The sequence below is a fragment of the Enhydra lutris genome, unplaced genomic scaffold, assembly GCF_002288905.1.
Source record: "Enhydra lutris kenyoni isolate GAN:26980312 unplaced genomic scaffold, ASM228890v2 scaffoldscaffold2, whole genome shotgun sequence".
Taxonomy (NCBI): Eukaryota; Metazoa; Chordata; class Mammalia; order Carnivora; family Mustelidae; genus Enhydra; species Enhydra lutris.
Genome location: NW_019154086.1, coordinates 60,950,963 through 61,095,141, shown reverse-complemented (window position 1 = coordinate 61,095,141; position 144,179 = coordinate 60,950,963).

The window sequence follows — 144,179 nt, the reverse complement described above, 5'->3', positions numbered from 1 at the left end:
CTGCCTCTTCAGATTTTTGGCACAGGGCCTTGTGCTGCTCCACTTGGCTCTCCCCGAGGCATCTGATTTGTGGCTACGAGGATCGGTTCTGTCTCTGTTGCTGGCTTCATCGTGAGTGAAAGATGTCTACTTTTCAGAGACGACTATACCGGCTTTGATGAGTGTGGGGCCAAAAGGGGAGCACGGATGCCATTTTTCCTTATTTTTTGACACTAAACAGTTCAAATTTCCACTTAGGGAGAAACATAAGCAAAGCAAATTTTCTTATTAAATAAAAATGCCACATTATATTTAGGGAACGCTCACCAAGATCTAACCAGAATCTGTACTTGACCGAAATATCAGAGGAAAGGTAATGCTAAACCAGTAATAGTGATTGACTTCTTCTGTTTAGTTGTATCCCTCAGAATCTAGAATGTATATTTATTTTGATTCAGCAGTACAACTTCTATGAATTTATCCTGCAGACAGACTGAGAAACGTGCACCAAGAAATATATATAAAGATCATAGTGCAGGGTCATGATGGCCCCATGGCGGCAATAGCCTGTGGCTAAGGAACAGTTCTCCTGTCCACGTCAGTCTTGGCTTGGAGTTCTTTATTCTCCGCTGCTAACTTATTCCCCGCGGGTACTTAGGTGTGTGACACACATAGATGCTTTTCAAAGGGCAACTGTCTCTACAACTACATGGAGATGAAGGAAAACACAGCCTATCAAAAAAGGCAAGCAACGGTGCCAAAATTATTTCCTTTTGTGCTGCTGACCTGCTTGACATTAATGAAGCAAGTGGCAAATGAATACATGGGGAAATATGAAGGAACAATACGTCCATGAAGGATAAACATAGAAATCTTTTCTCTTCTCTTTGCCCCAAATTCTGTCCCCACATTTTTTAACAATAACTATTATTAGTAGTTCTATATATTCCCTTCCAGTATATATTTCCGAGTGTGTGTGTAGGTGCATATGCACACAAGCATGGTCTTCATAAATGGTATCAAAATATACACCTTGTTCCATGACTTATATTTTTATATAACATTAGAGCCCTTTCCATAGACACATAAATCTGCATCACAATTTTGATAGCAGCACAATATTTAGAATGCAAATTACATTAACCTTTTTAACCATGCCATCACTGGCACATATTTAGACTGTTGGAAGAATAAAAACTGGAAATGGACCCAATGATTAAAATTGTGCCAATAGGTGTATTGAACATATTTTTCAATTCACATATATTTCCCTCTCTCTCACTAAAATTCAGAATTGCCCTGTGCTTGCTTTTACCGAAAATCCTTTCTCTTAAACAAACAAATAAATAACAATTTCCAGTTGCAGAAAACAATCTCATAGATAAACAGATAAAAGGATCTATTTGTTTCTGCTCTGAGTTTAAGGAATTCCAGATCCTTCTCTTTTCCATCCCTCCCCACACTCCCACTTCCTCCCATCATGAATTCGATTTTCTCTTTATGTTAGGCTCATTCTCTTAAAAACATTGCTGAGAAAGTTTTCAGGCTTGCATTTTCTCCTATGGTGATCCAAGAAGAAGGAGAGAAATCCTCTCTTACTTGTTTTCATATGTAAAATCCTGGAGGAATTTGATTGGCTAATGCTATAACCAAAAGGCTGAATGCTGTGGTTGGTCATACCACTGTGCTGGGTTGAATAGTGTCTCCCAAGAATTTATGTCTTTCTGGAACTTCAGAATGTGGCTTTATTTAGAAATAGGGTCATCATCGACATAATTAGTTAAGATGTGGTCATACCAGAGTAGGGTGTGCCCTTAATCCAATATGCCTGGTGTGTTTCTGAGAAGAGAGAGACACTGAGAGACAGACACACACAAAGGGAAGACAATGTGGAAACACAGGGAGGTCACCCTGTGCCAATGAAGACAGACATTAGAGTGATGCATCTACAAACCAATATTTGCGAGCAAACATTAGACACTAGGAGAAAGGCACAGAATTGATTCTCCCTGTGAGACCACAAGAAAGACCCAACACTGCTGAGCCCTTAATTTTGGACTTCTGTCCTCCTGAATAATGACAGAAAAAAACTTTCTTGTCTTAAGCTACCCAGTCTGTGGTACTTTGTTACGGCAGTCCTAGGAAACTAGCATACCCACCAAAACTATGGGGGTGGGAGAGGACAGTTTTCCAACGAACACAGATGCTATTACAAAATTCCTAAGAAGAAATACTGAACAAACCAAACAAACCAAAGCTAAGCAAACAGATGAACACCACCAACAAAAATGAAATTAAAATTATCTGGTGGAACAACCTTGAAATATACCCAGAACATTTTTCAAACCTCATATGGCTGTGTTTATTTATTTGATATTTTTACCCCATCTACTTCCACAAAAAAAAAATTGAGGAAATTTACATAAGAAGTAACAACATAACGAAATCACAAATGTATAAAGAAAAGCAAAAGTCAAATAATGATGGAAGCAGAAGAAATAGAATGATTTCAGTAGAACACGGCACTTACAGCTATGTTTCCTGGTATTTGTCAAACAGAATATGAGTCCATGTACCTTTATAATGCAATGAAAAGAGTATACCTGACTGCTTAGAGAAAAATGAACTTTATTGCTATCCATGAGAAGAAATGTGTATTTCAGTAAATCAGAATTAAACTAGCCCTCAGGAAAATCAAAACTCAGTCTCAAATTAAATTCGAGAAGCAAAAGAAATTGAATCTGAAGGAAAGTAACATCTTCCAAAGATTCAAACATCAAAATACAAAAATATTATGTATTTTTCATACATAACATTTGATATTCAAAACAAAAAATTATCAGCTATACCAGGACTTGGGATCAAATGACCAAGATAAAACAAGCTAACAATAGAAAGACCCAACTAGAGAGCTAGATATAGCAGTTATCAATCAAAGACACTAAAACAAATATGGTTAATAGCCTTAAGGATGCAAATGACAAGGTGGTGAGTTTCATGTAAACACAAAGTTTCAGGTAAACTTCAAGAGATATAAAAAATAGGCAAGTCAAGATAGTGATTGTACCTTTGCAGAAAGAGGGTGGAGTGTAAGCGATACTACAAGGACTGTTTTAGAAGTGATGGTATTGTTTGATTTCCTGAACTTGATGATTTCTTGGATGTGCTTCCTCTCTGAAAATTAATAGGGGGGTATATTTTCTGTATATATGTAATATTTCAACCAAAAATCTTTTTAAATGTACATACTGCTGAGTTTCTGAAATAAATGCATATTCTAGTGTTGATTGAAAGGGGAGCCTATAGCTGTCTGTGATTTCTAGATGTGAATGCAATTTGGGAAGAAAGGGTCAATGTCTTACTGAAGGATAAATTCTGAATAGATAGAAAAGGCAGAGATTATAGCATAGAGTAGTAAGTCAATAACTATTTATTAAAAGAATGAATGAATTGCCTAAGCATTCCTTCTACTGAAAAAGGTGGTATAAATAAAGGACTGAATAAATATGTTTATCATTCATGTTTCAGATCTCTTTAGGAGTCCAGTTCTTTTACATATAGGGACAGAGCAAACTAGATAGTATTGACATAGGGAGAAAAGAAGTAATCTTTTCATATGGGGCCTTGTCTTTGATCTACTGTGTATCATCTAGAGATTTTCAAATTTTTCTTGCTTCCCTGAAAATGCATTATACATACTCCCTGGGTACCCAGAGATCAACCAAAGAGAATATTCTAGTTGGGATCATGCAGATGATGTACTGTGTGCATGTTGGGCCTAGTTCTCAACATTCCATGTCAATGCCTAAGCCAGTTAACACAAACCATGTGATTTAACAGATTTTTAAGAATGAACAGGTTCTATTTCTCTTGTTTTTTAAGGGAAACTGGAACAGTCTCTTATTCTGATTGAGGAACATTTTAAGTATTGACAGAAGGAAAACCTAATGGCCTATTTAAGAACCACAGAGTTGAATGAAATTTCCTTTTTCACCATTTTAAGTGAAGGACTCCCTTTAAGGTTCAATATATGTTTCCAGTGTGGGTAAGGGGAATACTTGAATAACATTTAAAGAAAAAAAAAAATCAACATTCTTTGTTATTGCACTTCATAAAGAATTCATAAAGGAACCAGCTCAGAGAAAATAAAGATTAAACAATTGTGGCTGGGTTGTATGCTAGGAAAATGGGTCACTTATGCATATGTACGTAATCATTCATTCAACAGATATAGGGAGCCCCTGCTGTTTGTAAATTAAATTATATGGCTCCCTCAACTGCCTATAGTTTAATGGGTTGGGAGGTTATACACAGCACTAGGCTAATAATAGTACAAAATGATAGCAGAAAAATTACGAAAAAGAAATGAAAATGAAGTGTATGTTTAAAAGTACTGATTGGAAGCTCATGGCAGGAGCTATGGAAGAGGAAATCACAAATTGTAGTGGGTCTTGAAAAATGATAAGGAGTGGATAGGAAGAGCAAGGGCCATTGATTGTTTTTTCCCTTTCTTAGGTGAGGAGGCAACATATGGAAACTCATATGCATGTCAAGTTTAGGGCAGAACAATATAGAACTCCAGCTGGAGCAGAAACATGAAAATAGTCGTGAAATACAAAGTTGGAAAAAGTTTTGGGGAAAAAGCCATTTATGGAAGGCAAAATAAGGTGTTTGGGTTTTAGACAAGATGAGAACTGAAGCCAACTTGGATTAATTGAAAAATCATAAGGTTTGAGTTAAGAGACACTTGGAGTTGTAGTCCAGCTCTCCTATACACATATGTCTCTTTTTCCTCCTTATCAAAGAAGATGATATTATCAGGTAATTTTATTGTGAGTCTTAACTATAATAATGTGTATAAAGTGGTTGTGCCCTATAAACCCATAATACATATTAAAACAACATTCAACTTTTCCATTTTATGCTGTAATTGGTTTATACTCCATATAGTATAAAACTGTTGAGGTGGCTAATGGCTTGATAAAGACTGTATTTTTCTTTAAAGATTTTATTCATTTATTTGATAGAGAGAGACAGCAAGAGAGGGAACACAAACAGGGAGAGTGGGAGAAGGAGAGCAGGCTTCCCACTGAGCAGGAAGCCCGACTCAGGGCTCGATCCCAAGACCTGTGCCAGATGCTTAACGACTGAGCCACCCAGGTGTCCCTGATAAAGACTGTATTTCAGGAAGATAAATCTGACAGCAATTTGGAAGGCTTAGAGGAAAGGAAACTGGCTGGTAAAGGCATTTTATTGGGGTGGGGAATTTGAACCCCCTTAAAAATGTATGTACTACAATACAGATCCTCTGGGAAGAGGTACATGGGCTTCCAATGACCAAGACAGTCCATGACTCCATGAAGGTTAAAGATCCTTGCATGTACTATGGAACATGCTAGACTACGAAGGAATAAGAGAGAGAAGAAGAATATAATAATACAATTTAATTGTTGTATGCACAGATTAAAGGAGAAATTGAAAAGAGTGCTGAAATCTTAATCTTGTGTTACTGAGAGTATCATAATACCATTGCCAGAGAAAATGGAGTCCGTTTGGAAGGAAAGGTTATATATTTGGCTATAAACAGGTTGAGTGTCAGTTATTTGCCAGAATTACCAAGTAAAATCCTGACCAGACTGAGGTTTGCCTGGACTTGGGATGCAGGAGACAAAGATAGTTTAAGACAGAGCCTTTCCGATGGTATTTCTGCTCTGAGAGCACATGGCTTAGAGCCAAGGGGTGCATGAAGCCATGGATAAAAGGAGATAGCCCTTGGGAATATATTTCAAAATATGGAGAAAATATTTAAAATTTTTCACAATTCAAAAAAAAATGGTCATGCACACTTGCAGTGAAGTATTGTGAAATAGGAAAAAAAAACACTTTTAAGGTAAAACTGAGGATGGAACGAATCTGCATTAATGACTGTTTTGCCAGGAGTCATTCAGAGAAAAAATTGTGAGAAAAGTGACATAGAAGGAGGTTAATTTTCTGAAAGTGTGAAAATACAGTAAAATGAACAGAGGAGCAACGACTACCCCAGCGCAGGAAAGTAGAAGGCAGAAAATCCAATTAAGGAGAACTTATCAAAAAGGTAAGAAGGTATATCAGAAAAATAAAGTGTCAAATACCTGGAGAAAGAGAATTTGAAGAACAGGTTGTCAGTAATGTCAAAGGCAGCAAGGAAGTCACACAAAATGAGAGCCAATGGCACTAGAGTCTTCTTCCCAAACAAGTCTTTAAAATTGGCGATGTAGGGGATGCCTGGGTGGCTCAGTCCGTTGTTAAGCGTTTGGGTTAGGTCATGAACCCAGGGTCCTGGAATTGAACACCAGGTTGCATCCCTTTGGGCTCCCTCCTCACTGGGTAGTCTTCTTCTCCCTCTCCTTCTGTCCCTGCCCCTGCTCGTACTTTCTCAAATAAATAAATAAAATCTTTAAAATAAAATATAATAGGGCTCGTAGGTGACTGTGTCAGTTAAGTGTCTGCCTTCGGCTCAGGTCAGGATCCCAGAGTTTTGGGATCCAGTCCTGCATAAGGCTCCCTGTTCACCGAGGAGCCTGCTTCTCCCTCTCCCCCGCCCCCAACTCATGTTCTCTTTTACCCTCTCTCTCAAATAAATAAATAAAGTCTTTACAAAATAAAATAGGTAATGGTACAATGTTAAAATTGTAAGTAAAGATGCTTAGATCATGTTCTAGATTAAGGTTTAATGCAGAAACTTTTCTACTTGTAGAAAGCCCTTCAAGAGATCAATAATTAATCATAAATGTGAATCCTTTGGGCAGATCATTTATTTTACATGTTTTTTACTCTCTTCATCACAGCAGCTTGCGACTCAAATCTTAGAATCTGACAATCTCATCCAGTTCAGACCCAATTAGAAGTTGAATACTGTTGAGATTAGAATAATTTATAACTTTAAAACTTGGCACTTTGGGGTAATGATGGGACAAATCAAATTTTGCTGTTACTACAGAAATGGCTCAAAAACTGAGAGCTCTATTATCTAGCCTCCTAGCCTCATCAAAATGAAAACAAATAAATACACAAAAATGATGAAAAACAAACAAACCAGATATTCTATCATTATCGTCGCTGTTGTTAGATTAGGAAAACAATACTCTCACATTTCTAAGCTGCTAAAGCAGCAGATACGCTATAAAAATGCTGTTGGAAGCCACTGAATTAGAAGGAAATGCTCATCACAGAGCCACTTTGCCTAACTCTCCTGTCATTTCTCCAGAAAGGTGCAAAATTCTGTGAGTGTTTAGGGGAAGGGAGCAAGCACCCAGCTGGAAGTCAGGTCATGCTTCCCCTGCTTTTCTCTCATGACGCCTACAAACGACCTTCCTTCTATGCATCCTCATTGGTCTGTCTGTTCGTCCCCTACCCAGTGGACCACTCTGGGCCTCAGTGTGATAATTTAGTGATAGGCAAGCAATTACATCTTTCTTCACAAACACACTGTGAGGATTATACTTGATAACATCTCAACCAGTGCTTAGCATACGGCAGGCATCTGGTGGAATCAGAGTTCTCTCCATCATTCTTTTCTACCTTGGAGATCTTTTGGAACAATCAAGTGACATAAACCACTATGTAGTACTTTAGCATTCACATAAAAGAAAGAGGAGAGGGGGAGGGGGAGAAAGAGAGAGTAGTTGGGGGAGAGATTAAGGGAGGTTGGAAGAAGGTGGCGTTTATTAGGAGGCTGTACTGAAAGATCACAGAGTAAAGTCCCAGGCTGGAATAGAGCTTCATGGCAAATGCTGAAGAGAGGCAAAGTCTGGCCATTCTGCAACTCCAGAAATGGATAGGATATTAGCATTGGGGGTAGGGGGACAAACTCCGTATTTTAAAGGATCTCGAAGTGTTTAAGATTGAGGCAGCCACAGTTATGATATAAATAGCTTGTTTAAATCTGTCTTCCATGGAAGTGATAAAAGGATAATAAAAGTTTACCTTTAATTATTAAAGATATCAATAACTCTGATTTTCTAATAAGTTAGGCTAATGTTTCCCTTTAGGCAAGATTCTAAGAGGACACTTACACAAGGGAACATTTTTAATTTTTTAATTATTTATTGTTTTGCCAAGCTAGAAAAATACAATGAATTTCAAATGTTTTTGATTCTCATCCATGTACTTAAAGAGTATAAAATCATAGTATTTTATATGGTATTTTTGTGTACAATGCATGTTCACCTTTTCTATTCTGAGTGGCTTTCTCCCCTTGCTAATGAGTCACGAACCATACTTTTAAAAAAAACAAAACAAAACAAAACCCTCAGATTTTTAAGCAGTTTTTTTTTAACAAATCAACAGTAAGCACAATAGTATCAGAAACAAACATTAGTTTTTTTAAAAAAATCTATTAATAAATATATATTTATTAATGAGTATATTTTACATAATACTTTGGTATCTATTCTATTCAAGTTATATTATTAGATTATTAATCTCTTTCTCGGCTGGATTGCATTAATTAGTGGGATAGAATTTCCTGCAGTAACACATATTCAACATCCAACCAATTCAACCAACATCCAGCCCATATTCAACAACCAACCAAGGTAGATCATTTGTTATGAGAGGTGTCAAGGGAGAGACTGAGAGGTGTGTGCAGAAGATCATGTCCACTCAGGAAACCAAAATCAAAAATCAACCCGTGTGTACTTTGGGCTTATATACAAAAAGAAAGACTATCACATGAAGCTCCAGTTTAGATTTCTCTGTAACTCCAGTGCTCTACGCCAATTATTTGAATTAGTTGTGGGAACTGATAGGATTATATTTGAAATGAATTTAAATGGGGGAATTTTATTATTATCAATAATTCTTACATGTTTTAGAAATCTCTCTTTAGAGAAGCTTTTAATCTAGTCTAGGGATTCTGATACTGATAGGTAGAAAATGCAAACCACTAAACACAAATGAGAAATTACATTAACGCTAGTGAGTGGAACTCATATAAGGAAAACAGAGTTATACCACCAAATGAAGGAATGTATTTTCTTGTGGGCTCCTAAAGGAATTGGAGTTGAGTTGAGTGACTATTCAGCTCAGATTTTTCTTTTCTTTAAAGATTTTATTTATTTATTAGAGAAAGAGAGTGAGCGAGAGAGCACAAGCAAGGTGAGCTGCTGAGGGATAGGGAGAAACAGGTTGCTCCCTGATCAGGGACCCCGAAGTGGGGCTCTACCCTAGGACCCTGAGATCATGACCTGAGCCAAAGGCAGATACCAAACCGACTGAGCCACCCAGGCTCCCCCTCAGCTCAGATTTTTCTGACCATCATTTTTTAAAAATATTTTGTTCACTTATCAGATTATTTTCAGAGTGTATGCCCTGAATTTTGATTCAAGAAAATTGGTATGCTATTTAAGGTTTTTGTTTTGTATTTTAAGATTTTATTTATTTGACAGAGAGAGAGAGAGAGCGCAAGCAGGGAGAGTGGCTGTCAGAGGCAGAGGGAGAAGCAGGCTCCCTGCTGAGCAAGGAGCCTGATGGGGGGCTTGATCCCAGAGTCCTGAGATCATGATCGGAGCTGAGGGCAGGCACTTAACTGACTGAGCCAACCAGGCATCCCTGTTTATGTGTTTATAAGAGTAGAAATATTTGTCCATTCTTTTCTGTTTAACCAAACTTATAGAACAGATTGAGTGAAGAGTGATGCTGAATTTAAGAAAGGAGAGAGCTTGGAGGGCAAGACCAGAGCCTGTATCAAAATGGTGAAGTAGGTGGATTCTGTCCTGGCACTTACCTGTTTCCCTTTCTATATTCCTAATCTACCTCCTAAAGCAATCCAAACCCACTATCTCCCCCAGCACACACTCTGAGGTAAAATAAACCAGTGTTTGAATTCAAAGTTGATCATTTATTATCTACTTGATTTGGAAAAAAATGACAAATTCTTCTACATTTTGTAAATTTGGATTAAAGGAGGATGTACAGAGAAAACATAGAGTTGCCAGAAGAAATATAGCACACATAATTAAATTTTAATTTCAAGTTAATGATGAAAAAGAACAAACAACTTATTTTATATAAACATGTCCCAACTGTTGCATGGGACATACCTACACCAAACAATTATTTACTGTTTATTTGAAATTCGGATTTAACTGGGTACACTGCATTTAATCTAGTACGTGAGCTTGAATTTCGGGTTAATGATGAAAAACAACAAATAATTTATTTTTTGAAATATGTCCCCCATATTGCATGGGATATAATTCTATTAAGGAATTACGCATCATTTATCTGAAATTCAGATTTAACTGGGTATCCTGTATTTTTATTTGCTAAATCTGGCAATTCCCTAGCTAGCATGATCTCTGGCACATACTAGGAACTGTAAAATATACCCAGAAGCAGAAAGAACAAAGACTTTTGTAGATAGATCTGGATTCAAATTCTTCTACCAGCATTTTATTTTATTTCTAAGTTTTAGTCTGAGTTTTCCAAGGCAGTGTCATCGGTTCTGAATCTCTGCTTTCTCTTCAGCATCAATATTACACTGCTCTCAACTGGTTTTTGCTTTGGAAAAAAATACATTTACATTGTAACAGAAGACCCCAAGATCTTTCAACCTAAACTCTTAGAAAAGAAGAACTTTCTATTCTCATCTTTTGAGGAGCATATCACTGACTCCATCTGTTGCCCTAGAAGAAGACATCAAGGAGAATTCTCCTTTCCACAACACCTGCTTTTTCCTAAGTGTATGGGCATGGAATTGCAAAAAGGACAGTGTTTTTCCATAGCATTTCAGCTATGCAAATCTATGATGCACTGTCCTAATGATTTGTTTCTTAGATTTATGCTAAACAAAACTGTGCCTTTAGCATACCCCAGGAAAAGTAATCTTGGGAGTTTAAATCTAGTGAGTGTGGAACCCATTCCACCTGTCCACATGGGCAGTTGCAGATTTGGAAACTATCATCCAATTAGTCTTTCACGATTCTAGCCCAATGGGATGGTGCACCATCCTATGGGAACTCCTCAAAGTGACCTTCTAACTTGTCGAGTGCAGGTGTTAATTGATCATATGCTGGTTTTGTATGGTAAACATTTATTTATGTTTCAGACTTCAAGACCAAATTCTAGCTGGCACTTCTTACTGATATACATATATATGCTTTGTCGGTTAAACTTTTAACCGTCTTACAAGATGTTATCTTGCAGATGAGAAACCTGAAGCAGAGAGAGATTATATAACTTGTCCAGGATCGCAGTTAGTAATTGATGGAGTCAGCGTTTCAACTCAGGCAAACGGAAGTTAGGGTCCATATTCTTTACTCCTAAGCAATGTTGCTGGGTATCACTGGAGTAATATATGGTAATAATGAAACCATTTTCTTGTGCAAGTATCGCTTCCATGGAATAAAGTCATTATTTACAGAGAGTTGTATTTTTATTTGTAATGGGATCTAAGCCAGAGTATTTCATTTTGAGAGGCGCTATTCATCACCTCAGGCTAAGTTAGCTGATGGCTCTGCCAAATGTCAGTGATTCAATTTATATTCCAACTGAGGTTTTATTCAGTCATTATTTTGGATTTGTTTCAAACCTGTACTTCTACTTGCAAGCTATCTAAGTTTCTGTTTGTTTTGTTTTATTTTACAAAAGGACCAACATAATGGATACTTCAATGTTAAAATTGTATTTAAGTCTAATCATAGAAACTTGATTGGAAGGCTGAGATAAAACACCCAAGAAAAGCCTTCTTTATAGATTTAAACCCTCAGATTCTCACTTCAATTTGCAAAAGAAAAGTATTGAGCAAGAAAGTTTAAGTGATTTTTAACTATGTTTAAAAAGATACTATGATACTGCAGAGAGAGAGAGAGAGAGAGAGAGAGGAAACAATTGCTCTTTCTAATGTACATTACATGGCCAAGGGGAATCTTCCCTTGCTGAGGGGTGGAAATTAGCTGTTGGTTTCAAAATCACTCTTTACAGAGAAGTTGGGTGTGTGACTCAGATTTCGACACCAAGGTGGTCCCTGAGAGAAGAATTTAGATGTAAAAGAGGTTATGTTAAATTCTTTGGTATCACTTATTATTTCCTTCAGGCAAACCACATGTCAGAGAACCTCAATCTGAAAATGACACAGGTTACATGTACCTCTTCCTCTTCCTTTTCAAAGGTCTTTCTGTCTTTCAGTTTTCATGTGTGCTCTTGATTGCTATCTTTCTATAAATAGATGTACTTATCAGAATGAAAAAGTCATTCCAATCTTTAGTTGCAAGATCTTTTACATCCATCTCCTGGACAGATGAAATGTGATGTGATTCGAAACTAAACATATACAAATTGGCACATAGATTTCCATACTTTTCAAATGTCTTGACTAATCCAAATGATGAGACCAAAGGAAGAAGAATAAGGGGACAGGAACTAGCATTATTGGACACCCTTCCCTTCACACCAAGAAAGGTCTTTCGTGCATAGTATTAAATTTAGTCCTATATCATTTTATTGATGAGGCAAGTGAAGGGTGGAGATATGAAAATAACTTTTTCTAAATTATGATTGTGATATAAATACAGGTACCAGGGTTCTAAGTTAAAATAAAAACTCAGAATTTGTGATATTTCCATTATTCCACTCTTAGGAATTTAGGCATAGTGTTTGTGGCTAAACACCCTGGAAGTGGCTAATGATATGGAGAGCCCTCCAAACCTCTAGAAAATTGAAATAAAAAATCTTAATTTATTTAAAAATATTTTCAAAGTTAATGTCCTAGTAGTGGTTTGGCATCCATAAAAGAAAACCAATTGGGAAAGTACATCATTAACCTTTGATACATGAGACTCCTGAATTATTTCCACACATATTGAGGGTCAAATGTTAAGCATTTTGTTTCAAATATAAGATATATACTTGGAAACTGGTTTGGCCAACCCTGGAACTTAGGAATTCTATTACCCTCAGAGCTTTTTGATTATAACCTATTTGGCATTATGCCATGCTTCATAATTATGTTTACTTTCTTCATAAGAACCACAGTTTCCTATTAGACAGGAAGTGATAGATTACTGTAATCCATGTAGTAGTTGCCTGTCAGAGGACATTTTTTCATTAACATTTACTGCAATACATAAGGGTAAGTGTACCCTAATTGTGGAATTTCTTTTTAATGTTTCATATATAGGGGAATAGAGATGTTTGATTCATTATTTCATTCAATTAATATTTACTTTATTGGGTGTTTTATTGAGAGCTAGATTGTACAAGGCACTAAAGCTATAATGGTGAATAAACACAGTCTAATGGGAGAGATACTAATCAAATAATTAGCAGTCATTGTAAAATTGTGATTGCGTTAAGTGCTAAGATATATGGTGCTCTGAGACAAAGTCATAGGGAAATTAACCTATGCAGAGAGATCCGGAAAGACTTCCCTAGAGAAGTGACAATTAATCTGAAATCTGAAGGATGAATAGGGGTAAAATAGGAGACGGAGGAGATGAGAGGGTTTTATCCTTTGAATCCCAATTGTGGTTAGTGGTGGTGAGGGAGCTAACCAAGCAGCACAATAGGCTGGAGATCAAAGCAAGATGGGGGAGGTCAGGACAATTATGAAAGAATGGGTGGGAGATGAAAGGGTTTCAAGGCTGGGATGAGATAGGATTCAACACAAAATCAGATTTGTGTTGAAAATGACTGCATAGCTCTCTCTCACTAGATGCAGTAGGAAAATGCACGAGAGGGGATAAGGATGGATGTTGGTAGCCCACTCATGGGGTGTTTGCAGCAGTCCAGTCTAGAAGCATTAGTAGCCTGATTACAATGGTAGTGAGGATGGAAGTATAGATAGAACAGACTGGAGAAATGTCTACATTGTACAGAAACAAACGTTAGTGATGAGTTAGATAAGGAAAGATGAGAAATATAGAAGAGGACTTGTTTAGGATGACTTGGGATTCTCACATTATAAAGCTTATTTATACCTCTCAGATGAACGCACTTCTTCTTAAATGCTTCCAGAAAAACAGTTTAACCTAAGAAAATGAATAAATTGCATTATTAAAAAAAATACAGATTGCAGATGACAAATATAATGGAACCTGATCAGAGCTCTCAAAGCTATGCAACTCTGGTGTGTTAGTTAGGAAGCGAACTACAAATTCCTTAAATTAGGTTGTGTCTGTATTGTGAAGATGGGAAATGTCCTCAGATCTACATAACGGTTTCCCTATATATTACTTCTCCCTGTACTTTTTGCACAAAAAAAAAACAAAATCACAGTATATTCTCTGGCATTTTTACTTCTATATGTTTTTCTTCCTTTTCATTAAGTAAAGGCACCTATTCAAAGCAGAATGAATTTTGTCATTATGAACCCTATTAAATGAGCAGTCACCTTGGGTGTGGTGGAGGCAGAAGTACTTAATGTCTATACTTCTTTTATCCTGTATAGTTAAAAGAAACTTCATTTTTTCCATGTCTTAGCATTTTTTATTTTTCACTGGGAAATTCATTTAGTAAAGGAATAAATTTTTACATAAAATTTTAGATAATAGTAAGAGAGTTAGTACATGTAATTTATTCCAAGCCTAGTTTAACATGATCTAAACCCCTGAAGATAGTGTCAGTAAACAAAATTATTAGATGCCATCTCATTCATGAACATAGATGTTTCCCCTGAGTTTAAGACTCATGGATGATGTTTCATCCTCCTGTGTCTGGATGTGTGTCAGTGAATTATCCTTGTCCTCCTACCTATGAACCAAATCCAGAAATAAGAATTAATACTTATTTAACCAGAAAAGCACTGGTGGGAACTCGCAAGTAGTCACAAACCACTGCACGAAACAAAATTAATATATATTTGTTTAGGCTAATGCAGGAGTGTCTAACTGCACTTGGGCAATGCTGCAAATACTATAAGTTATTCTGCTTTGCAGAAGGAAAGCAAAAGTTTAGGAATGGTGAATATTTAGATTATAAGCAGAAGGATCAGATAAAATCATGACTTTTACAAAGGTTCAGAGGAAAAGGAAAAATTGAGCTCTGGTAGAGACAAAATTTGAGTTTTTGTGAAGATTTCCTGTTAAAAGTCATGTTTGAAATGTTGAAATCTGCAAATGTAATCAAATCTATATTCCTTTGTAACACATCCACATGTATGCAACTTCCAAGCAGTTATTAATCATGCAATAAAGAAAAGCAATATCTTCAACTTCAGAATGGAATGATCAATGAGATAAGAGAAGAAGAGACTATAGAATTCAGAGAGTAACATGAAAGATGGATTTTTTACTTCTAATAAAGTGTCAGTGACTGCCAAGGGTCCCATTTCCAGAGATCACAGCTTGATTATTTAGGGATGGGGCCTGGGAATCAGTGTATTTAATGTTTTCTTGGGATTCTGATGTGTAGTCTAGCTTGAGAATCACTTATCTCAGACACTCTAGCTATAAACAGTGTGTACGATGAATGAAACATGCCCTGTATAAATCTTCCTGGATATAGTGGGATTATACAGATTCTTGTATTGCTAACAGATTTGAAATGCACTTGACACAAATTTTTTGTTTTTAATTTCTGCTATTATAATAACCTTAAAAAGACTGATGACTTTGGCATTACTGTCATCCCTATTTTAGAAATAGCAAGTGAAGTATAGAGGCTAGCGATAAAGTAAAAAAGCTTATCTAACTTCCAGAGCCATACAACTTGAAGGTGATGGGTTTGGGATTTAAGACCCATCTCCCTGATGCTGATGGCCAGGCTTGTAGGCTTTCCTATAAGGTTATGCTCCCTGCAAGAGAAAAATGAAAATTGGAAGGATTGTGGATCCTGATATATTTGTATAGTGTTTTGCGTTTTCAGAGCCATGTTTTTTTGTAAGTGCCGAGAGAGAGGTCAAATGTAATTTGCTTCTATAAACTTAGGGGATAGTTTTCATAGAAGAACGGAACATTTATGAAAAACTTCAAGAAGAGCTGGATTTGAATGCCTTTCCCATATCGGTTCTCTTATTCAACATCTAAACCCATCAACTTAGGTAGGAGGCACATAAAATATCTGATATTCCTGACCATGGACTAAAATCTGGAATTGGACTTGGGTATCTGAAGCCTTCAGTTGCCTTCTGGCTAGCAATTTGAATCCTATCCATTGAAATTAAACCTCAAGTCCCTTATTCTTGTAAAAAGAGTCAAAAATTGAGAGTAATTAGGTTATAACCATATTTAAAACTTTTAAAAACGCTGCTTATACACAATATCAACATTAATTTTTGTATTATAGCACCCAGCATGATGTCACGTCCATGCAGCCACTTTGTAAGTCTTACTTGGTGGTTGGATAATTTTGTATGATTAAAAAACTTAGCAAAAAATTTGTGGCTTTTATTACCTGAAATTTAGGGGAATATAAGATTTTTGCAAAAAAAAAAAAGGCAGATCTTCTTATTCTCCTTAAGTAGTTTAACTTTCATAGAACATGGTTTGCTTTCCTTTTTAACCTTTTTAAAACCATGCAGAATCTAAATATAGACTAAAATTACAGTAATATTCCATTCTGAGTGGAATGAAGCAGTAAGAATACTCACAAAATTGCATTGGCTGAAACTTATTGAGAACACGGTATGCCATAATATATAATCTATCTATACAGATTCTCTTAAAGGCCACAGCTATTCATGAGGAAGTTTCTATATTTCCAGTGAAGAAATAGAAGCTTGATTGACATATCTAGGGTCATCCTTCTAGTAGATGGCAGGACTGAAATTTGAACTCAAGGCTAATTTGAACCTGTGTCCTCAGGGGTTCTGAGTTTAGGGGCATTAGCTTTAAATACGCTAGCCCAGGATATTTCCAATATTCTCTCCAAGGTTATGAAACAGCCCGTGGCTTCTATGGACTATGTAGAAACAAATGTGAATATACACGATTTCTTATGTCTATTCTTTGGTTAATTAGAGGTTTTGGTAGTTGTTATCTGGTTATACAGAAGGAAGAGATATACAATTATAAAATATAAGGATAGTTTGAAATAATTCCAGGTCTTTCCTACCCACTGATCATGCAGAATCCAAATCCTTAATGTGCCTAATGGAGCCAATACCTCATTCTACTTATAATTTCTTCTAAAATGCTCCCAAATAAACTATTAGCTCATTCAGCACGGCTTGGGATGGAAGTAGCAACTGATGTTTAAATCTTACAACCAAGCCAGATCTGTGTAAGAGGCTATTTTGCCTTATTACTATCTTATTTTGATTGTATCAGCAAGTGGGAATCAATAGGTCAAACAATACCTGTGAATTAGTGTTTACTTGTACACCTGCTTTCTGGCTGAAAGTGGTAATGTGATTATTAGAAAAGATACTGTCATTAAATAGGTGATAATAGTACCTAAAATGTCTTGAATGCTTACTAAGTACTGAGCTCTCATTTACATGCTCCACATGGATAATCTCAAAGCAGCCCTAGGGTGAAGGACACTTACTGAGCCCATTTCACAGGTTAGGTAATGTAACTTGCCCTATAGTGCACATTAGTAACTGGCAGAAACATGCAGGCATTCTTCAGAGCTCACTCTGAACCTCTAAATGTTCTTAGCAGGAAGTTCTGTTATTACTGGAAGTCAAATGGACTACATTACAAGCAATATAAGAAATACAGTAGTTGTTCTAGAACCAGAAAATTCCCAGGTTCTATTTTTTATGCCACCGTTTATCCATCGATGTTCTTAAGCCTGTTAACTACCTCAGTAGTTAACTGAAGATAACAGCAACATCTACCTCATACTCATAGGTTAGTATAAGGTTTAAGAAATTAATTCATATAAACCTCTTTAGCATAGTCACTGGAATATAGTTAGTACTTCGTTGATGATGACGACGATGATGATGATTAAATTAATCTGACTTCGGTTTCCCTGAGTTGATTCAAGCTCTGAAAATATGTAACAAATTCATTAGGTAGGTTTGACTGCTTTCTTTAACTCTTGACCTAGCAGCCTGATGTTATTCACCAATTTAGTACAACTTGGCATTTGTAGGTCTCCCTTCCCACAAAGATAATTGATCTCACACAGATCATCAGCCTACTCGTGAACTGGCACAGAATTAGAAAACCCCCACGTTTCACATGAGGAAGCAGGCAGGCAAGTGAAAAGTCTTGCCCTAGGATGTCCTTGAATTCAAGAAGGGCTGGGAATCAGCCCCAGGCATGTCACCTAAGCAGAGGAATCACTGAACTTTTCTGAAAATCGTGACAATCTGAGGACTCAAGGAGACAAAGACGGAATGACTGCAGGAACAAAGAAAGGGTTATGAGGAAGAAAATATGACCAGTTTTAGAGCCTGACACAGATTCTTGTTTGGTGCTGGATATTGTCCAACCACATTAAAGTTCTCTACACTAGACTTGCTCAGTTGTGTTGGCAAACTCTGCCTCAGATGAGGCCTCAAGTAAACTGTACTCAGTGGAGAGGAGAAAAACACCAAGATCACTGTAACTGGCTGGGTTTCATTAACCCAAAAGCTCTAAGAAAAAAAAAAATAAAGGTTTTCATTATTTTTGTGATGATCTAAGAAATACATTTTAGAAGAGGGTATCGTATGGTATATTGATTTTTTTTTAAACCAATGTAAATTGACATCTGCATTTATATAAAAATAAATCCATATATGTGTTTCTGGTACAGAACCCTCATTGCAGTATATTTTGTTTTGTTACTATAAGTACCATCACATTGGATCTGGCCTCCCTCCTGCCTCCCTCATTACTACCCTCCCACTACACACACTAAGAACACTTATTCATATCATTTTATTGGGAACTAAAAAGAGAATAATTTCAGTTTCATGAGTTAACTGAGATAGAAAAAGTGGGAAAAAAATTTTAATGTAATTCAAAGGTATATACACGCCCACATAAAAATTCTTTGATTTGTTCTGGAATAAGCTAAAAAGTGGGAGGTCATCAAATATATAAATTTGATGGTTGGATTTCACCTAAAAAGAAGGAAAAAAAATCCTAAGAGTCTTTGCAGTAATCATGACATTCACTGAGGATAGGACCTAGAGATACATAGTATGCTATGTGTTTAAATGGAATTTCAAATCACATTTTCTAGTTCAACTCTGTGCTTTCTTGATCTTTAAGGGTAGAGTGTTCTTTCAAAAGGGCATGGAATAAGTGAACTTTTAGTAAAGATATTCCAGTAAAATTATAAAACAGAATGCTTTGTATTGAATGTTTGTGTCCCTTCAACATTTATATGTTGAAACCCTACGCCCCAATTTGATATTGTTTGGAAAGGGGGACTTTGGGAGATTATTAGGATTTGATTGAGTCATGTAGGTGGGTTCCTCATTATGGGGTTAGTGACATTTATAAAAAGAGTAAGAGACAGGAAAGCTGTCTCTGTGTCTCTCCAAGTATGTGCGAAAACATAATGAGATCCGTAAACTGAGAGCATCACTAGACACCCAATCTGCCAGCAGCTTGATCTTGGACTTTGCAGCTTCCAAAACCGTGAAAAATAAATGTTTGTTGAAGTCTCCTAGTCCACAGTATTTTGCTATAGCAGATAAAGCAGGAAGTCAAGTCTGTTTTAGGCAACAGAATAAGCAAGCTAAAGTTCACATTTGCGGGGTGTTCATCTAGCTCTTTCAGGACAGCACTTCCCTTCTGATACTCTTTCAGCTTTTCTTCCTTTCCTAATTCATGTCAAATGGTTAGTTGAGTGTTGAAGGCTTAGGGAGGACCGACTGAAAGGTTTTGCCTTTCAAAGGCAATTTCTTCACGTTTAGGAAACGAGAAGATTTTCAGGAGGGGGTCACTAAAGCATGCAACTATATGGTTTCATTGTCAGTAATTTAGGTTTTGAAATAAAATAGTATTTAAATTCCAGTTTTGACACTTCCAAGTTTTCTAACTACAGGCAAATCACCTTAACCTCTTTTGAGCCTCCTTTCATCTTAAAAAAAAAAAAAAAAAAAGCAACAGTAGCTACTTCATGTTGTGGATTAAGCGAGAATCCTGGCAAGCCCCGAGAATCACATCCAGCTCATAAAAAGAAGTTAATATTCAGCAAGACTGGTATTTTTAAGAAGGGGTATCTGACTTGTGTTCGTTTAAACAGTAATGTTGATTACTAGAAACACAACTTGCTGGTGGGGAAAGCTGGCCATAGTAGTAGCTGCAGATTATCAGAACTTGATGAAATCTTACAGATCATCCACTTTGAGTCACATGGAAGAGGAGGCTCAGCAGGATGGATCAATTTGCCTTGGTCATTGGATGGGTGAGAGACTGAGACAGTCTCACCACGGGCTTCTTATTGAAGCTCTCACTTACAGTTCTTCTCATTTCACTAAGAATTCCTGAGTCTCTAGGGAACTAAAGATGAGAACTTTCATTTTGAAGTAAAATATGCATGATCATTAAATGTGTTTATTTTGTATATGACTTAATGTTGACTCTCAAATTCTCCATTTCATGTAATCATTTATTTATAGAGTATTCGTTGATCAGCATTTTCATTAGCATCAAAATGTTATCTTTCATGGTAAATAAAATAAGATTATGAATAATTACCTGCCTTTTCTAAACCTGAACTCTGTTTAAGAGCTAAGATGATATCCAGTTCAATAGACACACACACACATACTCACACTCACATACAATATAGCACACAAATATCTTAATGTTAAAAAGCATGCCAAATTATAGTTTCTGCTTACGTTCAGGAAAGAAAGAGAGTAATACAAGTTTCTGCGGTTGTTGTTTATAAACATTCTGAATTATAAAAGCCAAACAGAAGACATCTATTGAGTGAATCCAATCTTTAGACAAGGCGTGGGCAAACGTTTTTTTAATGAGGGAACAGATATGAATATTTTAGACTTTGCACTCTAAAAGACAAATTCAAGGATATTGTGTAAGTACTTTATAACAAGAGAGAAAACTAATTTTCACAATTTTATTGGCAAAAATCAAGTATAGCAATCAATAATAATAAGGGAATGATCTTTCTGTAATACAGGACTATTATTGAGAAAACTGAATTCTTTTATGAGGGGATAACATTTTGTGTAATTGAAATTCAAATTATTGTTGCTTATCACAAAATGGATTGCAAACGCTCATCTTTAACAACCATTTTCATCTTCCAGGCCCTATAGAAATAGCCTAGAGAAGAAGGATAAAGAAGTAAAACAAAGTTAGTCCGCTAAGGGAAATGAATGTTATAGAGAGGATCAATAATTGACCCTGGGGTGGGGAGGTGAAAGGGAAATAAAACAGAAAAAGAAAACGAAAGAAAGAATAAGGATCAAAGAAGACACAGGAAGAACATACAATGAGGCAGCTCCAATAAATGATTTCATATGAGAAATACAAGAAATAAATTGCACTAGGTCACAGATTAAAACACAATTTCTGAATCTTGCCTTCTACTATAATGTTCTTATTTTTAGAATATATATTCATTATCGCATTTAAATTTTTCCATCAATCCAGGATTTAAAAGACTTCTAAACCAAACAACATAATAAAACTCCCGGAAGTGAATGTTTCAGAGTCAGGCTTGAAATAAGAATGTCATCTGAGTTTGATATTAGGGGACAAAGTAGTTTATTAAGAAAATATTACTGGGACGCCTGGGTGGCTCAGTTGGTTAGGCGGCTGCCTTCGGCTCGGGTCATGATCCCGGCATCCTGGGATCGAGTCCCGCATCGGGCTCCTTGCTCAGCGGGAGCCTGCTTCTCCCTCTGCCTCTGCCTGCCATTCTGTCTGCCTGTGCTTGCTCTCTCTCCCTCTCTCTCTGACAAATAAAAAAAAAAAAAAAATTACTATTTCTGAATTTCATGTGGAAGCTTAGGTATAAAAGGGATCAAAATATGCCAACCTAACATGCCACTTTATCATAAGGATTATTTTGAGTTGAAGGTAACTGAGAAAAAACAGACACAGGAATAGCTCTCCGTCCTCCCCTTATCTGCTTAAAATTGGGGCATAAATTCCTCTTGTAAGATGTTTTCCCCCCCAGTAGCAACTGTACCAGAATGAGGACAGCACTTGTCACCAGAGTTGAAGAAGGTATCAAGAGGAATCTGCATGAATAAACTTTACCGAGTAACTCTTATCTTCCCATGTGTTTACCTCCTCACAATTTACTCCACTAGTAGCCACAAGGGAGGACTAAATGTCACTTTGTGACAATTTATTTTCCTTTGTTAAAATGGTTTAAAACCCTTGAATCTGACTGCATCTTTGGGTTTTCATTTCTTTTCTGTAGAGCCCCTCATTGTGTTCATACAATTAAAATTTGTTATTTCCTTTCTCCTAGTAACCAGTCATCATTTACAGTCTTCAGTTACAGAACATAAAGGTTTTCCACCCCTACATGTGCTTTTGAGTAATACAAAAAACAGAGCAAAATCAAAAACAATACCTATGAAAAACCACTTTCAGTTTTGGAATGTGAAGGCTAAGGGCAAGGAGCAACTGTGACAAAATGAAACCCAAATCTTTAAGAGATGACCACAAAACACCTCAATTTTGTCAAATATTAATGCTTCTGGTCCCTTGGTCGTCTGCCCTCTCCTTTCCTAGCTTTATTTTCCATCTACCATTTTTTTTTGTAATTAATCTAACTGAAAATGTTTGTGTCTCCCCCTACTAAAGTTGTAAGTAAATTCTTTCCAACTAAATTCTCATTAAGACAATATGATTCCCTAATTTAATATCATAAAAATTATATATGAAAAGTCCACAGTGAATATCATTCTCAATGACGAAAAATTGAGAGCTTTTCCCCTAAGGTCAGGAACATGACAAGGATGCCCACTCTGACCAGTGTTGCTCAACATTGTATTAGAAGACTTAGCCTTGGCAATCAGACAACAACAAAAAAATAAAAGATGTTCAAACTGGCAAAAAAGAAGTCAAACTCTCACTCTTCGCAGATGACATGATACTTTATGTGGAAACTCCAAAAGATTGCTAGAACTCATACAAGAATTAAGCAATATGGAGGGATATAAAATCAGTGCACAGAAATCAGTCACATTTCTATACACTAACAATGAGACAGAAGAAAGAGTAATTAAGGAATTGACCCCATGTATAATTGCACCAAAACACATTAGACAACTAGGAATAAACCTAACCAAAGAGGCAAAGGATATGTACTCAGAAAACTATAGAACACTTATAAAGAAATGGAGGAAGACTCAAAGAAATGGAAAAATATTCCATGCTCATGGATTGAAAGAATAAATATTCTTAAAATGTCTATGCTACCCAGAATAATCTACACATTCAATGCAATCCCTACCAAAATATCATCAACTTTTTTCACAGAAATGGAACAAATAATCCTAAAATTTATATGGAACCAGAAAAGATCCCAAATATCTAGAGGAGTGTTGAAAAAGAAAACCAAAGCTGGTGTATTGCAATGCTGGACTTCAAGCTCTGTTACAAAGCTGTAATCATCAAGATGGTATGGTACTGGCACAAAAACAGATACAAAGATCAATGGAACATAATAGAGAACCCAGAAATGGACCCTCAACTCTTTGATCAACTAATCTTCTAAAAAGCAGGAAAGAATACCCAATGGGAAAAGGGACAGTCTCTTAAACAAATAGTGTTGGGAAAATTGGACAGCCACATGTGGAAGAATGAAACTGGACCATTTCCTTATACCAGACACAAAGATAAACTCAAAATTGATGGAAGACCTAAATGTGAGACAGGAATCCATCAAAACCCTAGAGAAGAACACACACAACAACCTCTGTGACCTTGGCCACAGCAACTTCTTGCTAGACACATCTCCAAAGGCAAGGGAAACAGCAAAAATGAGTTATTGGGACTTCATCAAGATAAAAACCTTTGCACAGCAAAGGAAGCAGTTAACAAAACCAAAAGACAACTGACAGAATGGGAAAAGATCTATAAAGAACATATCAAGCTCAACACCCAAAAAACAAACAATCCAGTCAAGAAACGGGCAGAAGACATGAACAGACATTTCTCCAAAGAAGACATAAAAATGGCCAATAGATACATGAATAAATGCTCCATCTCACTTGACAATGAGATATCACCTCACCCCAGTAAGAATGGCTAAAATTAACAACTTGGGAAATGCAAGCTGGTACAACCAATCGGGAAAACAGTATGGAGTTTCCTCAAGAAGTTAGAAATAGAGCTATCCTATGACCCACCAATTGCACTACTAGGTATTTACCCCAAAGATACAAATATAATGATTTGAAGAGACACCTGCACCCCAGTGTTTATAAAGCAACAATAGTCAAACTATGGAAGGAGACCAGATGTCCATCAACAGATGTATGGATAAAGAATACAGACACACACACACACACACACACACACACACACACACACACAGGAATATTACTCAGCCATCAGAAAGGATGAATGCTTACCATTTACATTGATCTGGATGGAAAGGAAGAGTACTGTGCTGAAAGAAATAAGTCAATCAGAGAAATACAATTATCATATAGTTTCACTCATGTGGAATATAAGAAACAAGAAAGAGGATCATAGGGGAAGGGAAGGAAAAACAGAATGGAAAGAAATCAGAGAGGGAGACAAACCATGAGAGACCCTTAACTATAGGAAACAAACTGAGAGTTGCTGGAGGTGAGGTGAGAGTGGAGATGGGGTACCTGGGTGATGGGCATTAAGGCAGGTGCATGACTTGATGGGCACTGGGTGTTATACACAACTGATGAATTTACTGAACTCTATATCTGAAACTAATGATACACTATAATTTGGATAATTGAATTTAAATTTAAAAGAAAGAAAGATATTTCTTATTTCATCCGGGGGGGGGGAGACAATATGATTCTCAAACATAGCCACATCATACTTCTCACTTTTAAAAAATCTGTTGTGATGTAGTGAATAAAATTGGGATCTTTTTTTCCAGTATAGCTGGTTTTGAATCTGGGGTATATCACTAGCCTGTTGGGTGTCCTTTAACAAGTTTTTTTCCAATCTCTTATTGATTAAAATAAAAAATCTAATGTAAGGTGTTTTGCAAGGGTTATTGCAATCAAATAAGATAATGTGTGTAATATATGATAAATGATATACGATATTAGGCAATTTCAAAGATGAGAAAAACATAACTTTTCATCTTTAAAATGTGCTATGGTTTTGTGTAAATTATAATATTTTAAAATAGACACACTCAAAAATCAAATATTAAAAATCAGAGTAATCTTGATAGAGGATGGCAGCAGTCATTTGCCTAATAATATCCCAAGTATTAATTTACATTTCCAGCAAATCTGCTATATAGAAATGCTGACAAATCCAAGAGTCTCTGCTTCAATTAGGTTACTCATTTCCTGAAGGGAGAATTGAGGATCTCAGGTGCCATGTATTATATTAAAAGCAAAAGTCATAAATTCAAATTTATTCTCATTAATTCTACTATATAATTACTCAATATAGCAATATAACCATGAAAGAGGAATAAAGCTGTAGCTATCACATTTCCCCATTTTAAAGTATATTACAAAGTGATAGTAATTAAAACAGTGTGTCCTTGGCATAAAAAGACAAATAGATCAATAAAAGAGGATAGAGAGTTTCTAAATAAAACCCACACACATAGCTAACTAATTATGAGAGAGTCGCAAAACAGATGCAATGGGGAAAGGATACTCTTAAGTAAATAGCGTTGGGAGAACTGGACAACCACATGCAGAAGAATGAGACTGGGTCCTAATCTTACACTATATACAAAAATCAACTCAGAATGAATTAAAAATAATTATAAGACCGGAAACCATAAAACTCCTAGAAGAAAATGGAACAAGTTCTCTCTCTCTCAAACGTATCGGCACTCCCATATTCATTGCAGCATTATTTTCCAAGACATGGAAACAACTTGAGAGTCCATGGATGGATGAATGGATAAGGAAAATGTGGAACTTACATACAATGGAATGTAATTCAGACGTAAAGGAGAAGGAAATCCTATCATTTGCAACAACATGGATGGACTCTGAGGACATTATGCTAAGTGAAATAAATAAGACACAAAAAGGCAAATAATTCTTATCTATATGTGGAATCTAAAACAAATAAACTCTTAGAAACAGAGAACAGATTGGTGGTTGCCAGAGGCAGGAGATAGGGTATGGGAGAAAATAGTCAAAAAGTATAAGTTACAAGGTACAGTTATAAGATAAGTAAGTTCTGGGGATGTAGTATATAGCATAGTTAACTATAGTACTGTATACTGGAAAGTTGGTGGGAGTAAATCTTAGAAGTTCTCATCATACACACAAAAAATTAGAACCATGTCAGGTAATAAATATTGTCTAAACTTAAAACGGTAATCATTTCCCATTATATACATATATCAGATCATTATGTTATACATTTTTAACTATTACAATGTTATATGTTAATTATATAACTGGAAAAATACAATTAGTGAAGAAGGGAGCACAATTATTCCCATGCTCTCTCTTAACAAACTACATTTCTTATTTGTTAGGTGGGTGCTGGTTTTTTTTCTTCTTTTTTTATTAACATATAATGTACTATTTGCCCCAGGAATACAGGTCTGTGAATTATCAAACTTACACATTTCATAGCACTCACCATATCTCATACCCTCCCCCATGTCCATAACCCAGCCACCCTCTCCCTACCCTCAGTTTGTTTTGTGAGATTAAGAGTCTCTTATGGTGGGGGGTGGGTTAAGAAAAAAGTAACTACAAGAAAATCCAGGGTAAATTTGAGTATGCAATTCTGGTTTCCATTTTCATCTCACAACTGGGGTTGACCTTGCATGATTTGTATTGCTAAATGGTTACTTCATAAACTTAGAATAATACTGACCACTTCCTAATATTTCTTGAAGTTTTGTGATGTGGTAAAAATCAGAATTATATACATTCTCAGTATCAACATTATAAAAGATGGACTTTGTTTTCTTCCTTTCAACCAGCCATTTTCTGCACTTAAAAAAAAAAATCCCTACTTTGCTAATTACCGATCTTCTTTCAATTCATTTAGCAGTTCTCATTTCTTATTATTTCCTGGTTGCTCTTATTTCAATAATACTATTAAACAAAGTTCTATTTCCTCCAAGCACTGTTAAAATTTTTCCCAGTTACTCAAATGTTTCTCTGCAAATGGTTGAATTCACTTAGGCAGAGTGATCTTTCTATGAGCTCCATTAAATCTAAAAAAGACATCATTGCCCTGAACACTAGCAGTATTAGCACGGGTTGGTAAAGTTTAGGAGAAAGTTTATTCTGTTACAACAAATGTGGGTACACAAGGTAATGTGAAGTATGTATTTAAAGTTGTGGTGAGCGTGGGGTAGTGCCCACAAACTAAACATTTTTAAGACTATAAATCTCTATACAGATATATACCAAAGACTTCTTAAGGGCAGAAATATTTGTAATTTTAGCTTCAAATATATGTTTTTTTCTATGTGTTTCCTGATTCCCTGAAAAATAGTGTGAAGTACTTAAGATACTGTGGGAGGTACAATAGAGAGGAAAGTTTTCATCCTTCTCAGTAACAAGACTATGCAATTCTAAAATGTTGGAGCAATTTCTATTCTGTGCTTTTGTTCACATTGTCCCTTCCACTTGGCTTCTCTCTCAATGTTGCTCAGGTAGAGCCAGTGCAAGTCTAATCAGGTAAAATTCTGGAAAGCTTTCTCTGCCTTCTCCTACCCAGAACCCTCATCTCTGTTTTTGGCCTTCATACCTATCTTAATTTCTGTAGGTATCTGTGGAGTAGTATAATAACTGTTTCATATGAGCCCACAGAATCAGATATTTCTTTAATGAACAGGCAGTTAAGTGCCAGCTATGGTAAGTAGTCAGCAGAATGTGGATATTCTAATATTAACTATATGTTTCCAGAGGAACGAAAGTCTACTGTCCTCTCTCAATGGGACCAGTGCTCAGAGTTGTCATCCAACTCTTGGGATTAAATAATTCTGTGGGGCATCAAACCTTTTTGCCCGATCACCTCATGCTTTCGTGCTTATACTATAGTTTGTTGAAGTTAGAGAAGTGTCCATGACATGGTTTTCATTATTGTGCAAAACTTACGTGACCCACACAAATATCAAACCCGCAACTTTGGATGCGTTATCTCCAGGAGCTAATCAACTGGTGCAACAAGCACAGGTATTTTTATGTATTGATCTACCAGTCTGAAGCACTCAGCTCCATTAGCTGGATCCACCTTCCATTCACTTTTTCTTTTGCCTATTACCCTCATCACATATATTTACATGAAAATATGGTTTATATCCTAGGGATCTTAGCTTTGCTCCTGACAGAATTTCTCCCCTGTCAAGCAGTAATTGCTCTCCTAGTGAGTTGATAGGATGTCAAGGAAGTTGTCTAAAACAACTGAAATTCTATAAATACGGAAATGCTGATTTAAGGCAATGCTCTGGAGAATTCAAAAGGTTGGATTAGTAACTAGTAAAGTCTTTTTATCATCAACTAAAATTTATTGCATTTTTTTTCCACCTTGTGCTAGTTTAGACTAAAGTAGCAGCAGAGAAAGTTTAACAATACAATACTAACAGATGGAGGAATTTATGAGTACAAAAATGCTTTCTAATCACCCAGATTTTAAAAAAAGAAACCATGGATGAGATACCCCCAAAATAAATACTGCATTGCTTAAGCGTGATTTTAAAAATTCCACAGACTTTTTGTGCTGCAGAGGCTGAGCTTTGCAAAATGATTGTGGTATGAGTTACATTCTGTTATCATAATTTTACTCAGTTCTTTTCACGAGGAAAAATGGGGACTACTAAAAGTCGACTCCAGTGACTAATGAGCATGCTTCTGCTAAATTACCACACTTATGCACATTTTATTAGGGGCACTCGTTCCCCAACTATTGTAACATGAAAGGTAAAAATTTGCCAGGAAGAAAACAGCAAAAGAAATGATGTTTTATTTTACTTATCCCACTGGAACAGGGAGCAATTTAAATGCACGAGCGTTAAGCATTGCTTCTGAGCCAGCTATTGGTAATTGCTCCTAACAAACTATTTAAAGTGCAACAGTCATGCCCTCACTGGTCTAATTTGTATTGCAAGATATTATAAATACATTAGTCTCCTAGAGAAGAAAATTCACTATCACTACGCCTTGAGGTGCTAATGGAGAATGAAAAAGGTTAAACTGACAATCACCCAAGGTGATGGTGTGGTTACCTCCCACAGTTGCTCTAATGGATTGAAATTCTAGGTAGTAATTATGTAAAAGAGGGTGGGAAACATGTTTCCGAATAGTCTAGTGGAAACAAACATATGGAGACCATACACCTACAATGTTCATCACAAGTACAGGTACAGGAGTAGACAAGAACCTCAGAAATCAGTCTGAAAAACACTAAAACGCACTTTGACATAGGGACTCTATAAGTCCTTTGGTGGGGTGAAGAGAAAACACCTTTCAGATATCCCCAATATGAAAAAAGCAAGTGGACAGGTATAGGATGGGCTGACTTTAGATGCTGCTGAAAATATACATATTCCAAACCTACCTTCTGTTGTTTGTTTTTTTCTTTAACTTGAATGAAAGAAAAACTGATAGTTAAATTAAAAAAAATCAAGCTAATTAAGAAAAGCAAAAATAATTGTTTTGTGGTTAGTGGTTCTTTGTAAGGCATAGGTATAGCTTTAGTTACATCGGGAAATGAGATTTTATGGTAGAAGACCACAAGGAATAGAGGATATACATCCATCAGAAATCAGGGTGATATGGACATTTGTGAATGCTACCCTAGACACTCTACCATCAGTAACTTGGAAGTTCAGCATTTTCTGGTTTCAGATTTCTGCTGTCTCTGCTTCCTTCTGTTCTGATTATTTTTCAACTTCGCATGTCTCTATTGTGTGGCTTCTGCTTTATCAAAGAGTGCTGTTGCCTCATGGCCTTTTGTGGGTCTGTCTTAGCTCTCCTACTGTCTTTGATCTTCTTTGTGTGTGCTATGGTCAGACTTCCTTGGAAAAGATCTGACTGGGTCAGATCTAGGGTCAGGCCCATTTTAACATAGATTATCTCCATTTTGCAGAGTTTTTCTGCAAAGACACTTACTGTACACTTTAGTTTAGGCAATAATTCCTGATCCTATAGTTTTGATGAGAGGGCAGTGTGACATGGTACAAAGCACCTTTGCCTCCATGTAAAGAACCCTTTGCAACGTGATTAACTTTGCCTGGAAAGCTCTTTGCTAGATACCTACATGGCTCATTTTCTTACCTCGTTCAGGTCTCTGCTCAACTATCGCCTTCTCAGTGAGATCTTCCCTACTCTGTTTAAAATTTAACTCTCTACCTTTCTAACACTTTCATTTTCACAGGCAATTCCTAGCCTTCTTTTCTTCTTCTACTTCTTCATTTTCCTTCTAAATATCTATTAATATCAAACTACACATTCTTCTCATTTACTATGTATATTTTCTTTCACCTTCTACTGCAGTATAAATACCACAAGTACAGGATTGTTACTTTTTTCCATCACTGAGTACCCAAAACCTAAGACCATGCCTGTCACACGGTAGCCATCCAACCAACACTTATTGACTAAACATATCCAGATTGATGAGGTCTTGTGGCAAAAATTAAAGATGGAACTAACATGGGAAAACTGTGCATACAAGTTCTAGTATGCTGTAGCAAACTCAGAGCTTAACTAGTGCAAATAGGTGCAGGAAGTAGTAGTCTTTAGGAGGATGATCTGGCTGGGGGGGGGGGGCGTGGGAACCCAGTCTAATATCTGATTGGATATCAAATTTTGGGGAGAATAATGAGTCTATGATAAAGATAGTACAAAAAAGGGGAAAATGAGAAACTTTGGGAAAAATTATTTAAAAAGGGGACATAATCAAAGTATATTAGTGGCTCTGCAAAGAATAGTGATTGTATAGCTTGTGGTGGAAAAACTGTAAGAAGTCTCACAATTATCTTTGCTTCCTGCTACTCGTGATATTGTGTAATCCCAATCCCCTTGAAATGAAAACTGTAACTTGCTTTTAACTAATAAAAGATGATAAAAGCAATGAGATGCCATTTCCATGATTACATTGCATAAAACTGTAGTGTCTGTCTTGCTGACTCTTTTCCCTTCTCAGCTTTAATATAGTGAGCTGCCGTGATATGAGCTGCTCTCCAGAAAGACCCATATGGTAAGGAACTAAGGGCAACCTTTGGCCAATTTGTAGCAATAAACGGATAAGACATCCCACAACCTGGAAGGTACTGAATTCTACCAACAACCATGGGAGCTTGGAAACTGATTTTCCTCCACCTGAGGTTTGATAGAAGACTAATGCCCTGGTGAATGCCTTGATTGTAGCCATGTGAGAGTCTCTGAAACAAAGAACCCAGCTAATCTGTGCCCAGACTCTTGATGCACAGAAACTGTAAGAAAACAATGTGTATTACTTCAACCCACTAAGTTTGTGGTAATTTGTTATGAAGCAAGGTAACTAATACTAAAAATTTAAAAAGTTTTCATTGATTTCTTTCTTTAAGAATTAGTCTATAAACAAAGCACAAGAAAGAATGAATGTGGATATGCAACAGTATTTAAATCTTTTCAAATGTGACATTGTGAAAGTGAGAAAGTAGGACATAGAATGTAGGAAAGAGAAAAGAAAGGGTATAAGAGTGTTCATCACTGTATCTAATTATGTGAAGAATTAGGTTTATACCACAAGGAATACAGATGTAAATATATTACTTAAATTCATAAAAGGAACAAATAGGGAAAAAAGCTTTTAACTATATTGACTACATGAAAGAGAAAACATGGGATACTTTGAGTGAATTAAATTCCCATCTATCTTGAGAAGAAGTCAATATGGTAAATAAAGTAATAAAGTAGAAACATATTATTTAGAGATCTAGAGGTAAATAATAGTAGAAACAACTAAAAGAGTTGAAAGTAGTTGCATCTTGCCATGACAGAGTAAAGCAATGGAACATTGATTTTCATTTTTTTCCAAACTATTTAATTCAAAACCTTCTGTATGTTTTATTCTGGAAGAATATTATAATAAAAAATAAGTACACAAAATATGAGCAGCAGTATTTAATAAACAAAATAATGAGTATTTTATTATTAATTTCTAAATATAAACTGGCTCACTAAGGCCTTGAGGATTCTCCACTTCTAAAATTTTGTTTTGCTTAATAATTCAATTTTTCTGAGGACATAAACAGTACATTCCATCTTAAATAATTTGAATAAATATAAAAATATTGTGCCTGAAATCCTATCACCCTGGGGTAACTGCTATTGTCATTTTGATGAATATATATATCTGTGTGTGTGTGTATAATTTTTTGCTTTTCTTTCTGCCCACTTAAAACACACATACTCATCCTCTCCCCACACATAATCTTAATATATTTAAACAGCATTATATCAGCAAATTGTTTTTAATATTGGAATGGATACCGCTCCACACTCCATATTTTCCATCTCTGCCTATATTTTTATTTTACTTCATTGAGAAAAGTATGCATAGACATATTTCGTGTTTCTCTATAAAACGTTTCATGTGTTCTTGACTTTATAACTGAGATAATATACACAGAGAGTTGAATTGTATTTCTCCTAGGATATGAAAAATTAACCAAAGTATAAATGAAATAAATATACAACTATATGTAAACATGTATCTCTATATAATTCTATGTAAAGAGAATTTGGTTAAGATTGAATATTATACACACACACACACACACACACACACACACGAATTAATACACAAGCCTACAACATGTATACCATCTAACAATCTCAACCATTTGAAAGATAGTCATCAGAAAGGAGGCAATTATGATTTCTCATCCATCCCAATAAATGTCACAAAACCTGTACCTTTTATTTAGAGTCCATTAAGTTGTACTTTATCTATATCTATTTTAGTCACAATTCTAACTAACTGAGTTATCTGATTTCAAGAAGACTAAAAACAAAATCTTAGGGGTGATCATGGCAGAGCTCTATAAACATCAAATACAACACGTCAATCAGTGTTGGAATTTTGCCCTAATTAATGTTAAGGTTTATACTCCTAAATGACCTTTGAAAAGATGAGAGCTCATTAAAAATAACCGATGTTCAAATTATGATCCTGAGTCATCAATGAAAGGTTACATTATTTTCAGTTTCCATTGTTGAAGAAAAAAATTGATGAAATGTCTATAAAGATTTTAGTTCAAAGGACTAACATTTTAAGCAAAGTTTTTTTGCTTTACTGGATAACTATCTGATCAGTGGAAATAAAATCACTACTACCACCACCAATCATTATCATCTGCATCAACATTTCTATTGTTTATTAAACTTCAACTATTTTGGTATTTACTTGCAAGGCCCAGGGAAGCTACTTCACATGTTAATTTGATCTGACAACCACCCTTGGAAGATATTCTGATACCCATTTTCAAATCAGGTAAATAAAGTTCAAAAAGGATAGAACTACAAAGGAAAGAAAGAATGAAGTGACTTGCTTGAGTTCTCACTCTCAAGTTCTTTTCTAAGTTTGAATGTATGTTTACCTTCTAAGACTATGCTTGCTCCTCTTCTCTCTCCTTACTCCCTGAGTACTTTCTCTCACACGTATAGACTTAATGAACATCTCTATTCAGATAACTGACACATTTATATTTCTATCAAAGTCTCCTCTTCCAAACTCCAGATTCACAAAGCTAAAGCCTATCTTTTTTTTTTTTTTAAGAGATTTTTTATTTGTGAGAGACTGAGAGTATAAGTATGAGGGGCAGAAATAGAAGGGGAGAGAGTCTCAAGCAGACTGCATGCTGAGAACAGAGCCTGACTTGGGGCTTGATCTCACCACCCTGAGATCAGGACCTGAGCTGAAAGTCTTGGTTTCGCTTAACCAAGTGCACCACCCAGGTGCCCCATGCTAAAGCCTATTAATATCTTCTCTTGAATATCTCTGTAAGTCACCTCAAACTTACCCCCAGTTCCTCTTCCAGCGACTCTCACCTCAGTGACTGGCTTTACCATGCAACCTATCGCACAAGCCCGGCCAGGAGTCAGTCTGACCATCCTAACAGGTCCCTCTTCCTCAGATTTCTTATCCAACCACCACGAAGTTACATCAGATATTACCTTCTTAATGTATTCTCTCTGTCTCTACCATTACCTCCTACAGTTAAAGCTACCATAATGAATTCCTCCCTCAATTACAATCACCTCTCACCTAGCATAACTTTTACTATCGTAGATCATCTTTAATTTAGTTTTGAGATTTTAGTAAGTGATCTCTTTTTTTAAAAAGTATATTTAATCATATCACATAAACAAAGATTTCCATTGCTTTTAGGATAAAGACAAAACTTGTCCTCACAGCTTGTAAGGTCCGGCATGGTGATGGCCCCATCTACTTTTCTAGTCTTACTTCACATCACACACTTCCTCTGTTCTGTTCTCTAGGCATGCAGATCTTCTTCACATACCTTTCCTTTATTTTGCTCTCTCTCACCATGGATATATATTTTTTCTACAATGTGGCAAGAATCTTTTTTTTTTTTTTTAACTATTTAACTTTTCTTCAATTTCAATGTAATACCATTTTCTTCATGGAAGACTTCCTTGACCTTCCTAAATAAGTCCATTCATGATACCACACACCCTTACTTTGTTTCATTTATTCATTTGAATTTTTACATTTATTTGTATTATTATTTGCCATTCCTTTTAGGTTGTAAGGTCTGTGAAAGAAAAATATTCTCTGTTTTTACTCATCATTTGCTGTGGTCTGAATGGTTGTATGCCCCAAATTTTATATGTTGAGATCCTAATGTCCAGTGTGATAGTATTAAGAGGTGGAACCTTTGAGATGTGGTTAGGTCATGAGGGTGGAGCTCTCAGGAAAGAAATTAATGCCCTAATAAAAGAGGATCTAGAGAGCTTGCTCACCCCTTCCACTAAAGGACACAAATCTGCCAGCACAGTTGTGGACTTTCCAGCCTCAGTACTATAAGAAATGAATTCTATTGCTTATAAGCCAACCAGTCTGTAGTATTTTCTTATAGCAGCCTGAACAGACTAAGACATCATTGTATCCCCATTGTCTTCTTGATGGTACTTAGTACATAGAAGTTGCTCAATTATGATTTGAATCTTGTTGAAAGGTTCAACCTTTGACAACCTTACGTTGCTTATCTTTTTAAAAAGGTCTAGAGAAGACGGGGGATGAAGATCTATCTCCCAAGAGCATATGTGCCCTTCTTTCTTCACTCTTGTATACACTGTGTCTGTCTTTAGGATCAGTTTCTAAGTCAGCTACTCAAAGGGACTTGTGCATTTCTGGGCTGCTTCCTCAAAACATCATGTTTCAGTTGGGAAGAAGAGGAGAATTAAAAGCATCTGAAGCTTCATCTCTGACTTTGATTTGATTATTCCTCATTGTTCTATAAACAGTTGTGGAAAATAATAAGCAAATAAAGCATAACAATAAAAAATAAATCTTTGGAAGTATAATGCTAGGTTATGCAAACTAACATGGTGAAAGAAAAAGATTAAAAGCACGTGAGATTTATTTCAGTTTGAGGACATAAACAAGAGTACTTACTTTGTTTTAAAATAAAGTTTATGACCAGTCCATTTTTTCTTACATTTGCTGTCAAATGCTACAAGTATTATCAATTCATGACCTCTGACTTGAGTGAACAGTAAGGGAGGCCATGTCAATTGTATTGACTTACATGTAGTAATCTCATGCAACGATGCTCATAGGTTTAAAATATCTAGCTAGGGATTTAAAACACTTTATAGATTACAGTCAAAGTGGAAAAAAAGAAAAAATATATATAAATTGCTTTAATTTACAAAAAAAATTCAAACAAACAAAACCTCTCTTTTCTTTTAGAGATGACTTTGAAATATTCTTCAGATGGTTTTGACAAACATAGAAAACATTTCAAATCATGTCTCTTGTGTGTCCCAAACAAAGCAATTGTTCAAGCCTCAGTTTTAAATTGTCTCTGTATGATTTTAAGTTGGCAGAGTAGGCCTGGAAACACTTACCAATTAAAATTCATTCGTAGACTCTGTTCTGTGATTTGTAAGAATGTATCATATTCTAGTAGAAACTCCTGTGAACAGAGGCCATTACAAATCCCACAGACTGGTGAGAGTAACTTAATCTCTAACACGGTTTTTTTGAGAATTAGATAAAAAATAGTTTTATCATAGCATGAATGAGATAAATAAGAAATAATTTGAGGAAATATTTGGTATATTTTAGGACTTCAAAAATATTTGTTTCTTTTTTTCTTAGTATTGGCCTCTGAGAGATGATTGCATTAGAATGTGGGTTAGATCAGAGGTTCCTTCCTGTATGATTATGAGTCAAAATTAAAAGCAACACTTCGTAGAAGTCAACCAAAAGACATTTTCCAAATTCATATACACAAAGTAATGTTACCACTGTAATCAATTAATTCTTGTCACACAGAAAAAACTGCTATTTTTTATTACATCATAATAAAGAGCTACAGTTAAAACAGCCTTCTCTCAGTCTGGATTCATTTTTTTTTAATAGCAAAAACAGTACTTCTCCTAGAGATAAAGAAAAAATATTATATTAGTAGTCATAAAGGAAGGAGGAGAGGAAGGAAGAAGACATGAGGCAGTATGTGATTTTATTCCTAGCTCATCCCGTTGTTTTCCTCAGTGACCTCACAGAGCTCATTTCCTAATTTTAAGCCAGTGATATCCTGTATTTCATAGCATTTGTGAGAAAGAAAAGGAAAAAATAAAATTATTTCTATAGCATTAAATGCATCCTAAAGTTTAAAACTAATACCTCCTCTTTGCTTCTTATCATATTTCAGAAGCAAAGCAATCATTGTTAATATGACATTTTTCTATTAGTCTTTGTTTTAAAACCTCAAGTTGACTTTATATATGTGCACCATTGTACACACATGAAAGTGAGCTCTAAACCTCTCCCTTAATATAAGTCAATATCAATATTATGACTTTTTGCTATGTGGATATCAAAGTTAAGAATGAAACGTAAAACATAACATTCTGTTTAGTCTCTCTCTCTCTGATTCCTTGTGCTTTATTTGTAAAAAAAAAAAAAAAGGCCATCTAAGAGACACAGATAAAGATAAAGAAAAAATGAAAGAAGAAGTTAAACTAGAGATTGAGATACATAGTTAGAACTCAATTTGGCTATAATGGAAATGAAAGAACTGTGAGTATAGAAGAAATAAAACTTAAGAGATGTGCCTACGGAAACCAGATCACACACACCAAAAGTCACACAGAAGCTGCACCTATATAGTGAGAAAAATAACATATATTAAAAACAAAACAAACAAAAGTTTAGAAACAGACCTTTGTATCTAACTGCAGACAACTTGATCTTATAAACTTTTAGAATATAATTCATATTTTTAAGTTGTGGTTCTATTAATAGAGGCATATTTTCTTTTGCACTTGTTTGTTCTGATGTCCAAATAGAATGTAATCAGATGCCACCCCCTCCACCACCTTAAATCTCCAAATTTCCAGCTTCAAGTCTATAAATAAGTGCAGTGTTCATGTTTAAACAGCAGTATTAAAATGGACTTCTCTTGAATTTTAGCATGAGTATGTATTTATGTTAGATAAAATAAAATCAGATATATTTGTGCGTTTCTTCATAGATCTGATGAAATTGCTGTGGCTTATGTCTTGTCCCTTTATCATCTCTGATAGTTGTATACCTCTGTGCTGAAATTAGTTAGTACTCCTTCATTGCAAGAAACAGCTGCTTTTTCAGGTTACTTGTGGGGACACGGGTTGGTTTATCAATTACTCAAGAATGTTTATCTCAGCATCCAAGTCCTCAGGTCTCAGAGAAAAGCTGTATCTGATTCTGTCCATGGCAGCAGCTCTAGTAGCCCAAGAGCCTGCTGTTCTGAACACTTAGTTTTTCTCATCTCTGCTTGTCTCTCTTGGTGTGGATCTTCCTTGCATCTCACAGCTTCTGCTTGATCGTGGCTTTTACTGTCTCGTAGCCTCTGTGTACTCTCGTTTTCTTGTGTGTTTTTCAGTTTCTTTGCCTTCCATAGGCCTCCAGATTTGTTCATGTGTGTTTTCCAAAAACTATAAAAGAAAAAATGTTTTGATTAATTAATCATCCCCTTAGGAGGACTTGCATCAGCATCTAAAAATGGCCACCTATCATTCAGACACTGGTCTCAGCTCCTAGTTGAGACCGTGGTGATTGTGTCACGTGCTATAAAACATGGAGACCCAGGTATAAAAGAATGGTCTGCAGTTGCTTTTACCAGAAATGAGTCTGAGGGTATGGTGAGCTCTCATGATCACTGCTTGTCTAATATAGTAGCATTTATGTATTTCATGAGTTCTAAGCATTTTACAAGTTGGCATTACCACAATTGTGACCTACATAATTTATGGAAACTTCTGCTTTGTCTCCTCGATGTCCTTGAAGTTAGAAGCACTTAGGAAAACACTTGTGTTGAGTGCATTGTATAGCATTACAGTCAGAGGTAAGCTATTAGATATCTACTGATCCCATTCATCTGAGTTAATGCAGCTTTCACTGGAAACTGAGTTCCTGAATGTCAAGTTCATTACACTTAACATCATAGTACACTGCTTTAGACCATTTTATTTAAGTATCGAATTACTAAGTTAAGATGTTTTGTGGTTTATGGAAAGATAATAATAGATTACATTATGGTTAGTTCATTCTTATATAGAGAAGAAAAATGTAGACAAATGAACATAAAAACAAAAAATAATTATTTTATAAAGCTATAGTGAGTGCATTCTTTTAATTCTATATTTATATGTGATTAAAAACCTGCAAAACATCTTAATAGCTTTAGAAAAAGTCCAAGAACAGAGAAAACAAGCTTCTTCAGGAGAAATACTGAACAGAACACTTTTTTTTCCCCCTTTTTTGGCCTGGAAAAAAAAAAAAAAGAAAAGATCAAGTTTGTAAGAATGTGGTAGGGCAAACATAATGAATATGGAATTATTTCCCAAATCCCAACTACTTTACCATTTGTAAAGTAAAATGGCTAAAGATGGTGCAAGAAAGGTTGACACATATAAAGTATTATTAATTTTTATTGACTTTCTTCTAAGTATAAAAATAATACATCATCATTATAAGAAATGTGGAAACACAGAGGATATTGGGAAATGGAGAAGAGAAGTGAATTGGGGAAAATCAGAGAGGGACTCTGAGAAACAAACTGAGGGATTTGGAGGGGAGGGAGGCGGTGGGTTGGGTGAGACTGGTGGTGGGTATTATGGAGGGCATGTATTGCATGGAGCACTGGGTGTGGTGCATAAACAATGAATTTTGGAACATTGAAAAAATAAAATTAAATTAAATTTTAAAAAAAGAAAAAAAATGTGGAAATATGGGAAATGAACAGAGAAGAGAGGAAAATTAGAAACAGTACTCCAAAGTGTAACCACTTCCAAGCCCATGTATATATATGAAATTTCATCTACAATTTTGAACCTGTTTAAAAATTCAACATTAGAACTTAAAAGTTAGAAAAGTAAGAAATTCTCTGTCATTAAAAACAAAACAAAACAAAACAACAAACCTTGAAGTCCCTGGGTGGCTCAGTGGATTAAGCCTCTGCATTTGACTCAGGTCGTGATTTCAGGGTCCTGGGATCAAGCCCACATAGGGCTCTCTGCTCAGCGAGGAGCCTGCTTCTCCCTCTCTCTCTACCTGCCTCTCTGCCTACTTGTGATCCCTGTCTGTCAAATAAATAAGTAAGTAAATAAAATCTTAAAAAAAAAAACCTTAAAGACTATATTTTTAATCACTCCATATTTTAATTGGGTGTCAGTTTTTGGTAAATTTATGTTTTTGATTATTGGTGAAGTTAATCTTTTTTTCATGCCTGTTAGCTATTTATATTTCATTTTGTGATAATTTTTCAAGCAATTTGTCCAATATTTTTACTGGAGTCATCAATAATTATTTAGAATTTTTTAGTTTTAAATCAGAGAATAAAATTTGACCACTTAGTAGGTAAACTTTGGCCTGTAAATGAAGAAATTCTGCACTGAAACAATGTGGTAGGATGAAATCTGACTGAAGGAATGATAGACATATCCAAACACATAAACACACATTTATATACTCAGAAATACACACACACACACAAACACACACACACATACTAAGCGTGTATTCCAGTGACTAATATTTAGGCAAGGGGAAAAAAACTCAACTTTTCTGCCTCACTGTTGGACTCTGTCTGTGGTGTGCACAGTTATAAAAACACCCTGTAGTGTCAACTCCTTTCCAGGTGATTTTAGCAGATACGGTTGGTACCCTGTCTGATATCCCCTCATCTCTCTGGAGCTTCCCCATTCACCATAACTTTCTCTGTCTCTCTCTGTATGAGGAATTTCTCTCTTCCCTGAGCCTTCTTGGTCCATACAAAGTGGAGTAAGCCCAGCAATGGCAGGGCATCTGAGAGAAACTCTCAGTCAACGAGACAAGAGTTGGTGTGAAACAACCCAGCTTCCTTTTCCTTAGTGAGACACTTCTGTTTTGTTCTTTATACTCTCTTCAAGGGCTTCCCCATGGGGTCCTCATGTAGATAATAGATAACCCCATTCATGTACTCTTTATTGGGCCTCTTCTCTTCTCTGTCTCACTTCTGTACTTTCTCACCAAACTTCTCTCTCAAATAAACCACTTGCACACAAAACCTTGTCTTGGGGTCTGGTTTTGTAAGCACCAAATTAGTATGGTCATAAACAATAAAACATGGTGGATTTCTGGAATACGGATTTTAGAAGAGAATCTGAAGTTTTAGACCACCAAATTTAATGCAAAAAAAAGAAAACTATATGTGGCTTCATTATTGTTGTTGTTTTTGTCACGCCTTTTTTCACTGCTCATTCCTCTTGTGGTTCTTTTGTGGTGAGGTAGCCTGGTGTCTAGGAAAGAGGCTCAGAATGGATATTTGCAGATGTTCTTCATGTCCTGGCTCCATGACTAGTCAGTCACCCAACCTCTTACAGCCTCAGTTTGTTCAGCTGTAAAATAAGGGTACAATACCTGCTTTTCCAACTTCACAGGCTTCTTGCAAGCATTAAATGAGACTCTTTTGGGAAGTGTTTTCTATGAAGTCTTTTAGGAGACAACAAGAGTTGATATCAAAGTATGCTAGAGCTTTGCTCTCTGCCTCCATACTGCCTTTGCTTTACTGTGTGTATTTGATAACTTTATCTAATGTTCCTCAGAGTTCCATGTGGTAAACTATAGGATTTGAATTTTATGAATTGATTTACTCAGCTATGGATGCACAAGACTGACAGTTAACCGTCAATGTAGTGCTGAGAGAAAAGCACAGTTCGTAGTTTTCTCACACAGATCTCTACAGAGCAAGAGCACCAACTACAGTAGTCCCCCCTTACCCATGGTTGTGCAGTTACCCAAAATCAACCTCAGTCTGGAAGCCCATGATCCTCCTTCTGTCCTGGGTCAGAAGGTCAATTATAGCCTAACACTAGGTCACAGGGCCTATGTGTCAAGCACCCCCCTTCATCTCAACAAGTAGGCATTTTATCATCTCACTTCACACAAGAAAAAGAAGGGTGAGTATAATATGATATTTTAAGAGAGAGAGAGAAAGAGATACCACATCACACTACTTTAATTACACTATATTATTATTGTTCTATTTTATTATTAGTTATTGTTATCAATCTCTTACTGTTTCTAATTTATAAACTAAACTAAGCTTTAATCATAGGTATGCTTGTATAGGAAAGAACTGTATATGTAGGACACAATACTATGGGCTGTTTCAGGGATCCATTGGGGCTCTTAGAATACATCCCCAGCAGATAAGGAGGGGACTACTGCACACTCCCACAACAGAAACTGCCTAACACCGAAAGTCTTCTCATAATACCTGATCAGTCAGGAAGTTCAAACCATGTAGTCCTCTCACTTAAGAGCAGTTGAAGGGAGGGTTCTGTTACCACACCATTTTGGAACCAGAAATGTTTGCTTCCTCTGGAAACAACCATTTGGAATCACTATTGTTGAAGTAAAGAGATCCAATTACAAGCATCTGTCTGTAGGGGAAACTCCCGACAGCTTTTAAAAGGAAATGCTCTCTTGGCTATTGCAGTTAGAAAAAAAAAAATCTCCACCAAAAGATGATGCTCCTATTGACATAGGCACATATATAACACTTTGATTTACTATTTCTGTATTTTTGGGTAAATGCATAATAATGCAATTACTGGGTTGTGCGGTAGTACTATTAGTAATTTTTGAGGAGCCTCCATATTGTTTTCCATAGTGGCTGTCAGAGTTTGCAATCCCACCAAGAGTGAAGGGTGTTCCCTCTTCTCTGCATCCTCACCAACATCTGTTGTTTCCTGCGCTATTTTATTTATTCTGAGGAGTGTGAGATGGTATCTCAGTGTGGATGTGGTTTGTATTTTCCTGATGATGAGTGGTGGTGACCATCTTTTCATGTGTCTGTTGACCATCTGGATAGCTTCTTTGGGACACGTCTGTTTATATCTTTTGATCAAATGTTGATGGGATTGATTATTTGGTTTTGGCTTTTGACTCATATAAGTTATTTATATATTCTGATACTAACAGAATAATTTAAGGATGGAGAGTGAAATAAAATCTCAAAATAATTTGGAAAAAAAAAAGGAAATGCTCTCCCATGGAGCCAAGACCTGACTGATGTACCTGTGGGAAATAAGCTCTGGTACAAAGGTGAGCTCTCTACCAGAGAAAAAATGAAAAGGAAGGAGAAATGGAAATAAATGAGACCTTTTCATTATTCAAATCACTGTAAAATAAAATGGAACTTTTAGAACTTCTGTTTTTAAGATTACAGAATATGGTTTTCTCCCACAGCAGAGAGGGAGCAATCAAGCTCAAGTTACAAAGCGAGGAAAAAGATGAAAGTTTAGAACGTCTTAGAACTTTGCTGACTTACAGGCAGAAGGCCGGGGGGAGGCTGAAAGACAGGAAATAATTGCTATTTGTGCCCTATTTCATAGTTTCCACTTTGGTTAAACTAACTGGAAGGAAACAAGTGATTAGGTTACTTGTGTCATCACTTACATCAGTAGTTTTATTTTTGAAAAAAACATCATTACCCTTTCTTATTCAAGGAGAGCAAGGATCAGAATCATTGCCTGGTCTTATTCTATGTCACAAACTAAAAGCTTTATTACAAAAGTAGGGGCATATTGAAACCTGCATTAATCATAGAAGTGGATGTGAATTTAGTAGTGGAGACCAGAGCTTACAGATCACAGTAAACAAAATACTGTCTCTGGAACTCTCTCCAAAGCTGCTTTTGTTCCTCTCTGTTCTTTCTGCAGGAATTATCACAGTATCAATCAATATGAGGTATCTTGCATGTTACCAATGCAAAATCTCTTATACAAAATTTTCCTTTCTTTTCTGTATGAATTCTATTCGTCCTTTCAAAGAGTGCTTTTTTAAAAATAAAATAAAGAGGGTCACCTGGGTGGCTAAGTTGTTAAGCATCTGCCTTGGACTCAGGTCATGATCCCAGGGTCCTGGGATTGAGGCCTGCCTCGGGCTTCCTGCTCTGCCGGAAGCCTCCTTCTCCCTCTCCCATTCCCCCTGCTTCTGTTCCCTCTGTCACTGTCTCTCTCTCTTTCAAACAAATAAATAAAATCTTTAAAAACAACAACAACAACAAAACAACAACAAAAAAAGAAACTATGTGCAAGTCATTGGACTGGATGTCATATACATTAACTCATGCTCATGTGAAGTAGAGGTTATTACCTCATTATTCAGGTGAAGAAACTGATTTCCTCTTTTGAATTCCTACACTACTCAGAATCAACAGCATAAAAGTTAGCACTTTGGCAACTATATTGTTTAATAATTATTTCCAGTGGATTTATCTTTGTTCCAGAGTTTTCAAGTCTTTTGCATACTGAGCATTGTGGAATATTGAGTAGAGGCTCAATAAAGGCTTCTAGATGGTTACATCTCAAGTTTATTACATTATAATTCAATGTGACTTTGGTCTTCTTTTAAGATCAAGGAAGCCTGATTTTCAGTGAGTAGGAAATGAAAAAGGCATAGGCTAATATAAAACCTCACTGTAAGCTGTATGATGTCAGTATAAAACAGAATCCCACTGCTTTTCTTTCCAATATTATTGGAATTGGTGTGGAAAGAAAGATTGTGGAATCCAAGAGAAAGAATTTGTGCCTCATGTTCATAACTGTGTAAAGAAGAAAGATCTGGAATCATTTAAAGATAGCTGTGTAAGGTATAAACTACCTGTAGGGAAAGGCCACCACCATCTCCCAATTCATTCTGGAGTCATATTTTCATAAAACACATTAAAAACGAGTTGCTAGAAAAATGAAATGAGAAAAGAGAAAAGAAAACATAAACTTCATTTTTTTTCACTCTCAGATATAATAGACAAAACTACCTTGCCAAATTGCCAAGAATGCTTACTCTAAATTTCTAACTTACCTTGTCATTGATAACATAGTTTGTCTGGCAACCTCAGTCTGCAAACACACATTTGGAGAAAGAATGGTGTGAATCTTAATCTTATCTAGAGAACAGTCGTTTACTAAATAAAAGCAATAACAACAGCAAAAATCCCAAAACAACAAAGAAAGAAACAAAATCTACGTAATTTTTATTTGAGTAATATTTTTTCTAACCAAAGCAGACTGGGTAGCAAGAGAGTGCAACTACTTAAACATCTAATTCTCTCTGCTTTCCTTTTTTTGAAAAACCTTCTTGGCTTTTGTTTTGTGTAATATAAGTAATCCTCCTTCCCCCTTTTATTCCACTTTCCCAATAATAGTCAAGCCTTTAAGTATAAGGCTCATGGAGAATTTTTTTCATATTTTTCCTGCTTCGGGTACTCTTAATGAGCAATGTCTAATTGGCTTCTGTGTTTTGATTTTATTAAGTATTAGAAGACAGTAGGTAAGTCTTATTTTTTACTACTTCATAATGCTTTTTTTAAAAAAAAGATTTTATTTATTTATTTGACAGAGAGAGAGGTCACAAGTAGGCAGAGAGGCAGGCAGAGAGAGGGGGAAACAGGCTCCCCATCGAGCAGAGAGAGATTATGACCTGAGCCAAAGGCAGAGGCCCAACCCACTGAGCCACCCAGGTGCCCACTTCATAATGCTTTTAAGAGTTAGTTCAAAAGAAGCTTTCCTAACACCAGTAACAATAATAAGAAGTGATTTTCTTAGTATAACAACCATCACATTCTTTGAAAGTAATGCAAAACTTAATTTAAAAAATGACATACACATGTATGAATTCAACAAGGAAAAAGGGAGTTGAAATAAATGTTATTAACAAATAAAATCTTTAAAAAAAATAACTTAGTTGGTTCACTGATCATTTCTCCAATATATATGCATATCTATAATTAATCAAATAGCAACATAAGTCTTAACATTGCCATCTGGTGGGAGTGTCAGTGCAAAGATGTACGTACATATTAGAAGCATGATGAATAAAAAGTAGCTAACATTGTAAAAAATAATCTTTCATCTAATTGTTTTTCACTACGTATTTACATAATTCCTATGTTAATTCTTAGTTTGATCAAATTGTTCTTTTTCAAAAAATCTGAGCTAAAGGAGAAGAAAAGTAAGAAAATTTTACTCAATGACTTCTAGGTATTGAAGAAAACTTTATATATATTCTCCAATCTTCATTTAATCCTTTTGAGACAGACACAGAATTTTTCTTCATGCATTACCTATGAGAAACTAAATTCAGATAGATTACCTTACTTTCTTAGGTACTACAGGAAGATGGGAACAGTGAAAAAAAAAAAAAAAAAGCCAAGATCTTTATTTGCATGTGTGTCCACTGAATATTTTATTACTATTCATATACATGAAAAGTTAAGAATATTATGATAGAAACTTTAATATTTCCCGACAAGTGTTAAACCAGCTAGGTAGAATATAGAACAATAATTTATTGTTTATAACAATAATTAAAATTTTAGTGGTCATTACTTGTTTCACTTTTGTTAAATGATAAGAGATATCACATATTTGACTTTTATTGGATTTGTCAACGTGCAGTATTACAATAGCCATAAAGCAAACCAAACGTTTCGGAATATACATATAATGAATGTTCTACATTTGAACAAGTTTTAGAGGTCATTGAAGAGAGTAGAAAATTTGTACAAAGGAATAAAGAAATTGGGAATATGGCATATCTGACAACATCAACGATATTCCTCAGTTCATTCCTTAGGAGTCAGTTGTGAGGATTCAGTTCTTCATCCTACTGAATATGAACCTTGCTATCCAGAGATCAAAGACAGCATGTCATTTAGGTAAAAAGTTAGCAAGTGGAAACCAGTTCTCTGGAAAGAAGCAAATACCTCTGTTAGGTAGAAAAGGCAAGAAGAGTTGTGAATTGCTCTTTGTTTTCTTCTTATGCTTTAAGCATGAGCAGGAGCAAGGCCTTTCAATGACTGCAAAATGTCAATTGGTCCATAGGGGATGAAGAGAAAACAAGCACATAAAAGCAAATCATAATAACACGAACTTCAGATAACGTCTCCAGTGAGGCATTTAAACATATTGTAACATGTTGGGAATTTCCACTTTGCTAATATTTTCCCTAGTTTAACCATTTTCTTTTATAATACCACATCAATAAGTATTTCAGTGTTGATTAATGAAGGGAGCCAAAAATAATATAATTCAAGGGTGAGTAGAACTGACATTTATCTTCCCACAAGAGACATGATGGGAACTCTCCTGTGGTGATATTAAGAGTCATCTTCATGCTTTTTATATTACATCAGAGAGAAGAAATTAGGTATTTTCCTTTCTACTAGTATTTTTTGTAGTCTTTTACAGAAACATTTTGGGGGGAAATGGATTTCTGCTATTGATATAGACCTTCAATTTTAAAGACCATCTTGTCTCTACTTTGTAGCACAGAGCTGTTCTAGATGACCCATATGGATATTTTGAAATAAAATCTATAAATAAGGTGTGGGTTTTTTTTTTTTTTTAAGATTTTATTTATTTATTTGTCAGAGAGAGAGAGTACAAGCAGGGAGAGCAGCAGGCAGAGGGAGCAGACTCCCCACTGAGCAGAGAGCCTGATGTGGGACTTGATTCCAAGACCCTAGGATCATGACTTGAGCTGAAGGCAAATGCTTAACCAACTGAGCCACCCAGACATCCCTAAATAAATTTTTCTTCACAAACAAATATAAATTACAATCCAAATACTTTAGTCAATCTCCATGTATGACTCTTGCTATAAACAATAACAATAATAATAAATACCTATAATAATAAATAAAATAAAATAATAAACAGAAACAATAATAAATAGTTGTTGAAGGTAATAATACATGTTTTCCTTGAAACCATTGCATAACCAGATTATTTTGGAAAATAAGGAAGCTTCTTTCACAAAGAAAAAGCAACATAGACACATGCTCTATGTATGTAAATAGTTAACAATTGTTTTGCTTTGTGCATATATGCTATCTCTAATGGCAAATTTACAATTTCCTACACATTTTATGACACTCTGAGTAGTGTCATTTCAACATATATTTTTTAAAGCTATGTGGTGGAATGAAAAGAGCAATATTATATAAATTTGCATGTTAACATTGAGACTGGAGGATAGATAGTTACCTCTTATTAGCTGCTGTTTAACATACCAAAACACAGAACTAGTTGCTTAACATACATCCTCTCATTTAGTTAATCAATCATACTTTTGAGGATGGGCAACTTTGTATAATAAGAAGAGTGGTAGGAAAGGGTAATGAGAAAATCTGGATTCCAGTCAGTATGCAGGCATGGATAAGGTTGAACGGAATGGAAGAGTTCAAGAAATAGTAACTCTAGGTCATCAGATTGGTCACTGAGATGGAAATTGGAAGTATTCAGGATGGTGCAATCCTTAGAAGCCAGCTTACTTGTTTTTCTTGACACTCACATCTCATGATAACATATGGAGGCCATCCTAAGCCAAGATTCATATTTTTCAATAAATATGGAAGAGAGTTCAGGAATCCATAAATGGTAGTGAAAAGGGAAACAGGAATGTATGTGTCTTCGGTCCATGCAATGGAAGTAGTTGGAAGGAAGTACTAGAATGAAAGGCATGAAGGGCTGTGTGTGAGAATACTGAGATGAAAAGATGTATGCAGACACAGAGATCTAAATCAGACAAAAACGTGTCTGGGTGTTGACCTGACATGAAGAAAATATAAAGTTGGTTTTCTAATATGACTGCTGAAAAAAGCCTTTGCTGTGAGTGTCCGAGGAGGGGTCCAAGGCTTGAGGATAGCAGAGTCTGGAGTCTGGTGCCTGGTTCCTGAGGCTGGTGGAAGCTTAGCCTGCCATCTCTGTGGGGGATGGGCTCCATGCAGGTTGAGATCTGAGAGGAGTCTGAGGTCCAGCGAAAAAGGGAGTTTGTCCCTTGGATTGCTCAATGCTGAAAACAATGTGGGATGGACCTTAAAAGAACCTGCCATCAGTAGTTGACACCTTCCCCATCCACGTGAAAGAAACGATAGTCTTACGCAACTTGCTTTCCTCGTAATAGCATTTACTGAAACTACTATGTGCCAAGCAGTTGGCTAAGCATTTCACATTTGTTAGTTCATCAGTTTTTCTGACCAATCTTATAATGTTTGCATTACTATCTGTATTTCTCAGATGAAGAAACAGGCTACTAGTCGTAGAATGAAAATCTGAACATAGGCCTTTCTGTTTTCAAAGTTTGAGCTTTGACCTCCCCCTGCTCCTCATACATCTTACTGTTTCTTTGACTAAAGACCCCTTCGCTCTGAGTCCTTGTTTAGGCTAACATATACATTTTCACTATATTTATACTACAAGCACTCAGAGTTAATGCCTGATTTCAGTTTTATATTCCCACATATATTCTGGAAGGGAGAACATTTAACTGAGTGAAAGAAACATTTCATATACTCTTCAGCAAAATAAAACTGCTTATTATTGCTTTATAAGTCTTTTAAAAACTAGAATTAGTGGTGATAAATCCAATTATCTTTCCTGAGGTGAAAAAGGAGACTTAGCAAAGAATTAAACCTGGGAGTAGAAAAGGAGATGAAGAAATAGAACTGAAGTACAATTTCCTCATTACCTTGTCCTGGAGAGCCTTCTAGAACTCACAGAAATCTCTCCCTTTGTTGAGATACCAAAAAGGATTTTTTTTTTCAATTTATAGGCCAATCAACTTTAAGTATACCTAATAGCACCTTGTAAAATCTAACCAGTTTAAACAGCAGGCTCTGTCCTGATGTGATTGGTTTTCTGAGTCATTGCTTCTTTAAAAGCCTGAATTGATCTTTTCTATCTTGACTCTGGTAGAAATCTGAAGGTTTTTCTTTTCTTTTTATTTTTTTGTCAAATGACAAGTATGCTGCCTAATAAACTACTTTCTTTGGTTTTTGAGGAAGGAGTGAGTTTTCTTTCTGTCTTTTAGACATAAGCTTGAAAAATAAATTGAAATATATTTTTCAAAAATTACTCATACCAAAACCTTTAAAAATAGCCATTAAATTTTATTGTACTGGAGGTCTGGCCATGAAATGGACTCGGATCTTATTCTATTCTACCTTCATGTTAATACGTAGTATTAAGCCTGAAGCACTCCGAGAAAAAGGATTTACGAAGTGAAAGGTCATCAAATTTCTTGACCAGTTTTTTACATTAAATTTTACTTGTTAAAAAAAAAAAAGAAAAAGAAAACAAATAAATTGTACTTGTGGGGTTTTTTTTTTTTTTTGGTGTTTTTTATCTTCTTATCAATGATCATAAGCATTAGATAGATTGTGAAGTGTCTCTGCGTGAGAAGCATGTAATGCTGGAGACTCAAAGACAAATTATTAGCAATAGGTTTTTGTTTTTTTTTTTAAGATTATTTATTTATTTATTTGACAGGCAGAGATTACAAGTAGGCAGAGAGGTAGGCAGAGAGAGCAAGAGAGAGAGAGAGAGGAGGAAGCAGGCTCCCTGCTGAGCAGAGAGCCCGATGCAGGGCTCGATCCCAGGACACTGGGACCTGAGCCGAAGGCAGAGGCTTTAACCCACTGAGCCACCCAGGTGCCCCAAGCAATAGGTTGTTTTAATCTTTCTTCCACTACCTAAGTTATGATCCCAATAGAGAGTTTCTTAGTAATATGTGGTATTACTCTCAAACTATTTATATATACAAAATATTTAGTTTGTGGTTTTTTTTCTTGCCCAGCCAAGAAAATATGTCACTGCTATGGCTCATATTCCTTCTCTTTCATTTTAGGCTTCTATTTAACAACTGTCATGGGGATGGGTAAAAATGGTGATAGTCCTTTTTTCATTGCTATTGAAGTTGTGGATGACAAGTTAACTTTAAGGTGAGCTCTGCCTACTCAGCCCAGATATATGAGTGCCTATGTCTTCTTTTTCTTTTCATCTGTCTTTGTCATTCTATTTAATGTATTTGCCTCATAGGCACTGCATGTGAAAGAATTCAAAGTAGCAAGCCTTCAGAAAAGGAAGTTCAAAGAGTTTAAAGTAGGGCAAGGAATTAGAATGTAATTGTTGCAGGAAGAGGCAGCCTTCCTATTTGTCTATCCTCATCCCTGGTGAAGAGAAGATCCTTTTGCATAATAACACAAACTAAGCTATGCCATGAAAGGCAATTAGATTTAGAAAAATAAAAATTTATTTTATATGCACCCAGCACTGAAAATGGAGCCCTTGAGAATAGAGTGAGGATTTGACCATCACAGGGCTCAAGCAAAAGGTTTGGGAGACTCCATGGTGTGTGATTTTAGGGGCTGAAATGGAAGGAGGCCTAGAAGCTGCAAGCAAAGTAGGTGGAAAAAGGAGGAGAAAGGGAAACCAGGTAAGAAAGAACTTCCCAGTGTCCCATCTAAGGCAATGCTGAATGGACTTCTGTTAATGCAAATGGAAAATAAAGAAGCATGTCCTGTCAGCCTCTAGATTCTGTGTGTTCATGATTTGCTGTCACCATTCCTGAATACTTTCCAGGATTTGAATGGTGTAGTTACTATTTTACATGGCTGTTATGGCCAAAAATGCGATCTATTGGGAATCAAATGTACTATAAATTCAATTTAGAAGAGTTTACACTGGATATTTTTTTCCTGCTTTGTCAAAGATTAGTTGACCAATGCTGGAAAGGATGTGGAGAAAGGGGAACCCTCTTACACTGTTGGTGGGAATGCAAGTTGGTGCAGCCACTTGGGAAAACAGTGTGGAGATTCCTCAAAAAATGAAAAGTAGAGCTACCCTATGACCCTGAAATTGTACTACTGGGTATTTGTCCCAAAGATACAGATGTAGTGAAAAGAAAGGCTATCTGGACCCTAATGTTCATAGCAGCAACGGCCACAATCACCAAACTGTGGAAAAAGCCAAGATGCCCTCCAACAGATGAATGAATAAAGAAGATATGGTCCATATATACAGTGGAATATTACGCAGCCATCAGAAAAGATGAATACCCAACTTCTGTATCAATATGGATGGGACTAGAGGAGATTATGCTGAGTGAAATAAGTCAAGCAGAGAAAGTCAATTATCATATGGTTTCACTTGCTTGTGGAGCATAAGGAATAACATGGAGGACATTAAGAGGAGGAAAAGAAAAGTCAAGTGGGGTAAATCGGAGAGGGAGATGAAGCATGAGAGACTGGACTATGAGAAACAAACTTAGGGTTTTGGAGGGGAGGAGGTGGAGGCATGGATGAACCCGGTGATGGGTATTATGGAGGGCACATACTGCATGGAGCACTGGGTGTGGTGCATAAACAATGAATCTTAGAACACTGAAAAAAAAAAATAAAAAAATAAAAAAATAAAGCACTTTACATTTGTAAGATATGATCTGAATAGGATTTTGTTGATCTCTTGTTTTATTTTTTCTCTTTTGAATCTATGTTGAAGTTCTGTTTTTCCCATTTCCCATCTGCACTAGTGTATCTTCAACCTTAGCACACAGATGAGTTCTTTCCTTGGCTCCAAGGACCTATGACTTAATTCTATGGTTCAAGGTTTATATCCTCCTTGCTAGTAGAACATTTGCTACCTTGAGCATTTTGGTTTCTCTTTGGGGACTATGTCTGTGAACTACCCGTGTAGTAACAATGACCCAGGTCCTGTGGTGGCCCTGGAGGATGAAGTCCTGAGAAAGAGGGGTTCTTTGTAGCCCCATGAATAGTAAAGCTGTTAGTAAAGAAGATTTTTGAATGAGATAAATGAAAAAGGAGATTACTAGTTCTATCATTCAACCTCTCTTAACTTAACCAGTGAAGTAGAACACCTGGTTAATTTAATCCACTGGGTTCTGGTCTCCCAGAATCAGCGATGATGGAACTGGTTCCCCAAGGAAACATAATTTCTAAACCTCTCATCTTATCAGTTGAGTTTGAGTTCCAGAGCTTTCACGGAAAAACTTCCAAATCCTTAAATATTAAATATTATCTATGTTACCAGAACACTGAGAATAAATAAAAGTCTTACTGCTTTTTATGACTAATGAATTGTCTTGTATCCTGAACCTGATTAAGAAATCACAAAAAAAGCAGACTACAAAATAAAGATGTTTACATACCAAACAATAAATTGCCAAATTCAATCTTATAGAATATTGATAAATTAATAGAAAATGGGATTTATTCAGGAACATAGAGAAAGATAACTAAGAAATCAATTGAAGTAATATAACACATACTTGACCAAAAGAAGAAAAAAAAAAGATTTTACAATAAATGCCATAAAGCATTGGATAAAATTTCAGTATATATTTCTGATTTTATAATCATAGTAAGATAGGGGGAAAAAAGAGCATTCTTTTTTTTTTTTAAAGATTTTATTTATTTATTTGACAGACAGAGATCACAAGTAGAGAGGCAGGCTCTCTGAGGAGGAAGAGAGAGGAGGAAGGAGGCTCCTCACTGAGCAGAGAGCCCGATGCGGGGCTCGATCCCAGGCTGGGATCATGACCTGAGCCGAAGGCAGAGGCTTTAACCCACTGAGCCTCTCAGGCACCCCAAAAAGAGCATTCTTTAACTTGAAAAATATACATTTGAAACTAGCCAGAATCATATTTCAGAGTTGAATATTGAAAAACATTCTCATTCAAATAAGGAATACAATATATGAAATCACCACTATCATTTATCATATTCCTAAAACTTTGAGATAGTAAAAATCGACAAGTAAAAGAAGAATCATAAACGTTAGGGAAAAGCCAACAAAATTATCGTTATTTACCATCAATTTGACAGCCTATGTGGCAACATACCAAAAAAGTCTATTAGATAAGATTAGAAATAGACAATTTGGGAAAATAGTTTATAAAATTACTCTGTTTAAATCCAATAGTTTTCATAAATGTCAAATATAGATTAGAAAATTATAATGAAGAACATTCTAGAGGCACCTGGGTGGTTCAGTCAGTTAAGTGTCAAACTCTCTATTTTGGCTCAGGTCATGATCTCAGGATCCTGAGACTGAGCCCCACCTTGGGCTCCATGCACAGCACTGGGTCTGCTTGAGATTCTTTTCTTCTCCTTCTGCCCCTGTTCACAATTTCTCTTTCTCAAATAAATAAATAAATCTTCAAAAAAAGAACATCCTATTAAAAATATCAGCAAATAGGGGCACCTGGGTGGCTCAGTAGGTTAAAGCCTCTGCCTTTGGCTTGGGTCATGATCCTAAGGTCCTAGATCGAGCCCCACATCGGGGCTCTCTGCTCAGCAGGGAGCCTGCTCCCCCCTCTCTCTCTGCCTGCCTCTCTGACTATTTTTGATCTCCGTCTGTCAAATAAATTTAAAAAAATCAGCAAATAAAATAAATGATTAGAAATAAACAAGAAGAAATATATAAGAACTATAAAAAGAAAACTTTAAAACCCTATTAAGTTACAAACAACATTTTTAAAACATAAAATACTTTATTGAAGTAAAAAATATATATACCACAAATTAGACAAATTATAAGGGTACAGTTTAATATAGTTTAATTTTCATATAATGAACATATCGACATAACCTCCAAAGAAAGAAGCAAATTGAATACTACCATTTGGAGTTATACAGGCATTCTCCACTTCACACTTTTTGATTTTACAAAGATGTGAATGTGATTACACATTCAATAGAAAACATACTTCTAATCTTTAATTTTGATTTTTCTGGGCTAGTGATGTGTGGTATGATGTTCTCTCGTGATGCTGGGCAGTGGCAGCTCCCAGTTAACCCCATCATCACAAGGGTAAACAACTGACATAACCATTCTGAATTCATACAACCATTCTATTTTTCACTTTCACAACAATATTAAGTGAATCATATGAGATATTCAACACTTTATTATAAAAAAGACTTTGTGTTAGAAAATTTTGTCCAATTATAGGCTAACATAATTGTTCTGAGAACATTTAAAGAGGGCTAGGCAAAGCTATGATGTTTAGCAGGTTAGGTATATTAAATGCATTTTTGACTTACTAAATTTCCAACTTACAGTGGGTTTATCGGGATATAACTCCATTGTAGGTTGAGACAGATTTGTATCTACAATTTGACTAGAGTTGATTATTGCATACCATGTGACACTGGGACCAAAATACTGTATAAAATCATATAGCTACCACTACAATCATGATGTAAAATATTTCCATCACTCCAAAAAGTTTCCTCTCCTCTTTATAGACAAATACCTTCCCTCCATTCTTATCTCCTGGCTACTAATGATCTACTTTCTGTCAGGAGTTCATATAAATGGAGTCAAACAATATTAATCTTAGGCATCTGGTTTATTTTATTTAGTATAATGCCTTTGAGATTTATTAATTTGTTTCCTATTATCAATAATTAATCCCTTTCTTCTTATCAGTAATATTGTATTGAATAGATATACCACTACCTATTTATGCTTTCCAATTTTAGGTGGATATTTGAGTTGCTTCCAGTTTGGGGCCATTTTATATACGGCTGCTATAAACATTCCTATAGTCTTACATAGATTTGTTTTCAATTTCTTAAATAAAATGCAATTTTGACACTACCCAGACTCAGATCAAACTTCACAGGTTCCCAGGGTTCCCAGACCACCCCCATTTTTAACCACCTGACTACAAATTCAGGGTTCCCATTAACCTCTCATGGTAATTTTTTAGATAGACTCACAGAACTCAGGAAATTCCTATATTTATAATACAATTATCATTGAAAAAGGACACAAGTCAAAACCAAGAGACAGAAGAGACACCTGGGGCCAGGTACAGAAGGGTCCCAAATGTGAAGCTTCCATGCCCTCAGGATGCATCACCAGTCCAGGACATTGATGTGTTTTGCTAATCTAGAGAACACATCTGAGCTTCAAGCATCTAGAGTTTCAGTGGGGGTTCATTACTTAAGCATGATTGATTAAATCATTGGCTCCAGGATTGAATTCAATCTTTGGCCTCCCTCCACTCCCTGGAGGTTACCAGTTTGGACTGATATCATATGGATCTAAAACTCTAATGCTCTAATCACTTAGTTGATCTTTCTAGCATGATTAGCCTCCATCCAGAAATCATCTAGGGACCCAGAATGAGTCACCTCATTAGCACAATCTCAAAGGGTGTGGTCCTAGAGGCCCATCATGAATAACACAGTCACTCCTATTAAATGCTAAAGATTTAGAGACTCTTTTCCAAAAGCCTGGGGGCAAAGGCCAGCCAGACCCTCTATTATAAAACATTCGATAATATTTAGGAATACTATTATATGTTCTACTTCATAAGAAATTGACAAACTTTTTTCCAAAGTTGCTGTGAAATTTTGATCTCTGGTAAGTGGTCTATAAGATTCCCAGTTGCTCTTATCTTTGCTATTACTTGGTATAGTCAATTTTTAAATTTAGCAATTTTACTTGGCATACAATGGTATCAATGAATTTGATTTGGGTTTCCCTAAGGATTAATGATGTTGAGAATTTTTCATGGGCTTACCCGTAGTTATTAAGTCTTCTTTGGTGAGATATCTGTTAAAAAAAAATTTTTTTTTAAATTGGTTATCTTTTGGGTTTTTTTTTTTAAGGTTTGTTCTATATTTTTTCTTTTTCTTTTTCTCTTTTTTATGGCATTTATTGAGATATAATTCACATACCATACAGTTCACCCATTTGAAGTGTAAAATTGAATGGTTTTTAAAATATTAAATGTTAGGGGCACCTGGGTGGCTCAGTGGGTTAAAGCCTCTGCCTTCGGCTCAGGTCATGATCCCAGAGTCCTGGGATCGAGCCCCACATCGGGCTCTCTGCTCAGCAGGGAGCCTGCTTCCTCCTCTCTCTTTCTCTCTCTCTCTCTGCCTGCCTCTCTGCCTACTTGTGATCTCTGTCAAATAAATAAATAAAATCTTTTAAAAAATAAATAAAATATTAAATATAAATTATTTATATTTTATATAATTTTAATATTTTATATATAATATATAATATATAATATTTATATTATAAAATATATTTATAAATATATTTTATATTTATATTAAATATAAAATATATTTAAATATATTTATATTTATATTAAATATAAAATATATTTAAATATATTTATATTATATATATATACATTTAAATATATTTAAAATATATTTTAAACATAAAATATTAAATTGTGCTCCCCAACAATTCATATGTTTCAGTCCTAACGCCCAGTATCTCAGAATGTGACTTTTTTTTTTTTTTTTAAAGATATTATTTATTTACCTGACAGAGAGAGATCACAAGTAGGCAGAGAGGCAGGCAGAGAGAGAGGAAGGGAAGCAGGCTCCCCACCGAGCAGAGAGCCCAATGTGGGGCTTGATCCCAGGACTCTGGGATCATGACCTGAGCCGAATGCAGAGGCTTTAACCCACTGAGCCACCCAGGCGCCCCCAGAATGTGACTTTTTGGAAATAAGGTCTTTGCAGAGATAATCAAGTTAAAGTCAGGTAATGGGAGCGGTTAATCCGATATGACTTATGTCCTTATAAGAAGGGAATTCTGAACACAAAGAGATGCACAAAGAGAAGGCGATATGAAGAGATCAAAGGAGAACATGGCCATCTACAAACCTAGAGCTTAATGTGGCCCAAAAGGTTTTTAACCAAAAATTTAACACATCTAAGGGATATTTCCTAAGACATCTATCTATTCCTTATATAATGAGCTTCAATTCTTACTGTCTTTCAAGGAATTTGTCCATTTCATTTAATGTGCAGAACTTGTTGGCATAAGTTTTTCTTTCCCTGACCTCAAATAGCTTTCTTACACACAAGCCCTGATCAGTAGTCAGCTGAACATTCTAGAAGGAGGCCCTCTGAAGATCACTGGAGTTCTCCTCTGTGCAGCTCTCTTTTTTCCTAGAACTCTTCTCTAGAATGCTGCCCTGCAAACTCCAGCTGTACTGGCTGCCCAGCACCACCACTTTAACTCAGACAGCTGCCACATTCTGCCTTGGTTTCTCTTTCCTGCCCTGTGGCTTTGAACGTTCTCAAGCCCGTAAGATAAGCAATCAGAGGGCTTGCCTTTTTATTTTCTTTCTCTCATGGGTCACTGTCCCTTCTTCTCTGATGTCAAAACCATGAAACTATGTGATAAATGAGGGTTGTGGTAATGTTTTATAGAGAAATTGGGTAAATTATGCATGTATATTATCTGGATTTTAGGTGTTTGAGAAATGAAAATATATTTAGTCTTTGCTTCCTTATTTTGGCCAAAAACAGAAGTATTCTATAATAATCTATTAAGTTAAAGAGCAGTATCCAAAGTACGTACATAGTATGACATGTACTTGATATGTATACAAGCAGAGAAAAAAGCTAAAAAGATCAGCCCCAAAATGTTTATGATATATTTTCAAGTATTGGTATTACAGATTTTTACTTTTTCTAAAGTTTTCCATAGAGACCGTGTATTGATTCTACAATAAAAATAAACCATGATGTTATAACAGTAGAAAAATAGAATTAAATTAAGAGCCCAGAAATGAACACAACTTCAAATATGGAACTTTCAATGCAGCATAATGTAGGACAATTATGTTTCCTGTTTATTCATCATATTTCTATGAATGGAAGCATGAGATTGCTTTTGATTTTTTTTATAGCAACAATATCTCATTATTGACTTATTTTTAGCTACAGTCAACAAAAACTCCCAGATCTTTTCTCAGGAATTGCTTTCCAGCACAAATTTTCTGCTTCCATTCCTTTTTATTACAGAAGAAAAGTTTTAAGCATCTTCTCTACAAGAGCCATATTACAATTATTTGATAAAAATAAAATCTAATTAAAATATAATAACATGTGCATACACACAATTTAAAGAGCTAGATAATTAAAAATAAATTACCTCTGCCCCATGTACTACTCTAAAGTGATAACTATTTTGATATATGTTAGCTCTTTCTTTAGATTTTGCCTCCGTATTGAAAAACACACATGCACACATATTACTATTTCCTGATTTTTTAGTTTTGGAAATTACTACTATGAAAGAGAAATTCTAACTTGGCATCCATGACTCTTTCCTCCTAATGTCCACATTTTTGTGTGACCCCCTTTCTTTTGAGTTTGTGTTTAGAAGGGATGTGCAATTTGCTTTTAATTAATTGAATATGGCAAAAATTATAGAATATCACTCCTGTTTTTATGTTACATTATATGGCAAAAGTGCAGGGATTTTTTTCTTTTTTTTGTACTTAAACTTTCTATTCAGTTGTCTTTCAGTTATTTGAAAGGGAGATTTATCCTGTGTGGGCCTTACCTAATCAGGAAAATCTTAAAAGAAGGTCTAGAGGTATATGACTAGAAGCATCCCTCTCTCTCAATCTCTCTCAATCCTGCTCTCTCTCTCTGTTGTGCACCAATCTACCATGAATTCTGCAACTGTAGGAAAATGAATTTTGGCAACAATCTGAAGGAGCTTAGATGGGGATCCTTTCACAGTCAAGCCTCCAGATGAGAATCCAGCATGCAGAGGACCTAGCTCACTTGTGCCCTGATTTCTGACCAATGGGAACTATGTGATAAATGAGGGTTGTGGTAATGTTTTATAGAGAAATTGGGTAAATTATGCAGAAATAATAAGTTTGTGTAATTCATACACAGCAACAGAAATACATACCTTTAATACTCTTATCCTTTAAATATAGTTGTGTGATAATTTGCGATTAGGTCAGTATTTAGTACTTATAAAATACTATTTGTATTTGAGCCATGAAACATCCTATGTTTCTTTTTATAATTGCCATGTTTTTTCTTTTTAGATTTTAATGGAATAGTCACTAACTTAGCCTCATACTTGCCCCAAGTCTTAAATATTCTCTCAAAATAAACATCTACATTAGGTACTTGATCAATTTTCTCCACTTGAAGAAATATCTGCAGGACTGACTGACCTGTTTTAATTCAGACTGTGTGACCTTGCTGGACACCATCTTCTGTGGATCTGTTCACCTCATTTCTTGAAGGATGTCTTCCTTTTTTTGTTTTGTTTTTGATCTATGTTTTAGTTTTGATATAGCACATCTTCTAATAACTTCCTAAAGACAAAATAGAAAGTGTTTTTTAAAACAACTTATATACCCAAAAATATTTTATCTTTATACTTAATTGATGATTTATCTGGGATTAGAATTCTAAATTGAATTAATTTCCCCTCAAAATTTTCAAAGAATCATAACAATGTGTCCTTGTTTCTAACATTATTGTTACAAAGTTAACTTTGTTCACATTCTTTTTTTTTTTTAAGATTTATTTATTTGACAGAGAGCTGGAGAGAGAGCAAGAGAAAGCACAAGCAGGGGGAGCAGCAGAGGGAGATGGAGAAGCAGGCTCCCCACTGAGCAAGGAGCCCAATGCAGGGCTCGATCCCAGGAACCTGGGATCATGTGAGCCAAAGGCAGAGCTTAAGAGACTGAGCTACCCAAGTTCCCCAACTTTGTTCACATTCTTAAAATTTATACAAATTCTATTTTCATCCCCACTAGAAAAGCTATTTAAATCTTCTTTCTGACACCAGTGTTCTGAAATTTTTAAACGATATGCTTAATATTTTCGTTGCATTGGAAATTACTGTGTACTGTCAGTCAGAACACATGTCATTAGTTCTGGGAAATATTCTTGATTTCTTCCTGTGATGATTTTTCTCTCCTGTGTTCTCTTCTCAACTTTCTTTTAGAACTAAGAAAATGCTTAACGTATTACACCATAGTCTTGTTTGAAAGTTATGAAAATGAAAAAGAGATATACCCACGTCAGTCTGCTGGTTTTCTGCCTCCTCCTCCTCCTATCACTTTCTTTCTTTTACTTGTCAAAATTTTAACTATTTATTTTTATTTTGAATTAATTATAGGCCTATAGAAAAGTTTCAAAAATAAGGCAAATGGTGCCTCATACCCATTACTCATATTAATCAAATATTAATATTTTATTACTTTAAATTTCCTTCTCCCTCTCTCTGAACCACTTAAGAGTAAGTTTCTGATATAATACCATTTTAATCATAATTACTTCAACATGTATTTATTACAAAAGAAGATCTTCTTTTCAGACCACAATACAATTATTAAAATCATGAAGATGATATTGATAAAGTTATTATGATCTAATCTAGAGAATTTATTCAAATTTCACCAGTTGTCCTTTATAGCAAAAGAAACTAAAAAATTCTGGTCCAGTATTAACTTTTGCATATACTTATCATATTCCTTTAATCTACATTAATCTCAATCTTTCATGATCTTGCCATTTTTGAAGACTGCAGGACAGTTATACTGTAGAATGTCCCCACTTCCTCCTAAACATATCCTAGTAACAGTGGCCTCCATCACTGCACCTAAGTTGCACTCCTCAAACTTGCTGATGATCTGCATGGGACTGTATCCCATGATCAGTTTTATGGTCTTAGCCTGTGTGATCTAACTACAACATTGGTAGATCTACACATGGTACATCACTCTCTCACTCTCCAAGAAACTTTCCTGTCTGGGCTTCTGTGATACCGTATTCTCTTAGATTTACTTCTCCCTCACCAGCCATTCCTTCTCACCCTCTTTCCCTGTATCCTGTATGACCCTGACCTCTTAACTTTGGATGCTCCTGCACTCAATCCTCTGACCTCCTCTTTTCTTTATCTACACCTATTCCTTTGGCTTTAAATACCATCTATACTTCACAGCAACATTTTGTGTTCAACTTAGATTTTAGATCTGAACCCCAGAAGTATATGTCTCCACTTGCTGACCAATTGGCATTCTAGGTTTAACATATTCAAAACCAAATTTGGGATGGTCCCCATCCTCACTCCTAAAACAGCTATCTTCAGTTTTCTCAGTCTCAGTAATAGCACCTCATTTCTCCAATAAGTAGACATTTTTTTTTCAGTTAATCAAATAAGAAACCTGAGCTATATTTGAATTCTCTCTCACACTCCACATAAAAAAATGTCAAAATATCTTATTTGCCTGATCATCAAAATATATCCAGAATCAAACATAACTCAACTTAATAAAGATGATGTATGAAAAACCCACAGCTAACATCATCCTAAATGGGGAGAATTGAGAGCCTTTCCACTCAGATCAGGAACAAGATAAGGATGTTCATTCTTACCACTTTAATTCAGCATAGTACTGGGATACCTAATCACAGCAATCAGATGACAAAAAGAAATAAAAGGAATCCATATCACTAAGAAAGAAATAATACTATTTACTATTTGCAGATGACATGATACTCTATATAGAAAACCTAAATGATTCTACCAAAATTTGCAAGAACTGAGAAACTAATCTAGTAAAGTCACAGGATATGAAATCAATATACAAAAATCTGTTGCATTTCTATACACTAATAATGAAACAGCAGAAAGAAATTAAGGAAATGATCCCATTTACAATTACGACCCCCCCCAAAAGATACTTAGGAATAAACCTGACCAAAGAGGTAAAAGACCTGTACTCTGAAAACTATAAAACACTGATAAAAGAAACTGAAGATGACATAAAGAAATGGAAAGAAATTCTATGTTCATGGATCAGAATAACAAATATTGTCAAAATGTCTATACTACCCAAAACAATCAACACATGTAATAAAATTCTTATCAAAATGCCAACAACATTTTTCACAGAGCTAGAAAAGACAATCCCAAAATTTGTATGGAAACACAAAGACCCAGAGTAGCCAAAGTAACCTTGAAAAAGAAAAGCAAAGCTGGAGGCATCACAATTCCAGATTTCAAGTTACATTGCAAAGTTATTATAATCAAAACAGTAAGTACTAGTACAAAAATAGATACTTAGACAAATAGAGCAGAATAGAAAAATCCAGAAAAAACCCACAAGTATATGGTCAATTAAGCTTTGACAAAGCAGAAAAGAACATCTAATGGGAAAAAGTCTGTTCAACAAATGATGTTGGGAAAACTAGATAGCAACATGCAAAAGAATGAAACTGGATGTCTTAAATTCAAAATGGATTAAAGACCCAAATGTGAGATCTGAAGCCATAAAAATCCTAGAAGAGACCACAGGCAATATTGTCTGACATTGGTCATAGCAATTTTTTTCTAGATAGCTCCCCTGAGGGAAGGGAAACAAAAACAAAAATAAACTACTGGGACTATATAAAAATAAAAAGCTTCTACACAGCGAAGGAAAAAATCAATAAAACTACAAGACAACCTTTAGAATGGGAGAAGATATTTGCAAGTGACATTACAGATAAAGTACTAGTATCAAAACTATATAAAGAACTTATATAACTCAACACCCTAAAAAAACTAACAATACAATTGAAAATGGGCAGAAGATATAAATAGTCATTTCTCTAAAGAAGACAAACAGATGACCAAGACACATGAAAGATGTTCACCATCACTAACCATTAGGAAAATGTAAATCAAAACTACAATGAGAGATCACCTCTCACTTCTCAGAATGGCTGAAATCAACAACACAAGAAGCAACAGGTGTTGGTGAGAATGTGGAGAAAAATGAACCTTCTTGCACTGTTGGTGGGTATGCAAACTGGGGCAGCCACTGTGGAAAACAGTATGGAGGTTCCTGAAAAAGTTAAAAATAGAACTATCCTCAGGGGAGGAGTCAAGATGGCGGAGAAGTAGCAGGCTGAGACTACTTCAGGTAGCGGGAGATCAGCTAGATAGCTTATCTAAAGATTGCAAACACCTACAAATCCAACGGGAGATTGAAGAGAAGAAGAACAGCAATTCTAGAAACAGAAAATCAACCACTTTCTGAAAGGTAGGACTGGCGGAGAAGTGACTCCAAAGTGAGGGGAAGATAGACCGCAGGGGGAGGGGCCAGCTCCCGGCAAGCGGCGGAGCAACGGAGCACAAAATCAGGACTTTTAAAAGTCTGTTCCGCTGAGGGACATCGCTCCAGAGGCTTAACCGGGGTGAAGCCCACGCGGGGTCAGCGTGGCCTCAGGTCCCGCAGGGTCACAGAAGGATCGGGGGTGTCTGAGTGTCGCAGAGCTTACAGGTATTAGAACAGGGAAGCCGGCTACAGAGACAGAGCCGAGGAGTGAGCTCACAGCTCAGGGTTACCTTGAACCGGTTGCAGGCTCGGTCAGCTCGGAGCGCGGCCGGAGGCAGGGTGACGGGAGTAATTGGGCACTGTTCTCTGAGGGCGCACTGAGGAGTGGGGCCCCGGGCTCTCGGCTCCTCCGGGCTGGAGACTGGGAGGCCGCCATCTTCATTCCCGTCCTCCGGAACTCTACGGAAAGCGCTCAGGGAACAAAAGCTCCCGAAAGCAAACCCAAGTGGATTACTCAGCCCAGCCCCTGGTAAGGGCGGTGCAACTCCGCCTGGGGCAAAGACACTTGAGAATCACTACAACAGTCCCCTCCCCCAAAAGATCAACAAGAAACCCAGCCAGGACCAAGTTCACCTACCAAGGAGTGCAGTTTCAATATCAAGGAGAGCTGCGGAATTCCAGAGGAGGAGAAAGCAAAGCACGGAACTCATGGCTTTCTCCCCATGATTCTTTAGCCTTGCAGTTAATTTAATTTTTTTTCTTTTTCAATTTTTTTTTCCTCTTCTTCTGCTAAATTTTTTTAAGTTTTACCCTTTTCTTTTTTAACGTTTTTTAACTAGTTTATCTAATATATATATATATATATATATATATATTTTTTTTTTTTTTTTTTTATATTTTTTCTTTATTGGTTTTCTTTTTTTCATTGTTTCTTTTTTTTTTCTTTCTGAACCTTTTTATCCCCTTTCTCCCCCCTCACGATTTGGGATCTCTTCTGATTTGGCTAAAGCATATTTTCCTGGGGTTGTTGCCAACCTTTTAGTATTTTACTTGCTCCTTCATATACTCTTATCTGGACAAAATGACAAGGCGGAAAAATTCACCACAAAAAAAGAACAAGTGGTAGTACCAAAGGCTAGGGACCTAATCAATACAGACATTGGTAATATGTCAGATCTAGAGTTCAGAATGATGATTCTCAAGGTTCTCGCCGGGCTCGAAAAAGGCATGGAAGATATTAGAGAAACCCTCTTGGGAGATATAAAAGCCCTTTCTGGAGAAATAAAAGAACTAAAATCTAACCAAGTTGAAATAAAAAAAGCTATTAATGAGGTGCAATCAAAAATGGAGGCTCTCACTGCTAGGATAAATGAGGCAGAAGAAAGAATTAGCAATATAGAAGACCAAATGACAGAGAATAAAGAAGCTGAGCAAAAGAGGGACAAACAGCTACTGGACCACGAGGGGAGAATTCGAGAGATAAGTGACACCATAAGACGAAACAACATTAGAATAATTGGGATTCCAGAAGAAGAAGAAAGAGAGAGGGGAACAGAAGGTATATTGGAGAGAATTATTGGAGAGAATTTCCCCAATATGGCAAAGGGAACAAGCATCAAAATCCAGGAGGTTCAGAGAAGCCCCCTCAAAATCAGTAAGAATAGGTCCACACCCCGTCACCTAATAGTAAAATTTACAAGTCTTAGTGACAAAGAGAAAATCCTGAAAGCAGCCCGGGAAAAGAAGTCTGTAACATACAATGGTAAAAATATGAGATTGGCAGCAGACTTATCCACAGAGACCTGGCAGGCCAGTAAGAGCTGGCATGATATATTCAGAGCACTCAACGAGAAAAACATGCAGCCAAGAATACTATATCCAGCTAGGCTATCATTGAAAATAGAAGGAGAGATTAAAAGCTTCCAGGACAAACAAAAACTGAAAGAATTTGCAAACACCAAACCAGCTCTACAGGAAATATTGAAAGGGGTCCTCTAAGCAAAGAGAGACCCTAAAAGTAGTAGATCAGAAAGGAACAGAAACAATATACAATAACAGTCACCTTACAGGCAATACAATGGCACTAAATTCATATCTCTCAATACTTACCCTGAATGTTAATGGGCTAAATGCCCCAATCAAAAGACACAGGGTATCAGAATGAATAAAAAAACAAAACCCATCTATATGTTGCCTACAAGAAACTCATTTTAAACCCAAAGACACCTCGAGATTTAAAGTGAGGGGGTTGGAAAAGAATTTACCATGCTAAGGGACATCAGAAGAAAGCACGAGTCGCAATCCTTATATAAGATCAATTAGATTTTAAGCCAAAGACTATAATAAGAGATGAGGAAGGACACTATATCATACTCAAAGGATCTGTCCAACAAGAAGATTTAACAATTTTAAATATCTATGCCCCTAACGTGGGAGCAGCCAACTAATAACAAAATCAAAGAAACACATCAACAATAATACAATAATAGTAGGGGACTTTAACACTCCCCTCACTGAAATGGACAGATCATCCAAGCAAAAGATCAACAAGAAAATAAAGGCCTTAAATGACACACTGTACCAGATGGACATCACAGATACATTCAGAACATTTCATCCCAAAGCAACAGAATACACATTCTTCTCTAGTGCACATGGAACATTCTCCAGAATAGATCACATCCTGGGTCCTAAATCAGGTCTCAACCGGTATCAAAAGATTGGGATCATTCTCTGCATATTTTCAGACCACAATGCTCTGAAGCTAGAACTCAATCACAAGAGGAAACTTGGAAAGAACCCAAATACATGGAGACTAAGCAGCATCCTTCTAAAGAATGAATGGGTCAACCAGAAAATTAAAGAAGAATTGAAAAAATTCATGGAAACAAATGATAATGAAAACACAACTGTTCAAATCTGTGGGGCACAACAAAGGCAGTCCTGAGAGGAAAATATATAGCAGTACAAGCCTTTCTCAAGCAACAAGAAAGGTCTCAGGTACACAACCTAACCCTACACCTAAAGGAGCTGGAGAAAGAACAAGAAAGAAACCCTAAACCCAGCCGGAGAAGAGAAATCATAAAGATCAGAGCAGAAATCAATGAAATAGAAACCAAAAAAACAATAGAACAAATCAACGAAACTAGGAGCTGGTTCTTTGAAAGAATTAATAAGATTGATAAACCCCTGGCCAGACTTATCAAAAAGAAAAGAGAAAGGACCCAAATCAATAAAATCATGAATGAAAGAGGAGAGATCACAACTAACACCAAAGAAATACAGACAATTATAAGAACATACTATGAGCAACTCTACGCCAACAAATTTGACAATCTGGAAGAAATGGATGCATTCCTAGAGACATATAAACTACCACAACTGAACCAGGAAGAAATAGAAAGCCTGAACAGACCCATAACCAGTAAGGAGATTGAAACAGTCATCAAAAATCTCCAAACAAACAAAGGCCCAGGGCCAGACGGCTTCCCGGGGGAATTCTACCAAACACTTAAAGAAGAACTAATTCCTATTCTCCTGAAACTGTTCCAAAAAATAGAAATGGAAGGAAAACTTCCAAACTCATTTGATGAGGCCAGCATCACCTTGATCCCAAAACCAGACGAGGATCCCATCAAAAAAGAGAACTACAGACCAATATCCTTGATGAACACAGATGCAAAAATTCTCACCAAAATACTAGCCAATAGGATTCAACAGTACATTAAAAGGATTATTCACCACAACCAAGTGGGATTTATTCCAGGGCTGCAAGGTTGGTTCAACATCCGCAAATCGATCAATGTGACACAACACATTAATAAAAGAAAGAGCAAGAACCATATGATACTCTCCATAGATGCTGAAAAAGCATTTGACAAAGTACAGCATCCCTTCCTGATCAAAACTCTGCAAAGTGTAGGGATAGAGGGCACATACCTCAATATTATCAAAGCCATCTGTGAAAAAACCCACCACAAATATCATTCTCAATGGAGAAAAACTGAAAGCTTTTCCGCCAAGGTCAGGAACACGGCAGGGATGTCCATCATCACCACTGCTATTCAACATAGTACTAGAAGTCCTAGCCTCAGCAATCAGACAACAAAAGGAAATTAAAGGCATCCAAATCGGCAAAGAAGAAGTCAAACTATCACTCTTTGCAGATGATATGATACTATATGTGGAAAACCCAAAAGACTCCACTCCAAAACTGCTAGAACTTGTACAGGAATTCAGTAAAGTGTCAGGATATAAAATCAATGCACAGAAATCGGTTGCATTTCTCTACACCAACAACAAGACAGAAGAAAGAGAAATTAAGGAGTCAATCCCATTTACAATTGCACCTAAAACGATAAGACACCTAAGAATAAACCTAACCAAAGAGGCAAAGAATTATACTCAGAAAACTATAAAGTATTCATGAAAGAATTTGAGGAAGACACAAAGAAATGGAAAAATGTTCCATGCTCCTGGATTGGAAGAATAAATATTGTGAAAATGTCTATGCTACCTAAAGCAAACTACACATTTAATGCAATTCCTATCAAAGTACCATCCATTTTTTTCAAAGAAATGGAACAAATAATCCTAAAATTTATATGGAACCAGAAAAGACCTCGAATAGCCAAAGGAATATTGAAAAAGAAAGCCAAGGTTGGTGGCATCATAATTCCGGACTTCAAGCTCTATTACAAAGCTGTCACCATCAAGACAGCATGGTACTGGCACAAAAACAGACACATAGGTCAATGGAACAGAATAGAGAGCCCAGAAATAGACCTTCAACTCTATGGTCAACTAATCTTCGACAAAGCAGGAAAGAATGTCCAATGGAAAAAAGACAGCCTCTTCAATAAATGGTGTAGGGGAAAATTGGACAGCCACATGCAGAAAAATGAAATTGGATCATTTCCTTACACCACACACGAAAATAGACTCAAAATGGATGAAGGACCTCAATGTGAGAAAGGAATCCATCAAAATCCTTGAGGAGAACACAGGCAGCAACCTCTTCGACCTCAGCCGCAGCAACATCTTCCTAGGAACATCGCCAAAGGCAAGGGAAGCAAGGGCAAAAATGAACTATTGGGATTTTATCAAGATCAAAAGCTTATGCACAGCAAAGGAAACAGTTAACAAAACCAAAAGACAACTGACAGAATGGGAGAAGATATTTGCAAACGACATATCAGATAAAGGGCTAGGGTCCAAAATCTATAAAGAACTTAGCAAACTCAACACCCAGAGAACAAATAATCCAATCAAGAAATGGGCAGAAGACATGAACAGACATTTCTGCCAACAGATGGCCAACAGACACATGAAAAAGTGCTCCATATCACTCGGCATCAGGGAAATACAAATCAAAACCACAATGAGATACCCCCTCACACCAGTCAGAATGGCTAAAATTAACAAGTCAGGAAATGACAGATGCTGGCGAGGATGCGGAGAAAGGGGAACCCTCCTACACTGTTCGTGGGAATGCAAGCTGGTGCAACCACTCTGGAAAACAGCATGGAGGTTCCTCAAAATGTTGAAAATAGAACTATCCTATGACCCAGCGATTGCACTACTGGGTATTTACCCTAAAGATACAAACGTAGTGATCCGAAGGGGCACGTAGTGATCCGAAGGGGCACATCCGAATGTTTATAATAGCAATGTCTACAATAGCCAAACTATGGAAAGAACCGAGATGTCCGTCAACAGATGAATGGATAAAGAAGATGTGGTATATATACACAATGGAATACTATGCAGCCATCAAAAGAAATGAAATCTTGCCATTTGCGATGACGTGGATGGAACTAGAGGGTATCATGCTTAGCAAAATAAGTCAATCGGAGAAAGACAACTATCATATGATCTCCCTGATATGAGGGAGAGGAGATGCAACATGGGGGGTTAAGGGGGTAGGAGAAGAGTAAATGAAACAAGATGGGATTGGGAGGGAGACAAACTATAAGTGACTCTTAATCTCACAAAACAAACTGAGGGTTGATGGGGAGGGGGGTTGGGGGGTGTGGGTTATGGACATTGGGGAGGGTATGTGCTATGGTGAGTGCTGTGAAGTGTGTAAACCTGGCGATTCACAGACCTGTACCCCTGGGGGTAAAAATATATTATATGTTTATAAAAAATAAAATTAAAAAAAAAAATAGAACTATCCTCCAATCCAGCAATTGCACTACTGGGTATTTACCCCCCAAATACAAAAACACTAATCCAAAGGGATATATGCTCCCCTATGTCTATAGCAGCTTTTTTTTATAATAGCCAAGATATGGAAGCAGCCCAAGTGTCTATGAATGGGTAAAGAAGAGGTGGCATATATACAATGGAATATTATTTAGCCATAAAAAAGAATTAAATCTTGCCATTTGCAACATGGATTGGGCCAGAGAATATAATGTTAAGCAAAAGAAGTCAATTAGAGAAAGAGAAATACCATGTGATTTCACTTGTATATGGAACTTAGTAAACAAAACAAACAAGCAAAGGGAAGAAAAAGAGACAAACCAAGAAAAAGACTTACCTAGAGAACAAACTGATAGTTACCAGAGGGGAAGTGGGTGGGGGGATGAGTAAAGCAGGTGATGGGGATTCAGGAAGTGCATTTGTGATGAGCACTGGGTGATTACAATAACTTAAGAAAACGTACATATACCCAGGATCTCATAACTGTTGTCATCTTGATTCCAAGTACACTCTTCCTTCATCTAAGTAATTGTAGTAGCTTCTGAACTAGGCTGCCTCATTCTCTTGTTGTCCTTTATAGTCTATTCTTTTATTTTTTTTTAAGATTTTATTTATTTGTTTGACAGACAGAGATCACAAGTAGGCAGAGAGGCAGGCAGAGACAGAGGGGGAAGCAGGCTCCCTGCTGAGCAGAGAGCCCAATGCGGGGCTTTATCCCAGAACCCTGAGATCATGACCCGAGCTGAAGACAGAGGCTTAACCCACTGAGCCACCCAGGTGCCCCTTATAGCCCCTTATAGACAAGCGTGCCCCTTTTAAATTGTAAACCAGATCCTGTCTCTCCTGCTCAAAGCATTCCAGTACCTTCCCCTCTCCCAGAGTAAAAGCCAAAAAAGTTATGAGTGTTCCGTTAAGACCATTATGATCTCAATTCACTTCCTCCCCCTTACTTTTCATGTTTGTCCTCATCCCCTATTCTTTGTCTTTCTCCTCCTGACCCATAGACACTAGCTTCTTTGTTGCCCCTTTGCACACAGATTCCCTCAACAGTGTTAGCAACTGCTGTGGCCACCCACCCAGCATGAACTCCAGATCTCCACATGCTTTACTGCCTCAGGCCTTCATTCAAACTCCAGTGTAGCAGTTAGGCTGGCCCTGAGATGCAGTTTAAAATTACACACCAACCACTGTCCTGCTTTATTTTACTCCACAGAGTTTACTGTTATCTAATACACCATACGTTATACTTCTTTATTTATCTACCGTTGGTCTCTTTTCACTAGGATGTAAGTTTGAATTTTTGATTTTTTGTTTATTGCTATAATCCCAGTGTCTCATGAAAAAAGAAATCCTTAAGGAAAGAAAGGATAGGTTAAACCTCTGCATATCCTCCCTGCCCATCTTGTTTCCTCCTCCATCAGTGGCATGTACTCTAACTTTCATTTTACAACCATCGTGATTATTCAAAGTTATTTTCAAATGAGGCCCAGATTTTTTAAAAGCAAATCTAACAGGAATGCCTAGGTTAAACATCTTACTCTTGATTTCAGCTCAGGTCATTATCTCAGGGTTTAGAGATTGAACCTTGCATCAGGCTCTGCACTGGCTGTGGAACCTGCATAAGATCCTCTCTCTCCCTCTCCCTCTGCCGCTTCCCCCTCCCTCTCTCACCTTCTCTAAAAAAAAAAAAAAAAAGAAAAAGAAAAAATGTAACCATTTCATTTTTCTTCTCAAGATTCCCTCTTTGCTTCAGAGTAAAATTCAGTTACTAAGGTCCTTTCAGAATATTTGACTTCCACCAGTAGAGCCACAGGTGTCTAGATATATTTTTAAAACTTTTCTGTAAGTTTCATGTGTTTCATAATGGCAGAAATCCCAGAGAAGGAGAATGGTTTCTCCTTTGTCAGGCTGTTGTAAAAGCAAAACAAATGTATTTTCTTTTTTAAATAATTAAATTGACATGTATGGGTGTATGTCTGTGTGACCCACATAATATTGAGGACCACAAAATAAAATACCAAAAGGAACTTAGATGACCTTGAGGCTGAGTTATAACTCTTTGGATTCTAAGTTCCTCCATTCTATAATTGAGTGTATCAATAGTTCATAAGCCTGTAAAACATTTAGTTTAAGTAGTGGTTGCATAAATCTTAGCAGAATGAAGTAAGTGGAAATAAGAGCTTGAATTCACAGGAGAGTTAATATGTGGGTTATTTTTTAAGAAAAATGAAGACAAATTTTTACAGTGAGGATGTGGGCACTGGGTGAATAAAGAAGATGAAAAGGTGCCTTCTATGCCTTTTTCAATTTCTTTTACTCAAATCTTTAAATAAATACCTCTGGAAACGAATATTGATTTTTGCTTACTGACAGGGCCACAAACATTTATCAAAGAAGCACATAGAAGACTAATTTTTATTGTTCTACAAACACGGAGAATTAGGAGTGGGAAGGCTTTTTTCCATGTTGTTAGTGTTTCCCAATGTATTTGGAATTAAGAAAATAGAAACATATTCCCATTTTTCTTTGCATATAAAATGATATATTCTTGTACTTAGCCATTTTTTTCATTATGAAGGACTTTCATACATACGCACATAACACGCATATACACACAAACACACATACAGCATGATAATACACGGGCAAATATATGGATATATGTATAGTTACTGTGTTTATTATTATGTTATTATGTATCTCTCTGGGTCAGACATTGTTCTAGGATTTTCTTCTTTCTTAGTTCTTGTCCCTGACACCCCACCCCGCCTTTAACAATTTGACTTATGTTGCTGGAGTTCTAGCTAGAATAATTTAGAATAAATTCTTGCTTCACTACCCAAAAAGCCAGCAACCTCATGGATTTCCTCCAAGTCACCACTGTCCTGCGAGCCGAGATCTCTCGTGTGCCTTCCTGCTTCCTGGGCTGCTGCCAAGCTAAGGCTGCTTCAGAGAGTTAAAAAAGGAGGAGGAGTAGGGACAGGGGAGGAAGAGAAGGAAAAGGAGGAAGGGAGAGGAGGAGGGGAAGGAGGAGACAGCATAATGAAGAAAGCTGCAAATTGCCGGATACACAGTTTTATACCTGAAGATGACAAAAAGTTACAAGAATTAGCAATAATTCTTCAATAAACACACTAAATACCCAGACAAAATGCTTTTGTACTTAGCCATTCATTCTGCAAAGGTATCACGCATTCTTCCAGGACTATCTTATTAAATTAGCAACAAGAAAGGTAAAGGAAACAAGTCACAGCAGGGAATCACTTAACAAGGAGATTTCACACTAGGAAAAGTGTTTAAATTCACAGCACTTGCACACTATTCATACTGCCCTTAAATCTCCTTTTTCCAAACATATCACGATTTCTATTTCTTAATTCTTTACTGAAGCTATTCAGATTATCTAAGATTCTTGCTTTTGAAGATTTAAAGACTCCATCCATCTCATACCTTTCTGAATTTTTGTGCCCTTCCCCACCCCTCTGACCTTATTTGGATTCTTCAACAAAGTCATTTGTAGTCATAATGAGTCAGAATCATCACACATAATTGTAATCCTGTATAAAGAGTTCATAGAAATATGAATTGGGAAAGAGGATTCCCCACAATCTCCACATTTTCTGTATACTGTGATGACATGACTCTTCAGTTAGATAGTCCTCTGTGAAAAACTTTTGCCTATGGTTTAATTGTGACCCTCCCCCCCAACGCCAAGGCCCTTCCCAAAGATGTGAGGAGAGGAAGAATTGGCAAAGGCCATATTCTCTTTTCCTATAAAAGAAGCTTATGATTTATTCTGTCATAAAAGCATTACATACTTAGCTTAGAAAATATTGAGTTTTAGAAAAAAGAAAAAATATCCCAGAAAGTATTTTACTGATTTTATTATGCATTTTTTTCTTTTCCTACATGACAAATTCAGTAATTTTAGAAGTTATAATGACAACTTTTTCACTCACTTTTAACCCTTCCTCCTGTTACAATGAGCTCTCTATAAGCATTATTTGAGTCACTGACAGTGAATGGATATACTTATCTTTTTTTTTTTAAGATTTTATTTATTTATTTGACTGACAGAGATCACAAGCAGGCAGAGAGGCAGGCAGAGAGAGAGGGGGAAGCAGGCTCCCCGCCTAGCAGAGAGCCCGATGCAGGGCTCTATCCCAGGACCCTGAGATCATGACCTGAGCCGAAGGCAGAGGCTTAACCCACTGAGCCACCCAGGCGCCCCTATACTTATCTTTTAAACATCCCTTTTTGTGAAACATTTAAATTATTTCAATCTTGAGCTATAGTAAATATTGCCAGAGATAAGCAGATTAAAGTTTTTTTTTAAACAGACTTTTTTTTTTTTTTTAAGATTTTACTTATTTATTTGAGAGAGAGAGCATGAGAGGGGAGAGGTCAGGGGAGAAGCAGGCTCCCTGCTGAGCAGGGAGAGGGATGTGGGACTCAATCCCCAGACTCTAGGATCATGACCTGAGTGGAAGGCAGTTGCTTAACCAACTGAGCCACCCAGGTGCCCCAAGCTGGTTGAAGTTTTGCAGTGAGACTATTGTTTTAGTCTGCCCTGAACACTGCTTACCTTCTTTAGGAGGTTGTCCTTCCGCTCGAAGGGCTAGACTCAAATCGACAAATAGGTACAGCCAATTTTGACTATAGTACTCCTCACTTCTCTGTTCAGAGTGATTAGGTGGGCAGCCAGCACTTAAAGTGGGCCTCAGTAGGCTGGCCCAAAGATGGGTACCTAGGTAAAGCCTGGGCCTCCGAAAACAGTTCTTGAGGACTTTCTTATGGTTTTTTATTTATTTGACAGAGATCCCGAGAAGACAGAGAGGTAGGCAGAGAGAGAGAGGGAGAAGCAGGCTCCCCGCTAAGCAGAGAGCCCAATTCGGGGCTCAATCCCAGGACACTGAGATCGTGACTGAAGCCGAAGGCAGAGGCCTTAAACCACTGAGCCACCCAGGCCCCCCTACAGTTTTTAAAAGCATATCAAAAAAAGTGATTCAGTTCTCCTCTCACAGAGGAATTGTGAGTCTCTCAGACTGCCAACAGTGGTACGCCCTACTTCGTGGAAGGCTCTGCCCTGCAGAGAAAGGAAAATCAGACACTCCACCAAGCTAGCGATGGCAGCATATTGATTTTGTACTACTTCCATTGCAGCCCAGTCATGGTTATGTGTGTTTTCTAACAGATGTTGCTGTGAGCTCGTTTGTTTAAGTACAATTTCTGTTACTTGCAACCAAAAAACCGTTGATATTACATACAGTTCCTAATTTATCCAGGAATGCAAAAATACACTGTTTTAATTGTATCTTATCAACACGTGATATTTTCATTCAAACTTCAGTATTTTCAGCATCTGATCATTTACCTGTGTGACCGAATATTTTGTATATTGTTCGGTGCATGACTTTACTGTGAGTTTCATCTTTAGCATAATATAGCACCCTAATAAGAAAAATTATAAAATAAAAATATATAATATTAAAAATAATATATTTTTATAATATAAAAATTATATTTAATTTATTGAATGCCTTTTGTTTATTAAACCTTGGCAGAAATTTAAATGGTAACTTCTGCTTCCTTTTTTTGTCTGATAAAATTATAACTTGTTTTATATTTGGCCACTGTGATTCAGCTTATTTGGAGGAACCTCTTATACAGTATGGAGAGTTGGATTTTTCTTGGAGATCAAATATGAGAGTTTTCTTTTAATTTTATTTATTATGAAAGTATTTTTAATATGACAGTTTAGATCATCTATTGTTATTGATACAGTGGATATGTCTGTTCTTAATTCCATTCTATGTGTGTGTGTGCCTTCTCTTTTTAAGTCTATAAAACTCTTCCATCCTGTGGTCTACTTCCTCTGTTACGGTATGCATATTTAAGAACACGTACTCACGCAGACAATACATTCACGGACATTTCTAATAAAGACTTGTGGGGTGCCTGGTGGTTCAGTTGGTGAAGCATCTGCTTTCAGCTCAGGTCGTGTGGGATTGAGCCCCATGTGACTCCCTGCTCAGCGGGGAGTCTGCTTCTCCGCTCCCTCTGCCACGTTACCCGGCTCATGCTCCCTCTCCTTCTCACAAATAAATAAAATCTTAAAAAAAAAAAAAAAAAAGATTTGCCTTTTTTGTTAGTGGTTATCTTTTTAAAAATACCTTTAAGCTCCTCTTTCTTGAGACTTTAGCTGTGAATTCCTTTTTATGAGTACAAACAAAATTATCATATTTCCTCTTCTCTTCTATTCTTTCCCCCACAATTTGGTGTTACTGAATTATTTTTCTTAATATTTGTTTACCTTTGTACACTTAAATATATTTAAATCTCTATTAATTTATTTTGACCTCTAAATAATATATTTGATCACTCCTCCAGATCTTCAAATTAAGATCAGCATATTTAATTTACCTCCATTCCCCATCCTAACTTTTCTCTCATTATGTTAGTTATACCATCAGAGAATTTATTATTGTGTAATATGTTGAGCACTTTAATATATATATTATTTTTAATCTTAGTCCCCAGATAAATATAGTCAATGTTCAGCACCAGTCATTTTATTATAGTTTATTCAGCTTTTCTCTTGGTTGGCTGAAGTTTGTCTTCTGGTAGAATACTGAAGAGGACTTATGGGAAAAATATACTCTGAGCTCAGCACATTCAAAACTATCTGCTGCCTGTATACATAATGATGGATGAGTGGAGTATAAAATCCTTAGGTCCCTTTTTTTTCTTTGAAAATTTTATCGGTTTTATTCCACTGCATTTACAAGTTGAAAGTGTCTGTGGAGAAATCAGAAGCAAGACTATTTCTTTCCCCAAGTGACTTGCTTTTTTGTCTAGTAGCTGCTACCAAAATATTTCATTGGTCTTTCGAGTATTGTAATTTTCCTGCAATATGTCTTTGTGTTGCTATTTCTGGTTAGTTTTCTCAGGACTGTAGTACAACCCTTCTGTACATTGATTAAGTTTTCTTTTATTTTGAGAAAGTTTCCTTGATTTACACCTTTACAGCTTTTCTCTGTCTCCTTACTTTTGTTTACCTCTTTATGAATGTAAATTTTTCATATATTGAATCTTTTTAGCTTGCCCTCCATTTTATTCGTTTTCCTTATACCTTTTTAAAAATTCTTGTATCATCTCATTTTTATCCTCTATTTCTGATGTTACCTTTTGCTTGCTACAGTGTTTTTTCTCTTTTGTGCTGCTTCATATTTTCTTCATTTTAGTGATAATTTTAATTTTTTTTCCTCCCTTGTCCAAGTTCTGCCTACTTGGAGATAGGTTAAAAACATTACAGAAACTAGAGTGCATAGTACCCAAAGTTCTGTTAGAGAGCATAATCCCAAGTTGAATAATTTCCCATTTTTATTTTTATTTTGGCTTTTTAAAAGCTGTTGTTGTTCCACAATGCTTTAAAAATTCATTGCTAACCATTTGATCATTTTCGTCTATTCTCAGACAATAGATTTCAGGTATTTGTTTGGCTCCCCACTCCTTTCTCCTTTACTCCTTTTTGCTTGCATTATTTTTATCTAGATTCCATGTTGGCTTCTTTCTTTTTTTCCTTTTTAATTTTTTAAAAAAGATTTATTCATTTATTTATTTATTTGAATGAGAGAGAGAGAATGAGAGAGAGCACAAGAGCAAGGTGAAGGGTAGAGGGAGAAGCAGGCTTCCTGCCGGGCAGAGAGCTCAATGCATGACTTGATCCCAGGACCCTGGGACCATGACCTGAACCAAAGGAGACACTTTAACTGACTGAGCCACCCAGGCGCCCCTCTTTTTTAATTTGTATATAGTACTCATCACTAAAGTCGTTTTTTCTCTACCACCTATTTGTAGGATATTGAGTGAAGAATGAAGACTGTAATTACAGCAAAATTATGATACTTTCTCTTGAGAGCCAGCCTATCCTGGATCGTTATTGGTAAATAGTGGAAAGAACATCTGATAAATATTGGATGATCATGCATTTGAACTTTATATAGCTAAGTCCCTCCTAAGGCAGGGTATCTATTGATACATTGGATTTTCTAAGACCTTATTCAGTACAAGGAGCAGACAGGTTTTACAGTATCAGTTTCTCCATCACCTACATTTAAACTTCATCAGTTTTAAAGAAATATGAACAACACAATATATCTATGGCTTCTGGAGTCTTCTCTAGCCATGGCACAGCCAGTGCCTCTGTAATTAATTACAAGCTAAGTGACTTAAGCCTAAAACAGCCCTCTGCTCCAAGCTGCCGATGATGGGAGAGAATCTGCATTTTAGTATTAACCATACCAGGGAAATGGAAATTAAATTTTGACTTAATTTCAATAACTTGGTGGGTCAACTTATCATTTCAACTGGGGTCATAATACCTTACATTTTTATGTTGCAGTTACCTTTTCTCATACTTCGTTTTCACAATCACCTGAGAAGGCATGATTATTCATGTGTTACACATATAGAACTCTGTATTTATAGTTGTTATGCCTTCACGTTTCATTTTAAATATTTATTTATTTGACAGAGATCACAAGTAGGCAGAGAGGCAGGCAGAGCAAGAGAGGAGAAAGCAGGCTCTCTGCTGAGCAGTGTGGAGTTCAATCCCAGGTCCCTGGGATCATGACCTGAGCCGAAGGCAGAGGCTTTAACCCACTGAGCCACCAGATGCCCCATGTTTCGTTTTAAACAAGTATAAGAGCTCAAATCTGAGCTCCCATCTTCTTACCCTTTTCCTGATGTCACAGATCATTAAGAGTACCCAAGGTGTAATGCAAGAGATGGTGCATTTAGAGATGGGAGTGGATAAGGTGGGAATAATGCTTTAAAGCTAGATTGTCTTTCACTAGAACTGGGTTATTTTGTGTCCATTTTTAAAAACTGACTTTATGACATTATGAAATTATAGACTTTAATGATGGAGGTTGATTGAAGACATTTTTTAAGCTAAGCCTCATCTATTCAGGAAAGTAAGGACTACTATCATCATTTACCCATATTTAAAAAAAACAAATCTCAAAAAATTTAAATGATCCAGCCACTAGTAAGTAATTAAATGGAGACTGGAATCTCAGGTATTTTATTTCAAAATACACAACAATATAAAGAATGTTGTATCTTTTGACCAAACTGTTAAAATATATTCTTATATCTAGGTAGCTTTTAAGCTATCTTTTGTTAACACCTCAATCTAGATTTTGAAGAAAACTTGGAAAGAATAAATGAGAGATTTTGCTAACTGAATATAATTCAAACCCAGAGTACATAGCAGATTTAAACCTAAAATCAATCTATTGCTGTTTAAATCTAGTTTTCTCTTAAGATGTGAAGAATAAGAGAAACAGAAATAAACAACCAACAAAAAAATCTCCTTCCTTAAAAATGAGGACGAGAGTTAACATTTCTAAGAGAGTATGAGTACTTTTTAAAAAATTCCCATAGATTAAGCAGAAATGAGGGGCACCTCGTTGGCTCCATCAGATTAGTCATCTGACTTTGGTTCAGGTCATGATCCCAGGGTCCTGCAATCCAGCCCCACGTTGGTTTCCCTGCTCAGTGGGGATCCTGCTTCTCCCTCTCCCACTCCATCTGCTTGTGGTCTCTGTCTCTCTCTCTCTGTCAAATAAATTAATTAATTAAAAAAAATAAATGAATCAGAAACATTTCAGCGAAGATGTCCTTGTTTTAGCTGAAAGCATTTAATAGAAGAAATATGAGAAGCAAAATAATTGTCTTAGAGCTCCAAGTCATGAAGAATGGGTCTAAAATTTTTAGGCAGTCTAAATAGAATCCTTTATTATTTTTTCCTCAATTTCATCTTCTCCAAAGAGGAGACAATAGCAGTGCCCTTGCCACAGAGACAAACTCTAGATGAGATAATTCAAGTAAAAACACTTGGTAAAATTTCAGGCACAGAGTAAGATCTTGATAAATGTTAATTGTTGTTTATCTTTTTTTCTTATAAAAATGAACTTAATGAGGATTTTACAGATAAAAGAACAGACCCCAGGGAAAATGGTGATATTTGTGTCTCACCCAGTAAACATCGATAATAAGCTACTCTTTAGACATTCCAGTCCTCAGCCAAAGCCTCAGGTTAGGCAGATGTCTATAGATTTTCAAGTTTTCTACTTTTTTTTTTTAATACTCTTCATATCTCTCTGAGTATTCATCAAAGTTTCCGTTTTTCTAGTGTTCCATTTCTAAGAGGTCGTTCAGTATAGCTCTCACAGCTATAGCAGTGTAATAAAGGGTAGGTTTGGTTTAGACCATGATTCTTGCCATCAAATACAAAGATATAATGGTGTGATCTTTTGGAAAGAATGCCCTAATGTAGTTCTTTAGGATCCTTTGGTTTAGCAGAGATGCCCATCAGGCAGTTAGTGTGAACATCTGCAAACAATTGTGAGAGAGAATGGGCTCTGGGCCTAGTCCTCTCAGTTTAATTTATTTTCTATATTAGAGATCATATCCTATCCCTATCCTATGACCAAAAAAATTGAATTTTGGAGTTTAAAATGAATAGATACCCACTTTTCTGGAGGTCTCTTAAAAAAAATTCTTTGGGGGGCACCTGGGTGGCTCAGTGTGTCAGAGCCTCTGCCTTTGGCTCGGGTCATGATCCTAGGGTCCTGGAATCGAGCCTCATGTCTGGCTCTCTGCTCAGCGGGGAGTCTGCCTCTCCCTCTGCTCCTCCCTCTGCTTGTGATCTCTCTCTCTTTCAAATAAGTGAAACCTTTTTTTTTTTTTTAGTTTTTTTTTTTAATTTTATTTTTTATAAACATTTAATATATTTTAATCCCCAGGGGTACAGGTCTGTGAATCGCCAGGTTTACACACTTCACAGCACTCACCATAGCACATACCCTCCCCAATGTCCATAACCCAACCCCCCTTCTCCCAACGCCCCTCCTCCCATCAACCCTCAGTTTGTTTTGTGAGATTAAGAGTCACTTATGGTTTGTCTCCCTCCCAATCCCATCTTGTTTCATTTACTCTTCTCCTACCCCCTTAACGCCCCATGTTGCATCTCCTCTCCCTCATATCAGGGAGATCATATGATAGTTGTCTTTCTCCAACTGACTTATTTCACTAAGCATGATACCCTCTAGTTCCATCCACGTCATCACAAATGGTAAGATTTCATTTCCTTTGATAGCTGCATAGTATTCCATTGTGTATATATACCACATCTTCTTTATCCATTCATCTGTTGATGGACATCTAGGTTCTTTCCATAGTTTGGCTATTGTAGACATTGCTATTATAAACATTCAGGTGCACGTGCCCTTTCGGATCACTACGTTTGTATCTTTAGGGTAAATACCCAGTAGTGCAATCGCTGGGTCATAGGATAGTTCTATTTTCAACATTTTGAGGAACCTCCATGCTGTTTTCCAGAGTGGTTGCACCAGCTTGCATTCCCACCAACAGTGTAGGAGGGTTCCCCTTTCTCCGCATCCTCGCCAGCATCTGTCATTTCCTGACTTGTTAATTTTAGCCATTCTGACTGGTGTGAGGGGGTATCTCATTGTGGTTTTGATTTGTATTTCCCTGATGCCGAGTGATATGGAGCACTTTTTCATGTGTCTGTTGGCCATCTGGATGTCTTCTTTGCAGAAATGTCTGTTCATGTCTTCTGCCCATTTCTTGATTGGATTATTTGTTCTCTGGGAGTTGAGTTTGCTAAGTTCTTTATAGATTTTGGACCCTAGCCCTTTATCTGATATGTCGTTTGCAAATATCTTCTCCCATTCTGTCAGTTGTCTTTTGGTTTTGTTAACTGTTTCCTTTGCTGTGCATAAGCTTTTGATCTTGATAAAATCCCAATAGTTCATTTTTGCCCTTGCTTCCCTTGCCTTTGGCGATGTTCCTAGGAAGATGTTGCTGCGGCTGAGGTCGAAGAGGTTGCTGCCTGTGTTCTCCTCAAGGATTTTGATGGATTCCTTTCTCACATTGAGGTCCTTCATCCATTTTGAGTCTATTTTCGTGTGTGGTGTAAGGAAATGATCCAATTTCATTTTTCTGCATGTGGCTGTCCAATTTTCCCCTACACCATTTATTGAAGAGGCTGTCTTTTTTCCATTGGACATTCTTTCCTGCTTTGTCGAAGATTAGTTGACCATAGAGTTGAAGGTCTATTTCTGGGCTCTCTATTCTGTTCCATTGACCTATGTGTCTGTTTTTGTGCCAGTACCATGCTGTCTTGATGGTGACAGCTTTGTAATAGAGCTTGAAGTCCGGAATTATGATGCCACCAACCTTGGCTTTCTTTTTCAATATTCCTTTGGCTATTCGAGGTCTTTTCTGGTTCCATATAAATTTTAGGATTATTTGTTCCATTTCTTTGAAAAAAAATGGATGGTACTTTGATAGGAATTGCATTAAATGTGTAGTTTGCTTTAGGTAGCATAGACATTTTCACAATATTTATTCTTCCAATCCAGGAGCATGGAACATTTTTCCATTTCTTTGTGTCTTCCTCAATTTCTTTCATGAGTACTTTATAGTTTTCTGTGTATAGATTCTTAGTCTCTTTGGTTAGGTTTATTCCTAGGTATCTTATAGTTTTGGGTGCAATTGTAAATGGGATTGACTCCTTAATTTCTCTTTCTTCTGTCTTGTTGTTGGTGTAGAGAAATGCAACCGATTTCTGTGCATTGATTTTATATCCTGACACTTTACTGAATTCCTGTACAAGTTCTAGCAGTTTTGGAGTGGAGTCTTTTGGGTTTTCCACATATAGTATCATATCATCTGCAAAGAGTGATAGTTTGACTTCTTCTTTGCCGATTTGGATGCCTTTAATTTCCTTTTGTTGTCTGATTGCTGAGGCTAGGACTTCTAGTACTATGTTGAATAGCAGTGGTGATGATGGACATCCCTGCCGTGTTCCTGACCTTGGCGGAAAAGCTTTCAGTTTTTCTCCATTGAGAATGATATTTGTGGTGGGTTTTTTCACAGATGGCTTTGATAATATTGAGGTATGTGCCCTCTATCCCTACACTTTGCAGAGTTTTGATCAGGAAGGGATGCTGTACTTTGTCAAATGCTTTTTCAGCATCTATGGAGAGTATCATATGGTTCTTGTTCTTTCTTTTATTAATGTGTTGTATCACATTGATTGATTTGCGGATGTTGAACCAACCTTGCAGCCCTGGAATAAATCCCACTTGGTCGTGGTGAATAATCCTTTTAATGTACTGTTGAATCCTATTGGCTAGTATTTTGGTGAGAATTTTTGCATCTGTGTTCATCAAGGATATTGGTCTGTAGTTCTCTTTTTTGATGGGATCCTCGTCTGGTTTTGGGATCAAGGTGATGCTGGCCTCATCAAATGAGTTTGGAAGTTTTCCTTCCATTTCTATTTTTTGGAACAGTTTCAGGAGAATAGGAATTAGTTCTTCTTTAAGTGTTTGGTAGAATTCCCCCGGGAAGCCGTCTGGCCCTGGGCCTTTGTTTGTTTGGAGATTTTTGATGACTGTTTCAATCTCCTTACTGGTTATGGGTCTGTTCAGGCTTTCTATTTCTTCCTGGTTCAGTTGTGGTAGTTTATATGTCTCTAGGAATGCATCCATTTCTTCCAGATTGTCAAATTTGTTGGCGTAGAGTTGCTCATAGTATGTTCTTATAATTGTCTGTATTTCTTTGGTGTTAGTTGTGATCTCTCCTCTTTCATTCATGATTTTATTGATTTGGGTCCTTTCTCTTTTCTTTTTGATAAGTCTGGCCAGGGGTTTATCAATCTTATTAATTCTTTCAAAGAACCAGCTCCTAGTTTCGTTGATTTGTTCTATTGTTTTTTTGGTTTCTATTTCATTGATTTCTGCTCTGATCTTTATGATTTCTCTTCTCCTGCTGGGTTTAGGGTTTCTTTCTTGTTCTTTCTCCAGCTCCTTTAGGTGTAGGGTTAGGTTGTGTACCTGAGACCTTTCTTGTTGCTTGAGAAAGGCTTGTACCGCTATATATTTTCCTCTCAGGACTGCCTTTGTTGTGCCCCACAGATTTGAACAGTTGTGTTTTCATTATCATTTGTTTCCATGAATTTTTTCAATTCTTCTTTAATTTTCTGGTTGACCCATTCATTCTTTAGAAGGATGCTGCTTAGTCTCCATGTATTTGGGTTCTTTCCAAGTTTCCTCTTGTGATTGAGTTCTAGCTTCAGAGCATTGTGGTCTGAAAATATGCAGGGAATGATCCCAATCTTTTGATACGGTTGAGACCTGATTTAGGACTGAGGATGTGATCTATTTCAAATAAATAAAATCTTTAAAAAAAATTCTTTGGTTATTATATGCTCTGCCCACCATTAGGATCATTTTCTGTAGTCATCAGTGCTTAAAATAGTTATTCTAATTCATTGAGACCACATTTTTCTTCCAGGTTTCTCATTTTTATATGTTCTGTGAGATCTTTTAGTATTTGAATACTTGCCAGCATACACTTATTTTTTAAAAGATTTTACTTATTTATTTTTGAGAGAAAGGGGGAGAGGGCACATGTATGAGTGGAAGGAGGAACACAGATGAAGAGGGAGAAAATCTCAAGTAGAGTCTGCACTGAGTGTGGAGCCCCATGTGGGGCTCGATTTCACAGCCCTGGAATCATGACCTGAGCCAAAACCAAGAGTCAAACACTTAACCAGTCTCAGCAAACATGTAATGTATATATGAAATTCTTTGTATTGAAAATTTTGACTGTGGGACAGCACAAAGGGTGTCAATACGCTGGCATAACACTTTTAACCTGATATTTTCCCAGGTGCTTCTCATGTATCTATACGTATAATAGATAGACAGAGAGATTACAAAGTCATTCACCGACTTGACATAAGTTAATCGTACCAAATGTGATGAATACAAAAGTTACTTCTTATAGGGGACAAACATGCCTTCTACTGCAGATAGAGATACTGTCATCCTAAGTTTAAAACTAGACTTTAGCTAAATTTGGAATTAAAAAATAAATGACTTAGTAAAACATTCCAACCATGATTGGTACTCATATGGAGCCAGACTATTTTTAATAACAAGTCTGTTATGAATATATGATGACATGAAGTGAAATAGTAAAAGTTTTTGGAGGAAAGTGGCATTTCCATAAAGCTGTCTTAAATGACATCGTCTTTGGTGTAGAGGCTGGAGATAGTTATGAAACACTTCAAGCAGTAAGCATATTTCCCAAATATAGCTTCCTGTCCCATCATTTCCATCTCAACTTATTTCAGCTCCAGATCAAGGAGATTTTGTGCGCCCATGCTATAAAATGTACTAATGTCATTTTAAACTTCACAGCCTAAAAAAGGCAATATGTAAAACTGAAGCATAAAATGACACGGAAAATTTTCAAAGTATATGGATATGTATTGGCACATCAAAAAAGGAAGAATCAAGACAAGACAATAGTTTCTTTTGATTTTTAAAAATATACAAAGGCATTATGAGAATTGGGTGGATATCCTTACAAATCTGAATGGTGATGTTATTCGGACCTCTGTGCCTCATTCTTATCCCTCTCCCTAAACTTTATAACAGAGTTAGAATAATATGGAAGTATATTTGGAAGGACATGAAGAAAAAGAAAGTCAGATAATAGAAGAAAATCCTTTGAAAATTAATGGGAAAGAAATGGTCTATTTTCATAATTTGCTACAAATTTGATAAATTTGTCATTCCACACATATAGGGAAACTCTTAAATTGTAAAATAACATGTGTATTACACCCATGTGTGTGCTGAGGGTACACACACACGTGCAGTGAGCTCAGCTTTTCTATGGATTGAACTAATCTCCATAATTGAAGCTCTGGGGAAGCTGGAGTCTGTGATTTCCATCAATAGGCACAGATATAATTAACCAATAACTAGGGAGGATGTGGTTCTACAGAGTAACAGATTTTTTTAACATCTGCCAGAAGCACATCTGTTGTGTTATATTTTATTGGCATACTATGATTAACAATCCAATATACTTTAAAATATTTGCATGAGATTTGACTTCTATATGTTTATATACTTATAATCCACCATGATTTTTTTCTCCCTTGCTTTGGAAAGTATTTCCTTTGCTCTAATCTGTCCTATTGCATATATCTCTTTATCTACAGACACATGTGCTCTCTCCCACCATGCTCCCACTTTCTCCCACTGTTTTCTTTATTATAATCTGTGCCAAAATAAGCACAATCAAAACTATTCAAAAGCCATGCAAGTGTATAGATGGGGACTTCTATTTTACTGCACAACATCGTTTATTAATAATAAACACCAGACTAGACTTTGTAGACTTTGGAAGCCCTCAAATTTGCAAGGGATTACATGCCCATACATACATGCACAGTCATTACTTACATTCCATATATCTCTTACCAATGTTCTTCATCCTAAACAAAAGTTCTATTACAAGTCCAGCATTCTGTATTCTTATCCTATAGAAGTCTGAGTGAAGTGGGAGGTCTGTCTTTTCTCCCTCCCTGCCTCATCTCCCAGACCTTACATAGACTGCTGTGCTGCTACTAAAATTATTCCCACTAGGACTACCACTATTACAGTGAAGCTGGACAAAATGAGCTTTAGTCAACTTTGCCCCTTAGGCTACTTTACTCACTCACTAAATACATATTTACTGAAGGCCTGCAAGGTGAAAGTCCCTGTGCTAGATACTTACAAAATATAAAGAAGTTTAAATCCTTATCCCTGCCTAGTGGAAATTGCTGGGATGGAGAAGAAAGACAGATATCACACAAAGTGACTTAAACCAAGACAAAATAAAGGGAGGCAATGGCTGACTGCCATGTTGGAAGCTCTGATGCACTGGGTTTTACATGCAGGACAATACTCCTAATTTAATTGAAAGACATCAATTTACCTGTATACAAATGTGATAAAATACAGTGACTTCTGAGAAGTGCTGGGTGTTTCTCCTTGTTAAAACAAGTCAGCTTTAAAATAATCAACTTTTCATCATTCTTTTGTTCAGAGTTTGCTTAATTCCAGGTAGAACTCCAAAGCCATAGTGGATCTTTGATAATAGAGGTCATATAAAAGCATGATAATATTACATGAATGACCCACCATTTGTCTAAACACTGAAGAGTATGTTAAAAGAGTAAAGACATGCTTAAGAGATGAAGTGTTACTGAAAAAAATATACTTGGAAAAATAACAGTGACTCAAAAACTTAATACTTCTTTTTATTCCTTTTAGTTTATATTCTACATGGGATCTTTTACTTAAAAAATCTTTAAATTTCTTGATTTTAAATGCTTAAGTAAAATATATTTAAGACACATATTTTCCTAATTATCCAAATAATGATTTTATTTGTTCATTCACTTTTCAGTGTAGAAAACCAATAATAGAATTTATTTTTTAATTATAAAAGATCATTATATGAGTATTAAGTTGTAAAGAAAATATAAAAATATAAAAAAGAAAATATAAGTATATTTTTAAGTTCTTAAATTATTTAAGTAACATATTCAAAACTCTATCGAGCTAAGGGAACGGAAATAAAATGCTGTATTTTTAGGTATGACATTGTTGGTTAATTTAATTTATAAATAAGACTAATTACCCTATACCAAAATATTTCCCAATAATGAAGTAACCTATTTTAGTGTTTATTTAATCACAACATTTTATTATTTGCATTTTTTTAAATAAAATTTGTATTCCTTAAACTCCAAATTATTCTGACAATAAGCATAGTTTTATTGAGCCACATCTATGTAGTCAAGTATATTTCTTTTCCAGACTGAAGTTAGGACCAGTTAGGAAAATAAGAAGCAAAAGGTGCAATTTTATGTGTATACATTTAAATTTTTGCCACACAGATATGATTGGGGTTAAATTCATGATTTCTTTATTGAATGACTATGCTCAAATAATAAATGAGTGGCTCAATGTAAGTTATATTTTTTGCGGTAAAAATTTTTTTTGCAATAGAATTGTCAACATGGATGGGGGGATTAAAAGAATAGTCTTACTGATTTAATGAGAAGATCCATGTTGAGCCCGATGTTCAGATCCTTAAAGTCTTTATCTGTGGGTTCATAGGCATAGACTATTTCTTAGACAAAGTAAAGTAGATACAGATAAAAATAAATGACTAATAGGGCCTATAGTTTATTAATTTAGGGAAAATATGTTTAAGAAAAACTCTTAAGGAGAGCATAGAGGTTTATTAAAAATAAGTAGTGAAATGGTTGAATAAAGGATAATTCTAGCATAAGCTGTCTCCTTTTTCAGGGAAGGAAGCAGGTATGAAAATGTTTTTGTGCTAATATTCTAAGAAGAAGGGAAATTCAATACTGTTTGTTTGGAATTACAATACTGCCCATATTTTTGTCTAAATGCAATGAATTTATTTTCAGTTTAAAGTCAATATAACAGCTAATATTTCCATGGAGAAAATCATAATTTGTGGCAGGATTCCTTTTTGAAATACAAATTTAAGTTATTCTGTATTTTCCTCCCATATTTCATTTGAAGAAGCCGACTGGAACCTCATTTGCTTCTTAACTCAGGGATTGTGCATAGGCTGTAAGGAGAAATTACACAAGCACAAAGATGGGCCTGTTGCCACATGTTGTAAAATAAAAGTCTGAGGAGGAAAGTAGGACAAGTAAGTTGGAGGTCTGGAGAAGTGGGCACTGGAGGACAGGAAGAATCCTGGACACTGGAAAACAGGTGATTTCTTCAACCTTTTGTTGATAGTAGTTTGTGGCGATGCCTCAGGGAGATAACAAGATCTCAGGGAGAATTGCTCTGTGGTATGCATAGGTGTACTTTACATTCCCATATTCACAAAGATCCTTGTGCAAAGGGAGATTGGACTGGAAGAAATCTCTGTGTAATTGGACGATGAGCATAATAATGTTGGTATTACTAGATGACAATTGGAGTTCATACTCTGGATGGGGTTTTTTTTTTTGTTTGTTTGTTTGTTTTTTGTTTTTTGAGGGGAAGAAGTAGGGTAGGAGGAGAAAAAAAAAATATCACTTAAGCCTCCAGGGAGGAAAAGATCTTTTGTAGGACTGAAATTGGAATTTCTTCCTCGTTCAATGGAATGGAAGTTTAGAGTTGAATTCAAGTAGATTTAATGCAAATAAAGTAATATTTTTTACATTTCTTGCATGGCTGAGTATGAGAACTGAGACCAACATTAATTTTAATATTAATTTATTGAACTAGCTACAGTGGGGTAGATCACATACTGCAGAAGAAAGTGAGATAGAGTACAGCCATGCATGAAAAGAGAGATTCTAGAAACCACTGGGTAAAAATGAACTTTTAGAATATCATTCTTATAGATCCTGTGCTTAAAGTAAAATTCATTAATCCAATGAAGATTAATAAGCACAGAGAGAGAAGTTTCTGTGACCATATAAGGACTTGGAAAAATATGTCCATCACTGTACTAAATGTATAAGATGAATAATAACATGAAACACAGAAAATTAGTTGAACCTGACATTTCAAGAATAAGAGTGTTATAGAATATACCATACATTGAAAAGAATTTCTCTTACCACAGTTCCTCGAACAGTTTCTCAGTGCTTTCTTAATGAGGTCAACTCAGAAATAAATTTCACACTTTCTTATATAGAAATTAATATAAATACGGTTAAGTTACCACCTTGTGGTATGGAGTTGGTGATTCTAATTACTATTATAATTATTAAACAACTAGTTTTACAAAGTTCTGTCATAAACGAGGTTATTTCAACTGGGCTACCAGATTTTCCATGTTCTTTTCTAAAGCCAATCTCTTTATTTGGGGGTTAGACCTCCTCTCTCAATCTCTTACTCAAAACGATTGCTCCAGCAATTCTCCCTTTCTCACTTACATCATTAATTTTCTCCCTTCTCTATCAGATTATTCCGTAAGGTAAGAAACTGGCTGGTGTTTCTCTCATCTTAAAACAAAACAAAGCAAAACAAAACAAAAAAACGCAAAACAACAACCAACCTGGGCAGCTGGATGGTGCAGTCATTGAGGCACCCAACTCTTGGTTTCAGCCAAGGTTGTGATCTCGGAGTCCTTGAGATCCAGCCGTGCGTCCTCTCCTGCCCCCAACTCTCTCCTTTCTCTCTCTCAAATAAATAAATCTTAAACAAACAAACAAACAAAATTTTTAAATTCTCTTGGGTCTATTCCCTTGCCCCCAGCACTGTATTAATTCTCAGTTCCCAGTTGCAGCAAAATTCTTTGAATTTGTTGTCTCTGCTGTTTTAATTTACCTTTTCCCACTCTTAAACACACCGTAGTTAAACATTTGCCTTCAGTCTCTGCTCTTGCAAGATCATCAAGAATATAAGTATTGCAGGGTGCCTGGGTGGCTCAGTCGGTTAAGTGGCTGCTTTTGGCTCAGGTCATGATCTCAGGTCCTGAGATCAAGCCCTGCACTGGGCTCCCTACTTGTCAGGAAGCCTGCTTCTCCCTCTCACTCCCCCTGCTCATGCTCAATCTCTCTCTCTGTGTGTCAAATAAAAAAATAAAATCTTAAAAATAAGAAAAAAAGAAAAAAAGAACTTGTGTTGCTAAATCTGCTGTTCGATTCTTGGTCTTCATTTCATGTGGCCAGTCAGTGGGATTTGACACAGCAAATCATTCCCAACCTCTTTCAGGTGCTTTTCTCTCTTGGCTTCACAACACCATCTTCTCTCTCTTCCTAGCTCACTGGCCATTCTTTCTCAGTCCTCTCTGCTTTTCTTTAACATATTAGGGATTCTCTCACCTTAGGACTTTTTCAGCATCTTTTCTATCTGATTTTAGTGTTCTTGACCCAGATATTCACACGGTACTAAAACCTTCAATTCCTTGGACTCTTAGTCTAAATCTAACCTTGGCAGAGCCTAAACTGACCACCCTCTTTTTTTTTTTTTTTCCCAACCACCCTACTTAAAATTGTGATTCTTTCTGCTGCATTCTCAACCCACTTACCTTGCTCATTTTCTGTTCCATAATGCTTGTTACTATCTAACTTACTATATCATTTATCTATTCATTATATTTACTTTTTCGTATCTGCCTCCCATATTTAGACATCAATTCTACAAGGGCAGAGTCCAGTGTCTTGCATACTTTTCCGGTTCCTGCTGGTACATGTAGGCTAGCTCCTGCAGCTCATTTAGTGTTATAGTTCCTTTCTTTCCTTATCAGGCTGCATTAGTTGGGGTTCTCCAGACAAATAGAACCAAGTATTCATGTAAATGAGATTTACTTTTTTTTAATTTTCTATTTTTTTAAGATTGTATTTATTTGAGAAACAGAGAGAGAGAGAGCACAAGCAGGGGATGGGGGAGAGGGAGAGGGAGAAGCAGACCTCCGGCTGAGCAAGGAGCCCAGTGTGGGGCTTGATCCCAGTGCCGAGAGCTGAAGGCAGAAACAACTGACTGAGCTACCCAGGTGTCCCATAAATGAGATTTATGATAAGGAATTGACTCTTTTGACTGTGGAGCCTGAAAAATTCCAAGAGCTGCCAGCGGCATACAGGAGACCCAGTAAAGCTGGTGGTAGAGTTGCAGTCCAAGAACCCGGAGACTTGGTAGTGTAATTTCTAGTTTAAGGGCAGAAGATTGGGGCGCCTGGGTGGCTCAGTGGGTTAAGCCGCTGCCTTCAGCTCAGGTCATGATCTCAGAGTCCTGGGATGGAGCCCCGGATCGAGCCCCGTATCGGGCTTTCTGCTCAGCAGGGAACCTGCTTCCTCCTCTCTCTCTGCCTGCCTCTCTGCCTGCTTGTGATCTCTCTCTGTCAAATAAATAAATAAAATCTTAAAAAAAAAAAATAAGGGCAGAAGATTGATGTTCCACCTCAATCAGTGGGTGGGTGGGGGGAGGACTGAAGGAGAGGGAGAGACGGAGAGAGAGAGAGAGAGAATTCTCCTTTCCTCTGTTTTTTTTAATTCTTTCGGAACCTCAACAGATTGGATAATGCCCACCCACCCTGGGAAGGGAAATTTGCTTTTACTCACTCTACTGATTTATATGCTAATCTCATGCAGAAACACCCTCACAGACATACCCAGAAATAATATTTAGCCAAATATCTGGGACCCTGTGATCCAAGCAAGTTGACACATAAAAGTAACCCTCAGACCAATAACTTCTCCAGTCAAGTTATGTTGGCCTAGATGGCAGGAGTTTGAGGGCAGATTCTAAAGGGGGGGGGATATTTGATATCTTGGGAGGAAATCTAAGGTCTCCAGATTTTCAGGTGCACCAACCCAGATGTATCCATCCCAGGGGTCAAATTCCCATCTATTGCAACCATTGCAGCAGACCTGCCTGAGAAAAACATTTGACTTGCCCTGGGGTTCTTGTATTTTTATGTTTACGTTCTTGGTCTCCTCCAAGCTTTCTCTCCCCACTAGTTACAGCAAGTGAGAGTCTGCTTAGCTGCCTCAGAGGAGGTATTACAGCTTTCACACTTACACTCTCAGCTTTTGTTACCTTTTCCAAAGGTTAACTGAGGTTAGCAACAGCTCTTAGTGTTACTATTTTTTCATATTTTCAAATACCTGAACTATCACACTAGCCAGTGAATTTGTGTTCACTGGTCTATCCAAGTGAACCTCTAATAAAAAATTTAATAATCATATTGCTAACTTGGCTACCCATGCCACAGGCTATCTGAGCTCTACCTACTACAGTGAGAGTGATAGGATCCTCATTGCCAGAAGGGTAGTAGATAATTTGGCTCCAAAACTTCACCATCATCTCTGCATTCTTGCATATCCAGTGTCAGTTGTCATGAGGTAGTTGTTGAGAGGAGTCCCTTGGAAGTGGGTTAAGATAAAAATGAGTATGCAAGAAAAAGGTGTGCTTTTGGAATCATGGTCTATGTAAGGGAAGGGAAGGCAGCAGGCTTGGATTGAGGGGGATGTTAGGTTGTATGCAGTGTCAAAGCAGGTCTCAGTTAACCCCACATGGGTTTTTAAATCTGAAATAACACTTGCGAATATCAAGGCTGTTATGAAGAAGCCAGGATATTATGCCTCTGTGTCAGCCCACCATTGGATATGGACAGCCCCAGGAAGGTGACATCACCTTGACCATGACTATAGCCAAGGCACTTGAGAGAACTGCTGCCTGAGAGCTGTTTGCTCACTGCATTTTGAGCAACCAGAGGAATGGATCCTCTGGTCTTAAAGAGGGATCTGTGTGGTTCGTCTTTGTGTCCACTACAAATACCTTCTATTTCCATTGCTGTAAGGATTAATAGAAATTCTCCAAACAATACTGTGTAGTGTGTCTGGTTTATACAACAATGACTTGCTGTCGAATATACAAATAACTGAGATATATATATATATATATATATATATATATATATATAAAATATTTAATAATGTTACTATTTTAATAATACATAATAATATATTTAACAATATATATAGTAATATTTTATATGTATATAAAATATTTGGCTAACCCCAGTCAGGACTCTGGTCCTGGAGAGAACAGTACATCATTTGTATAGATGATGAGTTGCAACTAGTGCATAGCTTGAGAACACTATCTAAGTATAAAAACATGTCTGGTGTTCAATTTGACTAAAGCAAAATCTGAAGCAAATTCCCAAGACTTGGGAGAGGTTATACAGTAGCTGAAAGCTTGAACTGCAGAATTATTATCTATTTTACGTCCATAAGGTGTGGAATTCTTAACAAACAAACAAACAAAAATCAGTTAAAAATGAATTTGAGGGGTGCATGGGTGGCTCAGTGGGTTAAAGCCTCTGCCTTTGGCTCAGGTCATGATCCCAGGGTCCTGGGATCAAGCCCTGCATCCAGCTATCTGCTCAGCGGGGAGCCTGCTTCCCTTCCTCTCTCTCTGCCTGCCTCTCTGCCTACTTGTGATCTCTGTCTGTCAAATAAATAAATAAAATCTTTTAAAAAAATGAATTTGAGTTTTTAATGATACCTAGAAACATTGTAATAATTTTATTAGCACCAAGTTCAACAAATAGCAGGGTGTGGGGTATAGACTTCATAATATAATTGAAAAGCTCTATCAAGAGATAAAGATACAATCCAAGAAAAGCAAGTTGATTACAGCCCATAAAATTAATCCTGAACCAGACGTAATTCAATTAGAATGATAAACTTAACATGTTTTACTAGTTCCATGATACGACAATCTTTATTCTTTGAGAAAAGAGTTTGGTAGCCAGGAGCATCTAAATTTCACTGACTTAAAAAAGAAAATTAAAGTTATTTTCTTTTTCTTTTTTTTTTTTAAGATTATTTATTTATTTATTTGACAGATAGAGTACAAGCAGGGGGGAACAGCAGGCAAAGAGAGAAGCAGGCTCCCCACTGAGTAGGGAGCCTGACGTGGAGTTTGATCCCAGGATCCAGGGATCATGACCTGAGCTTAACCTAAGCTTACCCAGCTAAGTGACCCAGGTGCCCTAACGTGATTTTTTTTTCAAGATTTTTATTTATTTATTTGACACAGAAAGAGAGATCACAACTAGGCACAGAGGCAGGCAGAGAGAGAGGGAGAAGCAGGCTCCCTGCTGAACAGAGAGCCAAATGCAGGGCTCAATCCCAGGACCCTGAGATCATGACCTGAGCTGAAGGCAGAGGCATAACTCACTGAGCCACCCAGGCGCCCCTAACATGATTTTCTTAACTGTAAAGACTTCCCAGATTCAAAGATTTTAATGTACTGTGTTAGTTTGAGGCTTTTGAGAATCAGACCCCAAGATGGGATTAAACGCACAAAGGAGATAATTTCAGTAAAACAAAATAAAACCATTAAGACTAAAATGGGAGAGAGCAGGAATAAAGGTGAGAAGAGCCTTCATATAACAATAGAGACCTGTCACCTATGAAAAGAGAGAGAGGTGGAGGGATGCTGGGTAGGAAGAGCTTCAGACAACAGCACAGTGCAGAGAACGTTCTGATCAGCTCATGGGGAGGTTTTGGAGCAAAGATGCTCCAGAAGGAGCATCAGAGGAGTCTTACACTGCATCCCAGTGGCCCAGCCTTAATGTTTTTGCCCTGCCTGCCATTGGCTGGGCATAGCCCTGGGGGAATTATGACTTTGCTGTGAATGCTGTATGGATCTGAAGCCGCAATAGCTAGAGGCTGTCAGTCCATTGTCTTTGCTACCATAGGTTCTCTCGAAAGGAGATCTAGATGGCCACACTCCAGTGACCATCACATATGTTAATATGTTAATATGTTATGAATTTAAAAGAGAGGGATAGAGAAAGCTCTTTGCAAAAATTTCTTTGGCAACATAACCCTTATAAAACCAGTGTTCTGTGACTTGGGCATCTGGCATAGAGAAGAGAAAATTGTGTTATTTCTATTTAGAATAACATATTAAAAATTTTCCTAGTTAGATTTTTACTGGCGACAGAACAAAATTATATTAAAATTATATTATGTCGCCAAAGTAACAATTCATATTATGGATTAGGAATGCCGTCTGATATAACATGTGGTGAAAGGGTAAAAAGGCTTATCAAATACATTTCAGAAATTCAATTCCTGATTAAATGGCTACATCTTTCTCCTTAAAATTCTTCTCCCCACATTTTCAAGTGCATCTCTTGGTTTTCCTCTTGTCTCTGATTCTTTATAGACTCTGATTCCCTGGTCTGTCATTGTTGCAGGCACCAAAAAGGCACTGCTCAGGTCTCCTGGTTGTGGGGTAAATGGTTGGCTGACAGCCCCAGGTGAGTCCCTCTGCACACTCCCTTCCACTCTGCCCTCACTCCCCTGTATCCCTTTTATGCGCCCTGAACTTGACCCATTCTTCAAGCAGTATGCTTTGTCTCAGAGAATCCCCCAAAGCCTAGCCTCTAATCTGAAACTATTTCTACGCAATACTGCTTCCCACCTTTATTTACCCTACAGAGGCATTTCCTCCAATATAATTCTTGCATGTCTAATCCCATATGGGTGTCTGCTTTTCAGAGACTTCAAAATAATAGTCACTTACGTGTTCATAATCTTTAACATTTTGTCATTGGTTCACTACATTTCTCACTATATTCTTTCATTTTACATTATTTTATACCATTAAATCCCAAATCTACTGTTTAAGATCCTTTATACCATTAAATCCCAAATCTACTGTTAAGGGAGCTAATTCTGTTTCAGTCTCTGTTTCCACTTGTTAACTATGTTTAATAAGAACTATTGGCATTACTTCAGTGGCTCAGAGAAGCTCTTTAACTTGTGGCTCCATTTTGAATCCTGTTGCTTTGGCACAGTGTGCTTATACCTAGATTCAACATCTTTATTGGATTACTTTTGGTCGATGTCTTGGTTGGACTATATGCTTCAAGTTTGATTTTTTTTTTTAAAGATTTTATTTATTTATTTGCCAGACAGATAGATCACAAGTAGGCGGAGAGGCAGGCAGAGAGTGAGAGGGAAGCAGGCTCCCTGCTGAGCAGAGAGCCCGATGCGGGGCTCGATTCCAGGACCCTGAGATCATGATCTGAGCCGAAGGCAGATGCTTAACCACTGAGCCACCCAGGTGCCCCTGATTTTTTTTTTAAGATTTTATTTATTTATTTATTTATTTGACAAACAGAGATCACAAGTAGGCAGAGAGGCAGGCAGAGAGAGAGGAAGGGAAGCAGGCTCCTCTCTGAGCAGACAGCCCAATGTGGGGCTCAATCCCAGGACCCTGGGATCATGACCTGAGCCGAAGGTAGAGGCTTTAACCCCCTGAGCCACACAGGCACCCCAAGTTTGATTTTTTATTTCATTTGTTCATTCCTAGGCATAATCCATGAGCTCCATACTCCAGAGTCAGAGTTTCTCTCACACACCACCCCCTGCTGACACACTCTGAATCCCTGAGACCTCAGCCCAGATGACAGACTCAGATGTACTCATGTTTGGAACAGGGGAGGAGGGGAAGGGCAAAACAAACTCTAAACTCTGCTCCTGAACTAAAGACCTGTATCTTCAATAACCGTACTAGATTGTTCTATCTAAATATTCTATTGGACCATACTCTCCAGCTTTAAAAATGAACTTGTCATTGCCTTTGCTATAAATATGCTTAACTTTTAAAGTCACTGTCTTGAGGAACCTCAAGGACAGTGATAACATTAACTAAGTCAGAAACTTGCGAGTTTCTATGATTTCTACAGGGTTGTTTCTCTTTCCAGTCACCATTCTTGTTGCTACCTTTACATTCATAATTTGGTTTTCTTTTTCATGTCCCTACAACTAGCGTCTTCACCACTGTGAGAGCCTCCTTGTTTGTCAAAAGCCCTCTATCTATTCCCGTTTGTTTCCCTCCAACTATTCACGTTTCTGCAAGACTAATTTTTTTTTTCAAACATACCAATCTAAACTGTTTACTCCTGGGTTTAAAATCTTTTGATGGCCTTTCTTTACCTAATGATACTGCCCAAACTCTTCATTATGGCATCTAAGCTCTTAAACGTAAACCATTAAGTACTTTTCCTGCTTCATTATTCACCCCTCTTCCATCTAACTGAACTCTATCCAGTTCCTGGATGGTGGCATGCTCTGTCATGCCACCACCTTTTCATGTATGGAGTTCCTTAAATTTAGGATGCCTTTCTTCCTTTTATCTTCCTGGAAAACTATTCGGAATTCATTATCACCTTTTTGAAGTGTTTTTGTACTCACTCTCTTATCTATCTACAAACCTTGCAACAACCGCCACCCTCTTTGCTCACTTCATTGTTAGGCATTTCTATCATACCTTCTCCTTGCTCTATTAAAGCCTCAATATAGAGCCCTTTATTATGTACAGGTACTTACTTGTCTGGCTCTTTTACTAGGCTATGGTTCCATGAAGTCCAGATCAAGATATTCATTTTCGCACCAAAAATGTCAAGGACTGTGCCTGGCACTTAGATGATGCTTAAAACGGGTGTTAAATAAACTACCTCTACTTTGCATGATTATGCCAAAGAGGACAATGGTTTTCACTTAAGAAAGCTGAGTGCCCAACATGAGAAAAAGAACACAATGCTTACTGATGAGTCTTAATTAAAAGAAAAGAAAAGAAAAAAGCTAACAAAGAGGATAAATAGTTCCGGAAGAAAAAAAGACATTATAGACATTAACATTTTGCTAATGTTTGGATCAAACTATACAACTCCCCTGGGGAATAATGCCCGTAGGTTTTCAACCTCATTTTTCATAACTTCAAAGCATTCTTGCTTATTCTTAAATAATAAGAAACTTAAAGGATGTGGCTTGTTTTTAAACATGCATGCTTTTGTTGAGAGGTCTAGCTTTGGCAAGCAAACTTGCGTAATAAATTTCCCAGAAGTAGTTGTGGATTTACTCTTAGCAATCTAGTAATAACTACTCAGGAAGGATTAGGTTACAATGGATTTTCAAAGAGAAAAATGAGCACATTGATTTTACGCCAGAATATTCATTGAATATAAACAGTTAGAACCAAGATGTATCAGAAAAGAAATGTAAGTAGAGGTGTTTCAGAATGTACAAGTCAAAAGTAGAACTCCTTAGTAAATAAGAGGCAGCTGAAGACAAATCAGTTAACAGCAGTGTTAGCATTAAATGATCATAGGAGTATGGTCTCTGCATCCGTGTTTTTTTTCTTAATTAAGATAAAAATTCACACAACATAAAACTAACCATTTTTTTTTCAAAGATTTTATTTATTTATTTGACAGACAGAGATCACAAGTAGGCAGAGAGGCAGGCAGAGAGAGAGGTGGAGGCAGGCTCCCTGCGGAGCAGAGAGTCCCATGTGGGGCTTGATCCCAGGACCCTGGGATCATGACCTGAGCTGAAGGCAGAGGCTTAACCCACTGAGCCACCCAGGCGCCCCAAAACTAACCATTTTAAAGTAAACAGTGCTGTAGCATTTAGTATATTCACAATGTTCCATGACTTTTACCTATTTCCAAAACATTTTCATCACCATTCGAGGAAATCCCATACCATTAGGCAGTTACCCCATTTCTCCCTTCCTCCAATGCATGACATCCACGAATCTGTGGTTCATTTCTACGGATTTTCCTATTCTAGAAATTTCCTCTATATGGCATTATATAATACGTGACCTTTTGTGTCTGACTTCTAACACTTAGCATAATGTTTTCAAGGCCCATCTATTTTGCAGCATGTGTCAATATTTCATGACTTACTATGGTTGGATACTATTCCACTGTATGTCTATACCTAACTTTGTTAACACATTCTTCTGTTAATAGATATTTGGTCTGTTTTCACCATCCGGCTATTGTGAAGTATGCTGTTATGAATATGCACGTGCAAGTATCTCTTACATTTAACCACCGTTTGTCATTCACTCGTACAACACACACTTTTAAGAGTTCAATTATTTGCTGAGATCTTAGGCCCCAAATGTAAAATGATGAGTAAGACATCTAATGGCGGGGATAGCTGCAAAGCTGGCAAATTTCAGCATCTGTTACCTCTCGGAAAGAAAATGGATGATATCCTTTGAGTATCCATAGACTAGAAAGTGATTGTTTGCAGCTTACTCCCTTCATAGGCTTCCTTTTTGATACCTGCTTTGCTTTCACAGCCACTTTCATATACATTCCATCGGAGTTTTCCTATCACTAAAATATGAATGATGATCTTTCTCTTTCATTTTCGAAAGGCAAGTTATATCAGTTCCTTAGTATTTGATCTATATATTAACTACTAGAAACTAAGGCATTTCTTTTCCTGGAATAAAGAGGAGCATGGCAACAGGGGCTTTAGAGAGTAGTTTCAGTCAGGATGCCAGCAGGAGACAGAAGGTCCAGTAGAAGATAGTTTAGTGAAGGAAATGTTTGTAGAGCTGTGGGCAGCATTAAGGTGACCAAAAAGTGATATGAGGTACTGTTGGAGGCCACGGCATGGTTGGAGTCGAGGATCAAACCAGGCCCTGACTTGTGTCTCCTTCAAAGTCTGGACACCTTGAAAAGGTTAAGGATGGGAAAGTTGAGTACACTGAGAAAAGGGTCTGTGCTATGTGTTGTGCGCTCGCCTACGGTGACTTCCCACACACTCCCCCTACAGAAGGGAACAATGTGGTCAGGGTCGTGAATTCTTAGTGGGTCCTTGTTGTTCTGTACCTCCCATAACCCACTCCCTGGTTGATTGTCTTGTTAATAGCTTTAGCCGAAACTACCTGACATCACGAGGTTTGCTTGTAGTTAATGTAAACTTGTTATAGAAACTTGCGGTCATCTGACTAGGTACTGATGTATTACTCCTCCTATTCTGGTCTGCCTTATAACTGATTGTAAGATGTGGAATAAATTTGGCACTGTTGGACATCCTCCTCAGTGTCCCTCCTGCCCCCATCTCTTTGTCTCTTAATTTCTTTTCACCATCCTCTTAGCCCTCACGTTTTCCTGGTCGATTTGTCGCGCTAGCCGCGACAAGGTCCCGAGGAACTAGCAAAACAAAGAGAAACAATAACCGCCTGAAAGGAAAAGAGGAGGGAAGGAAATTTTCAGGACCTGGTGGGAGTCAGAGCTATGGAAGTATAACATCTTAAGAAGAGTCCCTTGAAAGAGATGCACCCTCAGCCAGAACCACAGAGCCCAGGCAGAGGAATTAGGGAATACTATTCCTCAACCTCTCATTTTTAAAACTCTCCAATCTCTTACGAGTGCCTTCTATTGGTTAACTCTGATCAGAATCCAGAGGGCAAGAGAGCTGGGATGATGCTAAAAGCACCAGCTAGGCAGAGAGGGGTAGAAATAGATGGAGACTGTGACCTGAGCAGAAATCAAATCAAGAGTTGGACACTTAACTGACTGAGCCACCCAGGTGCCCCTACCTTTCCTTGCTTTAGTTCCGGTGTAGATAACTCCAAAAAGAATGTTCTAATCACAATTACTGGTTTCATTTAATTTGAAAATAATTACTTGTTAATAATAGCTTAATGCTAATGATACATTTATAAATAGCATGAAAACATGTTTTCATAGTGTTCTCATTATTTGATCTCTCTCTCTCTCTCTCTCTCTTTTTCCCACCTGGAGCAAACTTATTCTAAGATACTTCTATTTAGGAATTATTCCAGTAGGACAATTCAAATAAGCGTAACTGGATATTTATATTAGAGCAATATAAAGTGAAATTTAACAGTTTTTAAATGTTTCTATAAGTATAAAGAAATCATACATAATCATACAGTTTTGTTGGTTCAGTTTAATACATTACAGAGATTCTGAGTTAAAATTTTCTTGATAGGCATATACTTCAACATTGCATAGAAACTATTACTATACTTTTATAATATAATCTATGATATGTGATTTAAAAAGTGTGTAGAAGCTGATTCACCAGCATTTGGAATATTTGCTTCATAGAGCCTGTATGTAATGGTCAAAGTTGTTCCATCATTGAAAGTAAAAGTTTCAACTAAAATTAAAAATGAAAGTTCTGGCCATTCATTTTACTTTCTTAGTCCAAGACTTAAGACTGACAAAATAATGAACCTTAAAACCTAGATGAACTCCAAGACCTCCTTCAGTTCTAACATTTTGTATTTTATGTTTCACAATAAACATGTACCCTGAGTATGTTTCCTTCATCTGAAAACTTGATTCCAACAGTGGTGAAACCAGAGTTCATTGTGTTTTCCCTTCACATCTGTTATCACAGTTAGCAGTTATATTTTGTGTTTACTTAACTAATGTCTGTCTATTCCACTGCCTCATAAGCCATAGGTCAAAGAATGTGTCAATCAGATCAAGTTTATTATTCATTTACAGCACATAGCTCTGTGCCTAGTGTATAGCTGGTTCCCTGAAAAAATGTATAAAATGAATGAACCAAGAAATGAATGAAACAGACCTCCTTCCCCTTGTAGAGAGACCTCAAGACTTAGAAGAAGTATCCTAGGTCCCAAATATCCTACCTGCCCCCATTCTTAGGGTACACATAGATCTCCAGAGCCTTTTGTTTTCTTGATCCAGATTTTAGGACTTCTTTCCTGGATCATAAAGTGATCCCCGGGGAATGGCCAATAAGAACTTGGGCTCATCACAGTATGATAATGAAATGAGCAACTATTCACAGACTAAAACCATGTATTAATAGTTGCTTATCAGTAACCAGTGCAACACCAATTATTTTTTCAAATGACTCCTCCCAACCTTTTGACTATTTTTTTCCAACAAGCACTGAGTCTGTGATAGCATCTCCTAGAGGTCACTAACCTGACAGTCAGCTCTTTTGATCTGAGTTTCCTGATTCATCTACCAGGATCTGGGAGAAAGTTTTTGCTATCCTGGCAGTCATCATGAACAAATAATTCTAACCTTAATCCCCTTCAAATAAAGTTCCTTCTTATCAGTGGCTATAAGCTAAGATCTTCTATGAAAGGCTTTGCTGAGAATAACACCCTGTGCATATGGCTTGGACATTGGCTCTCTGAATACCTGAACTCTCTGTGACCCTTTCAAATAACAACAGTATTGGTTTGGCTGTTGCTCTGGATGCCAGATGGGCAGGAAGACCATCTCCTCTCTAAATGGATACTTAATAAGTACACATATATCTTACTATTACTCTTCTGCCTTGCATTTTTTGTATTAATAGAAACATTCTATGTAATATCCTTAATCAGTCTTTCAAGAAAAAAAATCACAGTGAAGTTGAATTAGATTATTTGAATAAAGGACAAGTGAAAAAAGGAATAAACATATTGAATACTATTCTGTATTGGACACCATGCTAGGTATTTTACAAGCTCTGCAGCAAGAAAAATCCTACTATTTAGTCAATAACATTCTATTGTTCCATTACATTTTTAGTCATATTAATTAGTATTTAAAAATAACTAGGTGATGTTTTTACTGATGGATTTAGCTTTGTCTTAAAGAGAAGAACTAATAAATTCATAGTGTCATCCCTTTATATATAATTATGAGACAACTGACCCACCCTCAGAGGTTAGTATCTTTGAAGTTGTTTATCCATTCCTATCCCTGATTTTCAGTGATCCATCACTAGGCTCTCACCTTCTTACTTCTTGTGATGTATTTTCAACACAGACATTACTGTTAGGCCATATTATCCCTTTTTGAGATTCAGTTTACTAGTCTGACAAATGAATGCATTATCAAACCTTGGGTCACTATACTGAAGATTTTGAAGGCAAATATGAGTTCATTGTGGGAAAAGCTCTGGGATTTATTAATAGTGTCTGCCACTTGTACAAGATAGGGAGTAGTAACATGGATACAAGGTACCTGCCATTCAGGAGAAAGATGATCGTAGAAAAATCAATCTTTGTCTCTCTAAAAAATGTGTCCTAAAGTAGGCCTGGCACTCAATAAAAAGGTACATAGTCTATTATTTCTCTTCTTCACTCTTTCTAGGAAGGAAGATCCACTATGACAAATGTGTTATATGAACTTCTTTTTGATATATTATGCATGATTGAGCCAACTTTTGTAGATTAGGTTAAAAACATCACTACCGTACACAACATTGTTTCTGTAGAAAAAAGCATCCTTCACTAAACTATTTAAAAATACATTATTAAGGACAAAATCTTATTGCTTATAATTCCTTTATAAGAGAGTTAACTTGTACTTTCAGTGACCCAACAGAATTTTTGTCATCAACTGAGGACAATAGATACTGAAATAGATGATGTTATCATGGGTTTATGGTATTTACCAATAAAACTTTTTCTGTCCCTATAATAAAAGGGATTCAAAGAGACAGAGAAAAACAAAACAAATAAACTCCATAGGATAGAGGGATGACACATTCTCACTGAAATCCTAAGAACAACAATTCTCAAATGTACTGCTAAATATGAATTATAAACATAGCTTCCATTTTCAACATCTAGAAATAATCTTTAGTTGCTTTATACCATCCCCCTTATTCACTTCATGATTTTGGACTAAAATCTGAGTCTCAGAGAGAATTCACTTATGTCTAAAGTGCAGAGAGTTTGAACTTTTCCCCTAATAGCAGTCGTACACATGGTTTACAGAACATCAAACCCAGGAGAGTAGCACCATATAATAAACTTTCCATCAGTGCTCTCTCTAAGTATCTAAGTCAGGTCAAACATCCAAGGTGTCCATTAGTGATAATAAGAAAGGAACACAGAATAAAACTTGCTACCACTGAAAGTTGTATCAGTGTGTATAGCCTCACAAGGAAGTCAAAACATCAAAAGGATCTGGCTAACCCTCTACACTAAAGGCTATTTTTTACCACTTAACACTATGGGAAGGAATACTTTTTATTCTATGAGTTATCATTTGGAGACAGAGTTCCTAGAGAGTTAGAAAAGGCAGAAAAAGAATGGACATTTAGATGAGTGTCCAGGGAAAATAAATGAGAATATGTAATTGGTAGAACATTCACACAATATAGCTTTTAAAGATGAGAGTCACTTTTTCTTCATGGTAACTTTTTAGAAAATGACTTAAGTGATGAACAAATACAGCAAGTATTTAGTAGCTTGGAACTTCAACATTGCTTATATCTGAGAAAGATGGAGCATAAATAACTGAGACATTTAATTTCAGAGGAACAAATTCTCCCTAACATTATCTTCATTTTAAAAATCATTCTGTTGGGGCACCTGGGTGGCTCAGTGGGTTAAAGCCTCTGCCTTCCGCTCAGGTCATGATCTCAGGGTCCTGGGATCAATCCCCACATCGGGGTCTCTGCTCAGCGGGAAGCATGCTTCCCTCTATCTCTCTGCCTGCCTCTCTGCCTACTTGTGATCTCTGTCTGTCAAACAAATAAATAAGATCTTTAAAAAAAAAATCATTCTGTTGAGCTGTAATGGCCTTTCCAAGAAGATAAAGTGACATGTCAATTATCTCTCTTAATTAAGGTTTTGGGAGTTTTAATTTTAAACATAAATATAACCCAAAGATCGGTATAAATATTTAACAAATGATAAATAATAAATATAAGTTATTTAATAAATGATAAATGGTTTTGCAAAGGATTCAGTAGTAGAAGATATCATATATGCCCCTAAGGCACTAGCACACTTGTTGCAGAGAAAAGAAATGCCTGTATAAGAAGAGTGCAAACAAATAATTAAAATACAAGGTCCAAAAGCACCTTAAATTCTATGGATTCTAAAATTAAGAATATAGCATAGACTGTAAGTTCAAGAGTTCTCAAAAATGGCTGTAATTTTAGTGTCTATAACTAACAAAAAATAAAATAACTATTAAAATAGTTTTCACTTTAAAATGAATTCACCTGCAAACCTTCTACTTCATACTGAATGAGTATGCGCAGTGGTCTTTAAAGATCAGATAGCATAATTGCAACGAGTTCATTCGGTGGTTCATCCTTCAGCTGAACAGTGGCCACTCTGATGATTTTTACTGCTGCAAAGCCTAAAATTGCTTTTATTCTCGGTCACAAATGTATAATATAAACTTATAATGGGTCATGAATTAAAGAGAGTGCATAAGGAACACTGTGTTGAAAAACAAGTAAATCTTCTTCATCAGTGAACTCTGAGATGCAAGAAACATGTTGTCCATTTTTGTTTGCATAGTTAATTTAAATGGATTCCATGACTCAGTCCTGCTGGGTTGGTGGGGAATTTAACTTTAGTCACAATTAGAGCCTCATCTCTACCACTTTGAGGCTCTGGTCCTGGGTTTTATACATAGCATAGTGGGAGGCTTCTCTAGTCTTTTCCACTGGCTCTTCTGAGGAGCTTATGTTCTGACCCATGTAACTAGTGCTAGCTTTGCTTCTGCAGCATTTAGGGTGTGCAGATACTCTGAAGTGTTTCAGAACGCTGGGGCCTCAACTCTGGCCTCTATGGGTGCACAATAAAAACAACCCCACCCCCCACCCGTCTCAAAACCTTCCTTGAAAGCTGCCATGCTGTGGGGTGTGGTCTTGTTCTTCCTTTCCTATCTTGACTTCCTCAAGCTATTAGGGTTACAAAGAAAACTTATGAAATGTGTTACCTTTAAGTGGTTTTGGCTTTCCTTTACCTTTTTTGAGGTGAGAGCAAGGATTCTTTTCAGGAAGGAGAACTCCATTTCTTGGATTTCCAATAAGTACAACTAACACAAACTGAGGGGGTGAAGAGGGTAAAGCTGTGAGACTCAACATACAGGGGCATTCCATATTTCAGCTTGGGCTAATTTCTGACAATGCAAACACTAGAAATCAAATATGGTTAAAATTATCCTTGAAAATCCATTTAATTTCTAATAAAGTTCGGTAAGCATTATTTTGTATATTCAACCCTGTTCTAAAATGTTTCTCTGCACAAATGATTTTTTTAGTGTGTGTGTGTGTGTGTGTGTTTTATTTTTAGTTATTCTGTCTTTCACTTACCATCTACTGCCTGGAGAGTTCAGTTTGTGTGGGGTCCATGTATCATCCACCTGACAAAATATGCTCAGAAGGAAGACCAATTTATTCTGTGGGGATTTTGGTCTTTTCAGAATTACAACCAGTCCTTTTGAGACTGATGAATAACAGACAATCTGCTTATTAACAATGTTCAATCTGTTCCTTATAAAAGATCAAGACTTACAGTGAAGGTGAAATGGATTGTCTTCTGATGCAGTTCAGAGGATTTAAATGGTTTTGGACAACCCAATGAGGCCTGCCTGCTTCTGTGATCCACTTGGTTAACTCTGTATTAAAAGTCTTATTGTGCATCATCTCAACATGAGCAAGTATGACATCATGCCATCGCTAGCATGGGGTAGAGGGCCACTGAAACAGACATGACCATATTTGAGGGAGCTGTTACAGAAACAGAGTGGGAAAAAACATTGATGAATCGCCTTGAATGCTATGTGGAGAATTCTTTTCTTTCTTTTTCTTTTTTCTTTTCTTTTCTTTTCTTTTTTCTTTTCTTTTTTTTTTTTTGTCATGCCGTGAAATGTAATATATTTTTATGAGATTATCAACCAGGTAAAGAATGATTTGTTTGGTATTATAACAGAAAAACTGACAAAGAATTATAACAAGAGGTAGTAATACCATACCTCTGATAAGCCATCTTTCAGAAGCAGTATATATATATATATATATATATATATATATGATGTCAGCACACGAAAGGTTTAGGGCAATATTTTTCATACTATGCATCAAAATCATATGAGAGGTTAGGTAAAGGTGGAGAATATGGGTCCTCACAGAATCCTATTAAATGAGAGGTGGAGACCAAAAATCTGCAAACTTGACATGGTTCTCGGGTGTTGTCTATGGATGCTGAATGTGAGGATCGCTGTAGAAATCAAGTGAGTGTATTGATTCCAACATGCCATTACTTTCTAACTGAATAGCTTTCCTGAATTTCACTCTCTTATTCTGCAAAAAAAGGAAAGTATTACTTGCAATAATTATGTTAAAGAGTTTAGGGGATGACCAAGTGAGTTATGTGATATGTGTAAACACTTTAAAACTTAGGCATGTGAGACAAATATATGTAGCAGTGGTTATTGGAATCTGAACAACCACCGTACTTGGACTCCCTCCTTGGACTCTGTGTTCCTCATTCTATTCTGTGTAATGCGTAACCCATGGAAACTGAGGTCTGAGAATCATTAATTTTTACGAGACTTAGAAGAGTCCGTGCTCCAGCCAAGGAAAGTATTGAAGTTGGAGGGGATTTCAGCATGTCTTTTCAACATGTGTAATTCAATGTTATACACATGAAGATACCAAGGCCTAGAGATTTGAAGTTATTTTGTCAAGTCCTCTTCATGTTAGAATATGAAGGATGATAATTTTGATTTTTTTAAAGTTTATAAAATATTACATATGATTCACAAGTATGTTGCTCTAGTGAGTCTGCTCTTTCTTTCCCACTTGTGAACAAAAATGGTAATAGAAGGCCTGAGTGAAAGTTCCAGATGGGTGTGATTATTCCAGTCACAAGAGGGAGGCTTGCTATCTAGGTATGTTTCTCAGAGCTTAATCTCAAAGCCCCTGAGAGCTTACATCCATCTGAGCTATCCTTGATCCTTTGTACTTTCGGCAAACATCCCAGACTTCAACAAATAAAAAGCCAAATAAAAGTCGAAAAATCCGCTCAACACTACTAGAACATTTTGGTTGATAATTTGTAATCATAGATGGTATATATCACTGTCTCTAAATATAATCAACCATAGAATCAAAGGAAAGGCCTAAGATCTAGGAAGATCTTAGAATAACATAAATTAAACAGACCAAACTAAATCTTTCATTCTGTAGAAACAAAAACCAAGGCCAAGAAATACTATTTTGTCCCAAAGAAGTTTGAGATTATGATGGAAGGACACCCTGGTCTACTATCGCATAACACAGTTCAGTTTTCACTTCATAGACTGCTAATTTTAAAAACAGCAAGCCTTCCCTGCCAAGTACACTCCCATATCCAATGTCAGTTTCAGAGAGAGCAGTTAACAGTCTGCTAGATATTCCTTCCTCTGATGTGCGTTATCAGAAGGATTGGGCACAATCTGATGTGTGAGTGTTTAGAGTCAGTCTTCCATTTTAATTATAATTATACCTCAACCTTAACCCAATTTCTCAGAAAACTAGTCAAATCACTTTTAAATCTATATCCCCAGGATTATGCTAATTTAGGTGACTATTTTTTGGTAGATGATACACTTTTTAATATCAAAAAATTAAGTTCAGATTTTATCATCTTCTGTGTTTCAGAATAACAAGATTTATATCAAGTGATTTAAATTCCATGGATAAAAATAAGCCTTCCAGGGCATTATTTTATACTATTTTCAGTGGAATTTTCTGTATCCTAAAAATGCTACAAAGACCTACTCTTAGTAAGGTCACAAATAAAATATATAGTAGGTTATTAAACAGTCAAAGAAGGAACAGTTCACAAAGGTAATGCATATGGGAAATCAGCCAACAAATAAAATGTCAGCTCTGCCAGCAGCCGACACATGGATAAAGACAAGTGTTGTTCGCTAGAAGGAAAAGTAGTTTTGAATGATGACAATTGTGTAAAAATGCAATAATGCAAGAGCCTTTTTCCAAATAAGAAATAGATGCGATTTGTCATGCGTTTTAGCTTTGAAACTATTTTTAGCACATTGTAGAAAAATAAATATATTTTAAAAATGAGGTTGATCATCCATCAAATGTATTTTCTGATATAAAATATACACAAGAGCTTTTCTTTGTAGTGGAGGAAAAGCATTATGGTCTGGGTTTTACATTATACCTAAAGAAAACTTGTTTTGCTAAGTTAGGAGTGAATGATGCTTGATTTGTTGTGTTATTAATTTTTAAGTAAAATTAAGTAATATTTATAATAATATATGCCTCATATGAAAGACTCTGAGGTAGTAGAGATTATTTTGTTATTTGAAAAATAAGATACATAATCAAGATAAAAATAGTTCTTAGTATTAATAACTGTTGAGGTATCATGCTACTTTTTTCCTTTTTTAATTCTTTTTGTTCATTCCTCATCCTCTTATGGATGTATGTAATGACTCCTCATTTTAGATGGTTTATATGATACATCCATGTTATTTTCAAGTCATATTATTTTACATCCAGTAAAGCCTAATTAACAAGATAAATATGTGGGATTCTTTATCAACCAAAGATAAATTTAAGAAGAATTCCACATTCTTTCTATATAATTATTAAAATAAAACTATATAAATACAAAAATTTAAAGTACATAAATCCATATATAACTAAGATGATACTTAAATTACACAAATGACAGAATATAGGCACAGCAGATTTAAGCTACAAGCAACATTAATTTGAGAAAATTAAATTTAGTACCCAAATATACAACTCAAGAAAAATATGATAAAAATTAAGAAGATCTGTAATGAAATTTGACATGAAATTCCTACTCCCCAAACCAATGAGAGCAAAAAGATTATTTTGCTCCTTCTCAGACCTAGAGAGTTTAAATGTTGTTCATTAAACAATAGTGAGTATATGATTCCACTAGGGGTCCAACACCAAAGAGATTACATACCAAATAATATATAGGATGTCAATAATAATAAAAATACTATAACAAGTACACAACTACTAAATATAGGTTACTGAGTTCATAGGAGGTGCTATGCTTTTTGGGCAACCACCATCATGGGAGTCTCTGTGGAGATGGTGGACTTAGCCAAGGGCTGGAAGGAAGAATAGGCTAGAATAAGAAGAAAGCTTAGGAGAGTACAAAGGGAACAGACTGGACAAACCATGGACTATGAGTTTGCATTGATTTAAGCCATTTGACAACAGTAATTAGAAGACAATGAGGGAGATGTTAGCTAGAAAGATCATTTGGGCAGGAAGGAGACTGATTAATACGGTGACTGATCACAAATGCTTGATGAATTCAACTGATGTCAATAATTTCATGCCAAATCCACATTTTGTACTCATGTGGGATGAAGCTGGAGATCTCCTAAATATGTTCATGTTTCCCTTCCTTGGCCTAAAGTATTCAATAACTACAGGATATGATGACAGTTCTCAGCTATCATAATTACTTTTCCTCCTAGGAAACAGCACATGTCCTCACTTTTCCATAATACAAATCCTAGTGCCATCTGTATTGTTTAGAAAGAGATTATATTTTCTTTTCTACCAGGTGACCAGGACAGCTTTGTCATTGCAATTGCCATCCATTTTCCCCTTTTGATACTTGGTCCCCATTGCACTGAAGTCCTGACTCAAAGGCTATCTCTAGAGTGAAACACAAATGACATGTTAATGCTAAGTAAAAGTACAAAGCAGGGGGTTAATGACCATAGCTGAAATTATGAACTTCATTTCCATCAGGTCAGCAGAGTCTAAAATATCCAAAGAAACTCAGGATAGAGGTCCTGCTAATACAGCTGCTCCCAAGCATGAGGGCAGCCTAGCATTAACTTTCAGTCAATGATCCATAACTCTTGTGGGGAAACTCACCATTGTTCAGTTCATGGGATGTGTTGCTCCCTACAGACTTAAGATGGCTCCCTATTGCTTAGATACCAGCTGGGGGCCTGATAATCAGTAAGGTTTTCATTTATGAGATGCCTGGAGGATACGAGAGGCCAGAGCCAAATAAAGATTTTTATTTGTATCTGTGAGGTGATTACAGCTTGCTTCAAGAGATAAGTAGTGATATGGAGGGGGAGTTGGTGCATTTGTATCTGCCCCTTCCTCTCAGCCTCCTCAGAAATACTTTCTTTCTAATGAAATCTTGATCATACCACTTCCTGTCTTAAAACTAGTGGATGGCTTACTACTGTTTTTAAGATAAAGACTAAGTTTCCTAATGTAGTCTACAGTCTCCTGCCTGGTCTGGCCCCAGCTGAACTTTCCAGAATCAATGCACATTAAGATTCCCTTTTTTGGTCTCTATACTCCAGTCAGTGTAGCCGTATTTCCGCAATTCCAGTGTACCTTGTGGGTCCTACCCAGGACCTTTGCACTTACTGGTCCAGCTTTCTGAAATGCTTTCTTCTTTCTTCCAATATCTTACCTCATATTTATCCTCAGGGAAGCTCTTCTGTGAATCCTTCGTTAGATCAAGTCAAATGCTTCCTTGCGATTCAGTTAAAGCATCATATAACCCACTTGCATTTATTTGTATAATTATTTGTTAATGATTGTCTCCCTCTTTGGACAGTAAGCCCTATGAAATCAGGGCAAATCAGTATTACTCGTCTTTGGATAATCAGTATTAACAGGATATTATTAGGCATTAGCAGGCATGTTAATAGGCAAATAGAAGACACTCAAATATTTGTGAAATGAAAAGATAAGAGATAAAAGAAATAAAATCATAACGATGAAAAGTTCTATACACACAAACATCCGTGTGTGTATACATACACACATACACATATACATATATAATATTTTTACAACTACAGAACTTGTAGAGCACATTGAAGGATATTCAAACATGAAAATGAGGAACAAGACGATAAAGGTTAGTAAAGGATAGGTAGAAAAACCAAGGGAGGAAATATGAATTAAAAAAAAAAACAGCCATTAAAACCAAAATCATTAAAGAGATACTTTATATTTATGTGGCTGACAATTGACACAAAATAAAATGATAAACTCACACATGATTAAACTACACTGTTATAGCTAACCCTGTGAAATGGAAATACTATTATGATATAAAGAATTAATGTACTGCATGCTTGAAGATCACATGGAAAAGAATATGTTAGCCTTCTCTGATAGAAGAAAGTAAAATTATGCTTTCCTCATTCTTGATAAATGAAAGAATTATTTCTACCTAAAACTCATAAGTGTTCTTACAGGTGATAAGCCACCAATACCACGGGTGATGATAATTCAAGGTTATGATCAGAATCTTGGTCTTTTTTCCCCAGAGAAAGATCCATGACAGCTGTGTGCTAGCTTATGGCAGGTATGTGCTGCATCTCAAACACCCCTGCTTCACTTTCTTACCAATTGTCAAGGACAAATTTAATTTGTGGACGTTGCCCTCTTTACCACTAAGCTGACAGAAATAAAAGAGACAATTTCAAATGGATTTTAAGCCTTCAAAAGATGAAAGCATAGAAGATAAATTCAGAAATTTTGACTTCAGAACATTGCTTCATAGTAACAATACTTAATATTTTTAAATGACAAATCATTTTTTGCTTCTCCCTTAATATAAATAGATAGTTAACCAAATAAGAAAATCATCATTAAGATGCATACTCTGCTGTATCATCTACTTTATTTTCAAAACACACTATATATGCACACACAGACAGATATATTAGTGTTAGGAGTGTTGGAAAGATTAGTTTCTTAAGGCAAAATTGAGTCATATTTATGAAATAAGAGCAAGCATTTCCACTGAGAAATTTTAATAAACCTTGATCACTCCCTGGATCATATAGTTCTGACTGACATGCAGAAAACAGAGTTGTTGCCATTCAGGGTTTTTGCCAACAAAAGTAAAGACGTTATTGATTTATGCTATTTTTAATTTTGAGAATCGCTCAGGTTACAAGAATGGCAAATTAGAATTTGGAAACATGAAACCTTAAAATACATGTTTTCTTAAAAAACCAACTATATACTTAGACTTTGGGCTGCTCAAGCATAGAGCCATCTATAATTTTTGTGTCACATCTCTGAGTAAAATAACTGATGCTAACAGCTGTATCAAAAACACCAAAATCTCGGGGGTTTAGCAAAATAAGTTTTTTTCTTACCCACAAAAAATCCAATGCAGATGTTGTTCAGTTGGCAAATACTCAGGTGACATTTCAGGGTGGGATTCCTTTAGGTGGTGACTTAAGGATCCAGTTTTTGATGTCATCACCTTTAAGTGACCTCTAAGATTGCTACAACAAGAGAGGAGAGAACGAGCGAGTGTGTGGGGGTACATAGGAAATTTGTATATGTCTCCAAACATACATATACACATACATACATATACATATATAGTAGTTTGGAAATGGCATATATCTGGAGATGGCATATATCATTTTCACGGCCCAAACTTAGTCACAGAGCCCCACCCAAATGCAAGAAGCATGGAAAATGGAGTGTAACTCTGTGCCCAGACCCTAAAAAGGTAGAGGAAATTAAAAAAAAAAAAAAGATATTGATGAACAATCTGAAATTTCAGCCTGGACACCCAACAGAGTAGCAGCACAGTAACTGATTCATACATACCCATCCTAGACCATGTGGAAATGCAAGGGAAATCTGTTTCTTTTGTATCTTTCAACAAAAGAATTTACAAAACAACTAGGTGACTGATTAAATGTCAAGTTGTGTAGTACAAACCACTAGAGATTAAGTTAGTATTCAATTACATGTTGTTATAATTATTATTCAGCAGCACACAGCAGGTAAAATGGAAATTTGAAGTTGGAAGGTTTTTTGTAAGTAGATATTGTGAGGAAAGTTTTCTAAAGAGGCAAGAGCTTAATCTGGACCATGAAGAACGACTAAGCCATGGTGTTAATGGTGATGGGAGGGGGGCAGTTGACGGGGGTAGAACAGAGAAGATGAGGGAAGTACGATTGACCTTCCATGTGTCCCTTTGGTGGTCTGTTTAGTTGGGCTATAAAATCGGTATTAGAATTAATAGAAAGTAAGATTAAACAGACCAAAATGAATAAGGAACCCAAGGATTTTCTTGGTTTCTCTTTGCCTTATCAGTTGGATCACACCACTCACCAAGTCCATTAAGAGTCAATAATCATGCCCTTTGCAATGCCTTCTGTGACTTTCTCCACATCCTCCTCCCAGACAAGAGTGCAAGAAGAGGGCTGTGAGTTGGATGAATATGTCTAACCCTGGAAGCCAGCCCATTTTGTTCAACTGAGAGACCAGAGAAGAGTTTCAGAACACGTTAGACCTTCAACACTACCTAAAATTTTCACAAAGCCTAGGAATAGAGATTCAGGAACAGAAGTGACCATATTCTCTCTGCCCTAAATATCACTCAGCTCTGTTGTTTAGCTTCGACTTAGGATCTCTCCATCCAAAGTGGGTCCTTGTTGAAATCATGAAGTGGATCCTTTTATTATTTGGCACCCTTTCCTCACATTCTCTACCTACATTCTCTCTGTTCCTGAAAGGTAGCCACTGCCCAAATCCTGCCTTTGCCCAAATACCTACCTTAAATAGCATTCCCTAGGAATTACTCTCAGCCAGCTACAATTATCAGAAAGAATCTGAAAACTTAATTCCAAATAAGATGTATACTGATAAGGATCTAAGATGTTTCTATGCCAGCAAGTGTTTGAATTTAGGACATTTAGGGACCAAAAATGTTCCACATATCAGAGGACTCATAATGAAATATCACACAACCTTTAAAATGATCTTATAGAATGTGTAATGACAATGAAAAAAGCCCATAGTGTACCTCAAAGGGAAAAAAACAGGTTTCAAAAGAATATATATAGCATGATTGCCTCCCCCTCTGCTTTAAAGATACTTACGTATGAGTGTTTACCTGTTTACCTGAAATAACTAGAAATTGCCTAGCTTAGATAAATAATATTTCCATCCTTAATTTTAATTCCAAAGAACTCAACTGAACAAAGACATTCTAACACAAAAAGAAACATGTATATAGTATAGGAAACCTTAATATATATATATAAATATCATGAGACTCAATTGAAGTATGTATTAAATACCTATCAGTCTGCATTAGTCAAATATCTGGTTGTAACTGAATATTTTATTTAGTGATATAAATGTAAAGCACTCATTTACTAAAAAGAGGAATATACCATAGTGCAAGAAAAACATAAAAAAAGACCTTAATAAGTGGAGCAAGTGAATGGAAGGGCCGATGGGAGGGACAAACGCAATTTTCTCAAAATTAATCTACAATGTCAATATGCTTACAAGCAATATCACAATAGATTTTTCATGGAATATGATAAACTCCATTGCAATTCATGCCAAAGAATAAAAGTCCAAAAGTAGCTAATATAGTTCTTAAAAAATGCAAGGAGGGAAGCTTATCTTATCATATTTCAAAAAAAAATTATCAAGCTAAAGGAATATACCAATGTAATCACTTCATTTCATTTTTGTAAAATAAAAGCTATTGAACTAATTATTTTCTGATGGTGAAATTTTGGAACGACTGACACATAGAAAGGGGAAGGGGACAGATCTCTGCATATCCCCTTTTATTACACAATATGACCAAAGTATACTTCATTTCATTCCAAATGCCTCAACTATGAAACAGACATATCGTTGGCTTTTACATACTTGGTTTGGGACCTGTCCCTAAACTTGCCTGTATTTTCTAATAATCTGAGGGTGATTTGGGGATATAAGAATATACTTGAAAAGTGATCAACCCAAATGTATTAACAACAGAATCGATTTACCTATTTTTGAAGAAATCACAAAAATTAGTATTCAAGAATATATCATTTTTATTTTGCTTTCCTTATACTTGTACTTTAAAGGATGGTGCAGCTGCTTTCTGGCTAAAGACATTCCTTTAATGTAGCCACTGCCGAAACGTGGGTAAGTTCTCCTCGCACCTTCCTCCACCACTGACTGCTGTTTGCTATGCTTACCGGAACCCCACACCTTGTTATCATTCTGGCTTACTTCCACAGCGAGGTCTGGCAGCAAGAGGGAAAGGAGGACGGGGGAGAGATCAGCATCTCAGTATCCGCTCTCCACCTCCCCACGGCTTTGCTCCGCGGATACAGGACTCACAGGCAGCACCTGAACCTTACCCATTTCTTCCCCCAAATTTGCTCTGACTTGCTTCTCTTTAAGAAAATGCCCTAAGGATCTACAAAAGGTTTTTCTCTGAGTAGAAGGATTTCAGTTTTGTTTCTTGTGTACTGTTGGTATAAGACCTAGGTGAAAAATAAAGAGTTAAGAGTCACACAGGAAACCTTTGTACTGTCTGCAAGTTTTGCATTTTTTTCCCCAGCAGTAAAATAAACAAAATAAAACATCAAAGCTAAGAAAACCTCTAAAAGTATTCTCTCTCTCTCTTTTTCTTTTTTTGGTGTATTCTCTTTTCATTAGTGACAGAAAAGTCAGGAGTAGGTTTATGAAATTGTGTCCTGTCCTCAGGTGTTCAGGAAGGAGAAAATCTCACTGGAAGCAATAGGTGAAGGCAGAGGCACATTATCTGATATTTTGGGAGGTGGAAAATGAGTCAAAGGAAACATTAGAGCAGTTATACCATAAACAGTAGTAACATGAAAAGAGTCTCTTTATATTTGGGGTTAGTTTTATCGGAAATACGACATGGTAGAAACACTCAAATGCAATGATTCAGGCAAAAATGATATTAATAGAACTATTCTTCAATTTTTATTTGAACATTTACTTTTTTCCATATGTTAACTATGGAAACAGAATGAAATTTATTTATGGGATTTGCTTTTGTTGATAATATTGTATTTAAAATGTGTGGTAGAAGCAGGATATTATCTTGTTTAATATCAGGGAAATGTAAAGCATTTTATTTTTTGTTTCCAGTTGAATTACCTGTAATAATACTGGAACTATTTTGCTTTCTTAGTTTCCACCTGAATACATTTCTTGTTACACTGTTTATTACGTTTATCTGTAATTGTTGGTTATTAGTACCAATTCCATACTCTTTACTTTCTTTCTTTTTTTTTTTTTGTTATGATTATAGTATTACTTCTTGCATCAAAGGGCAAGATAACCACTTGTATGCTAGCCTTAATTCCTTTTTTCCTTCTTCTAGAACTATCTCTTTTCCTAGTATCAGTTTATCTCTCACTATGGGGATTATTCCCATGAGCATACACATATATCCTGGTTAATCTTCTATCAAAACACACACACACACCCTTGGCTCCATGCCTCCATCCAATTATTGTTTCATTTTCTATACATTGTTACAGCAAAGCTTATTTCATCTCCTCATTTTACATCTCTCCTCAACTCACTACGCTAAATTCTCTACTTTTACCACTTGAAGAAATCTCCAAGGGGGAGACTTGGAGACACTTTCTAGGACTTTCATATTAGCAAGTCCAATGGTCACATTTTTGTCTTTATCTTTATCAGTATCAGGTCCAAATTTTATAGAGTTGAGGGACCCCTGGGTGGCTCAGTATGTTAAGCGTCCAACTTTTGGTTTCAGTTCAGGTTATGATCTCAGGGTGGGGAGATCAAGGTCCACCTCAAGAACCATTCTCAGTGGGGAGACTGCTTGAGATTCTTTCTCTCCCTCTGCCCTTCCCCCCTTCTCTTTCTCAAAATAATAAATAAATACATGTATTTTTAAAATGTTACAGAGTTGATCTATTCCTTCTCTTTAGAATCTTTCAGTATTTGGTTTAAGTGATGTTCTATTCCTGTTTTTCCTTCAAATCTCTCTAATCACTTCTTCCTATGCTCCTTTACTGACTCTCCGCCCCATCCATCTGACCTCTATTTCTGGATTGCCTGATGGTCTATGATAAATATCCTTTTCCTCTTAAGACCCATCTATTTCTAGATGGTCTTACCAAGTCCTATGACCTTAGACAGAATTTATATTCTTAATCATGTCAATGTATTACTCTTTTTTTTCTTTTCTCAAATTTTTATTTAAATTCTAGTTAGTTAACATAAAGTGCAATATTGATTTCAGGGGTAGAATTCAGTGACTCATCACCTACATTCAACATCCAGTGCTCATCACAATACATACCTTCCTTAATATCCACAATGCATCTAGCTCGTCTCCCCCACCCCTGCTTCCATCAACCCTGAGTTTGTTCTCTGTCTTTAATAGTCTCTTATGGTTTGTTTCCCTCTCTTTCTTTTTCCCCTTTCCCATGCGTTCATCTTTTATTTCTTTTATTCCACATATGAGTGAAATCATATGGTGTTTGTCTTTCTCTGACTTATCGCATAGGCATATAGATGATAATAGACAGTTGCTTCAACACTTGAATAATTTTTTAAATTGTGAAAACATCATGAAACAAAAACTAAAGGTGAAATAGTAATCCCCTACATTAAATTTTCTACTAGCAGACTTTGAGTAAACAATTATATCAACATTTAAAGTTTTTAACATAATGATTAAGTTTGGTTCTTCTTTAGTCTATGTTGGATCAATGACAATTCTAATTCTAATTCAGGGAACGATGAAATATATGTAAAATGTTTTTATTGTTTGCCTCAATAACATCTAATAGAGAAACCAGTCTCACAGATGTAGGCTGATGGAAATGGGAAAATTTCCATCTTCAAATCCATCTTTAGGCTTTCATCAGTCGCCAATTCCAATAATTCATTCTATGCAGCTATAACAGCATTTAAATTCTTTTGGCAAAAAATGGATTTCAAATTTACACATTTCTGGGTTACAATTATCACATTAAATTATCACATGTTGTAATGTGTTCTTACAGTGCATAACCAGCATGTAGCTGATGCACTGTGCAACTCATCATATGAAATTAACAGCAGAAAAACCGGTCAACACACAGTTAAATGTGACAAGTTTATTCACCACATGCTTGGATATCACAGATCTCTCAACTTGCTAAAAATACTTACAAATTCTTACTCATAATTTCTGTACTTACCTTGTCACTGATCAATAAATAATTCATGGACCAGCTCTGATCTAATTCACATCTCAAACAATATAGCCAAAAAGGAGCTAATTAATTACCAAACCACAATAGCTCTTATCCCCATCTTCCCCATTCATTAAGTAGTATCACCATTTATCTCATTGCAAATTAACACCAAAATTATAGGCGTTATTCTTTTTTCTTCTTTTACAAGAAGTAACTTGTCTTTGGAAGAGATATAAAAGAACAGAGGATTGATAAACCATCTATCACATGAAAGCATCTACAGCAATATTCTTTTATCATATAGTTCTTAAGAAAAGTCTTACTTTCAGAATAACACACTGTACTTGTTTTTTGTTGTTATAGTAATAAATTACCACAACCTTAGTATCTTAAGACAACACAAATTTAGTATCTTACAGTTCTGAGGTCAAAAGTCCAAAATGTGTCTACTGGTCTAAAATCGAGGAATTAGCAAGGCCGCATTCTTTCTGGAGGCCTTAGGGGAGAATCGGTTTCCTTGTGTATTCCAACTTCTTGAGGCTACTTGCTTTCCTTGGCTTATGTCCCTTTTTCCATCCTCAAAGCCACCAGTGTAACATCTTTAATTCTCAGACTCTGCTTTGGCTATCACATCATTTCCCTCCCTGGCCTTCTTGTCTCTATCTTTTTAGAGACCTTTTTGATACATTGGGTCTACCCAGATAACCCAGTATCATCTTCCTATCTCAAAATACTTAATCACATTTGCAAAGTCTTTTCTGTTATGTAAGGTAACATATTCACAGGCTCTGGGGATAAGGACATGAATATCTGCCTCAAAATTTTTAACAATTTTTAAACAAGTGGCTACATTTTCATTTTGTCCTGGGCTCTACAAATTTTGTAGCAGGTCTTAACCTGAGAGTGAAATCTTCTTTGAGAGTAAAGCATTTAGGTCACAAAATTTAAGAGAAGCTCACACTCAGTTTTGTATTAAGTTCTCAGGCCATACTTTTTCAGCAAGCTGGGAGCAGAGTGCTTTCTAAAATTCTGTACCCTAGGGACTTCACTTGCTTCGCCCTAATCTGACCCTACAGTGAAACCTGTCTTCAATAACCATCTCCTGTGTTACACAGAATTAGAAAAAGACTGATGTTTGGACTGTCTCTGTTCTCAACATCTTTGAGAAATTTGGTAGTGATAGTGATGGCAGTGACAAGAAGCCTTAAAAGAAGATATTTGCACCAAAGAATAGATGGGAACTGGAGAGATTAATCTGAAAAGTAAAAAGGACCCATTTCTCCCCCTCCAGTCTCTCTACCTTATACTTGTATTGCAGATCCTATAACTCTCCTGGGAATGCTGTGATGTTCAGTTGCAGATGAAGACTCTATATGAAGAGTCATGTCTATTCTGGGCCATCTCACAGTTTATTCAGGACACTGAGCATTTGTTTATAGCTAGTCCCTGGTATTGGGCTCTGGGAGCCTGCTCTGGCTTCCCAGGTTTCCCGACTGGTAACTCATCCTTTTTAAAGCAGAATCATTATCATAGTTCTTTTAATTTCCTGACTAGATCAGGTTAAAAAAAAATAAATAAATGTTCCTCTTCCTTATTCCCACTCTCAGTCCTAGGATTCTAAGGGCGACTATCTTTACTGCTAGAGTGACACCAATGTATTATTCATAAGTATATCTCTAAAAAGGGTCATAGCATGGATTCTTACCTTTTAAAAAGTCAGTTTATACCATCGTCATTACCAATATTCAGAGGATAGATATACAACTTTCCGAAATACTGGTCTTTTAGGATTTTCTCTATTAAACAGTAGTTTAATCAATGGAATCCATTTGGTACTTCAAAATTTATTTTCATACGGGATATCTTACTCATATTTGTTCATGGAAAGAGCAGCCATTACTTTGATCTCATTTGTTTTGTTTTGTTTTGTTTTGTTTTTTACTTCTTCATTAGAAGCTTTCATGTTTCATTCATGACCAGAGCATTGCACAGTGTAGCCAACACACAATTTAGAATAGAAAGTTGGAAAAATACATGTGGAAAATTCACGGCAAATGCTAATGTGATGGCTTTTGTTAAGATTATTGGATTGCAGGCAATGGCACTGCACGCTACCTCATGTAATGAGGGTTTATTGTGGGAGATACATGTGTGTGTGTCTGCGTGTGTGTGTGTGTGCGCCCATGTGCGTGCATAAAAACTGAACAACTAGGCCATACCTTTTTAACGGATATTGGAACCAGAAGGTTCTTCAGAATGCAAGACAGCTCCAGAGACCAGAACCACAGGAATTAATGGATATTTATTCTAATTGCCTGCCATTAGAGCAACCCCGGCTATGCTCTATGAGTCAGCTTCTGTCTGTTTCTTAAATTCTCTCCCAACTGGCCTTTTACCCTCCACTCCCAGGGTCACAAATTGGCAGACCAGAGCAGAATAAACCCGGGAGGCAATTTTTTGTTAAGACACAGCACATGTTGGGTTTTTGTTTCTTTTTTAAAGAAACCGAATTTGAATGTCTTTAAGGCAGTAGTCACATTTTCCAGTTTGCCATAAGCTGTCCACAGCTGCCCCTTTGGCTGAGGGGTGGGGCGTCTCCTCTGAGGAGAAGGATTGAGCAGAGTAAACACAAGATAGACGCACCCATTACTGGATGTTCACTGACACATGAGCTGGGCACGCTTGAGTTAGCCGCTTTGTGCCTGTTTCCTTTTATACAGAATGGGGATAATACTTGGGGCCAGTAGCCCAAGTAGATATTTGAGGGATTAAGCAAAGAGCAGAATGTTTAAGAGACCAAGTAATACACTCAGACAATATGGGCTCCAAGTGGCCTTTGAATGTAGTAGTATGCCACATAGTAGTTTCATAATCTTAATCTAACCTCTCTAGCTTCTTTTCCCTCTTCTATCAAATAGAGATAATACCTTCCTCATACTCTTATTTTGAGATTTAGATGAGATAACTGTAAATCTACATTTATAAACAGCATCACTGACTATAATGACTTAGAGTGTTGAACGATAAATGGTAGCTGTTCCTTTTAGTTCACGTAAGCCTCATCAAGTAAGCAGTCAAGTCAGTGAGCTCTCTCCTTGAAACTCTCCCAAACCATTTGAACAGTAGGAATTCCCTGTTAATCTTACATCTTAGGGAAATATTTACAGCTTGCAAAGGTTTCCTTGGTTGACTAGCATTTTACTGATTACTCTAATTCCATCCCACCCTTCGATCACAGTCTCTACTCATACCTGCCTTCCTCCCATGTATCTCAACTCCTTCTCTTTTAGAGTCTGATATTTCCATGCCCTGCCCCCCAGAGAGTCTGATATTCCCTCTCAGCACTCACATTTTCAAAGCATAACAACTAAAATCTGGCAGAAGTCTTCCAAAAATTATGTTCTGTATTTAATCGTCTTCATAATGAAACTGCTCTAAACATGGTATCTGTTTTATCCATGATGCCAAGTCATTGCTGTGAGCATCTTTATTGTGCTGTATTTTACCAACCCGCTACTTTATTACTCAAGAACCCTAATAGCACTACAGTTAGTACATTACATTTTTAAAGTTCAAATTGCTAATTTTTTGTATCTACTTCTTTGCTTTCATGCTGCTTGTGTATTTTTTTGTTTTTAGTCTTATATGCATTTTAACATAGGGAAGATCTCGTATTTGCCAAGAGATTCTGACTTTCTTAATTTCTTACATGCAAGATCTTATTTATTTCTTCGAAGTGAATTCCTGGGCTTTGTAACTGACATTTTCTTGGTTACCCAGCTGTTGTTGGAGGTGTTTATGGTTTATTTTGTTTTTCTTTATTTTGTTTTTGTTTTCTTTTTTTTTTTTTTTCCTTTTCTGTATACTTCTTTGAGCTAGAACAGTGACCAGGACTGTCCTTATACATAGAATCAGAAGGGTTACTGTGTGCATTACGTAAGAGCACTGAAAAGCCTCCTGTTCTTCACCAATATTGGATTCCTCAAGTTTCCTCACATATGTACTAAGGGGCTAGAAATTATAACACTAGACTATAGTTTTAATTAATACTTTTAGGTGTTTAATGTGAAAAAATTGTATGTGTATCACACATAGCAATTCTAAAAAATTCAAATGATGAACTGAACATCTCAGATAACTATCTCTGAACCAACATACTACATTTTTGTTTTGTTCATGTCAGGTATAAGAATTTGAAATGAAAAAAAAAATGATTAATAGGTACTTTTACTATGGAATATTGAGCATTATCTAAGGGACCCTTATGGGTTTATCTGATTCTATAAGGCTATGTGCCTTTCATTTTCTTTGACTATTTTGTAACACTCTGGAGATAATTTGTAAAGAGATGATGGTGATGCAAATGTTTCCTGTTCACAGAAATGCAAACGAATTTTGGGTGATGGAGATGAAATTGATTTCTAACTTGTTGAAGGCACCAGTTTTGTATCCATAAGCAAATTTAGCTCAGCATTCCTTAATGTCTATTCTTCAATTCTCTTTTTAATTTTTTTAACATCTTATGGACTTCCTAAATAATGAATAAAATAAAAATAAGCTAAATAAAATCCTTGACATGTTCTATATTTTATTTCATCTTTTATAAGAGTCATGATTTGATCTCTTAAAAAGTTATCCTTCCACAATTTAACTTCACCCATCTGGAGTGGTCTCTTCTCTCTTCTTTCTTTCTTCAATTTCCATATAACTTTTAGCACTAGGCACAGTGATCACCCTCTTAGTTAAGTTTTTCCTGACCTCTCAGGGTCCTTGATACATGGTCCTTACCTATAGATCACTATGGCCTACGAACACGCATACTGAGCAAAGCAGAGCCGTGAGCTAGAAAGCAAGCTGGAAATCAGCCTCTGCCCCAACTCTCTCTCTGCTCTCATGCTGATCTCACTAGCCTCTGGCTGGGCCTCACTGATGTCCAGGGTGACCACCTACATTTCGGGACCTTAGCTTTGGGCAACTGCTGGGGATGGAATCTACCAAACAGTAGAAAATTAGCTGGGGATCCAGCAATTTGATGAACCACCTTGCTTCTGGCCAGCTGTCTTATTTGAGAGGGATGAGCTCTCTGGGAAGGAGGAAGAATGGACAGAGGTCTGAGTGTCACGGGAACAGACGGTGAATCTGATTAAGGTAGCTGCCTCCTTCTACTCCCACACCTCCACCTCAGGCCCCTCCACCTCAGGCTGGTTTCTCTTGGTTTGGAGAATACATCTTGATGACTGCCGCTGACCCAAAAGCGGTCCACCACCATGAATGGTCCACCCTAAGAAATGCAGTAGGGCAGGGCAGGGCACAAGTGTTCTCTCTTCTTAAATAACTGGTTGTGTAATATTTTTGGCTTTTCTTCTAGGCCTGTGAAGACATACTTATTGTCAGAACTTTTACAGAAAAAAATTAGTTGATCCTTGCTACAGATTACTAAGTTTTAATTGATGACTTGTCTTCCCAAAGGATTATAAACTCCTTAGGGCAGCAAAAGAGTACAATGGCCCACCATGTTCAGTAATTATTAGATGATTAGTTGCTTGCTATACCCTTTAGAATCAAAGTCTTCTATTTCTCTCCATTTAATCTCTTTATAGGTTTATAACTTTAAAGGCTGCATATGTTTCAAAATAAGAGATAACCATGCAGTGTTATTACTTATGTGAGATGTTTAAAGAAAACTTTGAGACTTAAATTGAAAAAAAATTTTTTAAATAACATTTCTATTAGACAGCAATGACTAAAAGAAAGATGTAGGACCAGCCCTAAGTCACAAAGATATTTAAAAAAAAAAAAATTCTAAAATAGGTCTTATTTGGGCACCTGTGTGACTCAACTGTTAAGTGTCTGCCTTTGGCTCAGGTCATGATCCCAGGGTCCTGGGATGGAGCCCCACATTGGGCTCTCTGCTGGGTGGGGAGTCTGCTTCTCCCTTTCTCACTTTCCCTGCTTGTGTTCTCTTTCTTGCTGTCTCACTCTTTCTGTCAAATGAATAAATAAAATGAGAATAAATAAATAAATAAATAAATAAAGTGGGTCTCACTTAACTATAGGATGTTAATTATTTCATGAGTTTTGAAAAGGAAAAATCTCTTTTTTTCTAAAAGTTTCAAGATATCTGTCTCCATAAGTTGGACATGGAATTCTTGGCTTCCTCATATGCTCTTTGACTTCCACATACGTAGCCTGTGACTTGGTATGGCACATGCTAGTTATAGTCCTGAGACAGCGACACTACAAACGTATTTTCTTATTGATATTTATAAAGTGATCTAAGGATTTGGTCAGATGGCGCTCATGTTTCAGAGATTCTTTTGGTCAATTAACAGGACCCCACCTTTATTTTAAACAAATGACTCATGCTGCAGTCTGAATTCTACTAATCAAGTCATTCTGTATTTATGAGCTGTAAGGCCATCATGCTCAGGGTAAATTCCATTTATTCTTGGAACATGCTTGTTTGCTTGAGAAATTTGGAACTGGGTGAGATGAGATGAGAGGTATGTTTGAATGAAAAAACCTGCAAAGTGACATATCCTTGATGATAACATATGATGAATTTTTGAAATTAAACTTCTCTGTTAGATGGGTTCCAGAATAATCTATTGCTTGTTGTCTCCTGAAATATCCATAGGGGGGAGTTCCCGGAAGGTATGGATGGTCATGTGAATAGGCATATTCTTAAACAAATATTAACTATGAATATTTAGCTACATCCCATATGCTTGGTAGGGAATAATTCTTACTGTTTAAATTATTACTGTTAAGACACAATCTTAAGATTTTCAGAAGAGTTGCTTAGCTGTTTGGAGCATGATGCCAGGGAAGTTGAGCCAGTGTTCTGTGTGTATATATGAAAGATAGCTTTACATGGTTAAAACTCTGTATGTCCCCAAAATTAGACTTTAGTATCTTCCCAGCTCATAAGAAAAAGGTTTGCATTTGCAAAGCAGGAAGTGGGATGGTTCAGAGCTTCCCACCACTGATGTCATCTTCCTGTACAAAAGACCGAGCCTTTTAGCAAACTCTAGTTTTTACCCATTATGAAAATCTTCTCCTATTTCATGTAAAAGAAATTCTGGAATGTTCCTGTTCATTTGGAATGGAAATAATAATGAAAATAATCTATATGAACTTAGGAAACATTTTTTAAACTCTCTATACCCCCATGAGACTAACCAAATGAGCACATATCCCTCAGGAAATAAAGTCCTTTAGGAAATAAAAGAACAAGGCATGTGAAAAGCAGGCCAGCCACCAACATTTAGCATTTAGTGGGGAGCAGGGAGTGGGATCTAGAAGGCCATTTCCTAAGAAACCATTATTAGACATGGGCTTTCATATGCCCTTCTCCTTTTCTTTTTTGTGTATGGGTGGAGGGAAATTCAGCAAAATTGAAAGAACAAACTTTTACATTACTATTCTTAAGAATGTATTTGGAGGGCGCCTGGGTGGCTCAGTGGGTTAAGCCGCTGCCTTCGGCTCAGGTCATGATCTCAGGGTCCTGGGATCGAGTCCCGCATCGGGCTCTCTGCTCAGCAGGGAGCCTGCTTCCCTCTCTCTCTCTCTCTGCCTGCCTCTCCATCTACTTGTGATCTCTCTCTGTCAAATAAATAAATAAAATCTTAAAAAAAAAAAAAAAGAATGTATTTGGAAAGTACAACAAACAAAAAGTTTTTGATTATTTTGAAGCAAAATTAAATTTGGGTAGCCAGCCTGCAAAGGACAGGGAGTGAAATATTGGCCAGGCAGTCTCTCTTGAGCTGCAAATTTAAGGAGTGGCCAGAACCATGTTTCAAAAGCTTCAAAAAGAAGAATCAGATCTCTTGAGGCGGGGTGGGGGCAGGGAGACTGAATCAAATTTAAAATACATTCTCTGTATTTCACCTCAACCACTGAGTAGCAAACAAATGGACAAGAGAGATGGAAATCAGAAAACAAACTGAGGTAACTTCAGTCAAGGATCCAGAGGGGAGCACAAAGAAGGAAATCAGCATTTGCTGAGGATCTATCATATGCTAGAATGAGTGTTAGCCACTTTATATTCAAATGGCATTTAATAGTTACAATAATTCTACAAGGTATGTATTATAATTTCTATTTGAGATGAAGGAATAGAGGCTCAGAACTTATAAATGATTTACCCCAGGTCACATAGCTAGACAACTGTGGAGTTGGAATTAAAATCCAGGTCTGCAAGATGATGGCCTTTAGCGAATCATCACATTGTGACAGAGGAACACACAAGTAGATCCCAATAAATATATGTGAGTTCCTTAAATGTTACAGAATCATAGACAACATGCTGTCATTTTAGTAAGGTAACCAATAGGAATTTTTTGGTTTAAGTTTTCCTGTGTCTCCTAGAAATAATATTCTTTCAACTCGAGAAACCTCAAAGAATTCTTGTTTATTCCTTGGAGTATAAGTTTTAGTTGAACATACTTCTTTTGATCTTTCTAGGATTAACACAAATTACTTATCCTGAAAGATCAATAATTATTGGCTTTCTTTGTATTCCCTAGGTCTGTGTTTTATGATGAGCTGATTTGTTGTGTTAGCACGGCACAATGAAAATGTGAAATGTGAAATGGCATCAGGGACTTATGAGTGATGGCTAGGTAACTAGCAAATTTTGGAAAGACTTTTTTTGGAGAAGTTTCAGGAAAAGAGATGTCACCTTACATGCCAGGAGAAAACATCATGCTTATTTGACAGGATGTCACCCTAACAAAACATTATTAAGCCACAGATGTCAGCTCAAAGTCTCATATGTAGATTAATATGGTGTTCCTTGTCTTTTTAGTTTTGGGGGAAAGGACCTAAATAATCCCCCAGAACTACAGTACTGATACAATTAGATATTCACATAAACTTTCCTGTTGTAAAGTTTTAATAAACATGTCAACAGATGTGACTCCTTGTGTGTTCTGGAAGAAACTGCCACTACTTTATAAATAAAGAGCACCTTTCCAGCCACTAAGTTTGCAAAAGGTATGCTACTCCTGAAGCAAATCTCCTCATTCTGTCCTTCTCTTTCTCAGTGCTACAGCCATATCACAGTTCGCTCATTTAAAACTGTCCATAAACACATACTCACATTCAAAAGCAGTATGCTCATTGTAGGATATGTAAAATTTTAAAGAACCTAATTTTTTCATAATCTATTAAAATCTATCAATATGCAATATCTATTAAGATCTATTACTATCCCTAATATTTTTCACATTCAACCTATTATAAAACAGAAAATAGCAAGCACATTTCATTTTCCATCCTTGACTAGTCTTAAGTCTATAACCTATTTATGCTTTCATTCATCTAAAACATTAGATATCAGCACCAGATAAGTGCCAATCACTGTTTTAGGCCTCGGGAACCCAAACAAGATGGAGGCCAGCATGCCCAAGACTCAAATTCTAGTTAGGGAGTGAAATACACAAACAACGACAAAACAATGGGGAAGCACACCAAAGACCCATAAAAGGCATCACAACTATAGTTTTTCTAGAGAAGGTAACATACTGAATTTTTTTGAAATTAGTACTTAAATTTTTATCTAGATGCGAATTCCTATACATAGGAGTTTCTAAGACCACGTCTTCCCAAAGTATATATAGTGTGGTGAGGACTAATCTGTGTGTTTGCCTGTTTTGTTTCTCCTATCCAATTATATACCGCCACAGTAAAAGTATTTCTGTAACAATTTGTGCATTTATCTCATGATGATCTGTCACCAACACTTTTCTGACCAGCTTTAGCCCACAGATCCAAAATTAAGTAGCACTGACTTAGCTTACAGGGCTCAGGAACTAAATTACAATACTTGGCCTTACTTCGGTGGCCCTCGGATGACAAACTAAAGGATTTCTTTTTTTTTTTTTTTTAAGATTTTATTTATTTATTTGACAGACAGAGATCACAAGTAGGCAGAGAGGCAGGCAGAGAGAGAAGCAGGCCCCCCGCCAAGCAGAGAGCCCAATGCGGGGCTCGATCCCACAACCCTGAGATCATGACCTGAGGTGAAGGCAGAGGCTTTAACCCACTGGGCCACCCAGGTGCCCCCAAACTAAAGGATTTCTAGGGCTATTCCCAACACTCCTGGAAATAATATTTTCCAACAGTTCCATATTTCCTGCTATGAAACAGGCATTCTACACACACACACACACACACACACACACACACACACACACACACACAAAACAACCTCTGCAGGGGGATTACTTTAGTCCCAATTTCACAAAGATACTGAGATCACACACTTAGGAAGTATCCGAGCTGAGATATAAACCCAGAAAGTCTAGTTCTGACCATTAAGCTGGGCCACAGGGTGAGAGCATGGACCTCGTCTTTTTGAGGCAGATTTCTTTTCTTCAGCAGAGAAACCTAGTTAATAATCCCTGTCTCGTTTCCGCAGAAAATTTTCTCATGAAAATGTGAGTAGTGTGCTTGTTAAGGGAAAAGGAGTGACATTACAATAGTGAATCGTTTTCTAAAATGAGAGATTTACTTGTAAGTCTTGTGTCACTGAGGTCATTAAAATTAGACACAGTTTCCTTCCCTGCGTAGGTTCGTGTGCTATGGGAGTACAGCGCCCATATGGACCCCCGAGAAAAGAGTAAGTACAGAGACGCCTGGGTGGCTCAATTGATTAAGCTGCTGCCTTTGGCTCGGGTCATGATCCCAGAGTCCTGGGATGGAGTCCCACATCCGGCTCCTTGCTCAGCTGGGAGCCTGCTTCTCTCTCTCCCTCTGCCTGCTGCTCCCCCAGCTTGTGCTCTGTCTCTGTGTCAAATAAATAAATAAAATCTTTAAAAAAAAGAAAAGAAAAGAAAAGATTAAGTACAACCAGTTACGTCAAAGCTCTAACCCAGGTGTTGCCTTGTGTAAAGGTATTTTGTAGATGTGGCTAACATTGACAGTCAATTGACCTTAAGTAAGGAGATTACTCTCAGTAACTTGGGGGTGACTTAGCTAATTGGTTGAGAGGTCTTAGGAGCAAAACAAGTTTCCCTGAAGAACTTCCTCAAGACTGGGACATCAGCTCCTGTGTGGAAGTTTCCAGCCTGCCAGCCTGTACTACAGACTTGGATTTGCCTGCCCTCACAACTGCACAAGCCAATTCCTCAAAAGAAATACTTTTATTTGCATATATTTCTATATTTATTTATATGTGTGTGTGTCTGTGTGTTTGTGGTTATATATGGTTCTGTTTTTCTGGAAAATCCTGACTGATACACCCTTCCCCCTGATTGTCATCGAAATTATTTCATTGTCCTTAAATACTCTTAAGGTATCTATGAGGAAGTCTTTCATGTATATTTGTTAGAAAATTCAACTTGAAACTATCTGTGTAGAATGCCTGGGTGGCTCAGTGGCTTAAGCATCTGCCTTCAGCTCAGGTCATGATCCCAGGACCCCAGGATCAAGTCCCACATCGAGCTCCTTGCTCATTGGGGAGGCTGCTTCTCCCTCAGCCTGCCGCTCCCCCTGCTAAAATAAAATCTTAAGAAAAAGAAACTTTCTGTGCTATGTATATAGGTATCTTTTTCAACTTTTAAGTTTATTTACCTTTTTCTTTCTATTTTTAGTAATGAAATCCCCTTGCAAAATCCAAAACAAAATATAGAATATGTCACAGGCTTGATGCTCACTTCTGCATCGCAGTCTGCGCTGACAGTTTCGAAATATTCAATCTCTTCATTAATATTTTCATTTAGCAAATAAATAGAACAAACATGTCTGAATTATTAAATTTTAAAGTAAGAGTACCTTTTCTTAATTTGGTACCTTGATTTTCTCCTCTGTGCAATGGGAATAAAATATGTCAATTTTCTGCCTCAAATGAATACATATTTTAAAACTTCAAAGTATTTAGAGTAAAACCATACATAGAAAACAGTCTTGTTCTGCTTTAAATAGTTGCTATTCCTTTTAAAATTCTGGTACGTGTAAAAAATTGTGAAAGCAAAAATAGTCAATTATTTTATCATTACTTTAACTAATAACTAATAATTTAATAATTAAAACTATAAAACTCCATTTTTTCTAAAACGAATGTTTATTATACTTTAGGTCTCATATTTTAAAGAAAATTTCACAAGAAATTAATTTCAGAAACCATACCACTTCTTTATCTAATTTAAAGAGCCAGCCACTGGTGACCTGATACCAGTCTTAGTGTGTATCCTTTTGAAGTTATTGTGTTCCTTCTGGAAAGATTTATTAGGAGACACTTTCCAAGGAAGTGATGAAAAGCTATTAATGGGTTATTGAAAGTGCTTTGTCAAGGGAATATTTAACTTTTTGTAAAATACAAGATTAATTTAATGGTTAAAAAGAAGTCACTTATTACTCCAACACCATGTATTGTCTATTTCAAAACTCTCACACTGATTTTCCATGCCCCATCCCCTTTGTCACATCTTCTCGATTGTTCCACTGGAATCAATGGAGTCAAATGATTAATTGTACCCAAAAGCAGCTCCAGAGCTTTTGGGGTATGCGCGGCTGCACCAGACATCTGGTGTGTTAGCTATCAGCAGATCAGCCACACAGCAGCTGATGACAGCAGACAGGACCCCACAACAAGAACATCCGCCTCAGGTGCTTATTTATAATGCAAGACTCAAGGCACACATGCTGCCTTGAAAAGGCCGTGCTTTGGGCTGCTGGGGAATGGGAAGCAGCCCTCCCAAACACCTAACAGCAGCGTGCGCCCTGTCTGCCTGACTGAGAGGTAGAGGCACGCTGAGATAAACCTCTCCGGGACAGGATTCTTCGGAGGGCTCGAGAAAAATCCATGCATATGTTGATTAACAGCATTAAATTAAAACTGCATTTCTTTGTTAGGGTCACGTGTGTATACGGACAACTTCGGAGTATCGTGTTTTAACCTCTTTTAAAAATAGTTCCTTTCTTTTATTCTCACAAATCCACCAAAATATCTCCCCAGGGCTACTGCTCTTGGGAGTCTAACTCACAACGTCCCAGCAGCCAGTAGCAGCAAACCGAAAAGTCCAGATTCCACATATCTTTTTATTACCGCTGACCCCGGGCTTCTTCAGATAGTAGCAGATAAAGTTCAAAACAGTAATTTCCCTCAGCAAATAGGAATTGGAAGTCTAGAGAGTTAACAGGGCTTTTTCATCTCAACCCAACTCTGTGATCTAATTTCAGATAGCAGGAAATATGCCAACTTTAGCGGCTAATTAGAGTTATTCACTGGAAATTATTTGTAGCCAACCCTTAATCTCTTATAGCAAAGTGCACTGACAATCTTGGCTGTGTTAAGTGCTGGCAACGTGAATGTCGGAAAGGCTCTCAGGAAAAGGGTGCAAGAAAAAGTGGTTGCATTTAGATTATGCAATTTGCTTGGCTGAAAAACCTCTCAGACGACACCATGCTAATTTTGGCTAAATTTAGCGACGGTTCACGTTTTTCCACTCACAGGTTGGAAACCCATTTTTGCAGGGGAAGGGAGCTTTAGTGGGGTGTCTTTCTCTGACAGATTCCAAAACTGAAGAACAGATCTGGAGCGGACTGATACTTGCATTGCATGAAAACTTGGATGGGTATTAGATTTATTAAATTTGAATTGCTCTGGGATTTAACTAAAAACCTCTGCTTTTGTCGCTACAGTTATACTGAATTTGGGGTTTAATATTCTTTTACCAGAGGGGAGCTCAGCCTAATGTAAACTTCGTGAAGTCAGGAGGTTTGGCGGTTCGGTTCCCAGCGGTATCGCCAGAGCTCGCAGAGGGGTGTGGCACATGAGTCGCTCACTGTATCTTTGTTAAGTGAATGACTAAAGGAGGCTTAGTCTCAAGTGAAGAGAGGATGCCACTGTTTTGAGATCAGCTGGCAAGCCGAAATCCCTGGTTTCAAAGAAGCTCACCCTACCAGCGCCAGGAACTTTTGGCTCTCAACAAAACGTCCTGTGCTCCCTTCCTTCCTCCTCCTCACTCTCACTTCCACTGTTTTATTAAAATGGTTTTATTTGAACTTTTTACAAGCAGGAAAGTTTGGCAGAGTCAACGAATGACCTTTCATACCATATTGACTCTAGGGCAAGAAAACTTACTTTCCTGCACAATATTACTGCTCTGAGGCAGGATTTTTAAGAACAAAAAGCAGCATTAAATCATGCAAGGCAGTTGCTTCCAAAAGGGGCCCTTAAAAAAAGCCAACAACGATAACAAAACAAGGGCAATAACCGACAGAGTCAGCAGATTTCGTCTTTAGCACTCTCTGACTCAACTCTTTTCTCATTTTTATCCTTCCCTGTGTTTCTTGCCCAAAGGCACCCATTTCACCTGACACCCCTCTCTCAAGAAAGGATTTCATAACTCATTTGCTTTGAGTTATAAATGAAACTTTATTCCTATCCAGAGCTCTTATAATCTTAAATCAAAGGGATCTACTTCTAACTGGATAAGAATGTTTTGGAGATAAGAGACCAACTCAGAACTTTGAAATCCTATTATTCGTTCCCTATGATATTAATGAATATTAGCAACAAAAAGATCATCATGGTCTAGTTGTAGAAGGAACCATGTAAATCCAATTATAAATTTCTATAACTAGTTCTAATAATGTGAGTATGTGCACTATGACTAAACCAAGGGTGATCAGTTTGCCGAGGCATTCTGAAAAAAATCATTATTTCATGAGTCAGCTTTTTTCATTGTTAGTTAATTTTAATAATTAAAAAGAGTTTATCCTCTTGTTGAGCTGAAGACTGCTTCCACGTGTTTTATACATTAGCCTAGTACTGGCCCCTGGAGTAGAAAAAGCTCACAATTCTTCAGATGTCTTAGCTGAGTACGTTTTGGTTTTCTTTTGTTTTGTTTTGAAGGAGTACCTATTTCCCTAGCATCTAAACAGTCCTTCCTTTGTCTGTTTGTAACTACTGCCCCTTTCCATTTGAAGCCACGGACCACCCGGCTTCTGTTCTAAGCAAGGATCTAGCATGGCAGCAGCTGGTAAGGGGCAATGAATTTGTCTCTAATAATGAATGGACTGTCATTCACTTGGTAGGACCTCTGCTCCACTTCATTATTGAACATGAAATTGAATATCAGATTAGGGGCTGGAGATGCGAAATTTCAAGCACAAAGCTCATTTTAGGATAAAGACCTAGGCTGTTGTCTGTGGCGTTTAACTCTGCTGGTAGCCCACGGAAGTCTGTCTCTGCAATGGGCTGGGATCTTTGAAAGGAGGGGCAAGCACCGAGCAGGCTGCTGAGTTGTTTTATCCCTAAAATTCTAGTGGAAAGTTCATTATAACTGTCACACATAACAGGACTTTAAGGACCCTGAAGTTCTCCCGAGAAATTCAGATAAGAAATATATGAATAGATGATATTTACAGCAGTAATGCAGAATGTTAATAAGAAGATGTATGTTTACTTGCTCCTGGTGGATACAACTTTTGGGGAGGTGATTTGGCAAAGTAGCTAATATCTGAAAATGTGTGTGTGCTTTGATCCAGCAATATTTGGAGCATGATCAGGGATATGTGCAAAAATCCCCCCTTATAAACATTTATATAGAAGCATAAGTTTTAACAGCAGAATATTGGGGCAATTAAATACTTGACCACAGAAGATTGCTTAAATTAAATTAGTTTATTCATACAAGGGAATACCAGGAGTCATTGCAAATCATGCTGTAAAATACTTAATGATTTGGGGAAATACTCATTATTGAATATTAAGGAAATATAGCAGATTGTAAAAATTATGTACTGTGATGTGATTTAAATTATGTAAAGCATTATATATATGCAAATGGAAAAACTCAACATATTCATGTATATACATCAATATGTTATATCTGATTCCTTAGGTATAGGGATTAGACTCTATTTATTTTACTATCTTCTCTGTGCTTTTTCTAGATGTTTCATATTTTAGATGAGGATGAACCATAAAAAATTTCCTTTATTTAAATGTGTGTGATCTGCAAATGTCCATTTCATAGTGTTGAACTTATGTAATTAGTATGAGTTATTTGTGTAATAAAAATTATATTAGGTTGTTTGTTTAAGAAATAATCTTTCCAACACACAGGGTAAGACACTGATCTCCCAGCACTTGTGTTGGCTGCTGCAATAATAGCTAGAAACCAGGCTTGTGCTTTTGTTTTCCAGCACCTTTTCTGTTTACTGTAGTGTGGATACAAAAAAAAAAATAATAATAATAATCATTTCCTAAGTATGCTGTATACTAAAAACGTTTGGTAAACACTGGTTAGATCAACAAGAGATTTTTTTTTCTTTTTTGTTTTTGGATGGGAAAAAATTAAAGATTTTTAGTATTGTCTCTGGAAATTGTCTCAAATGCAGGAATTCCCTTTTTTTTCCCCCTAAGAATCTGTGACACCAGAAAAGGATTGGTTTACCCTGTCCTCAAAAGAATTTTTCTGCTCCTATCATTAAAAGGGAGAGCTGGACTCACAAAATGAGATCGAAATACAAAACTCTTATTCCACAACCTCCCCCCCACCCCATCTAACCACACTCCCATTTGCAAAGTCTCTCACTTCACTAGTAATCACTGAAATCCTAACTACAGAGTGTTTGAGCCAAGCTGTGGGATTGTGGCATTTAGATTTGCAAAACTAGGATTGGTGTCATAGGGTAATCATAACACTGCTAAAGCACTGAGTTGGATCGTATGACTCTAAGACTTCAAGGAGGAAACATACCAAATGGCATGGCTCAAAAAGGGCATAGCTTACGAGGCTAATTTACTTTCCTTTTATTGGATGACTAGTGCAGCTGGTAGGTTTTGAGCAATCAGCTAAACTTAGAATTGTGGTCAATAGAAAAGTCTTAAAGTCTTGGCTGTGAGTCCAGATTCACATTGGTAAATTGTCTAAGCTTTGACTGCACAGAAAATTGGGCAACTGTCCTCAGACATTTAGAACAGAGTTGGAAGAATCCTTGAGGTTTTCTAATCTAACTGCCCACCCAATGAATAAATTTCCACTAAAAAATACTTGATGGATGGTATCAGACAGTCTCTGCTTGAATGGAAAGAAAGTTTACTACTCCATGAATCAGCGTTTTCCATTGTTGGAACTGGAAAAAAAATTCCATATTAGGGAGCTGGTATCTGCCTTGCTATTGATTTTTATATGGTTCTACTACTGCCATCTAAAGAAGAAAATGTTTACTTCCCCTTTCACATAATAGACTTTCAAATACTTGAAGGCAACAATAACGTGGTGATTAAATCTTAAAAAATACCAGAAATGAGAAGTCTTCTCTTTTTTTAAAAGATTTTACTTATTTATTTGACAAAGACAGAGATGACAAGTAGGCAGAGAGGCAGGCAGAGAGAGAGGGGGAAGCAGGCTCCCCGCTGAGCAGACAGCCTGATGCTGGGCTCCATCCCAGGACCCTGATATCATGACCTGAACTGAAGGCAGAGGCTTAACCCAGGGAGTCACCCAGGCACCTCAGAAATGAGAAGTCTTGAGAAATATGCTGGCACACACGTGTTTACATTAAGTATAAACAAAGACTGTATCTGCTTTTTTGGACAATTATTTTTTAGAACACTTTTAGATTTACAGAGTGACCAAGAAGATAGTTCAAAACATCCCTACATACTCTGATATATCACACCCAATTTCTTTACTGTTAACAGATATCTTACATGAGCATAATACATTTATTACAATTAATAAACCAATACTAATACATTATTATTAACTAATATCTATACTTTATTTCAGTTTCCTTAGTTTTTACGTAATTTTTTTTCTCTCTTTCAAGATCCCATGCGGGATATAACATTACATTGAATTACTGTGTCCCTTTAGGCTTCTCTTGGCTGGAGAGTTTTTGAATTTTCTTGATTTTGATGTCCTTGACAGCTCTGGGGAGTATTGGTCAGATATTTTGTAGAATGATCCTCTACTGGGATTTGTCTGGTATTTTTCTCAAGTTTAGAGTGAGGTTATGTGTTTTGGGGAGAAAATCACAGAAATAAAGTACCATTTCATCACATCACATCAAAGGTACAAACTATCAATATGAAGTCATCATTGATATTGATCGTGATCATCTGGCTTAGGTAGTGTTTGTCAGGTTTCTCCACTGTGAAATTTTTCATTTTTCTCCCTTTCCCTACTGCCTCTCTATTTGCATCCCTTACTTGAGGAGTGGGGAGTTGTGATTTCCCTCCTTTAGAGTGTACCCCCTCTATAACTTATCTGGAATTCTTCTGAATGAGAAATTCATCCCTTCTCCAGCACTTATTCATTCATATATTTATATCAATATGGATTATGAATACTTATTTATATTTTGGGTTATAATTCAACACTACTTACTAATTTTGTGGCTCAACTTGTTCTGGTCTTGACTATTGTAAACACTTCTTTTTCCTCTTACATCCCTTTTATGCATCTTCATCAATGTAGGTTGGTTTATGGGTTGTTGTTATTGTTTGTTTTTGGGAACCTTCTTACGTTTTTGGACTATAAAATGCTCCAGGATTATTTTATATATTTAATCCCCTACGCCTAAAATCAGACATTTCAGATAGTTCCCCCAGAAGCCTCGTTTTTTGTTTTCTCAGGTTTTTTTAAATTGAAAAAATATTAGAAGTCAAGTTCTGGGTGTTGGGTGTGTTTTTTCCTACTGGAGTGTTGTTTATTTTAGGCCCTTTCAGCTGACAGAGTAAGGGGATATATGTGTGCATATAAGCCCATGTGTATTCACATATTTATAAGCATTTCTATATGTAAGTATATATACATATATATGTGTCTGTATATATAGTGCATTAAGTTAAACAAAAGTTCACATTGATACCTCCAATTCTAATCCACTGCCACATGGGTCATTCTACCCTCCTGTCCCTGACCCTCTGTAAACTCCCACTGCAGCAGTAATAAACGTGGCTCTCATTATCTGCATCCACTTACTTCAATGTTCAGTTCTAATAGACAAGCACAGCAGTTTCAAAATTGTTTGCCTTTACCCCTATGGAAAACAACTTTATCGAGATGATTATAATGCTTCTGTGCAGTTTGTCTTCAGATTTGCAAGTAGGATTGTTTTTAATAAGCAGGTTTATTAAAACATAGTTAATACTTTTCAACAGTTCTTATCTTACATTCAAGAGCAACAGATTGCTATGGTTGATAGTACATTGCTTGCCTGCTAGAATTTAAACTTTGAAGAAGCTCTCCTGTCAATTTATTTGTGAACTTAACGTTGTTGTTTATAGGGAAGAGGGCATGGCATTAATAAATACATTTCAACTGACTCCGAAGTAGCAAATTAAGCAAATTTACCGTGTTGATGGGATCATCAGCAGACCGCAGGTAGAGGTCAACAGCAACAAGGAAGTGAAAAGGTGGAAAAGAAAGTTGGAAAATAAGAAGCCTACCACCTAAAGGGCATCAGAGATGCCGTAATTCTTCAAGGAGATGTCCCTAAAAGTTTTCTCATTATTTCAGACACCAGTTCTCTAAATAGGAGAGCACAGCACCCTTCTGTCTAACCATTAGAACCAACTGTTCCAGCAAATAGAGAACATCTGCAGTTTAGAGGCCATTTGTTGATAAGACCTTCATAAAAGTCTATAACTAACAAGCCAATGTTTACCAGATTAGGTGTGCCTGCCAAATCCTGTTGCTGAATTCCCTCCATGGCCATGCTGCCAGTGCTTCCTTATTCACTTCCAATATCTTGAAATAAAAGAAAGACAAATTGTGGTGGAAAAAATGCCTGACTGTTGGCCAGGAGACCTGGGCCCTTGCTCCTGTTCTGCCAATTAGTATCTGTGTGCCTTTGGGCACATCACTAAATCTGCTGGCTTTTCTGTAAAATAGATGGACCATCAAATAAGATTCAGGGTAAGTCAAGCTTTTAATGATTTTCAGTAGATGAAGCCTGTCTTTAGTAAGGTTAGCTCTTGACTCTGCCTTCTTTCTTCATTAAAAGAAGAAAGGAATTCATTCTCATCAAGGAATAACCTCTTATTCAATTCTGTCTAATGAAATTCAGTTCAATACAACAAATATTGAGATCTTATTAAGTGCCAGACATTGTACTGGGCACTAGGATAAACTCCTTTTGAAGATAAACAAGGTCCCTGCCCTCATGGAGCTTACAGACTAACAGAAAAAACAAATCATTAAACATGTACCTTACAATGAAGTATAATAGGGGCTCTGATGGGTAAAGAAGGGCAATAAAAAATACTTAAGAGCCCCAAACTTTTAAAAATGGGTTCTCAGGAAAAATCTGAAACACACTCACTCTAATGAGGAAATGTCTATGAATAATTTAAAGATTGTCCCCATCAGGGAAAAGAATCTATGCTTTACAGGTTAAAGCTTTAACCTACTGAAAAGAATCCCCCAAATGGGCAATGTTCGGCATTGGCAAACCTATGAGTGGATCAAAACAGCTCCTGATGGTCTCTTACTCTGCCTACTCAGCATATAGCTGGATCTACCAGCACTGTCCATGGTGGGGAGATCTAGTCATCTTGCGGCTGCCCAAGACAAGCCCTTCTAAGTAAATTCCCTAATTAAAACTGCTACTCACCAATTCAGAATAGAAATATTCATGGTGAGAGAATATGCTCACTGACTCTATTGATATAGCTGCCACGTTCCAGCAAAAAGTGAAGGAAAGCTTCCAGGCATGGTTAGTGCGGTTATGGGTTATGTGGGGAGATGGCATTTCTCTGACCAGGAAGGACACAGAAAAAAATGAACAACACCACCACACACCCTGCCTTCCAGAAGTGCCCCATGGAAAAAAAGGCTAACAAACTCTCTCTCCTCAAGGCCAAATGGGCATATTCTCTTTTCCACTGGCAGCATCATTTGGTCACTATCTTTGTCCCCTCCATGGGCAGAAGACTTTTGAGCACACAAAGAAACGCTTACCAAATTCACCCCAAAAGCATTAAAGATAGCCAGCAAAACCTGTCTTTATTAAAGACTGAAATGTCTCTAATGAGAAAAACTGTTCTCCAAAGTAGAATGGCCTTGGACATTATTATCGCCTCGCAAGGGACACCTTTGTTATTATCCAAACAGAATGGTGTGTTTGTACATGACGAGTCAGATAATGTATCAATCACCTTAAGCAAGTCATAGGAGGACACAAGTAAACACTCCATGTGAGGGGATGTAAATCAGTGGTTCCAATCATGGGGCTCTTGGTGGAAAGACTTGTTACTTATTTGGGGGAATCATTATCTCACCTGTGTTTTCTCTTGCACGTGGCTGAACGGTTGCTGTGGTTATCTGCCCTTACTGCCAGATAACCGCCAATGGAGTCACTTCTCAGGTTCCTGAAACCCCTTCCTTACTGTGTAGGGCACATTGCAGAAGATAAGAGATCTGCCTGTATAATTGTAGGACCCAGTCACGATGGGGCAAGTGTTAGAGGAGATCATTGAGAGGCCATGACTGGAGGTTGACCCATAAGAAGGATTCCCACAGTCCACTCCTCCCCACCTCCGCATCCTTGAAATGTACCTATGTTCTGCCTGCCAATAGGACCACTAGAGCCATTTTCAAGGATATAGCCGTGAGAGAGAAATATGTGGCTGCAGTCATCTCAACTGTAATGTGACTTTACCCAGGTAAGTCCCCTCTATATAAATTTTATGTTTTTGGAGGGCGGGTGCAGAGGCCTACTCACTTTTCCACGTTCAAGACAAGCATCATAAGTAAGCTCCCTTGCTTATTAAAGCCAGCGCCTGCCCATCTGGAGTGGCTGCCTCTTTCTTCCGTCTCTTCTTGCCCTCCATATGCCGGGCCCAGTTTCAGATTTCATCCAGGAAGCTCCTGAGTTTGTAGACCAGCACATGTCTTATCTTGAAGTTGCCCTTTTATCCCAAGAAATATAAATATTCAGTATTATTGGGACAAGAAGTCCCTTCAATCAGCTTGTGACTTTGCCCAGAAGCCCTGCAAAGAGGACAACCTGCTGTAAGTGATAACAAATTCTTAATTTACTATAATCTCTTCTTCAATCGGATCTGCTGCTGCAGCCTTGTGCCCAAGCGGATAGCTCCCTTATCTGAACTAATTCAGAAAATAAAAGGTGGTAAAGCTGAATTTCTGCCAATCTTCCTCCAGCCAGGCCCTTCTACTTAAAAGGTCTGAAAGAGCCAGCAGCCTGTCCAGAGCATCTCCAACATGGCTATGGAGTAAAAGCCCAGCATAAGGACTTAAGGACCGGGAATTAAAGCAGAAGAAAGAAGAGAAACACTGGTTTTGACTTTGAGAAAACACCTAGGCCATTTAAGCACTAAGCCCCATTAGTCATGCCACAGCCCAAAGTGACGATTACATGTATTTGTGTCAGGCAGACAGGAAAGGATAAATACTACTTCCTGCTGAACAGCAGTTCCTACTTTCACTCATTATATATCCTTAGAGATAATGCCTTCTCTTCATATCTGTCACCAGACTGATTCTGAATTCACTTTGTTAGTTGTAAATCAAGAAAAGATCCCAGTTTCTTCCTCTGCGGACCCAGTAATCATACTAAACGGCATAGTAAACTTTGTATTTTGCCTCTTTTTAGAGTTCAAGACTTACCCGTATTTTCTAAAATGCTTCCTCTTGACTTACATTTATTCGCATATTTAAGAATCACCAGTTGTGGTTTTGCCTTCCATATCAAGCACTTAGGGTGTGGGTACATGTTCTGCTTTTCTGAACACAGTTGGTCCACACTCAAGTATCAGTACCAGGGCTGTTGGCTGCAGTGAAGTCTTGGAATGAGCAGGTCCAGGTAGAAATTGTAGAGGAGTCCGGGCATTCTTGTCATTCCTTCCTCAGCCATTCTTCTCTCTTCCGTCCGCTGAGTAGCCAGGAAGGCCTGAACAGTGCAAATAGCATCCAGGCTGGGCAACATGGCCTGGAGACCAGACTTAACCTGAAGGAAAACAACTGTTCTTTCTAAGAGTGGGTAGTGAATGTTGAAGACAAGGGATTAAGGAGTAGAATGAGAATGGGCTAAGTGCTAAGAAGGAGAAGCCTCTTCCCTACTGACTCAATACTCACCTCCAATAAACCTATGATACAAACTTTGCTCTGAGAGATGTCACCAAGAATACTGTGAGTTTGCCAATGTCACGGTAGGCTTCTTTGTCTCCCTTTATTACAGCCTATCTTTTGGCCAAAGGTCTTTCCAGTTTCTGAGATAGAAATGAATGTATAGTCTTAAACTTGGGCCTCTGGACACTGCTTTAGGATAGGCAACAAGAATTGAGAGGTGGAAATCTGCGGGGAGAGTCCTCTTCAACAGATGATACAGGCTTAGTCCATCAGTCAATCCATACTTAAGCAAAACTTACCTGTGGGTCTGACCTCTGGCGCTGCCATGGTAAGAAGAGAAGAAGTGGGTAAGATAGTCCTACTTTGCAAGAAACTCATATTTAATCAGAAAAGGGTTGAAAAGCTTTTGTCCCTCTTGAAAGCTGGTTAACAAGACTAAAATAATCCTTTAGTCCTTTGTTGGTTTTCATAGTATAGCTATTTACCAAACATATTTATTTTCCTCTATTTTTGGGAATGAGTAATACATGCATCTGGTAAAAATTCAAGATGTGCAAAGCCATGCACAATGAAAACAACTCTCCTCCCCATCCAAATTCCTCAGTCTTCTGGCTCTCCTAAATCTCAGAGGATATTTGGATATCAATATTTGATGTAAGTATTATATTTATACATACATACACACGTACATGTGTGTGTGTGTAGATAAATAAATAAATGCCTTGTCTTGAACTTGACTTTTTAAAAAAATCTATACATTAAATGATGTATCTTGATGATAGTCCTGAATACATATAGTTCTGTACCTGCTTTTTTTTTTAACTATATAGACTTCCCATGTACAGATCATCATTATTTATTTAACCAACTCCCTATCAAGGGATATTTAGGTTTTTGCCAAGCTTTTGTTATTGCAAATTATGCTAAGATTAATTTGCCTCTGTATCTGTCACTTTCATGAGTTTATCAGTAGGATAAGTTTCTAAAAGTGAAATTAGAGGGGCAAGATATATATGTATATAAAATTTGTATAGATGGTGTTAATTTATTTCCATAGAGATGCAAAAATTATATTCACACCATAATGTAACAGAATTTCTTTATCCAAGTTCTTAAAAAAACAGAACATTATTAAACCCTTTTATCTTTACCTATCTCTTAGGTAAAAAATTGATATCTCTATGTTGCTTCTAATTTGCTTTTCTCTTATGACTGGGATCGAAGATGGTTTCCTATGATTAGAAGCTGTGCCTTCTTTGTCGTGAATTTTAGCCATTTTTTGATCCTTTTACTGAATTGTTGATATAGTTTTACTTTGTTTTTTTTTTAAAGATTTTATTTATTTATTCGTCAGAGAGATAGAGAGAGTGAGCACAAGTAGGGGGAGCAGCAGGCATAGGGAGAAGCAGGCTTTCCGTTGAGCAAGGACCCTGATGTGGGACTCAGGAGCCTGGGATCATGACCTGAGCCAAAGGCAGACACTTAACCAGCTGAGGTACCCAGGCATCCCTAGTTTTACTTTTTTGTAAGGGTTTATTATACGTTAAAGAATTAAGCTATTTTTTTCCTATGATAATATGTTGTGAATAGATTTCCTTGTTTTTCTTTGTGGTTTTTCTTTCCAGAAAAGAAAAAATTTAGGGGCACCTGGGTTATTCATTTGTTAAGTGTCTGCCTTCAGCTCAGGTCATGATCCCAGTATCCTGGGATCCAGCCCTGAGTCAGTCCCCTCAATCAGCAGGAAGCCTGCTTCTACCTCACCCATTCCCCCTGCTTGTATTCCCTTTCCCTGTCTCTCTCTGTCAAATAAATAAATAAAATCTTAAAAAAAAAAAGTTTAAGTGTGTAATGACATTTATTATTTTTTAAATGACTTCTGGGTTTTGTTTTATACTAAGATAGGGCTTATATAATCTAAAATATTCCAATATTTTTCTATTACTTTTATGTTTAATTTTTTTAATGTTTATATTTTTGATATATGTGGAATTTCTTTTGTGTTTTTTTCTATATTGATACCTTGTAGTTCCAACAACATGTATTGACTCTATTTTTGTATTTTCTGTATTATTCCACTGATCTGTTTATTTGCATATCAACTATACTCTGCTTTAATTCTAACTGCTTTATAGTGAGATTTGGTTTTCTTTTTTCTTAATTGCTTTTACATTAAGTATAAAATATGTGTAGCTTAAAAAACATTTTTTTTAAATTTTTATTGGAGGAAGTGGACACTTCCAGTCTTTTAAAAATAGAAGGTCTTGACCAGAAGAAGACTGGCTTGTCATATATAAATTATCTCAGAAGATACTAACATTTTAATGTTCTTTAGCTTCTAATCCTGTAACATGGTATGGATATCTATGTGTTAAAATAGTACATGTCCTTTGCTTATTGTCTTCATAAATTCCATTCATTTCCTCCTAAGTTTATTCATATTTTATCTTTTTTTGTTATATATGAATCTTCTTTCAACATATAATTTAAGTGG